Source organism: Misgurnus anguillicaudatus, chromosome 8 (genome assembly GCF_027580225.2).
Source record: "Misgurnus anguillicaudatus chromosome 8, ASM2758022v2, whole genome shotgun sequence".
NCBI classification, from domain to species: domain Eukaryota; kingdom Metazoa; phylum Chordata; class Actinopteri; order Cypriniformes; family Cobitidae; genus Misgurnus; species Misgurnus anguillicaudatus.
The window spans coordinates 37,712,754-37,851,810 of record NC_073344.2 but is presented as its reverse complement, the minus strand read 5'-3'; the positions used below and the strand labels follow the sequence as shown (position 1 = coordinate 37,851,810).

Below are 139,057 nucleotides of genomic sequence, written 5' to 3'. Positions count from 1 at the left end.
GCCTGACATAATCTTTTCATCTCTGACCGTTGTCTTGGTGATCCATCACGATGAGTCACGCTTTTCTCTGTATGTTTATCTCTTAGGAATGTTTGCTAACGCCGAGGGCATATCGCAGCGGGCACCGGTGAGCTGGTCAGAGAATGTGATCGCGGCAGCTGTGTGCTTCCCATACGTGGTCGCCCTGGATGAAGGTTTCGTGACCGTTCACAGCATGTTGGACCAGCAGCTCAAACAAACGCTGTCTTTCAGAGATGGACACCTCCTGCAGGATTTTGAAGGTTAGAGACCGACATATTGTGATTCTACTTGTGAAAATCTAGCTAAAGTCATTTTTGGTGATTTTACTGTTTTCTGCACAAATCATCCTATATATTGTAAAGAACATTCTCTAAAAATATAATCTTGATATCTTTAACTCTTTCCCCGCCAGCATTTTTCATGATTTTCACAAAATTTTAATGCCTTCCAGAAAATGTTCTTCTTTAAATATATAAACAAACAATATATCAGATGAAAGAACAGACCCTCCGCTTCCAAACAAAAAAAATCGTTTCGTCTTACCTTCATTAGTTCCCTCGTAATCACCTCTCAAACATGGGTAGGTTTCTTCAAAAACACCCAATTTTGAGCAAAAAGCTGAGATAATTCACTGATCTATATAAATGACTGGATTGCGCATAGAACGCTTAACGTAACAGCGTGAGGTGAAGCCAGCGCAGAGTTCGAGCCGCCATCTTGGTATACCCAACCGGCAGACGGCGTCATTGTCTTCCATTCATAATCTTGTTTTATATTCAACTTCTTTACAGCTTATCAGTCACGAAAGATTATTTTTAGGATATTTGTACGTATATTAACTGTTAATTCTGGTGTTATTTGTAATGTTTATGCTTTAATCGGGCAGGAAAATGGATTTATAAAAAACGTTAAGGTGAGTGTTTCTGCTGCGTTCTGTTAATGACACGGGTATAAATAAAGTTTTTTTTGACATTCAGCTACACTGTCAGCGTTATTTCTCTACATAGGTTTAGGTAACTTGTAAGTTTAGATAACATAAAACCAGCAAATTATTGCATGCAGATTAGAGGTCTACACGGGTCCAAAAATTTCTACCCGAACCCGATCAGACCCGTAAATGTGCTACACTGAACCGACCCGGACCCGTCTGTTGTTTTGAAAGCTGGACCCGGAACCGACCCGGACCCGTCTATTATTTAAAAGCTGGACCCGGATCCGACGCGGACCCGTCTATTATTTAAAATCTGGACCCGAGCCCGTCCGGGAAGACACAGACCCGACCGGCAAATATTCTTTAGCTAAATGTTATTAATAAGTCAATAAACAAGTAGCGAAAATTAAACTTTTTGTCTTACCCATAACGTTAGAAGTCAGTCTTCTCCCTCCTTGTACCTGACTGTGTGTGATGCACAATCCTTATTTCCAAGAAAGTTCCATCCATGTTATTCCTCTCTTGACGATTGAAATGTTTAATGCTTATTCCAGCTTTAAAAGTCCACTTTGTTGTGAATCGGGTCAACTTGCTTAATAATGTTTGCCCATTTGGATTATAATAACGATTGCTCGTTCAGTGCCATGGCTGCTTTTGTCAGCTTTACTTCTTTGCTATCATCTCTGTGCTCTTTGAGCAGAGTCGTGAAAACTTTAGATATAACAACAAGACGGTCAATTTATAATATTATTATAAAAATTATAGAAGTCACGTCAGTGCAAAATGCGCGGTACGGCGAAATAGGTCCCGCCTTCTAAATAAAATAGCCAATTGTCAAAGGTAAAGTCATTGCGTCTCACTGCAGAAGCTCCTGACTGGTAGCCAGAGAAACATTACAAGAGCGCATGCACGTTAGCTGCCTGGTTGGAGCAACCAAATATAAACTTTTTAACGCAACTTTAGCGTCATAGAAAAAAATGTATGCGACAGTTCATCAAAGTTTTTGTTGCTGGAGAAATATTTTATTTAAATGTGAGTGTGTGTTCTCCGAGTCCGATCGACCTCGGGTATTACCCACAATGTTAAACAGACCCGGACCCGAAGTAATAGATTGAGACCCGACCCGGACCCGGCTGATCATTTAAAATATAGACCCGAACCCGTACGGGTCCCGGGTCTTCGGGTCTCGGGTCTTCCGTGTAGACCTCTAATGCACATACGGTACAAAGTATGATTATTTATTTAGATTTCAGAATGAGCACGTTTGTCATTAATACTAAATATGTTGCGGTCTGTTTGCTGATCTGATACTGTAATGAAGGTTAAAAACTAAAATGTACAACTTTCCGTAAATAACTATGTACATGCTTAGGACGTTTGTGTTGTAATAATGTACAGGGTAACTTCAAATATAAAAACCAAGACTAGTAAAGTGATGTTTTATCATTAAAATCTTATCGAGTCAATTGATTTAATAGAATGTTTGGGTATACCAAGATGGAGGCGCGGTGGCTTCACAGTTGTGACGTCATGCGCAATCCAGTCATTTATATAGATCAGTGAGATAATTCCATTTTTGCGAAGGACTTTTGATAGAGATCAGATGCAGAGTGATCTTTAAAACATACACTGAGTTCTTTCTCTTTCACGTGAGGCGCTACTTCCGGGTTGTGTAAGTTGCGGAAGTGCGCCACCTGGTATATAATAGCGGTATTGCGGAAAGACGGAAAATCTCATCATTGGCGGGGAAGCGTGTTCTCTTAATTGACGAGATATCTCGTCAATGGCGGTGAAAGAGTTAATAACAACTGAGTAGGGGATGTTAAAAATTAGATCAGAGATTGAAGTTAAACTTGGATGCTTCAAATCGCGTAATTAGATTAAGACTTTAGCTTGGATTTCACAGACAGGGTCACAATTTGACCCTAGTGACCTGTTTAGACAACCAGCAACTTTGGCACAGTCCCAAATGGCCCCCTAAACACTCTGGTCTTCCTAGTGTTAATCCGGCGTAATAATCAAGGACTTTGCTGCCGTACCATGGCTGCAGGAGGCGCAGTGATATTATGCAGCACCTGAAAATAGTCCCCTGCTAGTAAAAGTAACCAAGGGGACTATTTTCTGGCAGTGCATAATATCTCTGCGCCTGCTGCAGCCATGTTACGGCAGCAAAGTCCTTGATTATTATGCCAGAATGAGAGTATAGTTCCTAGCAATATCTGCCTAGAAAATCACAACTTAAAAACTCATCTTTGAGTAACGTCAAAAATGTGACCCTGTCTGTGAAATCCAGGCTAAAGAGCATCAAACTTTTGTGGGATTTCACGCATTGATTTCACTTTAATTTCAATCTTTGACATGACCCTAGTCAGTCAAAATTATATAGATCATGGTAATGTTTTCACAGAATGTTCTTAAAATTATGTAGGATGATGTTTTGTAAAAAACAGTAAACCTGAAAATTTACTTTAGCTTGGTTTTTACAGACTAAGTCACACATTTGTTGTGAGCATGACAGACTGGTCATCTGTGTTTAATGTAAACAGTAGACTTAAAAGAACAGTTCACCCAATTATGAAAATTCTCAATTTACTCGCCCTTATGCCATTCCAAATGTATATGAAATTTAATCTCATTGGTTTAAACTTACCGTACTATCTGTATGTTTCCATGGATCTGCAACCAGGGATGTAAACCGAATTTTTATCAACACCGACATTCGAATATGCATTTTGCTAGGGCATGCATCCCTGGAAAACTTGTGATTTTTGTGTAGTCTGAACCTGGTACCAGTTTTCATCCAGAGTACATCCCTTATGCTCCTACAGTCTATTTACAATATTTTTTTTCTTTCAGAAACCTTTTTCACTATGTTCACATTATGTTCTGACTTGGGTAAGATGATATCTTAAATCTTTCTCTTTATTTCTTGTCCCTTTTCTCAGGTAAGGTGGTATTGGCCTCTACAAAGGCGGTGTATATACTTGTGCCTCTTCCTCTAGAGCGTCAGATCCAAGACCTGTTAGCAAGCCATCGAGTCGAGGAAGCAATGACTCTTACGGAGGCCGCGCAGAGAAACATTCCCAAAGAAAAGTATCAGGTACATTAAACCATGGTAACATATGTATACGAAAGCTTTTAAAACAGTTGTTCAACCAAATGTGAAAATTCTCTCATAAAATTGACTCACCCTCATGCCACATGGCGACAAGTCGAAGGTGCAAAAACCAATGATCTTCAAAATTATCGACATGCCACCATGTTTAAATTTATGGTATGTAATTGTTTGTGTTCGGTCAAAGAAAGTAAGTCATATTACATGGCGGATTGTGCAAGGGTAAGTACATTATAAGAGAATTTTCATATTTGAATGAATTACTCCTTTCAATTGATTTTTTCCTTATCTCTTTTTGTTTTAGAAATTGCACAAAAGAATTCTCCAGCAAGCAGGATTCATCCATTTTGGCCAGCTTCGATTTTTAGAAGCGAAAGAACATTTTAGGTGATGTTCCCTGTTTTGTAATTAATACTGTTACCTGCCGCATCGGGCCCAGATGTTTCATTGCATGACTGAATGGAGTTAATTAACTTCTTTGCTAATAGCTGCTACTCCCTTGATGCACCTGACCCTAATTGCTGTTTGCTAATATAGATAGAGAACAGAAACTTCTAATAGCTGAATAGATGGCTCTCATAAATATTAGCGGATCTGCCGTGACGCATTTGGCATATTTTAGGCCGCTGCATCTGTCACATGGCAAAAACTGTTAATGCATTTGAATCACATAATACTCTATTCATATTCATATTCCACTTCGTATAGAGATTGTGAGATGCAAATTATTATTTACATACATGACTATAGAAAATAGAGTTAAGCATAGAATTAATTGACTGTACTGTATTGTCTGTCTGAAATAATTAAAATAAAAAAATGAATGTTAATTTCTTTAGTACTATCTCAAATATGGAAAATTCTCGGGACAGCATCATATGTCGAAATTTCAGCCAAAACCGTTCTATTTCATCATAAACAATCTGAAGACAGGGCTTTAAGTGTAAAATACCGAACTTGTCCTTTAAATATATAAACGTACAATATATCAAATGAAAGAACAGACCCTCTGCTTTCAAACAAAAAAACTTTCATCCTACCTTCATTTGTTCTATTTTATCACCTCCAAAATATGGATATGTTTCTTCAAAAATAACACATTTTAGATAATTCCTTTTTTGTGAAGGACTTTGATAGAGATCAGATTCAGATCGATCCTCAAAACATACATGGAGTTTGAACTGTTTGCCCTAAGGGAATACTTCTGTGTTTTATAAAGTTAGGTAAGAGCGCTACCTAGTGGATAATAGCGGAAATACAGATTGCCAGAAAATCTCGTCATTCTCTTAATTGACGAGTTAACTTGTCAATGGCAGGGAAAGAGTTAACCAATCCCCTGGAGCCATGTGGACTATCTACTTGCACAATAACTGATTTGTATCGCAGCTATAAATGGAAAAACACATACATATGCAAAACCAGAAGTGTTTGTTTTTACATTAAATTAAAAGTTGTACATTGTGCCCATCTCAGGAAGGGACAGCTGGACGTACGAGAACTGATCTCCCTGTATCCGCTTCTCTTGCCTGCATCTTCCTCCTTCACACGGTGCCATCCACCTCTTCACGAATTTGCTGACCTGAACCACCTGACACAAGGGGACAAGGAGAAAGTGCAGCATTTCAAACGTTTCCTCATCAGCTACCTGCACGAGGTACGGAGCTGCGACAGCGCTAACGGTTGTAGAGAAGACGTGGACACAGCGTTGTTAAAGCTTTATGCCGAGACAGGCCACGAGAGCCTTCTGGATTTGTTGGCCTCCGATAACGCTTGCCTTCTTGCAGACAGCGCCCCCTGGCTGGAGAAGCATCACAAGTGGGTACTCGCTTTAAATTGCCTTTGATTGCCATTGAACAAAAGATTCCATTTAACAATAATCTTAAAGGTCCCGTTCTTTCTGTGTTCTTTAAGCTTTGATTGTGTTTACAGTAGGGATGGGCATTTTCCAGTAATTTACTATTCGAATATTTAAGTGCATAAAGAACGAATATTCAAATATTTGTTTATTTAAATTGTTAATTAAGACATGCGTCTTTTGTATTTTTCATTTTGTCATAATTTCACAGAAGGCTTATAATTAGGAAATAGCCACAACAAGCTAAACTTATATTATGTATATATTTTTAAGTTGAAAACATTGTAAAAAATATATTTTTTAAATTCTTCTTAAAAAATATCCTACAGGAAAAAAAGGCGTTAAAACCCCATGCGGAGCGAAGTCTGAGTCAAATCCTTAGTTTTAAGTCGGTCGTTAGTATGAATTCATTACTGTTTGATCTTACATACATTATATTATACCAAATATTATACACTAACCCCAAATCTAAGCAAAGTTTCAGGACTTGCGAAGTTTAAAGTTTGAGGACTTGACAAAGTAGGCTATCATCATTTAAACACCAAATAAGAGCCCGGAGCAAACGAAAAAACACATCTACATAACCGACTGCTCAGTCGCCATATAAATATCTTCTCAGTTTAGTTTGACATGTATTTGTGAATAAAGAAAACCATATTTATCCTACCTGCTTCGTGAAAGTCAGTTTTCTGACTAGATGCAATAATGCCGGTGCTGCGGAGAAAACTCTTCCTCGTGATGATGGTTATCCGATAAAAACAACAGACTGATTGAACAAGATTGAATATCTGTATTTAACATTATTTTACAAATAATGTAAGCTGGCTCGATACATTATTGTTGACTGTCTAAAGTTACTAACGTTAGCTTAATTTAACAACATTTCACAAAGACGGAGCTTTGCTTTTAAACTGCCATGTGCAGTTATCCGGTTCATTTTCGAAAGAGCACCGCATATAATAAATGTTCTTCGTTTAATTTCGTTCTCCGTGTCTGTCTCGTTATTAACAAAATAAAGTAGACTTTATAACAGAAAGCTTACAAATCTCTCATGATGTGTTGATGCGGGCTGCGGAGAAGCACGTTAAATAACACGTGAGCCCTCACTGAGCCAGTAGCCAAATACAGCGCGGCGCGGACAAACCCGGAGATAAAAGGAAAAACTTAAATTCGTCTGCAATTTGCATTGCCAAACAATCAGAAATACATACGAATATATCATGTATATCTTACATTTAAGTCTGTAAAAGACAGTATAGATGAAGTGAAAAAGCATTAAATAAGTCGTAACCCTTTGGTGGCACAATAAAAACAAACAAACATTCGAATAGCATTTTTTAAATTCGAATTATTATTGCCGATCGAATATTCGAATATCCGTGCCCATCCCTAGTTTACAGTGCGCAATATAACGTGTTGATGTATCACATGTAAAAAGCTGTATTTTCCCCACAATTTGTGCTGCTTTCACTGTCCTAAAAACGGGCTGATGTCTTCCTTGTTCTATGAAGTCCCTCTTTCAGAAATACGTAACGAGTTCTGATTGTGTAGTTTGTTTAGTGTGTTGTGATTCAACAGCAGCTTAGCTTAGCAGAGCCGTTTGAGCCGTAGCTGGCGACTGATGTATTAATGTGGGCGGAGTTTAGTCAAACTCTTCTATTGACGTCATTCAATCGGGAAGTAGAGGGCTGTTGTCCAAACCGGCCGTTCGCTGTAGGCTTTGAAAGGGGAATTCTGTTAAAGAAAATATATCGCCTGGCAGTGAACTTTCAGCTTTATCATTTTGCAGTTATTTTTAAGGTCTAACAGCAACATTACACACTAACTAATGTTTGAAAATTGGGATCAGGAAAAATGTAACCTTTAAGAAGAACTTAAAAAAAAAACTCCTCAAACTCCTATACATTGTATAACTTTTAGAAGGAGCTCTTGACAGAAATGCAATATAATATAAATAACTATAATATCAGTGGTGTATAAAGACGTTACAATATTATCTGTATTGTTTTTATTACCTTCGAATGAGCCGTTTTTATCTACATACACCACTGGCCCCTCACATGGATGTCACATTTTCGTGCCACCATGTTTCTACAGTAGCCCTAAACGGTCAAACTCTTCTATAGATCGCATTTTGTTGCGATTTGCGAAGTTTGCAAAGTCTCAGACGATGACGTTTGCCCTGTGTGCGGCTATTGTAACTTCACTATGCATTTCGAAAGATATGGGTTAGCTGTGGACTGAGGCGTTGGTTGCAATTCACAATTTCACCACTAGATATCACTAAAAATCTACACAGTGGACTTTAAAGGGGTCATATTATGAGATTTCTTTTAAGATGTAAAATAAATATTTGGTTTCCCCTGAGTGCGTATGTAAGGTTTGGGCTCAAAATACCCCACAGATACTTAAAGGAATAGTCTACTCATTTTCAATATTAAACTATGTTATTACCTTAAATAAGAATTGTTGATTCATCCCTCTATCATCTGTGTGCGTGCACGTAAGCGCTGGAGCGCGCTGCGACACTTCGATAGCATTTGGCTTAGCTATATTTTATGGCGGAATAGCACTTTTGGGAGTACTTCGACTCGCCTGAAAAATCCGCTCCCCTTCTCCCTCTCATAATGGGAGAGGGAGAGTGTTACTCCCAAAAGTGCTATTACGTCATACAATATAGTTACCCTTTTAAATCCGCTCAGAAAAGCGTTACGTTTTATTTTGTACCACCAAACTTGCTCGTATAACTACTCGTCTTAAATAGGAAAAACGTTGATGTGTTTGGTCACTTCTGACTTTGTCTCTGATTGGTGCCGTTGAATGGGTGGGGCTGGGCTGGGTGCTGTCGAGGTGTCGCGGCGCGCTCCGGCGCTTGCGTGCGCGCGCGCAGATGATGGAGGGATGTATCAACAATTCTTATTTAAGGTAATAACATAGTTTAATTTTGAAAATGAGTAGACTATTCCTTTAATTATTGCATGTTAAAATTGACACTTTGTAGTCCCAGGCAAAATGCAAATGAGGGGATGAAATGCTGATGACAATGAAGGTGGTTTGTTGTAATTGAAACTCAGTTGTGCTGTCAATTATTTTCTCTCTCTCTCTCTCTCTCTCTCTCTCTCTCTCTCTCTCTCTCTCTCTCTTTCTCTCTCTCTCTTTCTCTTTCTCTCTGCATTAAATGGCAGTGCCGTGGTTGGATAGTGCAAATTAAGGGGGCGGTATTATTGTAATTGGCCTTGCTACCTACCTAACAAGACCGGAGAAATCTGAACAACCTAATTTTTCACATGCTTGCAGAAAATGGCTTACCAAAACTAAGTTACTGGGTTGATCCTTTTCACGTTTTCTAGGTTGATAGAAGCATAGCACGTAATTATAGCACGTAAACATGGAAAAAGTCAGATTTTCGCGCTATGACCTCTTTGGTTGTTTTCACATATGTTGGTGCGCACCGTGGTGCCGCCTCGGAGCGCACCAAAATACATTGTATCATTTTTCAGTTAGGTTGTTTTCACATATGTTGGTGCGCACCGTGGTGCCGCCTCGGAGCGCACCAAAATACATTGTATCATTTTTCAGTTAGTGCGGTCCGTGTTCACATATATATATTTTTTACTTTACTCGAAATGCCGCACCGTACACCATGTGACAATGGTCAGCGCTCTCATTGGTCTCTGACAGCTCTTACCGTCTCATGACCACCCCCACGTTTCCACGACAACCAGCCTGACAGGGAGAGAGCAGCTATCAAGATGTGGAGATAAACGATGCACGTCTTTGCGAAGTTTCTTTGCTTTAACGCGAAATTGCGTAGCTGTTCTATTAAAGCCTTTCTCACGGAGCCGTTTGCTAGAAAAGCCCGTAATGTCACTATTTGTGTGTGGAGGACAGCTATGCATTTATAAAATCATCAGCTCAAACGTGAAGGAGACAGCGAATCTCTATGCAACGGACCAGGATTGGCTTGTTTGTTGTTAACCCACAATATAACACCCGGCTCACGTCACAACGGAAGCCCAGTGGCTCAAACATGTGGAGAACTTCCTGTATTTGGTTCGGCCCGAGGTCCAGCAGTGTTCACACCACAGGTGGGTCGCCCCAGAGTTCAGCAACAGCCGCTCCGAGACCACCTGTTTAGAGCGGTCTCGGAGCGGCCGTTTAGTGCGCACCCGAGTGCAGCTGTTGTGTTCACACTGACCCAAACGCACCGTACTCGGAGCGACACGTCATTTGGGCCGACCTAAACAGTGTATATGTGAAAACACCCTTTAAATTATATTGATGCATTAGTCATCCTTATCCTATGTTCAGTTTCCATGGCAGCACATGAATTAAGCTTTATGAAATAAATGTCAGTGATTGAAAATGGTTGAATACATTAAATACATGTGTGTGGTTTGACTGTTAATGGTGTTTTTCTTTATTCAGGTATTTTGCTCTTGGACTTCTGTATCACTACAACAGCCAAGATTCTGCTGCTTTACAGGTGGGATCTGCTTCTATAAATGTTCTGGGTTTGGGTAGTAAAGTACTGTAAACGTAAAAGGAGTAGTCTGGGTTAAAAAGATCTGTTGATATCTATGGCAAGCTATAAGTTATAACAGAAATTCAGTTTCATTCCATTTGCAGTTTACTAAAGCAAAAAAGAAAGTAGATGTGATGGAGCAAGATGACTGATGGCATTTTTTGTGGTCCCATTGTAGATGTGGATTAAGATTGTCAACGGTGAACTTCAGGATTCAACACGGACCGATCTGTTTGAATATATTGTGGACTTTCTTATTTTTTGTTCCAACCCTGACCTTGTGTGGCGGCATGCAGACTGGGCCCTACAGAAAGATCAAAAGGTGTGTCTTTTATCCTGATCATTATAAATGAATGCATGCATGATTCATACTGATCAAGTGTCATGACCTACAGAACTCTGTTTCTTTATCTCTTGTATTACTCACAGATTGGTGTCCAGATCTTCACCAGAAGGCCAGTCTCTGAGGACAAGATGGGACAGCTAAACCCAGATGACGTGATCACGTATTTGCAGAAGCACAAGCAAGCCCTTCTGTTGTACCTGGAACACCTGGTACTAGAGAAGAAACTGCAGGTACCAATGCATGTTAAGAGTCTTGGCAAGCAGATCAAAGGTTATAGGTTTTAGCCCTTGTATGGGAACAGACATAAGGATTCCCTTTCAACATAATACTTGGTAGCCAAGTATGTGATCACAGCTTGCTGTTTGATGTTTGAAAGAAGGCACCTACAAAACAAGAAAGTATTCTGGTTATTTAGCACATTGTGTGTCTCTGTTATTACAGAAAGAGAAGTATCACACACATCTTGCTGTGCTGTATGTAGACCGAGTTCTCAACCTGACCTCACAACCATCTGCAACCAATGAGCAACTGTCCGCCACTCGACAGAAACTACAACGGTTACTGAAGGAGTCCAGTCTGTACCAAGTCCATCTATTACTCAGTGGGTATCTGTAAATCTAAATATTGGATGGTCCATCCAGTGGGTTTTATTTCTCCAGTAGACATTTTAAGTGTCTCTAAAGCCCAGGATACACTGCACGATTATTGGCTGTCCCAGACGAAAGATTGCCATCGTGAAACAATCGCGTGATTGTCAGAAATTCGGAATGATCACAGCACAGTGTGTTTGCTGCTACGACCTGCATACTGGTATTTGTTTACCACGAGCGCATGCTGGTGACGTTGCACAACGTGTGACGCTGCCGCAGAAGCTTCCGTGTCATCATCATAGAGTCTACATGCCTGTTGTACCCGAGTTTAAACGATCCATGTCGCACAGTGTGATAAGTTAATGATCTTATAAGAGGGCAAAAATCCTGCAGTGTATTCTGGGCTTTAGTCTTTAATCAGATTAATTGACTAAGTTGTTGCAATGTAATTGCTTTATATTCATGAGAGACCGAATGCATAGATAATAGAAGTGGTGGTTTTATTAAAGGAATAGTCTACTCATTTTCAATATTAAAATATGTTATTACCTTAACTAAGAACTGTTGATACATCCCTCTATCATCTGTGTGCGTGCACGTAAGCGTTGGAGCGCGCTGCGACGCTTCGATAGCATTTAGCTTAGCCCCATTCATTCAATTGTACCATTTAGAGATAATGTTAGAAGTGACCAAACACATCAACGTTTTTCCTATTTAAGCGGATTTAAAAGAGGAACTATATTTTATGGCGTAATAGCACTTTTGGGAGTACTTCGACTCAGCGCAGTAACACCCTCCCTCTCCCATTATTATGAGAGGGAGAAGGGGAGCGGACTTTTCAGGCGAGTCGAAGTACTCCCAAAAGCGCCACCACGCCACAAAATACAGCTCCTCCTTTAAATCCGCCCAGAAAAGCGCCACGCTCTATCCTGCACCACCAAACTTGCTCGTGTAGCTGCTCGTCTTGAATGGGAGGAATGTTGATGTGTTTGGTCACTTCTGGCTTTGTCTCTGGGTGGTACGGTTGAATGAATGGGGCTAGGCTAGATGCTATCGAAGCGTCGCAGCGCGCTCCGGCGCTTATGTGCACGCACACAGATGATAGAGGGATGTATCAACAATTCTTAGTTAAGGTAATAACATATTTTAATATTGAAAATGAGTAGACTATTCCTTTAAGCTATTAGGTGTGGGCGATATGACCAACATTTTATTTCACAAAAGGATTCATTTTATATTATGATAGCGATATTAAAAAATATATAAAGTTTTTATGTTATTAAAATATTTAATGCCATAGAATTTTCAAAATTCTCACAAAAAAACTTATACATGCATAAAAAGAAGGCCAAAACAATCCAAATTCGAGCTCACTGAAGATAAACAGTCAGTGATGAAAGAATTATATATCTTATTAAAGGTTAAAAAAAATGTAGTCAAGAGCAGTGAGATTTTCACAAAAACACGAGTGACAGACAGGAGCAAAATTAGGTAACTTCCCCTTTAAGACCAAAGTCCGGATCCCATTTACTGTTACACATGCGTTTTCTCTTTCAGCTTTTTACGTTCTAAAGCCCTAAATTGTCGTGTTGATGAGGATACTTGTTAAGACGGGAATTTTGATGCATGTGTATTTAAGGCAAATAAAGCAGCAAAAATTAACAGCGGATGCGCAACTTGCGTGCTCCTCTCACACAAACACAGCACACACAAATAACTGTTAGCAAACACAAACTTTTATTTCAGTTTGACAGCACTAAACATTTTCTATAAAAAGTGTCCTATATTGCTGAAAATCAGGATTTCCTGTTCTCTGAATTGGTCTGTGTTTGTTATGTTCCCTTCAAACTTTGTTACCAAGCTAGATTAACAGTGTTAACAGTATGTTACAGAACTGGCAGTCATATACAGAGAAATGGAAACTTGAGGGGGTCGCACACCGGACGCGCAGCGCCGCACCGCTCTAAAAAATCGAACACATGAGTACACTCACACCGGCGCCAACAGGAGGGCCTGTCCGCGGCGCCCAGCTTTGACTCAGAAAGTTGCTTAAATCCCTGTCGCACCATAGAGCGCCACTCACTTAGTTTAACATTAAATAACATCATATTTGTCCCAAATCATTAATGATTAACATTGGCTGCTAACGTATATTTTGCATTTTGAAGTGGACGCTATCTGACTAAGCTCGCACTATTTAATGTGCACTTCCGGTTTACGATACCTCCGAGTTGTCCTAGACATGACTCGACGCGGCGCTAAGCTGTGCGTCCGGTTTGCGACCGTCTTTACTCTTCCTTGGTAACAGAGTTTGACAGTAACAAAATTGACACTGACTAATTTGAACAGGAAATCATGAAATTAAGACTATAATCATTTATAAGTGCAGAAAAAGTAATGACTTTGAACACCAAATGTACCCAAATATAGAATCGCCCTTACATATATATTTTAAGACAAAACATTTTAATTTGTAAATAGCACCAAATGTTACACTTTCCCCCACTTTGTTCCCACATGATGACATAAATAATGACATTTTTGCATTCTTTCATGTCTTTCTTTACCTGTCTGTTTTATAACTTGATTATTTCTAAACATGTTTTAATATTGCCTGTTTTTGTGCTGAAATATCTTTTGTATAGCTGCTTTGCAACAATACACATTGTGAAAAGTGCTTGAAAAAATCTGAAGATTACATTGATAATCTAAGAGCTGTTTCTTTGCAAACAGGTAAACTCCAGGACTCTGAGCTGCTGCTACTCGAGCGAGCTACACTACACGGGAAGTTAGAGGAACATGACAAAGCTTTGCACATTTTAGTGCACCAGCTCAAAGACTCACCTGCGGCTGAGGAATACTGCTCATGGGCTTCTGGCTCCCAGGACCAGGTGTACCGCCAGAACCTTTTTCACCAACTTTTGAGCATTTACTTGGACCAGGATGTGCCCGGAGGGCCACAAACCGTAGCCGCAGTTGACTTGCTTAACCGGCACGCTGAAGATTTTGATGCAGTGCGGGTGCTGGAACTCCTCCCGGGGGAGTGGTCTCTACCGCTACTCCGTCCTTTTCTTTGTGGGGCAGTAAGGGCCAGTGTGCATGCACGGTATACCTCACAGGTTGCAGTGCGGTTGGCCCGCGCAGAAAATATCCAGCTTAAACACGACAGGGTGAGTTCAAGCTAACATTCATAAACCTCAGCATAGATTCATGTTTCTAAAAGAGTGTCTACATTAATTAATTAATGCTTTTTTGTTTGTTTCTCAGCTGAAGTATCGAGGTGGCCCAATAGTAGTTTCTGAAAAGAAGGGGTGCAGGCTCTGCCACAACACTTTTAGTGAGCCAGACTGTGTATGCCTACCTGGCGGGACCCCTGTTCATATTCACTGTATCACTAAAAAAGGCCAGGTCTTGCCAGCTGAGCGGCAACAGGAAAGCGGCCACTACAGTAACCATACATGAAACTGATGGATATTTTGGGGCTGTCAACTGATGGCGGTTTAGCACCTCTACTGTAGCGCATAAGGGATCCAGTCCAGAGCCCGATCAAGAGCGCTCGGTATGACCAGGACCTTGCTAAACAAATCTGTTTGTATGTTTGTGCAGAAGTCAATTCGTGAATGAGCGCGTGAGAAACTATTTATTCTGTTGTCCCTCTGTTTGTGAACGCAACACTGATGATGAATATGAATGATAGTTCATTTTAATGAACATCAAACTAAAAGTTTAACTAATATTGTGTCTTGTTATCACAGCCTTCCAGTGGCTGGTTGAGTGGCTCTCTTGAAATCCTTTACTTTTAAATGGGTATAAATGCAATGTAAACTCAAAACTCATTGGCTGAAGATGTGATATCTATGCTAAAAAATTAACTATGGTTTTCCATAGTTCTTCCAACACGCATGAACAAAAATGTGTCTGAATACACTAAAAGAAAAGGATACTGGCCTGCAGTTTTCATCAAACACCAAAGTTACTTTGTACTGACCGGTTATAGCCTTACCCAATGCTTGCGCTTTTGTCATGGTGTATTTTATATTCTTGGGAGGAATGATAATATTTCATTATGAGTATGAAAGGAAAATGTTCATCGTCTGGCTACAGCCAAGGCTGGGAAGATAGCTAAGTTACACCACAGTCTTATGGAAACTGTTCTTCAAAGTGTATGAAAAAGTCTCATGTCTTTATCATGTCTAATTTGGCTTGTTCCCTACGTAGAAACTTCCCTTTCGAAGTTTAGGATGCAAAGTAATATTTGTCATTGTCTTAAATTATCAAGAGACTGTTGCCATATCGTGTTCGATCAAACAGAACTGATTGACTCAGGCTGTTGTGTTTGTATACACTTTAGACTTGGATGCTTGCATTGCTTGCTACATCTCGTATGCATGTGGTGATGTGGGCATGGTTGCTTTTTGTCTAAAGAATGCTAAGATGTGATTAACTTTTTTGATTAAAAAAAGAAAAATCATTGTAACATGTGAAATTACATTTTTTAAGGTAAGCAAGGGTGATAGATTGCTTTTTGCATAAAAAACATAACCTCATACATTTTTTTATTTACAAGAATTTTATGGATAAGGGAAGTGTTTTTTGTGATGTTGAAAGGTTGGCAGAACTGGTTAGTGCAAAAGTGACGAAAAGCACAGAATCAACACTGCCTACTTAAACTAAAAAGACGTCGACCAGGACTGATCAGTTGAATAAGCGGCGCCTTTAACTTAAGATAATGTGAAATTTGAGCTTTATGGAACTTTATGCTAAACTTTATCTGTCTAACGTAATTCTCATCAAAAATACTACAATACTTTGGGTGTTGTACATTGTTGTGGACCCTTTACAAGTTAATATGGCATATAAATCTTGAAATGGCTGTGTAGTAGCATTTTTGTTTAAATTTGCAAATCCTCAATCCCAACTGTTTCTCAATACATCGTGCAACAAATTATTCCATTCCATAACTGTCTAGAGTTTTTTTCAGCGATTTTAATGAAAATCCTACATTGCTACATATCTTTATATCCACTGAAGTATTTTATATATACACTGTAACTGGTGTGTACATACTGTATTAATACTATGTGTTGCTTTGTAAATCAATGCCAATGTGGGTGAAATGTACAGAATGTAAAGATGTCCATTTTAATAAACAATACTATGCTTACATGTATAGAGCGTTTAATTTATGTATTTGAGATATGAATAATATTATTAGATGTCATAAATATTATATAGGAACCGTAACTTGAATAGAGTTTAAGTGTAGCATGAGTTTATGAATCCTGACTGAGCTGGTTGGTGCATCCCGATAGGGTGGTGAAAAGCCTCAGCATCTGGGCATGGAATCCAAATCCAAATCTACAGACCTTTTGAGAAGTAAACAACAGGGTTGAAAATGGCATTTTCAAATGGATTTTGTCTTCGCTTGGTCGTCTTTCAAACAAATAAAACAACTATTGGTATCTGACCCAGAAATATTATAAGACTTTTCCATTAAATCCTAATGGTCCCTAAGACTTCACGAGCGGTTATGGCTTTTTATATAAATTAACCCACAATAGTTACAGATGAAGGTGTTTTTCATCCTCTCTAGAATAGGCTACACACTACAAAAACTGCATTTTTCGTCCTTTAGGTCAGGGTTTTTTAAATGTTTTGTCAGCCAAACTTAAATTATTTACTTGCAGTACCCCAGGGAATTAAAGCTGTTGCATGTTTAACTTCAAAAACATTTATTTATTGTTTTTTCTTTAAGTTTTAAAGTGTTCCTTTACATAGTTGTTGTTATTAACTGATATTGGACCTTTCATCTGGTAAGTTTCTTTTATTGGTGCAGAAATATGTCAATTTTTAATGAGTTATCAGTTTTCTAAGCTGGTTGGCTGGTTTTAGAGGGGTTACGGAAACATTTAGCTGGTCAGGCTGGAAAGCCAGCTAAAACCAGCTTGGCCAGATGGAAGTAGTAGGTGTTCCAGCCTGAAAGTGTCCAAAACCCTTCTAAAACCAGACTGCTTAACCAGCCAACCGGTTATGCTGGTTTTGACTGGTCTTTTCAGCAAGGATTGTAGTGTTGTATAGTAGTCAGAATGGCATGCAGACTAAAATAAAATATTGTATGTTGTTTTTTATTATTATTTATTTACATTTTATGATATAATTGTAATTTTTTCATAAACTCGTGACCTCCGTGCACTTGCCTTCTGATTTCTTAGGTTTGAAAACCCTGCTCTTGATAACTAGTCTAAAATGCTCAAACACAAAAATAGCACACATTTTAGTTATGTAAACTCCAAGGTGCTTTAAACATTATGTAGTGGCAGATGCAAGCACCTCACATACCACTGACTGAGTTACATAATTCACACCCAGACATATTCAGCACATCCCCACCTTAAAGGACAAGTTCGGTATTTTACACTTAAAGCCCTGTTTTCAGATTGTTTATGATGAAATAGAACGGTTTTGACTGAAATGTGGACATATAATCTTGGCCCGAGAATTTTCAGGTGTTTGTTGTATCAACCCCCACCTCTACAATGGCTGCATAGGTGCACTGGAACAGTCCTTCCTAAAATGCATTAAACTTTCATTTACAAAGACGTGAAACTCACCGAGTGCTCAGGGGTGTTCAGTGATATGCTCACACAAAAATCGCTGCAAAAGACGCATTCCAACGGGTTTTATCTTAGTTTTTGTCCAACTCCATTGACTTGTATTAGATGTGCTGTGAGATACGGTATTACTCCGCGCCGGGAAAGTTGTTTGTATTCTTGCAATTGGCAAAGGCGGATTATCGCCACCAACTGGGCTGGAGTGTCTATTATTCAAGCTCTCAACGGAAGAACGTACGGGTGTGAGGCGTTTGGAAAAATAGGTCCACAAGTTTACAACGAATGGTCAAACACCTGTTGGAAAGTATCTTTTGCAGCGATTTTTGTGTGAGCATATCAGGGAACACCCCTGACCACTCGGTGAGTTTCACGTCTTTGTAAACGAAAGTTTAATGCATTTTAGGAAGGATTGTTTCAGTGCACCTATGCACACATTGTAGAGGTAGTGGGTGATACAACAGAAACCGAAAATTCTCGGGCCAGCATCATATGTCCAAACTTCAGTCAAAACCGTTCTATTTAATCATAAACAATATGAAAACAGGGCTTTAAGTGTAAAATACTGAACTTGTCCTTTAAAGGTGCAGTGTGTAAATTTAGTGGTGAGGTTGCGAATTGCAACCAATCGCTCAGTCCACTGCTCTTCCCTCGCTTTTGAAACGCATAGAGAAGCTACGGTAGCCATCACCGGAAAAACATGTCATCGACGGAGACAAGTTAATACAAAAGTTAAGGGCTTCTGTAAACAGGACTTCCACGTTAAGGGGACCCTCGGTATATGTAGATAAAAATGTCTCATTTTAAGGTAATAAAAACATAATGGTTCATTATTAAAAGGTCTTTATACACCCATGATAATATAGTTTTCTATATTATTTAGCATTTCTGTCAAGAGATCCTTTTAAAAGTTACACACTGCATCTTTAAGAGGACAGTTCACATATTGTTCTCAAACTCTTTCGGCGTTTTTAGACAGAGGCCCAGATTATTTAGACAGAGATTTCAATTTACTGTTCATCTATATCAAATATTTAAACGTGAATTAAAAAAAAATCATAAAACCAGTTTGGTTGCCAAAATGTTGTATTTTTTTGTATAAATAGCTTTAAAACAATCCATTAAACACATAACCTATAATGTTCATTGATCGCAAATACATAAAATAACTCTAAACTCATCTAAAATTTTATAACGGACAAAATTTGACTTCAATGCAAATGCTTTTGTCACCCTCTTGTGGTATATAGAAAGCAGTAAACTAATCTCACAAACGGGTTCATTTTTGAATGAAAAATAAACGAAAAATGTTTATTTAAGATGTTGACAATATTTTAATGTAATATAAATATACACACAGAGAAGGACATCAGTGTCAGCAGACTTCGGAGATGTTCAGAACAAACAGCAGTCGTATTTTATAACCGCATGGTTAAATGCAGAAGGACTGGTTTATGCCTTTGTTTAGCAGGGTATGGTTACCACAACCATAAAATAGTCCCACAATCTTTGCCTTGTCATCCTGCGATGCCACTGTGCTATACTGATCTGTTTCTGTTCACCGCTTTTTCCAAGTGAACTTCTTGCGTGCTCCCTCCTGGCCTGGCTTCTTCCTTTCTTTGATTCTGGGGTCAGCGGTCAACAAGCCAGCTATATGGGTAACCAGAGAGAGTAGATAAGTACAGGTTTTTGGGTAACTACGGTATTAGACTAAGAATATTCTTGCTTGCAACTTCATGTCAGTGGGCAGCATCTGTGTCATTACATGGTAGGAAATAAATATAAATAAACCTGGCCTTTAATTTGTAAAGGGCTAAAAAAAAAGATGAAAAAGTTTATAAACATTTATGAATTTTAATTTTTTTTGTTATTTTTTTGGCCATTTTGCCTTTATTTTGACAGTGATTGAGGAGAGGACAGGAAAGTACAGGGAGGAGAGAGGGGTACCGGATTGGCAAATGACCACGAGCCGGGAATCAAACTCGGGTCGCCGAAAGTGCGAAAGCACAACATGTCGGAGCGCTGCCCACTACGCCATCGGCTCCGACGACATTTATGACATTTTAACTACGAACTGAATAATGGTGGTCTGTGGCCTGATAATATTCTTACCTAAATCTCTATGGAGCAAAAAAGATGATATGAATTAGTATATACATTAAAACTGCAATGCTGCAAGTGTTCACTCACCTTGCCTCATTTTTTCCATTTCTCCCTCCGACACAAAGCTGAGCAGGGCCCGTGAGACGGCCAATCTCAGAGCTCCAGACTGAGAAGAGTGACCGCTTCCATCCACGCTGCCCTCGATGTCGAACCTGCCCAGCATGCCCACGAAATGCAGAGGAAACATCAGCTGCTCCCTGAGATAGAAACGGGTAACAAGGTATTGGGAGAAAGACATGAGTAACAAAATATACATTGTTGCAAGACAGAATTAATAACACTTTCAGACCCCCCTTTGAGGACAACAGCATCACTAAGTGATAATCTTCCACTTTCAAAACTACTAAAAGAATGCAATGCAAGCGTGTGCACGAGCGTGTCTGCGCAGGCGCTCGTGGGGACGGCCCACAATGCTGACAGTCCCCTTCTGCTCCAATTAGGCCTGTGTGTAGCGGACAGGGTGATAAGGGTGAGCAGCGGGCCGCACGCTGACAACTGCAACTCTAACTCACTCATCTGTGTAATTAACTTTTCAAACACGCTTAAAAACACACACGCCACACAGCCTATCTGCATAAATGCTAGGTATGAACATTTTGGGTTTTGGAAGGTGTGGGTCTCGTTCACGGCATACTAACTACAAAAAGCACTTGATATGATAAGAGCAAACAAAGATGTGATGAATACGGTAACAGGGACACACACACCTGTCTTGTAATAAGGGAAAGTACTGTAGGTAGTTCTTGCCATTGATGGTGATGTTCCCAGAGCCGCTGTCCCTGAGGGTGATGCTGGCGTTGGCAGACTTCCTTCTGCCTGTGGGAAGGAGAGAGAGTTCAGTGAGTGTTTAAAGTCAAAACAGTGAGAGGAACTTTTGCAGAGAGAATAAACCTAGAAAAGGCCAGTGGGGGCCGGTGACTTCATTTTCTGAGGGCGAGCGATGCGAAAGTTCGACAAAACATGTATGTAGCCTGTCGTGTGTGGTTCGTTGTTTCAAAATATGTGTTCTGTGCATCGAGTGATCCTATGTGCATCACGTGTCTTGTCAAAATAAGTGCCTGCTGCAGACGCGTCCAAAGGGTTCATGATGCTCGCGTTTGCCAGATTCTTACATAATCTCATGCGTAATCAAAGTTTACTGTTAAGGGAGTGTCTTGTGTGTATTTTGTGACTGTGTGTATTTTTATTTTGTGACTCTTTTATCATAAACGGTTTTGACGCGTGTGCAGCAGGCATTTAATTTGACAAAACACATGATGCACATGGTTCACATGACGCAACAAACACATATTCTGAAAACACAAGCAAAAGACATGACACTCCAAACACATATTTTTAATTTGCGCCCCTCAGAAGAGCAGTAACAAGCCACCACTGGAAAAGGCTAAATTCTTCAGATTGCAGATTAAGGCCCAATCCCATTTCTCTGTCTTACCCCTTACCCCTACCCCTTAGTTTTCCATGTTCACATGAGAGTACGGACCAATCGGGATAGCCCTTTTTAATAAAACTTCTTGCATAAAATAGATACAGGTCATTCAAAGTGCTTGAATCTGTGCATGTATATTCAAAAACTTCCCAGGGCCTTGAATTTTCCCCCCAGATTCACAAACTTTCAAGAACCCATGGGAACCCTGTTTAAGGAAGTGCGGAAACTTTTAAATGTTGGATGCTCCTTTAAATTATGAGACATCAGCCTGGATTTTATAGTGAAGGGCGAGTACCATCAAGCCACTGTATGGGTGATTCTCACGAAACCATTGAAACACCACGGCACTAATGATTTTAGCTTTAAAATGTGTAATATAGTAACATTAAAAAGCATCAGAATTACCACAATACTGTGTTCTACCTTGCACAATGTGTGATTTCAACATAAGAATTTATAATTGGAAATTTTATCTCATTTTCTGCTGAAATTCTCATTACCGCAATGCGTCCGGCTGTGTTTGAACATGCGTTATGTTGTAATTTAATCAAATTAACACAAAAATATTAAGAAAAAAAATAAATGGATGTTTTGCTAGACTACTTTAGATGACAGAAAAAATATTTACTGAATATTCATGTATAATAACAATGAAGAAAAATTAGGGAAATGATGTGTCCATGCCTGATGTTCTCATCCTCCGCAACACTTTTTGAGAACAGTTTAAGCACACATACAGAATTTTAATAAAGTTTGATTTTGAGTGACCAAGCACATGGACCAGTTACTTCAAGATGGCTACCAGATAAGATCATTTTTTTACAGTTAATTTGAAATATTGTCTTGATAATCAAAATGTCGTGTAAGCATTCTGACACGACATTTTGATTATCATTACCGCAACAGATGCTTATTAAATGTTAATTTAATTAATAGAAGCATAAAACTTCGATTTTAAATGCATGTGCAGAATCTACAAATTATGTTCTTACAGGTTTGTCATGTCATTTTGAAAATATGTCAGTGTTGATGTTTTCTGACTGTTGCGGTAATGAGATTTTTTAGGACTAATTTTTTAAATTATGTTACAAAAAGTGTTAAATGATAAGTAAAAGTTTTTAAATTAATGTTCCCATTTACTCCAGACTTTGTTTTTCAATGTCTCGTGGGAAAAAAAGTAAATTTAAGCAATTTTTACATTTTCATGCTTGACATTTTTAAAACCAAGTTTTCGTGAGAATCACCCGTATGACTACTGGCCACAGAAGATTTGGAGCAGCACATCGTATAGACCAAATTTAAAATGTTCATGTTCAGTATCTTGTGGAAAAGAGCATCTGGGACGTGTTAAACAACTCATTTGGTTTTGAGTCATGTTTGCAACCATAGGAGGGTGATTAAAGGGATAGTTCACTCAAACATGAAATTTCTGTTATCATTTTCTCACTCTCATGTTGTTGCAGGCCTGTATAGATTTCTTTGTTCTGATGAACATGAAGGAAGATATTTTGAAGAATGTTTGTAACCAATCCGATCATGAGCACCATTCACTTCTATAGTATAATTTTTTCCTACCATAGAAGTGAATGAGGCTCATGGTCGGTTTGGTTACAAAGATAATTGCACAAAATATCTTCCTGTGTGTTCATCAGAACAAAGAAATGTATTTAGATTTAGCAGACTTTCTAATGAGGTAACAATAGAAGCAATTAGAGCAACTCAAGAACAGCAATACATAAGTGCACTAAAACTAGTCTTATCAAGTCTTACACAGTATACATAGCCAAGGGTTAGTCTTTTTTTTTTGACAAAGAAAAGATATTATTAAAGGCGGAGTCCACGATGTTTGAATAACGCTTTGGAAATGGAGACGGGCCGACTACCAAAACACACTTATAGCCAATCAGCAGTAAGGAGCGTGTCTACTAACCGACATCCTTGCCGGGTTGCGTATGTGTGGGGCGGGTCTATCAACCGAAGATCCAGATTCTATTGGGGTAGGGGCGTGTTTGTTTAGGTGATTTCAAATATCAACATTGGCTTTCAAACATAGTGGACTCCGCCTTTAAGTGATGTGTTGGGGGAGTAGATGGATTTTTAGCCGATTCTTAAAATTCAGCGTATAGTTTTATAACAACATGAGAGGAGAAAATGATGACATAATTTTCATTTTTGGGTGAACTCTCTTCAAATTGCACACATTTTATTTAAGGTGAACTAACATATCACACTCACATTTTTACTACTTTAACATGTGAATAGTTTCATGTCATAGTTTGATGTCTATATCTCAAAAGTACCATTTGCAACGCTGAAGGCGACTCCCCCCTGGTCGTACTGTATCGGGGGTATGTCCTGTTTACAAGCCTGAACTTCCAGCTGCCTGCGAAACCTCTCTACGAACTCCTCCTCCAGCGAACAGTACGGCATGGCCAACAGTCTCTCCATCAGCTGAATGAACCGCATGTACTGCACAAAACAAAAGCATGTGTGTCTACAGCACCCTCTTGTGTTCATTCTGAATATAAACAGTGTTTCTGTACCTTAAAGGGATACTCCAGCAAAACATCAAAATTATCCCATGATTTACTCACCTTCAAGCAATCCAAGATACACATGTCCATCATCCCCCAGACGAACACATTCTGAGTCATTCCAGCAAATGTTCTTGCTCCTCCCAGCTTTGTAACGATAGAAAACAGGGATCAACTTCTGACTTTAAAGGGACACTCCACCTCCCTTGAAAATATGCTCACCCTCCAGCTCCCCTAGAGTTAAACAATTGATCCTTAAACGTTTTGGAATCCATTCAGCTGATCTCGGGGCCTGGCGCCAGCACCTCCAGCACAGCTCAGCACAATCCACAAAACCTGACCAGACCATTAGCATTGCGCTTTAAAACAACCAAAGAGCTTCGATGCTTTTCCTATTTAAAACTTGACTCTTCTGTAGTTACACTGTGTACTAAGACAGATGGAAAGTTAAAAGTTGGCCAATATGGCTAGGAACTATACTCTCATTCTGGCGTAATAATCAGTGATTTTGCTGATGTAACACGGTTTCAGCAGGCGTAGTGATATTACGCACTGCCTGAAAATAGCCCCCTTGGTTACTTTAAATAGCAGGGGACTATTTTCGGGCAGTGCGTAATATCACTACGCCTGCTGCAGCCATCATAAGCAAAGTAAATCGCAACTTTTAATTTTCCATCGTCTTAGTACACGATCTAACTACAGAGGAGTCAAGTTTTAAACAGGAAAAATATCGAAACTCTTTGGTTATTTTTTAGCGCAATGCTAATGGTCTAATCAGGTTCAATGGATTGTGCAAAGCTATGCTAAAAGTCCTAGCGCCAGACCCGGAGATCAGCTCAATGGATTCTAAAACGGTAAGAATCTAATGTTTAACTCTAGAGGAGCTGGAAAGTGGAATGTCCCTTTAAACCCCACTAAAGTGCATACTTTCTACACAGAAGTAATCCACACAGCGCTAAGGGGTTAATAAAGGTCTTCTGCGGGTAATAAAACTTTATAAACTATGGTAACTAGCTTCCGGTAACGAAGCCATCTTGGACTCCTGACATTTACGAGAGTCACTGTGCAACATACACTTGGCAACCAACGCTCACTATGCTAAAACTCTCTCATTGGTTGCCATGTGTACGTTGCACAGTAACTCTTGTGAATCGCAGGAGTCCAAGATGGTGTTTTTACCTGAAAGTAAGTTATTATAGGTTTATAAAGTTTGAAATATGGATATTTACCCATCGTTTAGCCGCAGAAGACCTTTATTAACCCATTGAAGCTGTGTGAATTACTTTTGTGAAGGATGGATGCACTTTTTGGGGGGTTTGAAGTCCAACGTTGTTCCATGATCCCTGATTTCTATTGCTATAATAGACATGTGCATCTCGGATGGCTCGAGGGTAAGCAAATAATCGGGCAATTTTGATATTTGGCTTTAACTGATAAAAGTCAAAGGTTCAATACCCAGAAAACACACACTGTATTAAAAAAACTTATAGCTTGAATGCACTTGCAAGATGCTTGGAGACGCCTTATAGAAAATTGGTTAAAGGGGACATTCCATTAAAATCCGACTTTTTCCATGTTTAAGTGCTATAATCGGGTCCCCAGTGCTTCTACCAACCCAGAAAACATGAAAAATAGCAACCCTGTAACTTTGTTTTGGTAAGGCTCTCTCTGCAAGCATGTGAATAAATAGGTCATTCGGATTTCGGTCCCCCCATGACGTATTAAGGGGATCTTATTATAATGATACCGCCCCTTCATCTGCGCTATCCAACCATAAAGCGAGTGCGAGAGACGAAGAGAAAGAATAACTGACAGCACGACGCGTTTGTATTCCCTCAAACACAAACAGTAGCCTACAATCTTATAACTTGTAGTTTTAAAGTCTTTCTTAAGGTTGAAGATGAGGATAAATTACCTTAGTGTAAGAGAGAGAGTGAGAGAGCACGAGTGAGCGAACGAACGAGAGAGAGATAGAGAGAGAGCAACGCGACGGTTACAAGTATGTTGTTTAATATGTGAGAGAGACAACACGTATTCACTATCATACACAATAAGCATAACTATGTTGTTTAATGTTTCTATGAAGTTTCAACTCAATACGAGGAGTTACAAGACAGAGAGTGAGAGACTGACAGAAACGCGAATGTGTTCAGTATGTGTACACAATAAATTTAAACATGTCATTTGATCTGTTTCTCTAAAGTTTAAGCATTAAACGTGTTGTTTTATTACAGATCATTTAAATGTGATCGTGTGGTTTGGTCAAAAAGTAAACTTCTGAGTGTTTGTGGAAGTGTATTTTATTGTAACATGCTGAAAATCACTGTGCCTGTTTAAAACACTATGAGACCTAAAAGTCTTTATTTTTATTCCACAATGTTCCCCATCTGCTGATAAACATGTATTTAGTATGCATAAAACAGATGATTGACTTTTTAAACTTGTTCAAATATATAATGCTTAACAACGCTTACTAACTTCTTTCGTGAGAATATCTCCCTGATGCTCTGTCATGTCTACAGCGCGAGCGCTTGAGACTCCGCCCACCTGAGCAGCTCATTTGGATTTAAAGGGATACACACAAAAACGGTGCATTTTTGCTCAGACCCATAAAGTGCCTATTTTAACATGCCACAATAAATTACCTATAGGGTATTTTGAGCTTTACATAATGTACTCTGGGGACATCAAATATTTATTTAATATCTTAAAAACGTTTTGTGGAATGTCCCCTTTAACATTATGTTTGGTTCTTACATCTTCATCCGAAATATTCTCCACCAGAAGCTCCTCCATTTCTTCTTTCAACAGCCATCGGCTCCCAGTTAGTGAACTAATGGGAGACCAAAAGAGAAACACAAACCATTAAAATCTTTACTGAGCTTTAAATAAAAACAGAGTTCTTAGGGTAAGTTTTAAAATCCTTACATTTGTTTGGTATCCAATGTAAAGAGACCTTTATTTCTCATCTTGTCTTGATGTCTCTCTATCGCCAGTGTCTTCTCATACACATCCTAGGAAGAGTAGAACACCATAAAAAGCATGAACATGGATTTTTTGACTAATGTCTACGGATACACACAAGAGCAAGGCATTCTTCTTCATAGAAATTCAAGAATCCCTCAGAATAAAAGATGCAGTGAAGCAAAAGCAGGGATTTGAAAATCCCCCTGACACGCACGCTCAAACAGATACACACAAACACAGGGGAGTCTCCATTATAAAGCAGATTCCATCTTTCTCTTTTCAGCTCTGAATTTAATTGTGTGTGTGTGTGTGTGTGTGTGTGTGTGTGGGGATGGAAAATTAAATTGGGGAGCACTTGGGTCTTAACCCCCACACTTTCAACACACACACACTTCTGACAGGAGAATCTGCCATGCGGAGCAGGACGGCATCCTCGGGCACACTTGTCTAAATTGGCATCACGCCCGTGCCGGAGCGCAGCGGAGCAGGGGTCTGACACAGGACCCGTCGCCGGCATGCAGCTCACGTCTGCACCTTCCTCACGCCCGTGCGAGAATTCATTTCCCCCTCAATTATCTCACAGCTGTTTGTTTAATTCGGTCCTGATAGAGTGAGTATAATCCACCGCTACTCGCCAAAAAAGCAAACATCGGGCAAAAACCAATTTTCAGCACAAAAAAGAAGGAGTAATAGAAAAGAAAGGCGGGAGGGAGAGAAAAGCGGGTGAAACGCGCGTTACACGTCCGTGATCACGGCGCCATAACGAATCCGGAGAAATTCAAATGCCTTCAGGAGGGGAGAGAGGTTCCACGATGTGAGGTTGGAGAAAAGGTTTTAATATGAACTTTGAATGTTGCCTTTTGGTTGGACGGGACTATTTAAAGTCGAACAAATCACGGTTAAGTTGTACGGCCTCGCTCCTCCCAAAGCGCTTTTTCAGAAGGTTAAGACTCTGTTGAAAATACAATATGATGAACACACAATGAACACTACAGTACAGAAAGGATAACTAATGGTGTGTGCATATGCTTTACTTACATTTTGGTCAGTTTGACTGATCATGCACTTAACATATGAACAAATGGAGTACTCGGAGAGGATGGAGAGGGAAAGAGGAAATATTTTATGTAGAATTGTGTAAAAATTACATCTATGGTCAATGTATTGCATCAGCTGTTTTACTGTCTCTTAGCATTTTTAACATGTTAAAAACTTGCATTCGGTTGCAATTAATTAAAATGTACAGTCTTAAAAGGCTTAAAAATTATATTTGTCTGGCTGTATGGTTCCAAAAAGAAAGTTTAACAAAATATAATGTACAACTAAATGACTGTTTATCAATGATAATGACTACAGCATCAAAACCAAGTATATACTGTAAAAGCTTCATGTGTTATTAAAGGTCAGGCTTAAAATGCAATGCTTTATTTTAAGCAAAATCTAACACCGATCTTACAAATCATGGTGCTTCACAATGCCATAGCAAGGTTAATTTAGCTTTTTAAATTAGTTTTTATGTTATTATTTTCAAATGTGCTGCTCATTTGAGTTCAGTTTTAGTTAGTTCCATTAGGATTTTGATAGTTTTAGTTTAGTTCTTATGAGTGCTGGGCAAACGATTAAACAAAATAAAAGTGAGTTTTTGCATAATATGTGTGTGTACTGCGTGGATAACACTTTACAATAAGGTTCAGTAGTTAACATTAGTTAACTACATTAGTTAACATGAACTAAAAATGAACTGCACTTATAAAGCATTTATTAATCTTTGTTAATGTTAAATTAAACAATTACTAATACTAATATAGCTGCAAGCAGCAATGCCGGGGTCAAGCCGAAAAGGGCACAAAAGGATGTAAAATTGAGATTGGATAAGCAGATTGAAGAACCTAGGTAAATCTAATAATTTTAGATGAAAAAACAAAAAAGTTATCAACAAAATTAATCTAAGTTCTTGTCTACTGCAATCGTCCTTCTGTTATTGACAATCATGGAACATTAGAACACTGAAGGACATGTGAGTGGTGTTTGCAGTTGTCACATCATGTTACAACAAGTTTAATTAGTCAAAAGAGACCATCCCCATGTCTCTACGATGTTCTGATGCAGAGATATAGCTTTTGCAAAAACGGTTGATAAGGTATTCTCAATGGTTGCTAGGGAGTAAATTGGCAACCACCAGTGATTATAGTCAAAGCCATGAAAGGAATAATCCATGATGACTCATGGTTTTAGATGTGTTGTTGCAGTAGTTTTAGGCAAAAATACCATATTCCATCTCAAAACCAGTAGGTGGCGCAATGAAAAAATTGTGCATGCAACATCAGGTCATGATTGTGTTACATCTAGCTAGTTTTATGACTATACACTTTAGTTTAGTTAAGAAACAGTTGTATGACCATAGGGCTGGCTTGTTATCAAAGGTTTTGTTCAATTATAAGGCCATCTAGTGGTGCAAGCATACAATTTTTTTTGTGTGGCCTCAGAATGTGCTCATGCATCATCGTATCAAATCTGGTGAAAAAATCTCTTTTCGTTACAAAGTTACAACCATTTATGTGTAAAAAACACAAAATTTGAAGGTAATTTTTCGTTTTTTGCAATTTTCGGCCATTTCTGATGAAAATTTTAATATAACGCCAATAGAACTTTTTGTTCAGAAGGTAAGGTTAGTTTCTTCCTATGGTGTTTTCGAGTCGATCGGAAAAACGTTCGCGGAGATATTTACGCGTGTTTCTTAAGTGCTATTTTGCTGCGCAGGGTTAACCGTAAGGCGAATTCGGGTATGTTTGGTATCGTTGGACTCGGCAACTATTTAGAACTCAAAGGAAACAAGTCCTGTGAAAATATGTCAATCGGAGCCAAAGTTATAGGCATGTAAAACATAAGTCTGACCACTAGGTGGCGCTGTGACGAAACTCTGCATGCACCCTTAGTTCCTGACTGGCATCACAAATACAAAGTATCGTGTCAATAGGCTTAAGTTTGGCGAAGATACAGCCTCAAATCCGTTTTTTTGAGCTCTACGTAAAATTTGTTGACGCGCTATACGACAACGGATTGGTTTATCAAAATTCTTTTAATAACTTTTTGCCTTGAGTGTCTCTAGATGGTGCATACCGATTTTCAAGGCAATCCGGCAAAAGCTCTAGGACGAGTTCGCAAAAGTAGGTTTTATGAATATTTAAAAATGGCGGGAAAATTTTCATGACGGAAAATGACGTCATAGGGTCCAATCGAATCGTCTTGAGCCAAGGAATCAGAGGAAACAAGAATTTAATTTCTAGGACGTACGGGTCAGAAGTTATAGGCAAAAACATAAGTGCAATTTTGGACTGTTGGTGGCGCTAGTGGGTTAGATATAGAGACTCCAAATTTGCTGTGGGGACACATTGGACTGTCGTTTATCAGTGTGCCAAATTTCATAACTTTCCTACGTACGGTTCTATGGGCTGCCATAGACCGCAATGGCGGAAGAAGAATAACTAATAATAAATATAGCTGCAAGCAGCGATACCGGGGTCAAGCCAAAAATGGCAAAAAATGATTCATACGTGATGACTTTCATGATTTAAAATCTAAGTTTGCATTAGTTTTATGAAAAAATAGCATTTTTTTCGTATCTTGAGACCACTAGGTGGCGCTGTGCCAAAACAATATATGGTGCCTCAGGTCATGACTGTGATGACACATACCAAATTTAGTGTAAATACGATAAAGCGATACGGAGATATAGCCTTAAATGACTTGACCACTAGGGGGCACTGACCAAACAATAAATTGTGACTCAGGTCTTGATTCTGATGGCACCCACCAAATTTGGTGTAAATACGATAAAGAGATGCAGAGATATAGCTTCAAATCTCTTGACCACTAGGGGGCGCCAAAAAGTTTACAAGTCCTCCCGGAACATGTTGCTGATGAACCATACCAAGTTTCATAACAATACGCAATTGCGTTTCTGAAAAACTTGAACTTAAAGAAAAAATTCAAAATGGTCGACACACAAAATGGCCGACCAAAAACCATTTGGTATCGTTTGACTCGGCATGCCTCAAGAAATCTAACAAGACCAGTCTCATAATTTTACATTTAAGTTTGCAGTAGTTATAAGCAAAAATAAACATTTTTTATATCTCGTGACCAGTAGGGGGCAGTGTGACGAAATGGTGCATGCACCCTCAGGTCATCACTGTTATGACATATACCAAGTCTCATATTAATACGCAAAAGTTTTGCAAAGATACAGGCTCAAACACATTTTGGCGTGCTCGCCCTCGCATTCTTTGATGCGTTATACGACAACGGATAGGTCTACCGAAAATCTTTTGATAACTTTTTGTCTAGAGTGTCTCTAGATGATGCATACCAAAAATCAAGCCAATCACACAAGCGCTCTAGGAGGAGTTTGAAAAAGTAGGTGTTCAATATCATTCAAAATGGCCGACAGGAAGTAGGTTTGACTCAGACATATTTGGTACAGTCGGACTCAGCATGAGCCAAGGGATCAATAGACTGAAGTTGTATGTCATAGTGGCAATTTAATCAAATGATATAAAGATTTTAAAAATTTTTTTACATATCCTGACCACTAGGTGGCGCCGTCCTAAAGATTTATAGGTGCGCTCAGAACATGTCACTGATGAACCATGCCAAATTTCGTAGCGATACGCCATTCTGTTTGTGAAATACTAAACTTAATGAGAAAATTCAAAATGGCCGACACCCAAAATGGCCGACCAAAAACCGTTTGGTATCGTTTGACTCGGCATGCCTCAAGGAATCTAACAAGACCACCTTCATGATTTTAGACTCAAGTTTGAAGTAGTTATAAGCGAAAATAGGCATTTTTCGAATCTCGTGACCACTAGGTGGCGCTGTGACGAAACGTTGCAGGCACCCTCAGGTCATGACTGTTATGACATATACCAACTTTCGTGTCGATACAATAAAGTTTTGCGAAGATAAGGCCTCACGTCCGTTTTGGCGTGCTCGCCGCCATATATGTTGTCAATTTATATGAGAACACAATGGTCTATCAAAAAGCTTTTGATAACTTTTTGTCTTGGGTGTCTCTAGATGCTACATACCAAAGGACATGCAAATCGGACAAACGGTCTAGGAGGAGTTCGAAAAAGTAGGTTTTACGAAAAATTCAAAATGGCGGAAAGATGTGCATGACACAAATGACATCAATGTGTGCATTTGAATCATCATGAGCCAAGGATTCAGAGGAAACAAGAATTTAGTTTCTAGGACTCACGGGTCAGAATTTATGAGCATGAACATAAGTGGATTTTTGGACTGTTGGTGGCGCTAGAGGGTTTGAGTCAGACACACCAATGTTGCTATAGTAACTTCTAAGACCGTCCTCTACATGTGTGCCAAATTTCATAACTTTCCTATGTACGGTTCTATGGGCTGCCATTGACTTCAATGGCGGAAGAACAAGAAGAAGAATAATATATAATAATAATAATAATAATAATAAATATAGCTGCAAGCAGCGATACCGGGGTCAAGCCAAACATGGCAAAAAATGATTCATACGTGATGACTGTCATGATTTAAGATCTAAGTTTGCATTAGTTTTATGAAAAAAAATAGCAATTTTTTTTGTATCTTGAGACCACTAGGTGGCACTTTGCCGAAACAATAGATGGTGCCTCAGGTCATGACTGTAATGACACATACCAAATTTAGTGTAAATACAATAAAGCAATACAGAGATATAGCCTTTAATGACTTGACCACTAGGGGGCACTGACCAAACAATAAATTGTGACTCAGGTCTTGATTGTGATGACACCCACCAAATTTGGTGTAAATACGATAAAGAGATGCAGAGATAAAGCTTCAAATCTCTTGACCACTAGGGGGCGCCGAAAAGTTTACAAGTCCTCCCAGAACATGTTGCTGATGAACCATACCAAGTTTCATAACAATACGCAATTGCGTTTCTGAAATACTTGAACTTAAAGAAAAAATTCAAAATGGCCGACACACAAAATGGCCGACCAAAAACCATTTGGTATCGTTTGACTCGGCATGCCTTCCGAAATCTAACAAGACCAGTCTCATAATTTTACATTCAAGTTTGCAGTAGTTATAAGCAAAAATAGACATTTTTTATATCTCGTGACCAGTAGGGGGCAGTGTGACGAAACAGTGCATGCACCCTCAGGTCATCACTGTTATGACATATACCAAGTCTCATATTAATACGCAAAAGTTTTGCGAAGATACAGGCTCAAACACATTTTGGCGTGCTCGCCCTCGCATTCTTTGATGCGTTATACGACAACGGATAGGTCTACCGAAAAGCTTTTGATAACTTTTTGTCTGGAGTGTCTCTAGATGATGCGTACCAAAAATCAAGCCAATCACTCGAGCGCTCTAGGAGGAGTTCGAAAAAGTAGGTGTTCAATATAATTCAAAATGGCCGACAGGAAGTAGGTTTGACTCAGGCATATTTGGTACAGTCGGACTCAGCATGAGCCAAGGAATCAATAGAGTGAAGTCTTATGTCAGTGTGGCAATTTAATCAAATGATATAAAGATTTAAAAAAAATTTTTACATATCCTGACCACTAGGTGGCGCCGTCCTAAAGATTTATTGGTGCGCTCAGAACATGTCACTGATGAACCATGCCAAATTTCGTAGCGATACGCCATTCTGTTTGTGAAATACTGAACTTAATGAGAAAATTCAAAATGGCCGACACCCAAAATGGCCGACCGAAAACCGTTTGGTATCGTTTGACTCGGCATGCCTCAAGGAATCTAACAAGACCAACTTCATGATTTTAGACTCAAGTTTGAAGTAGTTATAAGCAAAAATAGGCATTTTTCGAATTTCGTGACCACTAGGTGGCGCTGTGACGAAAAGTTGCAGGCAACCTCAGGTCATGACTGTAATGACATATACCAAGTTTCGTGTCGATACAATAATGTTTTGCAAAGATACAGCCTCACGTCCGTTTTGGCGTGCTCGCCGCCATATATGTTGTCAATTTATACGAGAACACATTGGTCTATCAAAAAGCTTTTGATAACTTTTTGTCTGGGGTGTCTCTAGATGCTACATACCAAAGGACATGCAAATCGGACGAACGCTCTAGGAGGAGTTCGAAAAAGTAGGTTTTAAGGAAAATTCAAAATGGCGGAAAGATGTGCATGACAGAAATGACATCAATGTGTGCAATTGAATCATCATAAGCAAAGGATTCAGAGGAAACGAGAATTTCGTTTCTAGGACTCACGGGTCAGAAGTTATGAGCATGAACATAAGTGGATTTTTGGACTGTTGGTGGCGCTAGAGGGTTTGAGTCAGACACACCAATGTTGCTATAGTAACTACTGAGACTGTCCTCTACATGTGTGCCAAATTTCATAACTTTCCTACGTACGGTTCTATGGGCTGCCATTGACTTCAATGGCGGAAGAACAAGAAGATGAATAATAATAATAATAAGAAAACTAACAATAACAATAGGGTTCTACGCCCCTTCGGGGCTTGACCCCTAATAATAAGAAAACTAACAATAACAATAGGGTTCTACGCCCCTTCGGGGCTTGACCCCTAATTATTATAAAAAGAAAACTAACAAATACAATAGGGGTCTTCGCCCCTTCGGGGCTTGACCCCTAAATATAGCTGCAAGCAGCGATACCGGGGTCAAGCCAAAAAGGGCACAGAAGAAGGTAAACTTGAGTCCGGATGAGCAGTTTAAAAAACCTAGCAAAACCTCCTGATTTCAGACAAATTAATATAACGGTAATCAGCAAAAAAGCTGTGTTCTAATTCAGTGAAATCTCTCCCTCACGTCTTGAGGAGCATTGACAACTAGAACACTGAAGGAAATTGCAGTAGTAATACTCAGCTCACAAAATGTTACTGTGGTGTTAATGAGTCGAAAGAGCCCACCCCCATGTCTCTACGCTGTTCTGATGAAGAGATATAGCTCTTGCAAAAACAGTTGATAAGGTATTCTCATTGGTTGCTAGACAGTAAATTGACATCCACCAGTGATTATAATCCAAGCCATGAAATGAATAATCCATGATGACTTGTGGTTTTAGATGTGTTTGTTGCAGTAGTTTTAGGCAAAAATTACAATTTTCTATCTCAAAACCACTAGGTGGCGCTGTGACAAAATTGTGCATGCAACTTCAGGTCATGATTACGTTACATTGAGCTAGTTTTATGACTATACACTTTAGTTTAGTGAAGAAACAGTTGTATGACCATAGGGCTGGCTTGATATCACAGTTTTTGTTCAATTATAACGCCACCTAGTGGTGCAAGCAAGCAATTTTTTTTGTGTAGCCTCAAACTGTGGTCGTACATCAGCGTATCAAATCTGGTGAAAAAATCTCTTTTCGTTGCGAAGTTATAACCATTTATGTGTAAAAAATACAAAATTTAAAGGTAATTTTTCGTTTTTTGCAATTTTCGGCCATTTCTGATGAAAATTTTAATATAACGCCAATAGAACTTTTTGTTCAGAAGGTAAGGTTAGTTTCTTCTTATGGTGTTTTTGAGTCGATCAGAATTACGGTCGCGGAGATATTTGCGCGTGTTTTTTAAGCGCTATTTTGCCGCACAGGGTTAACCGTAAGGCGAATCCTGGCATGTTTGGTATCGTTGGACTCGGCAACTATTCAAAACTCCAAGGAAACAAGTCCCTTGTAAATATGATGATCATAGCCAAAGTTATAGGCCTATAAAACATTCGTCTGGCCACTAGGTGGCGCTGCAACGAAACTGTGCATGCTCCCTCAGTTCCTGACTGGCATCTCAAGTACCAAGATTTGTGTCAATAGGCCTAAGTTTGGTGAAGATACAGCCTAAAATCTGTTTTTTTGCGCTCTACGTAAAATTCGTTGATGCGCTATACGACAACGGATTGGTTTATCAAAATTATTTTAATAACTTTTTGCCATGAGTGTCTCTAGATGCTGCATACCAATTTTCGTGGAAATCGGCCAAAAGCTCTAGGACGAGTTCGCAAAAGTAGGTTTTACGAATAATTCAAAATGGTGGAAAAATTTTCATGACGGAAAATGACGTCATAGGGTCCATTCGAATCGTCTTGAGCCAAGGAATCAGAGGAAACAAGAATTTCATTTCTAGGATTTACGGATCAGAAGTTATAAGCAAAAACATAAGTTCAACTTTGGACTGTTGGTGGCGCTAGCGGGTTTGAGATAGAGACTCCAAATTTGCTGTGGATAATATTTGGACTGTCCTTTATCAGTGTGCCAAATTTCATAACTTTCCTACGTACGGTTCTATGGGCTGCCATAGACCGCAATGGCGGAAGAAGAATAACTAATAAATATAGCTGCAAGCAGCGATACCGGGGTCAAGCCAAACATGGCAAAAAATGATTCATACGTGATGACTGTCATGATTTAAGATCTAAGTTTGCATTAGTTTTATGAAAAAATAGCATTTTTTGTATCTTGAGACCACTAGGTGGCGCTTTTCCGAAACAATAGATGGTGCCTCAGGTCATGACTGTGATGACACATACCAAATTTAGTGTAAATACAATAAAGCGATACGGAGATATAGCCTTAAATGACTTGACCACTAGGGGGCACTGACCAAACAATAAATTGTGACTCAGGTCTTGATTGTGATGACACCCACCAAATTTGGTGTAAATACAATAAAGAGATGCAGAGATATAGCCTTAAATGACTTGACCACTAGGGGGCACTGACCAAAAAATAAATTGTGACTCAGGTCTTGATTGTGATGACACCCACCAAATTTGGTGTAAATACAATAAAGAGATGCAGAGATATAGCCTTAAATGACTTGACCACTAGGGGGCACTGACCAAAAAATAAATTGTGACTCAGGTCTTGATTGTGATGACACCCACCAAATTTGGTGTAAATACGATAAAGAGATGCAGAGATATAGCTTCAAATCTCTTGACCACTAGGGGGCACCGGAAAGTTTACAAGTCCTCCCAGAACATGTTGCTGATGAACCATACCAAGTTTCATAACAATACACAATTGCGTTTCTGAAATACTTGAACTTAAAGAAAAATTCAAAATGCCCGACACACAAAATGGCCGACCAAAAACCATTTGGTATCGTTTGACTCGGCATGCCTCACGAAATCTAACAAGACCAGTCTCATAATTTTACATTCAAATTTGCAGTAGTTATAAGCAAAAATAGAAATTTTTTATATCTCGTGACCAGTAGGGGGCAGTGTGACGAAATGGTGCATGCACCCTCAGGTCATCACTGTTATGACATATACCAAGTCTCATATTAATACGCAAAAGTTTTGCGAAGATACAGGCTCAAACACATTTTGGCGTGCTCGCCCTCGCATTCTTTGATGCGTTATACGACAACGGATAGGTCTACCGAAAAGCTTTTGATAACTTTTTGTCTGGAGTGTCTCTAGATGATGCCTACCAAAAATCAAGCCAATCAAATGAGCGCTCTAGGAGGAGTTCGAAAAAGTAGGTGTTCAATATAATTCAAAATGGCCGACAGGAAGTAGGTTTGACTCAGACATATTTGGTACAGTCGGACTCAGCATGAGCCAAGGAATCAATAGAGTGAAGTGTCATGTCAGTGTGGCAATTTAATCAAATGATATAAAGATTTTAAATTTTTTTTTACATATCCTGACCACTAGGTGGCGCCGTCCTAAAGATTTATAGGTGCGCTCGGAACATGTCACTGATGAACCATGCCAAATTTCGTAGCGATACGCCATTCTGTTTGTGAAATACTGAACTTAATGAGAAAATTCAAAATGGCCGACACCCAAAATGGCCGACCGAAAACCGTTTGGTATCGTTTGACTCGGCATGCCTCAAGGAATCTAACAAGACCACCTTCATGATTTTAGACTCAAGTTTTAAGTAGTTATAAGCGAAAATAGGCATTTTTCGAATCTCGTGACCACTAGGTGGCGCTGTGACGAAACGTTGCAGGCACCCTCAGGTCATGACTGTAATGACATAAACCAAGTTTCGTGTCGATACAATAAAGTTTTGCGAAGATACAGCCTCACGTCCGTTTTGGCGTGCTCGCCGCCGTATATGTTGTCAATTTATACGAGAACGCATTGGTCTATCAAAAAGCTTTTGATAACTTTTTGTCTGGGGTGTCTCTAGATGCTACATACCAAAGGACATGCAAATCGGACGAACGCTCTAGGAGGAGTTCGAAAAAGTAGGTTTTACGGAAAATTCAAAATGGCGGAAAGATTTGCATGACACAAATGAAATCAATGTGTGCAATTGAATCATCATGAGCCAAGGATTCAGAGGAAACAAGAATTTAGTTTCTAGGTCTCACGGGTCAGAAGTTATAAGCATGAACATAAGTGGATTTTTGGACTGTTGGTGGCGCTAGAGGGTTTGAGTCAGACACACCAATGTTGCTATAGTAACTTCTGAGACTGTCCTCTACATGTGTGCCAAATTTCATAACTTTCCTACGTACGGTTCTATGGGCTGCCATTGACTTTTGGGCGGAAGAACGAGGAAGAAGAATAATAATAATAATAAGAAAACTAACAATAACAATAGGGTTCTACGCCCCTTCGGGGCTTGACCCCTAATAATAATAAAAATATAGCTGCAAGCAGCAATGCCGGGGTCAAGCCGAAAAGGGCACAAAAGGATGTAAAATTGAGATTGGATAAGCAGATTGAAGAACCTAGGTAAACCTAATAATTTTAGATGAAAAAACAAAAAAGTAATCAACAAAAATAATTTAAGTTCTTGACTACTGCAATCGTCCTTCTGTTATTGACAATCATGGAACATTAGAGCACTGAAGGGCATGTGCGTGGTGTTTGCAGTTGCAAAACATGGGTCACATCATGTTACAACAAGTTTAATTAATCAAACGAGACCATCCCCGTGTCTCTACGATGTTCTGATGCAGAGATATAGCTTTTGCAAAAACGGTTGATAAGGTATTCTCAATGGTTGCTGGGGAGTGAATTGGCAAACACCAGTGATTATAGTCAAAGCCATGAAAGGAATAATCCATGATGACTCGTGGTTTTAGATGTGTTGTTGCAATAGTTTTAGGCAAAAATACCATATTCTATCTCAAAACCAGTAGGTCGCGCAATGACAAAATTGTGCATGCAACATCAGGTCATGATTGTTTTACATCTAGCTAGTTTTATGTCTATACACTTTAGTTTAGTGAAGAAACAGTTGTATGACCATAGGGCTGGCTTGTTATCAAAAGTTTTGTTCAATTATAAGGCCATCTAGTGGTGCAAGCATACAATTTTTTTTGTGTAGCCTCAGAATGTGCTCATGCATCAGCGTATCAAATCTGGTGAAAAAATCTCTTTTCGTTACGAAGTTACAACCATTTATGTGTAAAAAACACAAAATTTGAAGGTAATTTTTCGTTTTTTGCAATTTTCGGCCATTTCTGATGAAAATTTTAATATAACACCAATAGAACTTTTTGTTCAGAAGGTAAGGTTAGTTTCTTCCTATGGTGTTTTCGAGTCGATCGGAAAAACGTTCGCGGAGATATTCACGCGTGTTTTTTAAGCGCTATTTTGCTGCGCAGGGTTAATCGTAAGGCGAATTCTGGCATGTTTGGTATCGTTGGACTCGGCAACTATTCAGAACTCCAAAAAAGCAAGTCCCATGAAAATACGTCAATCGGAGCCAAAGTTATAGGTGTATAAAACATTTCTCTGGCCACTAGGTGGCGCTGCAACGAAACTATGCATGCACCCTCGGTTCCTGACTGGCATCTCAAGTACCAAGTGTCGTGTCAATAGGCCTAAGTTTGACGAAGATACAGCCTAAAATCTGTTTTTTTGCGTTTTACGTAAAATTCGTTAAGGCGGTATATGACAACGGATTGGTGTATCGAAATTCTTTTGATAACTTTTTGCCTTAAGTGTCTCAAGATGATACATACCAATTTTCGTGGCAATTGGACAAAAGCTCTAGGACGAGTTCGAAAAAGTAGGTTTTACGAATAATTCAAAATGGCGGAAAATTTTCATGTCGAAAAAAGATGCCATAGGGTCCAATCGAATCGTCTTGAGCCAATGAATAAGATAAAGCAATAATTTTGTTTCTAGGGCTTACGGATCAGAAGTTATAAGCAAAAACATAAGTGCAACTTTGGACTGTTGGTGGCGCTAGCGGGTTAGACATAGAGACTCCAAATTTGCTGTGGGGACACATTGGACTGTCCTCTATCAGTGTGCCAAATTTCATAACTTTCCTACGTACGGTTCTATGGGCTGCCATAGACCGCAATGGCGGAAGAAGAAGAAGAATAACTAATAATAATAATAAGAAAAATATAGCTGCAAGCAGCGATACCGGGGTCAAGCCAAACATGGCAAAAAATGATTCATACGTGATGACTGTCATGATTTAAGATCTAAGTTTGCATTAGTTTTATGAAAAAAATAGAAATTTTTTCGTATCTTGAGACCACTAGGTGGCGTTGTGCCGAAACAATAGATGGTGCCTCAGGTCATGACTGTGATGACACATACCAAATTTAGTGTAAATACGATAAAGCGATACGAAGATATAGCCTTAAATGACTGGACCACTAGGGGGCACTGACCAAAGAATAAATTGTGACTCAGGCCTTGATTGTGATGACACCCACCAAATTTGGTGTAAATACGATAAAGAGATGCAGAGATATAGCTTCAAATCTCTTGACCACTAGGGGGCGCCGAAAAGTTTACAAGTCCTCTCAGAACATGTTGCTGATGATCCATACCAAGTTTCATAACAATACGCAATTGCGTTTCTGAAATACTTAAACTTAAAAAAAAAATTCAAAATGGCCGACCAAAAACCATTTGGTATCGTTTGACTCGGCATGCCTCACGAAATCTAACAAGACCAGTTTCATAATTTTACATTCACATTTGCAGTAGTTATAAGCAAAAATAAACATTTTTTATATCTCGTGACCAGTAGGGGGCAGTGTGACGAAATGGTGCATGCACCCTCAGGTCATCACCGTTATGACATATCCCAAGTCTCATATTAATACGCAAAAGTTTTGCGAAGATACAGGCTCAAACACATTTTGGCGTGCTCGCCCTCGCACTCTTTGATACGTTATACGACAACGGATAGGTCTACCGAAAATCTTTTGATAACTTTTTGTCTAGAGTGTCTCTAGATGGTGCATACCAAAAATCAAGCCAATCACACAAGCGCTCTAGGAGGAGTTCGAAAAAGTAGGTGTTCAATATAATTCAAAATGGCCGACAGGAAGTAGGTTTGACTCAGACATATTTGGTACAGTCGGACTCAGCATGTGCCAAGGAATCAATAGAGTGAAGTCTTATGTCATAGTGGCAATTTAATCAAATGATATAAAGATTTAAAAAAATGTTTTTACATATCCTGACCACTAGGTGGCGCCGTCCTAAAGATTTATAAGTGCGCTCAGAACATGTCACTGATGAACCATGCCAAATTTCGTAGCGATACGCCATTCTGTTTGTGAAATATTGAACTTAATGAGAAATTCAAAATGGCCGACACCCAAAATGGCCGACCGAAAACCGTTTGGTATCGTTTGACTCGGACATGCCTCAAGGAATCTAACAAGACCACCTTCATGATTTTAGACTGAAGTTTGAAGTAGTTATAAGCGAAAATAGGCATTTTTCGAATCTCGTGACCACTAGGTGGCGCTGTGACGAAACGTTGCAGGCACCCTCAGGTCATGACTGTTATGACATATACCAAGTTTCGTGTCGATACAATAAAGTTTTGCGAAGATAAGGCCTCACGTCCGTTTTGGCGTGCTCGCCGCCATATATGTTGTCAATTTATATGAGAACGCATTGGTCTATCAAAAAGCTTTTGATAACTTTTTGTCATGGGTGTCTCTAGATGCTACATACCAAAGGACATGCAAATCAGACAAACGGTCTAGGAGGAGTTCGAAAAAGTAGGTTTTTCGAAAAATTCAAAATGGCGGAAAGATGTGCATGACACAAATGACATCAATGTGTGCATTTGAATCATCATGAGCCAAGGATTCAGAGGAAACAAGAATTTAGTTTCTAGGACTCACGGGTCAGAAGTTGTGAGCATGAACATAAGTGCATATTTGGACTGTTGGTGGCGCTAGAGGGTTTGAGTCAGACACACCAATGTTGCTATAGTAACTTCTGAGACTGTCCTCTACATGTGTGCCAAATTTCCTAACTTTCCTATGTACGGTTCTATGGGCTGCCATTGACTTCAATGGCGGAAGAACAAGAAGAAGAATAATATATAATAATAATAATAAATATAGCTGCAAGCAGCGATACTGGGGTCAAGCCAAACATGGCAAAAATAATTCATACGTGATGACTGTCATGATTTAAGATCTAAGTTTGCACTAGTTTTAGGAAAAAATAGACATTTTTTGTATCTTTTGACCACTAGGGGGCACTGTGCCGAAACAAGAGATGGTGCCTCAGGCCATGATTGTGATGACACATACCAAATTTAGTGTAAATACGATAAAGCGATACGGAGATATAGCCTTAAATGACTTGACCACTAGGGGGCACTGACCAAAACAATAGATGGTGACTCAGGTCATGATTGTGATGACACCCACCAAATTTGGTGTAAATGCGATAAAGAGATGCAGAGATATAGCTTCAAATCTCTTGACCACTAGGGGGTGCCGAAAAGTTTACAAGGCCTCTCAGAACATGTTGCTGATGAACCATACCAAGTTTCATAACAATACGCAATTGCGTTTCTGAAATACTTGAACTTAAAGAAAAAATTCAAAATGGCCGACACACAAAATGGCCGACCAAAAACCATTTGGTATCGTTTGACTCGGCATGACTCACGAAATCTAAAAAGACCAGTATCATTATTTTACATTCAAGTTTGCAGTAGTTATAAGCAAAAACAGACATATTTTATATCTCGTGACCAGTAGGGGGCAGTGTGACGAAACGGTGCATGCAGCCTCAGGTCATCACTGTTATGACATATACCAAGTCTCATATTAATTCGCAAAAGTTTTGCGAAGATACAGGCTCAAACACATTTTGGCGTGCTCGCCCTCGCATTCTTTGATGCGTTATACGACAACGGATAGGTCTACCGAAAAGCTTTTGATAACTTTTTGTCTAGAGTGTCTCTAGATGATGCATACCAAAAATCAAGCCAATCACACGAGCGATCTAGGAGGAGTTCGAAAAAGTAGGTGTTCAATGTAATTCAAAATGGCCGACAGGAAGTAGGTTTGCCTCAGACATATTTGGTACAGTAGGACTCAGCACGAGCCAAGGAATCAATAGAGTGAAGTCTCATGTCATAGTGGCAATTTAATCAAATGATATAAAGATTTTAAACAATTTATTTACATATCCTGACCACTAGGTGGCGCTGTCCTAAAGATTTATAGGTGCGCTCAGAACATGTCACTGATGAACCATGCCAAATTTCGTAGCGATACGCCATTCTATTTGTGAAATACTGAACTTAATGAGAAAATTCAAAATGGCCGACACCCAAAATGGCAGACTGAAAACCGTTTGGTATTGTTTGACTCGGCATGCCTCAAGGAATCTAACAAGACCACCTTCATGATTTTAGACTCAAGTTTGAAGTAGTTATAAGCGAAAATAGGCATTTTTCGAATCTCGTTACCACTAGGTGGCACTGTTACGAAACGTTGCAGGCACCCTCAGGTCATGACTGTAATGACATATACCAAGTTTCGTGTCGATACAATAAAGTTTTGCGAAGATACAGCCTCACGTCCGTTTTGGCGTGCTCGCCGCCATATATGTTGTCAATTTATACGAGAACGCATTGGTCTATCAAAAAGCTTTTGATAACTTTTTGTCTGGGGTGTCTCTCGATGCTACATTCCAAAGGACATGCAAATCGGACAAACGGTCTAGGAGGAGTTCGAAAAAGTAGGTTTTACGGAAAATTCTAAATGGCGGAAAGATGTGGATGACACAAATGACATCAATGTGTGCAATTGAATCATCATGAGCCAAGGATTCAGATGAAACAAGAATTTAGTTTCTAGGACTCACAGGTCAGAAGATATGAGCATGAACATAAGTGGATTTTTGGACTGTTGGTGGCGCTAGAGGGTTTGAGTCAGACACACCAATGTTGCTACAGTAACTTCTGAGGCTGTCCTCTACATGTGTACCAAATTTCATAACTTTCCTACGTACGGTTCTATGGGCTGCCATTGACTTCAATGGCGGAAGAACAAGGATGAATAATAATAATAAGAAAACTGACAATAACAATAGGTGTCTACGCCACTTCGTGGCTTGACCCCTAATAATAAGAAAACTAACAATAACAATAGGGTTCTACGCCCCTTCGGGGCTTGACCCCTAAATAATTATTATAAAAAGAAAACTAACAAATACAATAGGGTTCTACGCCCCTTCGGGGCTTGACCCCTAAATATAGCTGCAAGCAGCAATGCCGGGGTCAAGCCGAAAAGGGCACAAAAGGATGTAAAATTGAGATTGGATAAGCAGTTTGAAGAACCTAGGTAAACCTAATAATTTTAGATGAAAACACAAAAAAGTTATCAACAAAAATAATCTAAGTTCTTGTCTACTACAATCGTCCTTCTGTTATTGACAGTCATGAAACATTAGAGCACTGAAGGACATGTGAGTGGTGTTTGCAGTGGCAAAACATGGGTCACATCATGTTACAACAAGTTTAATAACTCAAAAGAGACCATCCCCGTGTCTCTACGATGTTTTGATGCTGAGATATAGCTTTTGCAAAAACGGTCGATAAGGTATTCTCAATGGTTGCTAGGGAGTAACTTGGCAACCACCAGTGATTATAGTCAAAGCCATGAAAGGAATAATCCATGATGACTCATGGTTTTAGATGTGTTGTTGCAGTAGTTTTAGGCAAAAATACTATATTCTATCTCAAAACCAGTAGGTGGCGCAATGAAAAAATTGTGCATGCAACATCAGGTCATGATTGTGTTACATCTAGCTAGTTTTATGACAATACACTTTAGTTTAGTTAAGAAACAGTTGTATGACCATAAGGCTGGCTTGTTATCAAAGGTTTTGTTCAATTATAAGGCCATCTAGTGGTGCAAGCACACAATTTTTTTTGTGTTGCCTCAGAATGTGCTCATGCATCAGCGTAGCAAATCTGGTGAAAAAATATATTTTCGTTACGAAGTTACAACCATTTATGTGTAAAAAACACAAAATTTGAATGTAATTTTTCGTTTTTTGCAATTTTCGGCAATTTCTGATGAAAATTTTAATATAACGCCAATAGAACTTTTTGTTCAGAAGGTAAGGTTAGTTTCTTCCTATGGTGTTTTCGAGACGATCGGAATAACGCTCGCGGAGATATTCACGCGTGTTTTTTAAGCGCTATTTTGCTGCCCAGGGTTAACCGTAAGGCGAAATCTGGCATGTTTGGTATCGTTGGACTCGGCAACTATTCAGAACTCCAAAGAAACAAGTCCTGTGAAAATACGTCAATCGGAGCCAAAGTTATAGGTGTATAAAACATTTCTCTGGCCACTAGGTGGCGCTGCAACGAAACTGTGCATGCACCCTCGGTTCCTGACTGGCATCAGAAGTACCAAGTGTCGTGTCAATAGGCCTAAGTTTGACGAAGATACAGCCTAAAATCAGTTTTTTTGCGCTCTACGTAAAATTTGTTAAGGCGGTATACGACAACGGATTGCTGTATCGAAATTCTTTTGATAACTTTTTGCCATGAGTGTCTCAAGATGATACATACCAATTTTCGTGGCAATCGGAGAAAAGCCCTAGGACGAGTTCGAAAAAGTAGGTTTAACGAATAATTCAAAATGGCGGAACAATTTTTATGACGGAAAATAACGACATAGGGTCCAATCGAATCGTCTTGAGCCAAGGAATCAGAGGAAGTAAGAATTTTGTTTCTAGGGCTTACGGATCAGAAGTTATAAGCAAAAACATAAGTGCAACTTTGGACTGTTGGTGGCGCTAGTGGGTTAGACATAGAGACTCCAAATTTGCTGTGGGGACACATTGGACTGTCCTTTATCAGTGTGCCAAATTTCATAACTTTCCTACGTACGGTTCTATGGGCTGCCATAGACCGCAATGGCGGAAGAAGAATAACTAATAATAATAATAATTATTATAAATATAGCTGCAAGCAGCAATGCCGGGGTCAAGCCGAAAAGGGCACAAAAGGATGTAAAATTGAGATTGGATGAGCAGATTGAAGAACCCAAGTAAACCTAATAATTGTAGATGAAAAAACAAAAAAGTTATCCACAAAAATAATCTATGTTCTTGTCTACTGCAATCGTCCTTCTGTTATTGACAATTATGGAACATTAGAGCACTGAAGGACATGTGAGTGGTGTTTGCAGTGGCAAAACATCACATCATGTTATAACAAGTTTAATTAGTCAAAAGAAACCATCTCCGTGTCTCTACGATGTTCTGATGCAGAGATATAGCTTTTGCAAAAACGGTTAATAAGGTATTCTCAATGGTTGCTAGGGAGTGAATTGGCAACCACCAGTGATCATAGTCAAAGCCATGAAAGGAATAATCCATGATGACTCATGGTTTTAGATATGTTATTGCAGTAGTTTTAAGCAAAAATACCATATTTCTATCTCAAAACCACTAGGTGGTGCAATGACAAAATTGTGCATGCAACATCAGGTCATGATTGTGTTACATCTAGCTAGTTTTATGTCTATACACTTTAGTTTAGTGAAGAAACAGTTGTAAGACCATAGGGATGGCTTGTTATCAAAGGTTTTGTTCAATTATAAGGCCATCTAGTGGTGCAAGCATACAATTTTTTTTGTGCAGCCTCAGAATATGCTCATGCATCAGTGTATCAAATCTGGTGAAAAAATATATTTTCGTTACGAAGTTACAACCATTTATGTGTAATAAACACAAATTTTGAAGGAAATTTTTCGTTTTTTTGCAATTTTCGGCCATTTCTGATAAAAATTTTAATATAACGTCAATAGAACTTTTTGTTCAGAAGGTAAGGTTAGTTTCTTCCTATGGTGTTTTCGAGTCGATCGGAAAAACGTTCGCGGAGATATTCATGCGTGTTTCTTAAGCGCTATTTTGCTGCGCAGGGTTAACCGTAAGGCGGATTCTGGCATGTTTGGTATCGTTGGACTCGACAACTATTCAGAACTCCAAAGCAACAAGTCCCGTGAAAATACGTCAATCGGAGCCAAAGTTATAGGTGTATAAAACATTTCTCTGGCCACTAGGTGGCGCTGCGACGAAACTGTGCATGCACCCTCAGTTCCTGACTGGCATCACAAGTACCAAGTGTCGTGTCAATAGGCCAAAGTTTGACGAAGATACAGCCTAAAATCCGTTTTTTTGCGCTCTACGTAAAATTCGTTAAGGAGGTATATGACAACGGATTGCTGTATCAAAATTCTTTTGATAACTTTTTGCCATGAGTGTCTCAAGATGATACATACCAATTTTCGTGGAAATCGGACAAAAGCTCTAGGACGAGTTCGAAAAAGTAGGTTTTTTAAACAATTCAAAATGGCGGAAAAATTTAATGACGGAAAATGACGTCATAGGGTCCAATCGAATTGTCTTGAGCCAAGGAATCAGAAGAACCAAGAATTTTGTTTCTGGGACTTACGGATCAGAAGTTATAACCAAAAACATAAGTGCAACTTTGGACTGTTGGTGGCGCTAGCGGGTTAGAGATAGAGACTCCAAATTTGCTGTGGGGACACATTGGACTGTCCTCTATCAGTGTGCCAAATTTCATAACTTTCCTATGTACGGTTCTATGGGCTGCCATAGACCGCAATGGCGGAAGAAGAACCAGAATAATAAATATAGCTGCAAGCAGCAATGCCGGGGTCAAGCCAAAAAGGGCACAGAAGAAAGTAAAGTTGAATTGGATAAGCAGATTGAAGAACCTAGATAAACCTAATAATTTTAGATAAAAAAAACAAAAAAGTTATAAACAAAAATAATTTAAGTTCTTGTCTACTGCAATCGTTCTTCTGTTATTGACAATCATGGAACATTAGAGCACTGAAGGACATGTGAGTGGTGTTTGCAGTGGCAAAACATGGGTCACATCATGTTACAACAAGTTTAATAACTCAAAAGAGACCATCCCCGTGTCTCTACGATGTTTTGATGCTGAGATATAGCTTTTGCAAAAACGGTCGATAAGGTATTCTCAATGGTTGCTAGGGAGTAACTTGGCAACCACCAGTGATTATAGTCAAAGCCATGAAAGGAATAATCCATGATGACTCATGGTTTTAGATGTGTTGTTGCAGTAGTTTTAGGCAAAAATACTATATTCCATCTCAGAACCATTAGGTGGCGCAATGAAAAAATTGTGCATGCAACATCAGGTCATGATTGTGTTACATCTAGCTAGTTTTATGACAATACACTTTAGTTTAGTTAAGAAACAGTTGTATGACCATAAGGCTGGCTTGTTATCAAAGGTTTTGTTCAATTATAAGGCCATCTAGTGGTGCAAGCACACAATTTTTTTTGTGTTGCCTCAGAATGTGCTCATGCATCAGCGTAGCAAATCTGGTGAAAAAATATATTTTCGTTACGAAGTTACAACCATTTATGTGTAAAAAACACAAAATTTGAATGTAATTTTTCGTTTTTTGCAATTTTCGGCAATTTCTGATGAAAATTTTAATATAACGCCAATAGAACTTTTTGTTCAGAAGGTAAGGTTAGTTTCTTCCTATGGTGTTTTCGAGACGATCGGAATAACGCTCGCGGAGATATTCACGCGTGTTTTTTAAGCGCTATTTTGCTGCCCAGGGTTAACCGTAAGGCGAAATCTGGCATGTTTGGTATCGTTGGACTCGGCAACTATTCAGAACTCCAAAGAAACAAGTCCTGTGAAAATACGTCAATCGGAGCCAAAGTTATAGGTGTATAAAACATTTCTCTGGCCACTAGGTGGCGCAGCAACGAAACTGTGCATGCACCCTCGGTTCCTGACTGGCATCAGAAGTACCAAGTGTCGTGTCAATAGGCCTAAGTTTGACGAAGATACAGCCTAAAATCAGTTTTTTTGCGCTCTACGTAAAATTTGTTAAGGCGGTATACGACAACGGATTGCTGTATCGAAATTCTTTTGATAACTTTTTGCCATGAGTGTCTCAAGATGATACATACCAATTTTCGTGGCAATCGGAGAAAAGCCCTAGGACGAGTTCGAAAAAGTAGGTTTTACGAATAATTCAAAATGGCGGAACAATTTTTATGACGGAAAATAACGACATAGGGTCCAATCGAATCGTCTTGAGCCAAGGAATCAGAGGAAGTAAGAATTTTGTTTCTAGGGCTTACGGATCAGAAGTTATAAGCAAAAACATAAGTGCAACTTTGGACTGTTGGTGGCGCTAGTGGGTTAGACATAGAGACTCCAAATTTGCTGTGGGGACACATTGGACTGTCCTTTATCAGTGTGCCAAATTTCATAACTTTCCTACGTACGGTTCTATGGGCTGCCATAGACCGCAATGGCGGAAGAAGAATAACTAATAATAATAATAATTATTATAAAAAGAAAACTAACAAATACAATAGGGTTCTACGCCCCTTCGGGGCTTGACCCCTAATTATTATAATAGGAAAACTAACAAATACAATAGGGTTCTACGCCCCTTCGGGGCTTGACCCCTAAAAAGAAAACTAACAAATACAATAGGGTTCTACGCCCCTTCGGGGCTTGACCCCTAATAATTATTATTATTATAAAAAGAAAACTAACGGATACAATAGGGGTCTTCGCCCCTTCGGGGCTTGACCCCTAATAATAATTATTATAAAAAGAAAACTAACAAATACAATAGGGGTCTTCGCCCCTTCGGGGCTTGACCCCTAATAATTATTATAAAAAGAAAACTAACAAATACAATAGGGGTCTTCGCCCCTTCGGGGCTTGACCCCTAAATATAGCTGCAAGCAGCAATGCCGGGGTCAAGCCGAAAAGGGCACAAAAGGATGTAAAATTGAGATAGGATAAGCAGATTGAAGAACCTAGGTAAACCTAATTATTTTAGATGAAAAAACAAAAAAGTTATCAACAAAAATAATCTCAGTTCTTGTCTACTGCAATCGTCCTTCTGTTATTGACAATCATGGAACATTAGAGCACTGAAGGACATGTGAGTGGTGTTTGCAGTGGCAAAACATGGGTCACATCATGTTACAACAAGTTTAATTAGTCAAAAGAGACCATCCCCGTGTCTCTACGATGTCCTGATGCAGAGATATAGCTCTTGCAAAAACGGTTGATAAGGTATTCTCAATGGTTGCTAGGGAGTGAATTGGCAACCACCAGTGATTATAGTCAAAGCCATGAAAGGAATAATCCATGATGACTCATGGTTTTAGATGTGTTGTTGCAGTAGTTTTAGGCAAAAATACCATATTCTATCTCAAAACCAGTAGGTGGCGCAATGAAAAAATTGTGCATGCAACATTAGGTCATGATTGTGTTACATCTAGCTAGTTTTATGACTATACACTTTAGTTTAGTTAAGAAACAGTTGTATGACCATAGGACTGGCTTGTTATCAAAGGTTTTGTTCAATTATAAGGCCATCTAGTGGTGAAAGCATACAATTTTTTTGTGTAGCCTCAGAATGTGCTCATGCATCAGCGTATCAAATCTGGTGAAAAAATATATTTTCGTTACAAAGTTACAACCATTTATGTGTAAAAAACAAAAAATTTGAAGGTAATTTTTCGTTTTTTGCAATTTTCGGCCATTTCTGATGAAAATTTTAATATAACGCCAATAGAACTTTTTGTTCAGAAGGTTAGGTTAGTTTCTTCCTATGGTGTTTTTGAGTCGATCGGAATAATGCTCGCGGAGATATTCGCGCATGTTTTTTAAGCGCTATTTTGATGCACAGGGCTAACCGTAAGACGAATCCTGGCATGTTTGGTATCGTTGGACTCGGCAACTATTCAAAACTCCAAGAAATCAAGTCCCGTGAAAATACGTCATTCACAGCCAAAGTTAAAGGCGTATAATACATTCGTCTGGCCACTAGGTGGCGCTGCAACGAAACTGTGCATGCACCCTCAGATCTTGACTGGCATATCACGTACCAAGTTTTGTGTCAATAGGTCTAAGTTTGGCAAAGATACAGCCTAAAATCTGTTTTTCTGCGTTCTATGTAAAATTTGTTGACGCGCCATACGACAAGGGATTGGTTTATCAAAATTCTTTTAATAACTTTTTGCCGTGAGGGTCTCTAGATGCTACATACCAATTTTCGTGGCAATCGGGTACAAACTCTAGGACGAGTTCGCAAAAGTAGGTTTTACAAATAATTCAAAATGGCGGAAAAATTTTCATGACGGAAAATGATGTCATAGGGTCTAATCGAATCGTATTTAGCCAAGGAATCAGAGGAAACAAGAATTTTGTTTCTAGGACTTACGGATCAGAAGTTATAAGCAAAAACATAAGTGCAACTTTGGACTGTTGGTGGCGCTAGAGAGTTAGAGATAGAGACTCCAAATTTGCTGTGGGGACACATTGGACTGTCCTTTATCAGTGTGCCAAATTTCATAACTTTCCTACGTACGGTTCTATGGGCTGCCATAGACCGCAATGGCGGAAGAAGAATAACTAATAATAATAAATATAGCTGCAAGCAGCGATACCGGGGTCAAGCCAAACATGGCAAAAAATGATTCATACGTGATGACTGTCATGATTTAAGATCTAAGTTTGCATTAGTTTTATGAAAAAAAATAGCAATTTTTTCGTATCTTGAGACCACTAGGTGGCGCTGTGCCGAAACAATAGATGGTGCCTCAGGTCATGACTGTGATGACACATACCAAATTAAGTGTAAATACGATAAACCGATACGGAGATATAGCCTTAAATGACTTGACCACTAGGGGGCACTGACCAAACAATAAATTGTAACTCAGGCCTTGATTGTGATGACACCCACCAAATTTGGTGTAAATACGATAAAGAGATGCAGAGATATAGCTTCAAATCTCTTGACCACTAGGGGGCACCGAAAAGTTTACAAGTCCTCCCAGACCATGTTGCTGATGAACCATACCAAGTTTCATAACAATACGCAATTGCGTTTCTGAAATACTTGAACTTAAAGAAAAAATTCAAAATGGCCGACACACAAAATGGCCGACCAAAAACCATTTGGTATCGTTTGACTCGGCATGCCTCAAGAAATCTAACAAGACCAGTCTCATAATTTTACATTCAAGTTTGCAGTAGTTATAAGCAAAAATAGACATTTTTTATATCTCCTGACCAGTAGGGGGCAGTGTGACGAAATGTTGCATGCACCCTCAGGTCATCACTGTTATGACATATACCAAGTCTCATATTAATACACAAAAGTTTTGCGAAGATACAGGCTCAAACACATTTTGGCGTGCTCGCCCTCGCATTCTTTGATGCGTTATACGACAACGGATAGGTCTACCGAAAAGCTTTTGATAACTTTTTGTCTAGAGTGTCTCTAGATGATGCATACCAAAAATCAAGCCAATCACACGAGCGCTCTAGGAGGAGTTCGAAAAAGTAGGTGTTCAATATAATTCAAAATGGCCGACAGGAAGTAGGTTTGACTCAGACATATTTGGTACAGTCGGACTCAGCATGAGCCAAGGAATCAATAGAGTGTTGTCTCATGTCTGTGTGGCAATTTAATCAAATGATATAAAGATTTTAAACAATTTATTTACATATCCTGACCACTAGGTGGCGCTGTCCTAAAGATTTATAGTTGCGCTCAGAACATGTCACTGATGAACCATGCCAAATTTCGTAGCGATACGCCATTCTGTTTGTGAAATACTGAACTTAATGAGAAAATTCAAAATGGCCGACACCCAAAATGGCTGACCGAAAACCGTTTCGTATCGTTTGACTCGGCATGCCTCAAGGAATCTAACAAGACCACCTTCGTGATTTTAGACTCAAGTTTGAAGTAGTTATAAGCAAAAATAGGCATTTTTTGAATCTCGTGACCACTAGGTGGCGCTGTGACGAAACGTTGCAGGCACCCTCAAGTCATGACTGTAATGACATATACCAAGTTTCGTGTCGATACACCAAAGTGTTGCGAAGATACGGCCTCACGTCTGTTTTGGCGTGCTCGCCGCCATATATTTTGTCAATTTATATGAGAACGCATTGGTCTATCAAAAAGCTTTTGATAACTTTTTGTCTTGGGTGTCTCTAGATGCTACATACCAAAGGACATGCAAATCGGACAAACGGTCTAGGAGGAGTTCGAAAAAGTAGGTTTTACGAAAAATTCAAAATGGCGGAAAGATTTGCATGACACAAATGACATCAATGTGTGCATTTGAATCATCATGAGCCAAGGATGCAGAGGAAACAAGAATTTAGTTTCTAGGACTCACGGGTCAGAAGTTATGAGCATGAACATAAGTGGATTTTTGGACTGTTGGTGGCGCTAGAGGGTTTGAGTCAGACACACCAATGTTGCTATAGTAACTTCTGAGACTGTCCTCTACATGTGTGCCAAATTTCATAACTTTCCTATGTACGGTTCTATGGGCTGCCATTGACTTTTGGGTGGAAGAACGAGGAAGATAAATAATAAATATAGCTGCAAGCAGCAATGCCGGGGTCAAGCCAAAAAGGGCACAGAAGAAAGTAAAGTTGAATTCGGATGAGCAGTTTAAAGAACCTAGTAAAATCTCTTGATTTCAGACTAAATAATATAACAGTTATCAGCAAAAAAGCTGTGTTTTCATTCAGTGTAATCTGTCCCTCTCTTCTCGAGGAGCATTGACAACTAGAACATTGATGAAAATGTGAGTGGTGCTTGCAGTGGCAATTCTCAGCTCACAAAATGTTACAGTGGTGTTAATGAGTCAAAAGAGACCACCCCCATGTCTCTACGATGTTCTGATGCAGAGATATAGCTCTTGTAAAAAGGGTTGATAAGGTATCCTAATTGGTTGCTAAGGAGTTAATTGGCATGCACCAATGATCTCCAAGCCATGAAAGGAATAATACATGATGACTCAAGATTTTAGATGTATTGTTGGAGTAGTTTTAGACAAAAGTACCATATTTCTATCTCAAAACCACTAGGTGGCGCAATGACAAAATTGTGCATGTAACCGCAGGTCATAACTGTGTTACATCTAGCTAGTTTTATGACTATACACTTTAGTTTAGTGAAGAAACAGTTGTATGACCATAGGGTGGCTTGATTTCAAAGATTTTGTTCAATTATAAGGCCAACTAGTGGTGCAAGCATACAATTTTTTTTGTGTAGCCTCAGACTGTGGTCGTACATCAGCGTATCAAATATGGTGAAAAAATCTCTTTGCTTTACGAAGTTACAACCATTTATGTGTAAAAAACACAAAATTTGAAGGTAATTTTTCGTTTTTTGCAATTTTCGGCCATTTCTGATGAAAATTTTAATATAACGCCAATAGAACTTTTTGTTCAGAAGGTAAGGTTAGTTTCTTCCTATGGTGTTTTCGAGTCGATCGGAATAACGCTCGCAGAGATATTCGCGCATGTTTTTTAAGTGCTGTTTTGCTGCACAGGGCTAACCGTAAGGCGAATTCTGGCATGTTTGGTATCGTTGGACTCGGCGACTATTCAGGACTTCAAGGAAACAAGTCCCGTAAATATACGTCGATCGGAGCCAAAGTTATAGGTGTATAAAACATTTCTCTGGCCACTAGGTGGCGCTGCGACGAAACTGTGCAGGCACCCTCAGTTCCTGACTGGCATCACAAGTACCAAGTGTCGTGTCAATAGGCCTAAGTTTGACGAAGATACAGCCTAAAATCTGTTTTTTTGCGCTCTACGTAAAATTCGTTAAGGCGGTATACGACAACGGATTGCTGTATCGACATTCTTTTGATAACTTTTTGCCATGAGTGTCTCAAGATGATACATACCGATTTTCGTGGCAATCGGACAAAAGCTCTAGGACGAGTTCGAAAAAGTAGGTTTTTTAAACAATTCAAAATGGCGGAAAAATTTTCTTGACGGAAAATGAATTCATAGGGTCTAATCGAATCGTCTTGAGCCAAGGAATCAGAGGAAGCAAGAATTTTGTTTCTGGGACTTACGGATCAGAAGTTATAAGCAAAAACATACGCTCAAATTTGGACTGTTGGTGGCGCTAGAGGGTTAGAGATAGAGACTCCAAATTTGCTGTGGGGACACATTGGACTCTCCTCTATCAGTGTGCCAAATTTCATAACTTTCCTATGTACGGTTCTATGGGCTGCCATAGACCGCAATGGCGGAAGAAGAACCAGAATAATAATTATTATAATAGGAAAACTAACAAATACAATAGGGGTCTTCGCCCCTTCGGGGCTTGACCCCTAAATATAGCTGCAAGCAGCGATACCGGGGTCAAGCCGAACATGGCAAAAAATGATTCATAAATGATGACTGCCATGATTTAACATCTAAGTTTGCATTAGTTTTATGAAAAAAAGCATTTTTTTCCTATCTTGAGACCACTAGGTGGCACTGTGCCAAAAGAATAGATGGTGCCTCAGGTCATAACTGTGATGACACATACCAAATTTAGTGTAAATACAATAAGGCGATACGGAGATATAGCCTTAAATGACTTGACCACTAGGGGGCACTGACCAAAAAATAAATTGTGACTCAGGTTTTGATTGTGATGACACCCACCAAATTTGGTGTAAATACAATAAAGAGATGCAGAGATATAGCCTTAAATAACTTGACCATTAGGGGGCACTGACCAAAAAATAAATTGTGACTCAGGTCTTGATTGTGATGACACCCACCAAATTTGGTGTAAATACGATAAAGAGAGGCAGAGATATAGCTTCAAATCTCTTGACCACTAGGGGGCACCGAAAAGTTTACAAGTCCTCCCAGAACATGTTGCTGATGAATCATACCAAGTTTCATAACAATACGCAATTGCATTTCTGAAATACTTGAACTTAAAAAAAATTCAAAATGGCCGACACACAAAATGGCCGACCAAAAACCATTTGGTATCGTTTGACTCACCATGCCTCACGAAATCTAACAAGACCAGTCTCATAATTTTACATTCAAATTTGCAGTAGTTATAAGCAAAAATAGACATTTTTTATATCTCGTGACCAGTAGGGGGCAGTGTGACGAAATGGTGCATGCACCCTCAGGTCATCACTGTTATGACATATACCAAGTCTCATATTAATACGCAAAAGTTTTGCGAAGATACAGGCTCAAACACATTTTGGCGTGCTCGCCCTCGCATTCTTTGATGCGTTATACGACAACGGATAGGTCTACCGAAAAGCTTTTGATAACTTTTTGTCTGGAGTGTCTCTAGATGATGCCTACCAAAAATCAAGCCAATCAAACGAGCGCTCTAGGAGGAGTTCGAAAAAGTAGGTGTTCAATATAATTCAAAATGGCCGACAGGAAGTAGGTTTGACTCAGACATATTTGGTACAGTCGGACTCAGCACGAGCCAAGGAATCAATAGAGTGAAGTCTTATGTCAGTGTGGCAATTTAATCAAATGCTATAAAGATTTTAAACAATTTCTTTACATATCCTGACCACTAGGTGGCGCCGTCCTAAAGATTTATATGTGCGCTCAGAACATGTCTCTGATGAACCATGCCAAATTTCGTAGCAATACGCCATTCTGTTTGTGAAATACTGAACTTAATGGGAAAATTCAAAATGGCCGACACCCAAAATGGCCGACCGAAAACCGTTTGATATCGTTTGACTCGGCATGCCTCAAGGAATCTAACAAGACCAACTTCATGATTTTAGACTCAAGTTTGAAGTAGTTATAAGCAAAAATAGGCATTTTTTGAATCTCGTGACCACTAGGTGGCGCTGTGACGAAATGTTGCAGGCACCCTCAGGTCATGACTGTAATGACATATACCAAGTTTCGTGTCGATACACCAAAGTGTTGCGAAGATACGGCCTCACGTCCGTTTTGGCGTGCTCGCCGCCGTATATGTTGTCACGGTATACGAGAACGCATTGGTCTATCAAAAAGCTTTTGATAACTTTTTGTCAGGGGTGTCTCTAGATGCTAGATACCAAAGGACATGCAAATCGGACAAACGCTCTAGGAGGAGTTCGAAAAAGTAGGTTTTATGGAAAATTCAAAATGGCGGAAAGATGTGCATGACACAAATGACATTAATGTGTGCATTTGAATCAACATGAGCCAAGGATTCAGAGGAAACAAGAATTTCGTTTCTAGGACTGATGGGTCAGAAGTTATGAGCATGAACATAAGTGGATTTTTGGACTGTTGGTGGCGCTAGAGGGTTTGAGTCAGACACACCAAAGTTGCTATAGTAACTTCTGAGACTGTCCTCTACATGTGTGCCAAATTTCATAACTTTCCTACGTACGGTTCTATGGGCTGCCATTGACTTCAATGGCGGAAGAACAAGAAGCAGAATAATAATAAGAAAACTAACAATAACAATAGGTGTCTACGCCACTTCGTGGCTTGACCCCTAATAAGAAAACTAACAGAAACAATAGGTGTCTACGCCACTTCGTGGCTTGACCCCTAATTATTATAAATATAGCTGCAAGCAGTAATGCCGGGGTCAAGCCGAAAAGGGCACAAAAGGATGTAAAATTGAGATTGGATAAGCAGATTGAAGAACCTAGGTAAACCTAATAATTTTAGATGAAAAAACAAAAAAGTAATCAATAAAAATAATTTAAGTTCTTGACTACTGCAATCGTCCTTCTGTTATTGACAATCATGGAACATTAGAGCACTGAAGGGCATGTGCGTGGTGTTTGCAGTTGCAAAACATGGGTCACATCATGTTACAACAAGTTTAATTAATCAAACGAGACCATCCCCGTGTCTCTACGATGTTCTGATGCAGAGATATAGCTTTTGCAAAAACGGTTGATAAGGTATTCTCAATGGTTGCTGGGGAGTGAATTGGCAAACACCAGTGATTATAGTCAAAGCCATGAAAGGAATAATCCATGATGACTCGTGGTTTTAGATGTGTTGTTGCAATAGTTTTAGGCAAAAATACCATATTCTATCTCAAAACCAGTAGGTCGCGCAATGACAAAATTGTGCATGCAACATCAGGTCATGATTGTTTTACATCTAGCTAGTTTTATGTCTATACACTTTAGTTTAGTGAAGAAACAGTTGTATGACCATAGGGCTGGCTTGTTATCAAAGGTTTTGTTCAATTATAAGGCCATCTAGTGGTGCAAGCATACAATTTTTTTTGTGTAGCCTCAGAATGTGCTCATGCATCAGCATATCAAATCTGGTGAAAAAATCTCTTTTCGTTACAAAGTTACAACCATTTATGTGTAAAAAACACAAAATTTGAAGGTAATTTTTCGTTTTTTGCAATTTTCGGCCATTTCTGATGAAAATTTTAATATAACACCAATAGAACTTTTTGTTCAGAAGGTAAGGTTAGTTTCTTCCTATGGTGATTTCGAGTCGATCGGAAAAACGTTCGCGGAGATATTCACGCGTGTTTTTTAAGCGCTATTTTGCTGCGCAGGGTTAATCGTAAGGTGAATTCTGGCATGTTTGGTATCGTTTGACTCGGCAACTATTCAGAACTCCAAAGAAGCAAGTCCCATGAAAATACGTCAATCGGAGCCAAAGTTATAGGTGTATAAAACATTTCTCTGGCCACTAGGTGGCGCTGCAACAAAACTATGCATGCACCCTCAGTTCCTGACTGGCATCTCAAGTACCAAGTGTCATGTCAATAGGCCTAAGTTTGACGAAGATACAGCCTAAAATCTGTTTTTTTGCGCTCTACGTAAAATTCGTTAAGGCGGTATACGACAACGGATTGGTGTATCGAAATTCTTTTGATAACTTTTTGCCTTAAGTGTCTCAAGATGATACATACCAATTTTCGTGGCAATTGGACCAAAGCTCTAGGACGAGTTCGAAAAAGTAGGTTTTACGAATAATTCAAAATGGCGGAAAATTTTCATGTCGAAAAAAGACGCCATAGGGTCCAATCGAATCGTCTTGAGCCAATGAATAAGAGAAAGCAATAATTTTGTTTCTAGGGCTTACGGATCAGACGTTATAAGCAAAAACATACGTGCAACTTTGGACTGTTGGTGGCGCTAGCGGGTTAGACATAGAGACTCCAAATTTGCTGTGGGGACACATTGGACTGTCCTCTATCAGTGTGCCAAATTTCATAACTTTCCTACGTACGGTTCTATGGGCTGCCATAGACCGCAATGGCGGAAGAAGAAGAAGAAGAATAACTAATAATAAATATAGCTGCAAGCAGCGATACCGGGGTCAAGCCAAACATGGCAAAAAATGATTCATACGTGATGACTGTCATGATTAAAGATCTAAGTTTGCATTAGTTTTAGGAAAAAAATAGAAATTTTTTGTATCTTGAGACCACTAGGTGGCGCGGTGCCGAAACAATAGATGGTGCCTCAGGTCATGACTGTGATGACACATACCAAATTGAGTGTAAATACGATAAAGCAATACAGAGATATAGCCTTAAATGACTTGACCACTAGGGGGCACTGACCAAAAAATAAATTGTGACTCAGGTCTTGATTGTGATGACACCCACCAAATTTGGTGTAAATACAATAAAGAGATGCAGAGATATAGCCTTAAATGACTTGACCACTAGGGGGCACTGACCAAAAAATAAATTGTGACTCAGGTCTTGATTGTGATGACACCCACCAAATTTGGTGTAAATACGATAAAGAGATGGAGAGATATAGCTTCAAATCTCTTGACCACTAGGGGGCATCGGAAAGTTTACAAGTCCTCCAAGAACATGTTGCTGATGAACCATACCAAGTTTCATAACAATACGCAATTGCGTTTTTGAAATACTTGAACTTAAAGAAAAATTCAAAATGGCCGACACACAAAATGGCCGACCAAAAACCATTTGGTATCGTTTGACTCGACATGCCTCACGAAATCTAACAAGACCAGTCTCATAATTTTACATTCAAATTTGCAGTAGTTATAAGCAAAAATAGACATTTTTTATATCTCGTGACCAGTAGGGGGCAGTGTGACGAAATGGTGCATGCACCCTCAGGTCATCACTGTTATGACATATACCAAGTCTCATATTAATACGCAAAAGTTTTGCGAAGATACAGGCTCAAACACATTTTGGCGTGCTCGCCCTCGCATTCTTTGATGCGTTATACGACAACGGATAGGTCTACCGAAAAGCTTTTGATAACTTTTTGTCTAGAGTGTCTCTAGATGATGCATACCAAAAATCAAGCCAATCACACAAGTGCTCTAGGAGGAGTTCGAAAAAGTAGGTGTTCAATATAATTCAAAATGGCCGACAGGAAGTAGGTTTGACTCAGACATATTTGGTACAGTCGGACTCAGCATGAGCCAAGGAATCAATAGAGTGAAGTTTTATGTCATAGTGGCAATTTAATCAAATGACATAAAGATTTTTAAAAAAATGTTTACATATCCTGACCACTAGGTGGCGCCGTCCTAAAGATTTATAAGTGCGCTCAGAACATGTCACTGATGAACCATGCCAAATTTCGTAGCGATACGCCATTCTGTTTGTGAAATACTGAACTTAATGAGAAAATTCAAAATGGCCGACACCCAAAATGGCCGACCGAAAACCGTTTGGTATCGTTTGACTCGGCATGCCTCAAGGAATCTAACAAGACCACCTTCATGATTTTAGACTCAATTTTGAAGTAGTTATAAGCGAAAATAGGCATTTTTCGAATCTCGTGACCACTAGGTGGCGCTGTGACGAAACGTTGCAGGCACCCTCAGGTCATGACTGTAATGACATATATCATGTTTCGTGACGATACACAAAAGTTTTGCAAAGATACGGCCTCATGTCCGTTTTGGCGTGCTCGCCGCCTTATATGTTGTCACTGTATACGAGAACGCATTGGTCTATCAAAAAGCTTTTGATAACTTTTTGTCTTGGGTGTCTCTAGATGCTACATACCAAAGGACATGCAAATCGGACAAACGGTCTAGGAGGAGTTCGAAAAAGTAGGTTTTACAAAAAATTCAAAATGGCGGAAAGATGTGCATGACACAAATTACATCAATGTGTGCATTTGAATCATCATCAGCCAAGGATTCAGAGGAAACAAGAATTTAGTTTCTAGGACTCACGAGTCAGAAGTTATGAGCATGAACATAAGTGGTTTTTTGGACTGTTGGTGGCGCTAGAGGGTTTGAGTCAGACACACCAATGTTGCTATAGTAACTTCTTAGAACATCCTCTACATGTGTGCCAAATTTCATAACTTTCCTATGTACGGTTTTATGGGCTGCCATTGACTTCAATGGCGGAAGAACAAGAAGAAGAAATATAGCTGCAAGCAGCAATGCCGGGGTCAAGCCGAAAAGGGCACAAAAGGATGTAAAATTGAGATTGGATAAGCAGATTGAAGAACCTAGGTAAACCTAATAATTTTAGATGAAAAAACAAAAAAGTAATCAACAAAAATAATTTAAGTTCTTGACTACTGCAATCGTCCTTCTGTTATTGACAATCATGGAACATTAGAGCACTGAAGGGCATGTGCGTGGTGTTTGCAGTTGCAAAACATGGGTCACATCATGTTACAACAAGTTTAATTAATCAAACGAGACCATCCCCGTGTCTCTACGATGTTGTGATGCAGAGATATAGCTTTTGCAAAAACGGTTGATAAGGTATTCTCAATGGTTGCTGGGGAGTGAATTGGCAAACATCAGTGATTATAGTCAAAGCCATGAAAGGAATAATCCATGATGACTCGTGGTTTTAGATGTGTTGTTGCAATAGTTTTAGGCAAAAATACCATATTCTATCTCAAAACCAGTAGGTCGCGCAATGACAAAATTGTGCATGCAACATCAGGTCATGATTGTTTTACATCTAGCTAGTTTTATGTCTATACACTTTAGTTTAGTGAAGAAACAGTTGTAACACCATAGGGCTGGCTTGTTATCAAAGGTTTTGTTCAATTATAAGGCCATCTAGTGGTGCAAGCATACAATTTTTTTTGTGTAGCCTCAGAATGTGCTCATGCATCAGCGTATCAAATCTGGTGAAAAAATCTCTTTTCGTTACGAAGTTACAACCATTTATGTGTAAAAAACACAAAATTTGAAAGTAATTTTTCGTTTTTTGCAATTTTCGGCCATTTCTGATGAAAATTTTAATATAACACCAATAGAACTTTTTGTTCAGAAGGTAAGGTTAGTTTCTTCCTATGGTGTTTTCGAGTCGATCGGAAAAACGTTCGCGGAGATATTCACGCGTGTTTTTTAAGCGCTATTTTGCTGCGCAGGGTTAATCGTAAGGCGAATTCTGGCATGTTTGGTATCGTTTGACTCGGCAACTATTCAGAACTCCAAAGAAGCAAGTCCCATGAAAATACGTCAATCGGAGCCAAAGTTATAGGTGTATAAAACATTTCTCTGGCCACTAGGTGGCGCTGCAACGAAACTATGCATGCACCCTCGGTTCCTGACTGGCATCTCAAGTACCAAGTGTCGTGTCAATAGGCCTAAGTTTGACGAAGATACAGCCTAAAATCTGTTTTTTGCGCTCTACGTAAAATTCGTTAAGGCGGTATACGACAACGGATTGTTGTATCGAAATTCTTTTGATAACTTTTTGCCTTAAGTGTCTCAAGATGATACATACCAATTTTCGTGGCAATTGGACAAAAGCTCTAGGACGAGTTCGAAAAAGTAGGTTTTACGAATAATTCAAAATGGCGGAAAATTTTCATGTCGAAAAAAGACGCCATAGGGTCCAATCGAATCGTCTTGAGCCAATGAATAAGAGAAAGCAATAATTTTGTTTCTAGGGCTTACGGATCAGAAGTTATAAGCAAAAACATAAGTGCAACTTTGGACTGTTGGTGGCGCTAGCGGGTTAGACATAGAGACTCCAAATTTGCTGTGGGGACACATTGGACTGTCCTCTATCAGTGTGCCAAATTTCATAACTTTCCTACGTACGGTTCTATGGGCTGCCATAGACCGCAATGGCGGAAGAAGAAGAAGAAGAATAACTAATAATAATAATAAGAAAACTAACAAATACAATAGGGTTCTACGCCCCTTCGGGGCTTGACCCCTAATAATATATAATAATAATAATAATAAGAAAACTAACAATAACAATAGGGTTCTACGCCCCTTCGGGGCTTGACCCCTAATAATAAGAAAACTAACAAATACAATAGGGTTCTACGCCCCTTCGGGGCTTGACCCCTAACTAACAAATACAATAGGGTTCTACGCCCCTTCGGGGCTTGACCCCTAATAATAAAATTAAGAAAACTAACAAATACAATAGGGTTCTACGCCCCTTCGGGGCTTGACCCCTAAATATTAAAATCTTGTAAACGTTAATGCACTGTGATGCACTGTGAACTAACATGAACAAACAATTAAACGCTTTATTTCTATTAACTAACATTAACAAAGATAAATAAATACTGTATGTATTGCTCATGGTTTGTTCATGTTAGGTAATATATTAACTAATGTTAACTAATGAACCTTATTGTAAAGTTTTACCACTGTGGGTAAATATTATGTATATTTAAAGGAACAGTATGTAAGAGATTTATATCAATTAATCATAAAATGGCCCTGATATGTCACTAGACATTAAGAAATCATTTTCATTTCAAATACTTATATCACTGACAACAGTGGTATGGCCAGGATATTATCATTTAAAAAGTTGAGTTCCAGCCCTCAACTGATGTTTATGTTGTCATGTTGTGTATTGGCCACCAGTTGTGTGATTGCAGTACCAGCTTTAGCCACAAGTTTTGTGATTGCAATACCAGTTTTGAACCCAATCCTACATACTGTTCCTTTAAATACACATACCGGTACATACATACATACATACGGTTAAGAAATTTTTTTATTCTATACATTTTTAATTACAAAATAAAAAATATAAATGTTATAAAAATACAATAAAATAAACACACACACACAAATAATTCTTAAATGCATACATGAATGCGTGTGTATTTATAATAACTACACACAGCACACACACACATTATGCAAAAAAACTTTTATTTTGTATGCGATTAATCACGATTAATCATTTGCCACCACTAGTTTAAAAAAAATTAACACATTTCTATTTAGTTTTTATATAGATTAGTTTTACTTTAAGTTTTAGTAATTATAATTTAGCAGTATTTTGCTCATTGGGCAATACCAGTAGTCTAGAATGCTATAGATGCTGTTGTTTCTTCAATTTTTTGCAATGGAATGAAAGTTTGTTAATTACAAAAAACAAATATTTATTTTTCATCATTATTTTATTTTAGTTTGCGGTTGTCAGTTTAGTTTTAGTTTTTCAAATTAGCAATCGTTTTAGTCTTAGTTTCAGTTTCACGAAATTAACGCTCTGCCATAAATTAATCATTTTTTGGCTGAATGGTTACAGAAAGAACTTTTAATTCCCTGCCAATTACGAGTTTTTCCAGCAATCCATATTTCCGTAATTATCCACCAGGTGGCGCTCTTACCCAACTTATAAAACCCAGAAGTATTCCCTTAGGGAACAGTTCAAACTCTGTGTATGTTTTGAGGATCGCTCTGAATCTGATCTCTATCAAAAGTCCTTCGCAAAAATGGAATTCTCTCAAAATTTTGTATTTTTGAAGACCTACCCATATTTGAGATGTGACAAAAGAGAACAAATAAAGGATAAAACATTTTTAGTTTAAAGAAGAACATTTTCTGGAAGGCATTAAATATGCTGACACTGGCTGGTAACTTAAAAAAAAAAACATGCTGGTGGGGAAAAGGTTAACATCCGTAGAAAAAGGTTCTTTGCCGTGAAAAAGATTCTTTAGATTATAAAAATGTAAGAAAGAAATAATTCTTTGAGGAATAAAAGAGTTTTTTCTATGGCACTGCTGTAAATAACCCTTTGTAGCAACTTTATTTTTCGGAGTGAACTCTCTAGCCCCCTCTGCTTCAAACCGTACTGTGATATATAAGGAACAGACCCGTACAGACTAGAAGTGCTTGATAAATGTCCATATTTATCTTCCTCGCGTCTGTGAGAGAGAAAGAGAGAGTATTTATGTTTTGCTTTCCCTCATTCTAGAAAAATATCCCTCTCTGCGGGAACGGGAGTTGTACGTTATTTTCTGCTCACTGCGGGGTTTCTGAGCGCGGAGCACCTCTGTGCGAATTTGGCTGGATGAGGGAGCCGGTGCACGCCGGCAGATTTGACATACCTCTTTAAATTAGCAGCAGGGGTCCCAGGCACTGCAGGGCAAATGGGAGGACGAGGGGTTTGGGCAAACCGAGGACAATGGCACATTAGTCAACTCGCACGCAAACTCTACAAAGATGTCTTAGCCCAAGGTCAAGGCCAGAGATGAATGGTAAAGAAAAAAAAACAAAAAACAAACAAACTTTAAAAAAGGAATTAGCTGTGGAGACAAAGAGATAGGGCTCTTTGGGGGTCTCACCATCACAGTGATATCCTGATTCCTGATGCACACACATAGATTTATACACAAAGACTTGCATGTGTGTACATGCATTCACAGTTCACCCATCACCCCATCAGGACCTTTTCAGGGGATCAGAGACCCCCAGTTGCAGTTTCGCCTCCCACCCACCTTTCTTTATGCCCCTCCCACTTCTCTGTGGTGTGCACTCTGCACTCTTCCTACACACTTGTCTACGCCACTCCTTTCATCCATAGACTACATAAAACAAAATCTCTCTCTGACCCAGCCCAAAACCATTTTACCTAGACCCTAAAGAAATTAATAGTAGGGGTTAGCAGGCACAAACTATGTCTGAGTTGTGTTTTCAGGTAACGAAATTTAACCTTATATGTGACCCTGGACCACAAAGGGGCAATCGTAAGGGGCATTTTTTTTTTTTATTAAGATTTATACATCATCCGAAAGCTAAATAAATAAGCTTTCCATTGATGTATGCAATTGTTAGGATCTGAAACTTGAGACTGTAAAAAAAAATCTAAATATTGAGAACATCGCATTTAAAGGTCAAAGTCCAGCGCATAAAGCAACGCATATTAATGAAAAGGTTTGTTTTAGCGCTCTCTACCGGCTTACCGCTGTAATGACTTTGTTGACTGAATGGGGAAGTTGTAAGCTGGTACATAAACCAAACTTTAATGGGAACGCTTAGCAAAGCGAAGTTTGTAGGTGAGATTCTGGCCAAATTTTGATCACGTTTTGAACGCATCCACTCACAAAAATAAAGTTTCTCTATGTTTACGGTAGAAAATGTATAAATATCGTCATGCAACATGATCTTTGCATAATATACTAATGATTTTTGGCATATAAGAAAAATCGATAATATCATCCCATGCAATGTATTTTTTGCTGTTTCTCCAAATATACCCGTGCAACTTACAAATGGTTTTGTGGTTCAAAGTCACATATTGTCTTATGGCACTTTTCCATTGCATGGTACCCCACGGGTCAGGTCAGCTCACTTCACTTTGGCTTGGTTAGCATTTCCATCAAGTTTAGAAACACTTCAAAGTGGGAGGGATTATAGGCGTGTCATTATATTTGCGCTGCCTACTGCTGTGACATCATACAAGTGAGAGCATACAAGTGAGAGCGTCCTTGGGATGCTAAACATCCCCATACATTCATTTATTTCTCAGTCCGCTACAAAAATAGATGTTTGCTTATCGCGTTTATCACTACCTCTTGTCTCACATGACAGTTTCTGTACAAACACATGTGGCGTCAGTCGACGTGCTCTGCTGAGCCCATACCTGTCAAGTATCCCGTTTTGGCCGGGAAAGTCCCGTATTTTACCCTTCTTTCCCGCCGTCCTCCCGTATTAGTATTTTCCCGTAAATCTCCCGTATTTTAACCTGCGTTATTACAAAAATAATAATGCCCGGGCGGAGTAATTAAAAAACATTCCCAATCCCAGATCGCTAAAGATCCACTGATTCCGCTAATCCACTTCGTGTTTTCCAACCCGCTCCGCAGCATCTCTGCGTGCACTCTCTGCTTGGAGAGCGAAGACGACAGTTTCTGTCTGAAGTTTGTTGCATTAACAGGTAGATTTATTACATTATATATCAGTTGTTAAACCGCAGAATTACTAATTTGGAAGTTTGTTTATGTATTTCTTTGGTTAATGATTTGCTGTCGGTGTTCTAAAAGTGCTAACAAGTTAGCAAGCAAACAGCAACAAAATATCCACATTATTATCGTTACAATGTTTGTGTAATGAATTAAATGTTCCCGGTCAGATCTAAGTTAACATAAACACTAAATTTGCTGTTGTTGGCACACTTTGTAGACAAAAAATACCAAAAACACCAATGCCTTCACAAAATAAAGACAGAGAACGGAAAGGGAGGCTGGTAAAGGCAGTTCAACATTGCAAACATTGATTCAAAGCTCCATCAAGCCAGCAGGTAAATCATATTGAATATCTATTGTCACACTTTAATTCTTGTTATTATATTTTCCCATTATAATCACTTGTAATCACTTGTCTAAATTGATGCTAGTAATATAGTAACACATCATTTATTTATAATACTATATTAAAACCATAGTACCACCCCCTGTAGTGCCCTTTTTGGTTTGGGCCACTGCCCCATCTAGCATTTTCATTTTCTAAATGACTGTTCTCATTACAAAGAAAAGTGAATGGTTTATAAATAATTTTGGCATTAAGGTATAATGGAAAAGAAGTTAAAATAAGGCTTTTCAAACTAAGGCCATTGGGTTTTGTACAGATGCAAATTTGTGTGTATAGTATGTACAGTATGAGTGTGACTTATGAAATGTAGTTTTCACAGAGCTGTGTGTTTCACTAGTTTTCTTGCTAATGAATTAGTTTGTTTAGTTAATTTTAACACAATTATCAGCACTAAGGTTTAAAAAATATTATCCGGCCCTCACCAGTCTTAAAATGTAAGGAATACTGGAGCTTGTTTGGGTTGGTGGTGGGACTGTTCGCGGTGGGCGCCGGAAAATTTCCCTTATTTTCAAATCCAAAACTTGACAGGTATGGCTGAGCCTCATTTAAAGGATTATTTTGACTACAAATATGATCCACTTTTAATAAAGATTAATGTTTCCACCGGTGAAATGCTCCTTTAACAGTTTTTTCAACGGAGTTTCAAAGGACTCTAAACAATTTCAAATGAGGCATAAGGGTATTATCTAGCAAAACGATTGTTTTTTTTTACATGAAAAGAAATATGCACTTTTAAACCACAACTTCTCATCTATCTCCGGTCTGTGATGCGCCAGCGCGACCTCACGCAATACGTCATCACGTCAAGAGGTCACGGATGATGTATGCCAGGGGTGTATGCGAAACTATGCCCCAGTGTTTACAAGTGTGAAGAAAGAGGAGCATTCCGACATTGTTGTATGTCGAATGATAATAATTCATGTCTTTGTGTCAGTTTATTGTTTAAAATGGTCCGCAAATGTGCATTTCATATATGTAACACGTGATTACGCAGTTACGTGAGGTCGTGCTGGCTCGTCCCACAGCCGGAGGAAGAAGAGAAGTTGTGGTTTAAAAGTGCATATTTTTGTCATTCGTTTTGCTAGATAAGACCCTAATGCCTCGTTTGGGATTGTTTAGAGTCCTTTGAAACACCGTTGAAAACAACTTAAGTGTTGAGTTATGTGTTAAGTGTTGGGGTCCATTAAAGTCCATTTTTTCCATGTTTTCCTCAAAAAACTATTTAGTCTCGACTAAACAAAGAAAGAAAACAACATTTTGGATGACATGGTGGTGAGTAAATTATCAGCATTTTTTTATGAAAATGGACTAATCCTATAAGTTGCATTTAAGCATATATGTGGACGTGCGCGTCGCAAATGTGGCACCACAAACTGCAAGTCTGGAAAATAACTGGTATGGTGTTCCTGATTGTCAACCTGGGGATGTTTTTCATGGCTAAAAGAGAGTTTGGGAACTTACAGCAAAGTACAGATGAAAACAGGTTTACTCGATACAGCGCAAGCTAGCACGATGGTAAAGCTAATCTTTACAATAGCAATGACACTAGTGAAAATTCTTTCAGACCAATCAGTGATCTGCAGGGTTTTCACTTCACATTTGGCATCAACTCGGCTCGTTTGGAACCCCAACCGAGGTGGTACTAAAAAAAAGTATCGGGTACTACCAGGGTTCCCACACCTTAACTTCAAATTCAAGGACCTTTCAAGAACTTTCCAGGTCCAATACTCTCAAATTCAAGTACTAAATGTGGGGACACATTTCAAGTGAGAGCAAGGTTACATTGTGTTACCTTAAAAGATACATTGTTACAGTTCCCTTTCGATTGAACTCGTGCAGTGTCACTGCGGTGACACTTTGGGGACACCTCCAAGGGTAAGTGCGTCTGAATGTGTATATCAAATTCAACCAATGGTGAGGCTTAACGACAAAGACAGGGTGACGCTAGAGCCAGGAAGTATATCGCTATCTGAAATATTGCCAAAGGCCACGTTACAGGGACGCAGGAATTATGGCAAGGGAGACGCAGCGCCTCGTTTCCTTCTGAGGGAACAAAAGTTATATACGTAACCAGAGAAGTATTCATGTGTCAAACACAACACAGGGAAATATAGCTGCAAGCAGCAATGGCGGGCCCTCGCACGTTTTTTTTACCGCGACACGGTGCCTTCGAGAAAACGATGCACGGTGGGCAAGTGCATCAAGTGGGTAAATATCGGTGGACTATTATATTTTGGTACTGACCCTTTTGGGGACTGTAGGTAAAAAAAAACACACATTTTAGACAAACGGGGGCGCTAGTGAGCCACTTAAGAGACACGCCTATGTCGGACCTTTTTGTGCACACTTAACAGCCGACAACTCTGATGTGTGTGCCAACTTTTAGGTTAATCTAAGCACGCCAAGAGCCCTAAATATGCCTGAAATAAAAGTAAAGGTTGGGGCATTGCCATGGGAACAGCGTTCGAGATATCAAAAATCCCTTCGCAATTTATCATCTACTAAGCCTTGGCATCATGTTGACCACTTTTGGTGTCAATCACATGAAAATCCTAGAAGGAGTATTTAAAAGAACATCGGATGGAACTGTCAAAAAAATCCACCTTTGTGACTGACACACTTCCTGGCGCCTGGTGGTGGCGCTATACCCGAGACTCACAATAGGCACATCGATGCGATCGGAATCTTCAGACGAACAAACACCCCACATGGCATCAAAATAAGATATTTTTTGCCATAGATATTAGACACGTCCTGTTTCTCTGATTTCGCCATGACTTTGCCGCATCGCCATGGCAACACCGTTCGAGATATCAAAAATCCCTTCGCAATTTGGGAAGTCCAATGTCTTGACATCATGATCACCACGTTTGGTGTCATTTGCATGAATCCCGTAGGAGGAGTATTTAAAAGTTCACCGCATGCATTTTTTAAACAATCCAAAATGGCTGACTTCCTGTTGGGCGGAGCTTAAATTTTAGAGGGCGAAAGTTGTTCGGGTCGATGAGATCTATATGCGTATCAACTCTCGTACATGTGCGTACATTTTTGCCGAATCTGTGCCCCAATGTTTGTTTTTGCATTACAGGGGGCGCTACAGAGCTCCCTTGCCACGCCCGTGTTCCAGCCCTTGCCCAGTCCTAATGGCCGACGACTCTGACGTCTGTGCCAAATTTCAAGAGTTTTCGAGTATGTTTAGGCACCCAAAATGCCCAAAAATGTTAAAAAAAAATAATAAATATAGCTGCAAGCAGCGATGGCGGGCCCTCGCACGTTATTTTACCGCTATACGATGCCTCCGAGAAAACGATGCACGGTGAGCAAGTGCATCAAGTGGGTAAATATCCGTGGGCTATTTCATGTTGTTATTGACCAATTTGGGGACTGTAGGTAAAAGAAACCCCACATTTTAGACAAACGGGGGCGCTGGTGAGCCACTTAAGAGACACGCCTATGTCTGACCTTTTTGTGCACACTTAACAGTCGACAACTCTGATGTGTGTGCCAAGTTTTAGGTTAATCTAAGCACGCCAAGAGCCTTAAACATGCCTAAAATTAAAGTAAAATTTGACGCGTTACCATGGGAACAGCGTTGGAGATATCAAAAATCCCTTCGCAATTTATCATCTACTATGCCTCGGCATCATGTTGACCACTTTTGGTGTCAATCCCATGAAAATCCTAGAAGGAGTATTTAAAAGAACATTGGATGGAACTGTCAAAAAAATCCACCTTTGTGACTGACACACTTCCTGGCACCTGGTGGTGGCGCTATACCCGGGAGTCACAATAGGCACATCGATGCGTTCGGAATCTTCAGACGAACAAACGTCCTGCGTATCATTACAATAAGACATTTTTTGCCTTAGATATTAGACACTTCCTGTTTCTCTGATTTCGCCATGACTTTGTCGCTTCGCCATGGCAGAACCGTTCGAGATATCAAAAATCCCTTCGCAATTTAGCAAGTACAATGTCTCGACATCATGTTCACCGCGTTTGGTGTCAATCGCATAAATCCCCTAGGAGGAGTATTTAAAAGTTCATCACATGCGTTTTTGAAACAATCAAAAATGGCCGACTTCCTGTTGGGCGGAGCTAATAGGTTTAAGGGTGAAAGTTGTTCGGGTCGATGAGTTCTATATGTGTACCAACTCTCGTACATGTGCGTACATTTTTGCCCGATCTGTGCCCCAATGTGTGTTTTTGAATTACAGGGGGCGCTACAGAGCTCCCTTGCCACGCCCGTGGTCCGGCCTTTGCCCGGACCTGATGGCCGACGACTCTGATGTCTGTGCAAAATTTCAAGAGTTTTTGAGTATGTTAAGGCCCCAAAATTGCCCCGAACCGTAAAAAAAAAATAAAAAAAAAAAAAAAAAAAAATAAAAATAATAATAATAATAAAAATAATAATCCGAGCAAAAACAATAGGGCTTCGCACCTTTCGGTGCAGGCCATTCTGGCCTGCTCCTCGGTGCTCGGGCCCTAATAAAAATAATAAATCCGAGCAAAAACAATAGGGCTTCGCACCTTTCGGTGCTCGGGCCCTAATAATATGGTTTTTTTGCAGAAAACTTAAAAGAGATTCAAGCACTTTCAATGACCTGTATCTATGTTTCAAAAACATCGCAGGGCCCTGAATCCCCCCCCCCCCCAAGATTTACAAACATTCAAGGATTTCAAGGACCTGTGGGAACTCTGTCCTACGTACTCCACCCAGTGGAAAAGCCCCCCCAAAGTAAGCTGACCCGACCCAAAGCGTTGGGTACTATGCAATGAAACAGCGCCAATAAATGTAATCCTGGCACAAAAAAAAGCTAAAGAGGAGAGTAAACTCACGTGCATGAGAGAGTAGTAGGACTGTTTCCCTGTGTAGAACAAAAAGTGAAAAGGACGTCCATCTGCATTCCATTGGACAGCTAAATAAGAAAAAAGGGAAAAAAAAATCATCACCAGGTATTGACATGCTTACATTTCAAGTGCAGAGAGATATAAGAGAAGTACTATACCTGTCTGTTTTGGGAATATTTGTTCCGGATGCTAAAACAAAAAGATAAAACATGGGTGTTGACCATCATTCCCCCACTTTATAATAATAGACACACAAAGTTCAGCTGGACCAAATCTCACCTTCATAATAGGTCTTGCTCGCTTCTCAAATAGTCCGGAGGGGAAAAGATAAGCAATGCTTCTCTGGGGACAAACAAAAACATCACTTTAATGACATTATAGCTTTTCAGAGACTTTGTGCAGCTTTCTTTTTTTTGAAATGTAAAACATCCACAATTCAATTTACTTTCATATGTATAGCACTATTCGCAATACCAAAATGCATGTTTCTACATTACAAATAATAGTAAATGATATCAGAGGTGACTGTACTACTGTCCATATTGCATAAATGTACAGCTCTTAGAAAATTTGTTGTACCACAGAGAACGGGCCACCTTCTCTGCCTTTGGCCCTCTGACACTGTATTTCATGACCGAACCAAGAGGGCGAAAGAAAAAAATGAGGTGATGGCAGATGCACTCCAAGTGAACAGTCCTCCATGTATAGAAGCATCAAAGCCAGCGGGTGAGACAAAGTGAGTGAGATAAAGAGAAAAACAAAGAGACAAACAGACAGAATGGTGCAGGATGCATGACAGATGAAGGCAGCACCTGTTCGTACCTTGAAAAGCAATATGGCCCAAGTCCCTCAGGGAGGTTTAGCCTCGTCATTGTGTTCTAGAAACCTCAGATGCCCGAGCTTAACACAGCTCCAATCTGGATAACAAACTTCCTACTCGTACTCCCTCCACTTTACTGAACAGTTTGAAACGTCTGACCACTCGCTGATAATAACTGAAGCATCAAAACATATGTGTATGACCTTCCAAGGTGACAAGGACATCCATGTTAATAAATTCAATCTGGCTAGTACAGTTTGACCAACAGTACAGATTGACCAAATTTGACATCCCATCCTTTTTCATTACACGGACTTTGAAGCGTTGCATGCTGCTTTCTCTGATGTCGACCTATGTTTGTCAGGGTTTCTTGCTACACAGAGATATTTTAATACCTACCCTCTTTCTGACCCTTGCAGGATAATTTTGTACAAAAAGTACAGGCTGCCAAACTTTGCCAAGTCTGTCCTCCAGGGTTTAACTTCAGGTCAGATAAAACCAGTTACAAAGTCTTAAGGACCCATGATTCTTAGGCTACAACAAGCATTTTCACTCGCTTTATTAAGATACAAACTAAAAATGCAGGTTCTGGTTGTATTCTAATAAAGAGACAAATTATATATGGTCACTTTACCATTGAAAAAATAACAAATATAATGGTGGCCTAATGCTGGCATTGTACTCCTACAAAGCACATCTTGAACTTGTAATAAAACTTACTGCATGCTACTTTTTCCTTAAATTAGCCTCGCAAAAATCACGTGGCACTGCTTCATAGACACATCTCGGTGAGTCTTGGTGTCAATCATACACAAGGTCGCTGATAAAAGTTAGTGTGCATTCTTACTCTTTTCATTGTATCCGCAATGACCCCAATAAATTAAGTGCATGTGGTGTCATTCGTGACACTCGTATGTGAAAGTCTTTTTGAAGCATCACTTTTAACTTAATTGAACAGCATCCAGCTTTTAGCAGTATAAGCTGCCAAACTACCTTGACCTGCAGCATCTTGTCTGGATCAAAAGGGGCTGGTCTTCATGTCATATACATAAAGCTTATGCTTTGTTTTCGCATTCTGAGTTTTATAGTTTAAAGTTGTTACAATTTTATTTCGTGCTCCAGCTCCACACACTGCATACAATGTACATCTTACTGTTTCATTATTGTCTTAATTTTACTGTCTTTACTGTACCATGACCCCGCAAATTCTCACAACCATTCTGTATGGCTACATGGAGGAAAAAGTTATATAGCGCAAGCAATACACACTGAAAAAAAACAAAAAATATCATTGCGCTTCCTGCAGCCATGTTACATCAGCAAAGTCCTTGATTATTACGCCAGAATGAGAGTATAGTTCCTAGCCATATCTGCCTAGAAAATCACAACTTTTACTTTTCCGTTGGTCTTGGTACACGATGTAACTATAGAAGAGTCACGTTTAAAATAGGAAAAATATCAAAAACTCTTTGGTTATTTTTAGTGCGATGCTAATGGTCTAATCAGATTCAATGGATTATGCTAACCTATACTAAAAGTGGTACCGCCATACCCATATCTCAGCTAAATGGATTCCAAAATGGTAAAAATCAAATGTTTAACTTTAGGGGAGCTGGTAAATGAGCATATTTCCCCCAAAAAGTTAAGTTTTCTTAATATGAAATGAAACAATAATTAACGTTGATTTACTTAATTAAATCATGTTGAACCGGTGTCCGTAATTGAATTATGTACACTCCCTGACAAAAGTCTTGTCGCTTATCTATTTTGTAGAAACATCTGCTATTAACCTGACTTTTAATTAATCAATTGATGTTAGAAATAGCTCATATGAAAAGCTTAAACCCAAATGATGTTTAATGCACTGAAATTAATTAGTTTCACTACATTTTTTTATCATTTAAAGGCGCTCTAAGCAAATCTGTGTGACATTACTTTTTGTTGATGTTTGAACTGTTTTCAAACAAACGGCGCGTAGCTAACTCCTTCCCCTCCCCTCCCCCTCCCTTCCGTGCTTTCGTGAACGCGCCTAACCCCCACCCCCAAAACCGTCTTGTCGTCTATTGTCTGGAACACTTTGTTATCGTTTCTGATGGTAGGTTTGGCCACTTTGTTGTTATTGCAGTTTGTGGAACCTAGGCTGTCTACAGAGATCGCTTTTTTTACAGTTTGATCAGCGGAGAGGCAGCAAGCAGATAGTGAGGAGATGTTTGCTGTATGTAACAAAAATGTTTTATGGCCTAAATTCGCGTAAATTCGCTTAGAGCACCTTTAATCAAGACAGAGAGGTCAAATTTTGGCAAGACAAAAGTTTTGTCGACTATACAGAAATTGAACAAATTTACTGCAAATACAAAAATATTTCAGCAAATTAAGTAGTGGTGATGTAAGATCCAAATTTAATATCTTGTATGACTTCCATGAGCTTGAAGGACTGCATCCACGCGGTTTGGCAAGGATTCATACAATGTATTGATGAAGTCATCAAGAATAGCAAAGAAAGCAGTCTTGCATGCCTCCCAGAGTTCATCAATATTCTTTGGTTTCATCTTCCATGCTTCCTCTTTCTTCCTACCCAACATATGCTCAATGATGTTCATGTCTGGTGACTGGGCTCAGTGGGCTGGCCAATCCTGGAGCATCTTGATCTTCTTCGCCTTGAGGAAATTTGATGTGGAGATGGAAGTATGCGATGGAGCACCATACTGCGGCAGAATTTGGCCACTTTTATGGTTGGGAATATTAGAGGTAGCTAAGATTTCTTGGTATTTTAGACTATTGATGTTGCCTTCCACCCTGCAGATCTCTTGCACACCCCCATACTGGATGTAACCAGACCATGATTTTCCCGCCACCAAACTTCACTGTTTTCTGGGTGAATCTCGGATTAATGCGGGCTCCAGTAGGTCTCCTGCAATAATTGAGGCGACTGTGGTGTAATTCAGAAGACTCATCTGAAAAATCAACCTTCTGCTTTTCCAGCATCCATCCTTTTAGCAGGCTGTTGGCCTTGGCAAATGCCACATGGTTTTTCAATTGTCTTTCGTTTAGTGTTGGCTTCTGGGCACTGATTCAACCATGGAGGCCATTTCGAGACAAAATCCGACAAACTGTTCTGGTTGACACAGGGACTTCAGGTGACCAGGTCTCGTGGAGCTCTGCTGCAGTGGAAAATGGGCTGACCTTTCGAGCCAACAAACGGTCCCCTCGCGCAGTTGTCTTGCGGGGTCTACCTGACCTGGGCTTGTCAAAAACGTCTCTTCAAATCTTTTTTTTATCCTCTGTACTTGGACTCTGAGACACATTGAAGGCATCTGCCACATCAGCATTGGAACTGGTCTTCAGCCTCTTGATAATCAAAACTTTAGTCTCAGGGTGAATCTTAGGCATGTTTGCAGAGGTCTAGTTGCAGTTGATGTGAAGGTCTAGTGTACTGGGGTTGTTTTAATACACACCTGAGACCTAATTGATCCATTATTAGTCACAGATGAAGCTCATATGACACAGCGACAACACTTATGTCTTTGCAAAAATGGACTTAATGGGCTTTGCCAAGCTGTGAATATTAGGATACTTTTTGACAGTTTCGTTTTGCACTGAAACATTATTACAAAAGATGTTGGGATTAAAATTAGTAATTTCTTGAAAACAAATCTTGATTAGAAATATATTTTAGCGGCACTTCAGGTCAATTTGTACACAAGAAAACTTAATTCAATCATGTGGAACTGGTGTCGTTTTAGTGCAGAGTGAGGAAAGCGATACAAATACATAAAAATGTGAAAATCTAATGTCACACTTGCAGAAAATATTGTCGCAGTCTGGGGCCCAGCGGTTTGTCACATGATTAAAGGACAGTACAGACAAAAATGATAATCTACTCACTAATGTTGTTTATAAAATATTTAACATGACAAACTGAGTTTAGATATCATCCACTATTCAGTATTTTGAAACTCCCTAATATAAACAATTATATTTTTTGGTCAACCTTTTCTTTAGGTCAAGAGTTTTAAATTGTACTTTTAGAGTGCACAGTTTAAGTCCAACCCTTTCATCCATGATAGGCTACACATAGGCTTCTATGAAATTTTTCAGCCCACTCAAACTACTGTATCCATTTCTATAACCCGCCACGCAACCATTATATAGACATACCAGGCATTGTAATGTAAATGAAAGCAGGCATTAATTTAGCTTAAAAGTGCTTGGAAACAGCCATTAGATTACATCGTCCTATAAACTGGCAACAACATATGCTTTTGAACCATAGAAACCAGCATGGTCATATTAATAACATTTTTAACATTTACAAAGCAGTGTTTGTATTCATCTGTATAGAAAAAAAACTTAATTTCTCCCGCACCTAGTCATCCATCTTGACTTTTATTTCTCCATCGGTTTTGTTGTTGTGGCTGACGCGGGAACTGCTTGGCACTTTCGTGGCGTGAGGACAAAGGTTTGGGGACATCACGCAAGTTACGTTGCAATGCAGTCCTATGTATTTTAGCCTTATCGAAGAATCTAATAAAATATGAAAATATAAATTCCCAAATATTTAATATAGGCTATAGGGAATTGGACGCAACACATGGGTTTTTTATTTAGTTTTTAAAGAGCCACCATGCAAATAAAGTGACAATTTCTTTACATAACCCGACGGTTATGAGAAGACCCACACATCCAGCTACCAAAATGCCACAATAACTTCCTCTATATTTCAAGACTTTTACAATTCCAACACAGATAGTTTTTTTACAGGAACAGACTGAAATATATAGTTCTTCAATGAAAATCTGTGAGACATATGCACCTTATGGTGCCAAGTTTAATGTGTGACCACACAAGGGCAATTGAAATATGACAGAATCGTCATGATGAACTTTACTTTTACCATTCTCATATTGTGACATCTTAAACTTATTTGAGAATGACATATGTTTCATGTAAGTTTCAACAGAAAGCTTGTGGAATTGGGAAGAGATTTGCAAATTCTGCGTTCCAAAATATGTAACAGTTCAATCTAAGTTGCAAAAACTCAGCAAATTTCTTCCCAATTTCAGTTCACTTTTCAGCGCATGGACTCTATGGACTCTGCAAACTTCAGAGCCCACCTGACGGGTGCAAACACAAGCACGTTTGCGGGGAGACGATAGTCAGCGGGAGAAGGCAGGTGAGGCTTGCAGTCTTTATTAATTACTTCCTCCTGGCAGATCTCGCTGTGCAGCTGTTTCACACCTTCAGCGCATTCACGGGAACGTCATGTCGGCTGAAGCGCTTGGCAGACACGCTGGTGCCAGCTCAGGCACAGACGCCCCATCTTGTACTTGCTCTGTGCCCTGCAGTCGCAGCCATTTTCCACCCCTTACCCACTGATCAGCTGGCAGAGGGAGGGTACGTGTCAGCTCATTTTAGCCACACTTACTCTGAGGACTCAATTCATTAATGGTGACAGAGACCGGGGAATAATGCTAAGAATCGAGAAATCGTAGCAAATTAGTGGAATAAATCCATTATGGACATTTCTCAGGAAGAGAAAAAGTTACTGGACATAAGAACTTATAAATTACTGGTTTATGTGTATGTCAGCTTGCCAGGAAAGTCTTTTCTCAGAAAATGGAATATACATTGTCTTGTGTGGCACTGTAAGTCGCTTCGCATAAAAGCGTCTGGCAAATGTACAAATGTAAATTATAAAACTATGCTAGGGCTGCACGATTAATCGTATTTTTATCATGATAACGATATGCGTGCCCCACGATTAATTAATGACAATCGTCACGATTAATGTGCAAAGACCAAGCACAAAGCAGACGGTCTAGAATCAAGCAATGTGTTTGTTATGGGCAGAGTCAGAGTAAACGGAGTGTTTCTTTGCAAGCGCAGTCTGTGTTATGGTAGAAATACGTTAGCATCACAAGATTTAAAGTCATTTTTGAACAAACATAATGGCAGAGAAACAAGAAGAAAGTGCAGAAATATGTATGTTTAATTCCCAAAAAGGGTCATATAGGCCTACTCCATTGTTTGGATATTTCGGATTTGAGGAAAGTGATGTTGATCAGGTAAGTTACGAGTCTGTGGTATGCAAACTGTGCTCCTGTTCCGTTCAAACGTGAAATATCAAGAGTTTCAAAAGCTGAAGACACAAGCCGCAACCATAAAAAAATTCACGAGATCCACGACACAAACAACAATAACGGATAGCGTATCATGTAAGTTAGCCATATGTTTTCAATAAGCACAGTGAGCAGCAAGGGGTTTAAAAAAAATTATTGCCACATAAAAGGCATATCATAGGCATTTTTTATTCAAAAATGTTTTGTTTTTATTTCAGTTTAATTCTAATTTGATATAAATATATATTAGAGCCCTGCATTTCAGCCTTTTTTACACCCCTCAGGTCGGGTTTCGGACCAATTTTAACATCACAGGCCTCTGGATTTTTTAGGCTTCTTCACCTTTTTATATTTTAATTTAATTAAAAGAAACGTTGAGACATTGATAAATTATAAAAGAAAGACATTTAACCTATCGCACGAGTCCACTACGCACATTCACAATGCACCTGTTGCAACAGTGTTTAGCGTCTCCGCCAGCAGAAGGGACATTCGGCGCATCGGGGAATATGGAGAACTGAATTAAAACCTTAAATACTGCGCATAATCTATATAAAAGACTGATGCATAGCGAATGTGTAAGGTAAGGCAACCTGCATGTTTATTTTGTTTCATGTTTATTTCGTTTTGTTTTGATATATTCTTTTTCATTATTTTTCTGCACCTCGTCGCGACTGCGAGCAACAGAGCCTCCCTCCGCTTTTTGTTGACAATAAACATCTAAACTAAAATTGTTATATGCTGAAAATATATATTTTATATAGATGTTATTGTAGGCAAGTGAAGTGTTGATTTGAGAGGCTCATTTGATCAAACAAGTCGTCAACATGACGTTAGCTGTCGGACACCGCTTGGTCATTATCAAAAACCTTAATTTAACAAACAAAAAAGGCTCTAAAATAAAAAAAAGATAATATATAATATAAGATTTTATAATTTTGACAGTTAAAACTGAACTGCTTTAATTGCTGCAATAGTAGTACAACTGTAAGGAATCTGTGTAAGGAGTTATTTTTGTTATTTCTGCGGATTTCTTTTGCAAAATCTATGTGGAATTTTGCGGAATTATTTTAAATGTTTTAAAAAGATCTAAGAGAATGTGAGCTGTGGATATTAAAAAACAATAAAATATTTTATAATATAGGCCTATAAAATGTATATAATATTTTGTACATGGCTGTAAAGTGTAATAAAAATACTGAAGTAAATAAAAGTTCTTCACTAAAAGAATGATCGTATTTTTAATCGTGATCATAAGTTTGAGCAAAACAATCGTGATCATCATTTTTCCTGTAATCGTGCAGCCCTAAACTATGCAATACTTTTTTTTAAATGAAAATAATAAAATCAACATACAGGTTTCAGATTCTTTTTTAGAAAAGAAAGCATCATTCTATCTGTCTCAAACCTAAAACTTTGACGATACATAACTTTTTGAAGTATTAAAGTAATAAAGTAATTTATACCAATGCTATGCATGTTGCGATATGATTACTTGTGATATTTCGATAATTTTGATTCCTCTTGCTGCCCTAACAAGTAGCATAATCAAAGTAATTGGTTTCATGGACAAATAGGGTGAAAGGGAATTGATGTGACTTAAAAGTAATTCTCAGATGTTGTATATACGCAGGGCCCTATGCATTAAACATCACAAACTTTTTTCAAAACAGAAAGAATTAAAAGTAAGACCTAAGAATGCTCTTTTAAAAAGCTAAAAGCAGCTTTAAGGAAAAGTAAGCCAGACTCTTAAAGGGGTCCAATTATGCTTTATCATATTTTTAAAATTCTTTAGTGTGTAATGTTAAAGGAACAGTATGTAGGATTGTGGCCAAAACTGTTATTGCAATCACAAAACTTGTAGCTAAAACTAGTACTGCAATCACACAACTGGTGGCCAATACACAAAATGACAACATAAACATCAGTTGAGGGCTGCAACTCCACTTTTTAAATGACAATATCCTGGCAGGACCACTGTTGTCAGTGATATACGTATTTGAAATTAAAATGATTTCTTAATGTCTAGTGACATATCAGGGCCATTTTATGATTAATTGATATAAATTTCTTACATACTGTTTCTTTAAAGCTACAAAGCGCAACAGAAAACAATTTTCAAGAACTACGATGAATGGTATTCACAACAAAGAGCGGAAGAGTCAAATGCCGATTCAAATCCCCTTTGTTCAGCTTTCCTTTGGCAAATGTTTTAAGCTGTGGGGTCACTATCACTTTTGTAAGCCTTTGCTCATCATCACTCATAGTTTTTGGAACAATGACTCGGCTACACCTGTTCTAAGAAAAGACCACTAATGATGCCTTTCTTTCTGTAGTGAACAGTGATCACCTGATTCCCTAATAACCAGAGGACTTTATCTTCTGCTGTGAAAGCTATTACGTGTACTATACGGATGTTATGTGGGTGTGCGCGAACCTTATTTTAAAGTTGTCTATTATATTGCATCTAAAATGTTTAAGATGATTTCAAAATAACACAGAAACACAGAATGCCAAAACGCACTCTAAGTGGTTGACCAATCACAACAGACTGTGCCAGCTTGACCAATCGAAGCAGACTCAGCATTTCAGGGGGGGGGGGTTAAAGAATGAAGAGCTACAACACAAGGTTGCAAAAAAAACTTGCAGTCAATCATGCATGATGAAAACCTATTCTAGTAGACCCTAAAAACAAATGACTGCAAAAGGGCATAATAAGATCACTTGACTTAAAGTGATTAATACAATGATGATAACCTAAAATAGTTGCCCTCAATAAACCAAATCAGCCCAATAGTAGGCATATCCACCTTAAAGGGGCCATGACAAGAAAATCTGACTTTTTCCACGTTTAAGTGCTATAATTTGGTTCCCAGTGCTTTTATCAACCTAAAAAATGTGAAGAAGATCAACCTAATAACTTAAGTTTTGGTAAACCATTCTATGCAAGCATGTGAAAAATTAGGTTATGTAAATTTGGTGCTCTTTATGATGTCATAAGGAGAACTTATTATAAAAATACCACCCCTTAATCTGCACTATCCAACCCATCACGCCATCATTGCGATCAGTGTTTGAATTTCATACGCTCATTTGCATTTTAAAGGACACTCAAAACGCCACATTTTTGCTCACATCTACAAAGTGTCAATTTTAACATGTTATAATAAATATTCTATATGGTATTTTGACCTAAAACGTCACATTTGTACTCTGGGGACACAAAAGATTTGTTTTACATCGCAATAAAGTCTTGTGACATGGCCCCTTTAATCAGGGCAATTTCGTTGTATCACCTGGGATCAGAGACGCTGGCGCCGCTAGCAATTTTGGGCCCTATGGGTCAGGCCCCCACCATACCCATTTCGCACCAAACATACAATCCAACCTACTGTAGCTATTCAAAATCTTTGTCTGTAATTTAATAATACAGAACTATTTATTTTGCTATTGTTATGACCACAATTATCAGTATTTATAGATACCTACAATGTCTGCAGCTAAGATAATTTATTGTGCAATGTAAATTTAATTGAAAAATATAGTACATTAATCGAATATTCAGAGAAAATGCAACGTTCTTAAAGATTAAAGATAAATGTGACCATGCCTGTGAAAACCCAGCTGAAGTATTTATTTGTGATTTACTGTTTTCCACATAAATTCATCCTACATAATGTAAAGAACATTTTGTGAAAATATCAACTTGATATCTTTAATATTGACTGAGTAATGTCATGTCAGCGATTGAAATCATAGTGAAATTAATGCTTGAAACTAAACTGTGATGCTTTTTATTTCACAATAAGATTTGAGACTTTAGTCTGATTTTCACATACTGTAAACTTGAGCTGTTACACACACCAATGACATTGTAACATTTAAAAATGGCGAACAACAACAATGCAAGTTTCACACACCAGCAGCATCAGTAAAGCAAAAATAACGACAGATCATTGAAACTGTGAACTTGAGAAAACAGCTATACTGTTATTAAATGATTCTTCAGACTGTTTTTTAATCAACGGGACTCTGAAATGAAATGAATGACAACTATAGCAGATACAACATAGATTTCCATTGATTTCTTAAACCTGTTGCAAGGTGAGAAGCTTTAATATACATAACTGGACTAGTTTAGCCTTAGTTGCATTTCAGTTTTATCACAATCAACTCGATTCACGACTGCATAAAAATCCTTTCTTGGCGTATTGCGTTACAAAACATTGGAGTGTTTAACCGATCGCATTTCTAGTTTATGTTAATTAGCTTAAACGGGCTACGTTAATTAAAACAGCTTATAAGGGCTGACTTCGCGTTAGAATCATAACATAAAACAGGGAACGTAAATCACCTTGTTTATTTTTAAACTGGGGAGAACAGAGCGAAGACTTTACATTGGAAAGAAAACTGCATTGTATTGCTCCAGCGTCACATTGTCTAAATTGCATTTATAGTAAGGAAGCGCACATATGCAGATATCATAGCAAATAGCAGTAAATACACACACCTTGCTCTCTTGTGAAGTTCACGCGCACTGTGAGACCGTGGATTGAAGACGGCGCTAACACGCAGAGTAAAGACGGGGCGGAGCTAAGAGGGCTCAGTTTAAGGGGGTTGCGTTTGCGGCACAGTCCTTGGCTGGGGCCCTCAAAAGTTCATGGGCCCTTAGAATCATCCTAACTTTCCCCCCCTTACGGCGCCCCTGCCTGGGATAATAAATGTGATATTTCCCAGGTTGTCAAAGAACTACGGCTTTGTGTAGTAAATGCCACTCCATCTGAAAGCAGGTGATGGTGATTTACTGCTTAACAAGGAACTGGCTTTTCTGATGAGATGCGCATGATAATCACATGTGATTGATCTTGCAGCCAAAAAGCCCAGTCAGACTAAGTGACTAGTGTGGATGAGGACAGTGGGTGCTTCTCAATTCTTATTTGTGCATCCTCATGCACAAGATGCAGCATTAAGTGAAATTGGCATATCCTCATTACTCATTCTGTATTATCAAGTGAATTAAAAACCCAAAATAAAGCTAAATATACACTTGAGTTCATAGCCTTAATAAATTAAAATAAAGAAATTCTTAAAAGTGCTGTCAAATTTATATATTGATCATTTATATATCTGTGGTCTATACATGAATATTAAACATACTGTCTGAAACAAGTCTATATTTACAATAATTTAACGATTAATATTAAGATATCAAGATTTATATGTGCATCAGGTTTAGCTGATAAAACACATCCGCATACTTGTGTATATTCGATCATAGGGCTGAAACGATTCATCGAGTTACTCGATTAACTCGATTCAAAAAATTCAGAGGCAAAAATTCTGCCTTGAAGCCTCGTTAAATTCCTATGACGTGCACTACACGCGCCGAGATCTGATTCACACGGACCGTTGTTCAATGTTCAGGAAGCACATCATAGCGCGTGGTACATTTTTTATTTAGTTGGCGCGATGGCGGAGCGAATATGTCCATAAACGGCAGAGAGAGAATGTCTAAAGTTTGGGATCATTACATTATCATTCAGCAACTGAACTAGAGGTCGACCGATATGCTTTTTCTCTGGCCGATGCCGATGCCGATTTTTTAGAAATCAGGGCAGCCGATGGCCGATATGTTTGGCCGATTTTCTATATGTACATAATAATCAAAATGTTCTCATCATTATTAGCAGATATTTTAAATGCAAAAATGTCACTATTTAAGTCAAAGTATTTAAAAATATATGACTGGTCTATTACCTGACACTCTGCTGTCATCATCTTTGATCAGTTTTTTACCATGGCTTTTATTGCTTTGTAGGATAAAATCCTTATTTGGTAGACCTGATAAAATATTTATTCATCATAAAGTTAACATAGTAAATGTCTATGTTTTTTAGTTGAGACTGTTATTTAGGGCAAATCTTTCTAAACACATTTACATTCTGAGGCGCTATAAGTGACTGATTGTGCTGACAGTGACGTCTTGTGAGTTTAGTGTTGGGACAGATCTGTTGTTTCAACCGTTCATTCAAACGAATCCGTTCAAAGGAGTCAGTTCGCGAATCGGACGCGCTGTGTTCTAATCCAGGCTGAGCAGCGCAAAACTGTAAACAAAGTCTTACTGTAACAACACGAAAAACATTTCCTTTGTGGATATGATTTGGTCTTCCGACCTTTCGCCATCGAGTCAGTTTTGTTTTGAGTAATAAAAGCAGGGAGACAGAAAGCGTGCACGCGCGGCTCTTCTAGTGCTGCCACTAACGACTAATTTTCTAACGACTAATCTTTCGACTAATTTTTCGAATAGTCGACTATTCTAAACGACTAATTAAAAAAAACTCAAGTGTTTGTTATTTCATTGGGTTCAAAATAAAATGGACACACCGGTGTCATAAACAATATGAATAACTTAAATGTTACCAAATAAAAAATTACAATGTAAACAATATAAATAATAATAAAAACTTCCAGTGCAAAGTAGATGCTTAACAAAAATATGAAATGTTTCACTTCTACTCTTTGATCTTATATTGCATTTTAACACAACTGAATGCTATTTTACATATTATCTGTTCTGTTGTAGCCTATAAAATAGTGACTAAACATGACCCATCACCTCGTTTTTTATCCAACCAGCTGTTCCTTTAACTGCTGCTAAAATCCTGATTTAGATATGCAAAAATCACCATACATTTACATTGAAGCTTTACTGCTGTTGCTCTTCTCATAATTGTTGTTGTGTTTTGAGCCATTTCTTGATTTTAAATGCGAGTGATATAGCGCAGACAATTCGGTGCAAATTCAGAAATATAAGAGAATACACTGTTGTTGTTACAAAGACTACAGAACACGGCATACAGCATCATAGGGAGGGAGAAAGCTCGCACACAGACTCACACTACTGCTAATCTTTCTTCAAGTCATGTTAACTCGATCAGTCGTCTTTGTCAAATCTGTGAATGTTGACGTTTACGCAAAAAAGAAAGTACATTAAAAACACTGCCACCTTTTCACTGTCACGTAAGAGAGAGGCGCGCGCATGCGAGGCGCTGCAAGCAACATGAGTGATAGAGAGAGAGAGAGAGAGAGAGAGAGAGAGAGACGCGCTGAACACTCGCAACAATGAATTGAGCCGTTTAAAATAGTAAAATAAAAATGTAAATGGGAATCATGAAAAATTTATTTGTTGCGTCCAGTGTTTATTCCGTGGCGGAATCACGAGCAAACACTGATAGCCTTTAACATCCAAAGACAGAGTCATTGTACTTCTCAAAAGAGTTAATAAAACAGTACTGACTAGCTCGCCGTTTCATTAATAATCATATAACAGATACTTACGTTGTCCTATTCTCTGTGGGTGTATCGTCAATAACTCCCGAGTGTTTTCGTTTGAGATGCTCGTGCATTTTCGTTGTGCTCCCGTGATAAGCCAGCGACGTTTGGCACGGTGTAACAGACCACTCTTTTATCACAACTTGGCTTAAAACACTTTCATACTTCGGAAGCTTTCCGACTCATAATTCCATAGACTCACCTGCCACCGCCAATTTTTCAAAATTAAAGCAGTGAAGGCAGGGGGAGAGGGAAGAAAGATGATAGCGTAGCAGATTAACCAGCAGGGCGCGCACAGCGCACAGACTGGTGTGGAGGTGAATTACATTGAGCCATTTGAGACATGAGACAGAATTACAGTGGGCCGTTTGAGACGGAAAAAAATAAATATGCGACTCCTCGACTAAAAAAATTGCCGTCGACAAATTTTCATCGTCGATTACGTCGACTACGTCGACTATTCGCGGCAGCACTAGGCTCTTCTCTCTCTGTCACGCAAACAAAACTCATCATCACTCATTAATCACATGAAATGAGCCTAATCTTTGCACGGACAGTGCACCGCGAGACATAAGCCCGTCGCGCTGTTGTGCTGGCTGCTTAATTCGCGCGATCCGCCATCATTTAGTAAAGCTGTTTGTGAACAAGGCATGGCTGCACACACACGAGACGGAAGCGATCTGCTTGCAGCAAGAGGCAGCGTCACGAGTTCTACAACAGCGCTTAGGTGCCCGCAGATGCGCCTGCCTATTAATCGGCCTAATTTTGCAGCAAAATCGGCCAAAGCCGATTTTTAAAAATATGCCAAAAATCGGCCAATTAATCGGCCGGCCGTAAAATCGGTCGACCTCTAAACTGAACCGAAAACATCCACTGCTGTTTCACCAAGCGTTGATGAAACAAGGTAACGTAGCTTCCGCTGATTTTAATCCCATACTGTATTTGTAGCGATGTCGTTATGCGGTTTGACTAGATATGATGTTTAGCTTTGATGTTTTCGTATTCACGTTCAATTGCAGGAGAGTATATCTAAAAAAAGAACCCCTTCACACACACGCATGCACTTTACAGGTGTGTGTACCAAAAAACGGCACCACAGTGCAATCATATATGGGCAACTTGTAATCTGACATATTTTGTCCAATAATAATAATCTCTGTCTTATTGGAGTTTAGCATAAGGAAGTTATTCTCTCTCACGCGAGTCAGACCGATCGCGCAATGCATCACATATGCTTAAACTTTTATGTAGCCACGCAACAATAATTTCAGCTGCATGCATTCACTGTATACGTGATGTTGTGATTATTCGAATGGATTCTTAACCTAAAATGCACCGCAATGCAAGTGATGCAAACCAAATGCAGCGTTCTATTGAAAATGAATGTGTGTATTTCTGCCGTACCAAACTGCAATGAAGCAACTGAAAGTCTGACTGGGGTGTCACTCTTCCTCGCGCACAGAACGCGTGCACACACACATACAAACACAGGTGCACGTGCGCGCACACACACACAGGTTGTTACCATAGCAAATAGGCTCACCCCAGAAATTATATATTATTTGTTAGTAGCCTAATGGTAAATGCTGCTGGTGTAGAAATGTACATAAACCAGATATTTACTTTGATGTCAGGGCTAGATTACAGCATGAAACCTGTTGTGCATATTAATAAATTAAAGTGCTTAATTGTTGGTACTGGCACTTACAAACACTAAATGGGTAAAAATGTAAATAAATAGGCTTATTTTTTGGAGCCAAATACCTCTGTTTTTTTAGAAATAAAAGCCAAATGCTTGAACATTTTACAGCCACGTCATTTTCGTTATGCATTATTTGTTTTGGTTGTTTAAAAACACACAAAATTTTTATTCGATTACTCGATTAATTGATCGATTCAGTGCTAGATTAATCGATTACAAAAAGAATCGATAGCTGCAGCCCTACTCGATCATGACTGCTCAGAAAGCCTCCTCACTCCTCGCCTCCTTGAAGTGCGGTTTAAGAAATGAGATATCCTACATGATGGTGGAGCTCGAGTGGTTTCCGGGTCGTAGTATGTATAGTAGGAGTAAAGAGGCAAGGAAGCATATTAAGAAGCACCCTATGAGATCAGCCCAAGGAAACAACTTAATAAAAATAAACTTAGTTTTGGTTTCAAATAAACATGTTGATTTTACTTATACCTTTTAAGACCGTTTCATCAGACACGCGTGCATTGTCGCAGATACGCATCTGGTCGGGAATTTACTTCTAGTTTCTGTTTGTTTAATAGTCTGACTCAGGGGTCTACGTGAGCAAAGGCTATGACAATGAATTAAACAATCTGGAGGGCTACTTTTTGATATAGTCTTGTCCACTCAAAACTTTTTCGTTTTACTTGTTGATTTTATTTTATTTTACTTATTGATATGTTTTATTATTGTTTAAAATGTTAACATATGTAAACCATATGTAATAAATAAATATTACAATTGAGACTATTAATAGAATGTGCTTTGGGCATCACGTTGGAGACCCCTGGCCTGACTAGTGGCTAACATAAACTCTGGAACAAATACCTTGTCAAAAATAATAAATGTTTTGGTTTTCTAAAGACAGAAGGAGACGGCAATCATGAATCACCACTATGTGAAGGGAGGTTTGGCAGCCGGTTTGTAGTTAACATTTTACTAGGGCTGTCAAAATAATTAATTTCGATTAATTAATCTGAGAAAAAAATAACGCGTTAAAAAAATATCGCAGATTAATCCATTCCGTATTGACCTTGTAAAATGAAGGAGGTAGACGAGAACGCACTGGCGGTGACTGGATCATTGATTGAAACATTTACATTTAAAAACGGCCTGATGGAAGTGATGATAAAAATAAAGTTGTCTGCAGCAAAGAATTTGCATATCATAGAGTTCGTCCACTCTAAAGTACCACATCATACAAAGCACATGGATTAAAGTTCTTCGTCGTTAGACGGATTTCCATCAATTGCAAAATTATTAAATTTACTTTTCATAAAGACGACGTGTATTCACCTTTTTAAATGGGATGTGATCAAAGCCTGGAGTGGTGCCAAATCACGTTCCTCTCTCCACTGTAAGCGTTCTGTAATCACTACGCACCGGATCCACTTCGGGTTTTCTGGTTGTAGCGCGTAAGATGAGGTAAAACTTTATTTCAGCTAGCAGCATGGACATACTTATAATGCAGGAAGGCTCCGATGTTTTGGAGATCGATAAATCACTTTAATCCATGACAAAGCATCCAGTAGTTAACATTAATCCAGAGGTACACCTAGCACGTCCCGTAATACCAAAGGTAAAGGGGCTGATTTTTTTTTTAAGGTTTATGTTCAATTGCACAAAAAAGCCCTGCAATTGATATTGGACTGTTAAACTTTTGGTAAATAATCTTCCTGAAGCACTTTATTTCCTTAGCATATTACTGTAGGTCATGTTTGTTAATGGTTATGGCCAATATTTGAACAGTGTAATAATACTGTAATAATAAAAGAGTTTTTGAACTTTAATGTCACTAAATCTGATTATTCACTGATTCATTTAAATAGAAATATTTAATACTAGAGTTGGGTCCGAGTCCACCTTTGTCGAGTACGAGTCAAGACCAAGTCATTAAACATCAAGTCCGAGTCCGAGTCCAAAAGGGTCCGAGTTGGACTTAAGTCAGAGTTCTTAAAGGCCGAGTCCAAGTCGAGTCCGCCCGAGTCCAGAGAGTAATTAAATTGAAAAAAGATACAAAATTTGTATTGTAAATTGTTACTTTCTATTAATACTTTAACCTTTCAACCCATTAAACTAGGGATGGGCGATATGGCCTAAAATCCATATTGCGTTATACATTGCAGCCTCTTGCGATAGCGATATGTATTGCGATATAATAATTTTAATAGACTCATTTCAGAACAGGTTATATAGACCCTTAGAAAAGCCAAACTGCTAAAAAGTAAGTAAAAGTAAACCGTTATGGCCAGATTAGTCTTGTTACCTCTCTTAGCTAGAACTTTTGCCTGACACACTCTACAACAGGGGTGTCCAGACTTTTTTGTGTGGTGATCTACTTTTAAAATGATAAAGCCGACAAGATCTATCCGCTAAAAAAACAGTAAATTATTTTTAAATGATTGTGAGAGGACTATACTGCATGTTTGACAATTACTAGACCATAATGCCAATTTCGTGCGTGGAGCAGCAGTTAACTTATGTGCGATCTACCAGCATTGCCGTATTGGACACCCCTTGCTCTACAGAGTATATTTTCCTGCTGCTTGTTGGACTCCTTAAATCCAAATAATAGATGTTGCATCAGTCTTTTTCACGAGCTCCTCTGTTTCGCTGACGCTTTCATCCATGTTTATTCGGCTGCAGCTCGTGGCTCTAAAGTTCGCGGGTAGATTGAGTCATCAACACCCATTATCGCGATAGTGCAATAGATTTAAAATCTCTATCGTATGCCAATTTTATATCGTTTATATTGCATATCGTTTATATTGCCCATCCCTACATTAAACCAATGGGAATATAAAAATTTAATAAAAATACCTCAATTGCATCTTGTCATTGCACATTTTTATTTTATGTCAACTAGTTTCCTATCAGAAATTATTTCAAAGAAAAGAAAGGGATATAGAGGTATCTTCTTTTTACCAGATGTCTTGCAAATAAATTCTCTATGATTTTCGTAAGTAAAACAAGTTATTGCTGACTTTGAGGACATCGTGGTAGCCACGCATTGTGTGTGATTTGTGTGTTTGTCTGCATGTATGATGCGACTGGCTGCAGCCTGCCAGTGTGTTGCAGTAAAATAACAGGACTATCTAGTAGTTAATCAAGTGTTTAAACGTACATCATAAACAGATCTCTCTTCTGAAAAAATAAATTCCTAGAAGGGGAAAAAGTCTTCTGTATGTGCGGTTCAGAAAATGACAGGCACGAGGTTTGCTGACTAGTGTTGCCTGATCTTGCACTAAAAAACAGCGAACAAGAAAAATCCAATAATAAACCAAAATAAATCTAAATGCTTTACTTCAATGATCAAAATATTGGGACCGGCACCTTCACACTTTATTAACACCAAAAACTTGATTGCTTCATGAGCCAAAAGCCATAAGCGGTTAAGCGCCAAAACGATACTAACGTACAAAAAAGCCCGAGTCCGAGTCCGAGTCCAAGTTCGAGTACCCCAACTCTATTTAATACTTTCAAAGCAAAAATTATGTATGCGATTAATTTAGATTAATTAATCACAGAGTATGTAATTAATTAGATTAAAAAATTTTATCGATTGACAGACCCGCTTACATTTTATACATTATAGTAGACATTTTAAACAGCAACGTTAGCTTCGTGTCTTTTTTATACGCTATGAAAAATTAACTAAGGTAATCTATGTGTTGTTAATTTTGCTTGTTATGTTATCAGAAATAAACTACTCTAAAAAGGAGTCGGACTTTGATTCTTAGCGGAGTTTATCGGAAGTTACGCGTGTTCCACGAAAGCCGTTTGTTTATGCTGTTATTACTGAAACTGTCTATTTGCTACAGTATTATCTAACCTACATCACAGAAAAGTATAATAGTAAGGTAACTTACATCAATATCCTCCTGCGTAAATGTCTCTGGGTCTTCCCCCATCATGTTGGCCAGGTGACGTTTGCCAATCTCAAACTCCTCCACCTGTTTCTTGATAAACTCCTCTGTGTATTTCTGTGGGCCTGCAGCTGCCAAGTTCTTCCTCCACAAAGAGGTAGACACACAAATGTGTCTGACTGGTAGCTAGAAGAAAAAAGCAGCACTTGTAGATCAAGTTCAAAAGGTAATCAACAAAACTAGTAAAGTCAGTAATTATTAAAATTAAAAGAGGCAATGCCGTAGAAGAAATCAAACATTTAATATGTGCATTAAATACTGGTTTATGACACAATTTTATTGTGTTTAAAAAAAATCAAAACGGACTTAAACAGCCGGACTTAGTAGAGTGTATTTTAAAACTATAGTAACGTTACCATAATACCACGCGCACACACGAGCTATTATTTGCACTTACTACTAAACAATAATTTGTGGCTAATAGATCAATAGCTTGCTTGTCAGGCATGTCATACCTATTATACCCATAAAACAAACAATTTATAATTCTGCACAACGAAGGCACAGTTTATTATATCCTGTTAATCTACAACAAGTTCTATGCAAACCCTGTAGGAATTATATTATATACTTTTGAGCCACAAGGACAACATCCTCAGCATCCCTACCAACCACGACTAACTAGTCGCAGAAACGGCTCCAACCTGTCCATGATCAAACACAAGAAAGCGCCGTTTTTACCTGCAGACGCGTCTTTGATAAAGACACACATGAACCCTTTTTGCAGATGTCATACTTCCATAAGAGCGACCTCACGCATCTGCTACCGGAGGCAGCCATGTTTGCTGTGCGATTACAGGAAGGAAGTGGTGACTGCGTCACATCCGACAAGAAGCGCGGGAGCCAGCGGGGTCTTCCAGTAGCGTAGCTGTATGACTACAAGAATACACAATAAGTATTTATTTATTTATTTGCATAAATTAGAAACGATATAAAAATTAATTAATTAAGAAACGTTACCCCTAAACTTACCGTTTTTAGAACTCAGATATTTCAGATGTTATACGATTCATACAAAACAACTTTCTTTGACTTTTTTAATTAATGATTTCCAAAAAAATCAATGTGCTGCACACTGGTCTATGTGAGCAAATCAGATTGAGGGGCAGAGCCACAGGCTAGCATTTATTTTGGAGAATGTATGTGTGCACAGTTTGTAATGAATGTCGGGTCTTCACTCGTGATGGAGTTGTTGTAAGGGTTTGGTAACATTAATCAAAGTGAAGGGACACACGCTCCTGGTTTGTGCCAGTCAATGCACTGGCGAACTAATGTGGCGCAATGATGAACTACGTTTGTTTTCAGGTTTAGCCACAAGCGTTTGCTTAGAAAAATAGACTCGACCCCTGGTCTCTAATTCACCATGGGGGTTAGTGAGAGTCACATAAATCACATGCTAACTCCGGCCAAACTCAGAGCTTACATACCTGCTAAAGGCATGTTTGTGTAACCCACATTCTTAAATATTGAATATGCCAAATGTCATAACCATGTACAGCATAGAAGTAAATAATTACATTTATACATTTTATTTACTTTTAAAGGCATGGATGTTTTCAATGGTTTTAGTATTTATAACATATTTGTGTAAGTTTATACTCACATAACACAATAATTGAATCTCACGATTATTGTTATGTTATTGACCAACAAAATGTGTTTATTCCTCTTGAAGGGATAGTTAAAAATTCATGTTGTATTTTTTCAGTGAAACCAAAGGAGAGGTTAAAGGGTTTGTAACAACCTCAGTCACCATTGGGTGTGGAACAACATGAAGGTGAAAAGCGATGACAAATTTTTCATTTTAGGTTAAACTAACCTTTTTTCATATTGTGCATGATGTCATTTAGATGGTTTTGCTGTCTATTCGAAAGATTAATTCAATGCCCACTGTTCTTCCTGGAATTCTGTGGCTGCAGTCCAAAAAGAAGGTTCCTTAAAAGGCAAAAGCGTTGTGTGGTTTTAGAGAACGAGAAAAGAATTTCAAATTCCACAGGCTGAAATGTTGAAATGATGCCTTTTCGAGAAATATTGATTTACCCTAAAGAAAAAATGGGTTAGTGGTGGCAGGGCATAAGAGGGCAAAAAGGAGAGAAAGAGAGCGAGAGAGATGGGCCTGGATTCTTGAAGCTTTAGTGGTTGTATGTTGGCTTATTCCAGTCATAATTTCCATCACGCTTTGCTGTGATTTTCTAATATGCTTACTGGCTCGTGATGGGATAAGCACATCTCACAGCGCGTGTCGCTTTCACCTTAAAGCTTTCACACTGCTTACAGCGTCCATTGTGGCTGACACAATCAGTCATAGGGGCAGTCTGCTTAAAACAGCTTTTTTGGTATTTTGCACAGCACTGTATCCCATTCCATTCATGAGGGATTTATGTTATGTAAAAAAAATGTGGTTTCTGCTTTCTGCTAAGACCCGGTGTAATGATTTTGTTTACCCAGCACCATAGTAAATGGCAACTGTCCAGATATTTTTAAAATAGGCTTTATTTTTTCAATAGGAAGTAATACTATAACACCACAAATGTGTGCTGCTGAATTTGCATAATGTGTTGCAAATGGCTATTACAATATAAATGTTTATATGAAGGCTTTTATTTAACAGTCCAGCATTTGAAAGGTTTTTCCTAAAAAATATAAGTTGTCATTCTACAGGTTTCCCTATAAAAGTATTGATTATAAGCAAGATGAAACAACACAGGGTGACAACGAATCAAATTAAAATGTAGTTTGTTAATTCATTGATTATTACTAAGAGCCCGTTTACATGACAACTTTTTCAACCGGAACAGTAAGGTTTTCATGCAGTTTAGCGGCCTACATGACCGCGTTTGTGCTGCTTTTTTACGAACACTTCTCCAAAAGAGCCGCTTCATAGTGAAAAACTACATAAAATTTTTTTTTGTCTAAACAAAACTGCCATTTTGTATTTATTACTCGGTAGAAGACTGCATATGTGCGCACTGCGCAGGCGTGTAATGCTTCTTTACAAAGTAACATTGCCATCTACTGGCCTGTCACACATAATACAACGTCTTAGTCGTTATTAGAGATGCACCAATATATTGGCCAATAATCGGTATCGGTCGATAAAATACATTTTTAACACTCGGCTATTGGCTTATAGTTTAAAAACAGCTGATAGTCATGTCCGATACATCCTCTAAATCAAAAGAGAACAGGAAAATGCTATTAATTTGAGCTTTGTGTATAAAAAATGTAAAGAAACATCACTAGTTTAATGTTAAGGTGACATAGAATGATTGAACTGGGTATTATTCTTGTTCTGTGACATGTAGACAACAAAATTTTGGTTGGGTCTGAAATGCCTTAGAAGCTTCCTAAAAACCTTCCTCAGAAAGCTATATTAGGGTGGGTGATTTTAAACGCGTGGTTTTGCACCTATTTGTCGTCTCTTCAGGCTTAACTGGCAACCTCAATATGAAATGCAAGCACTTGACGCTGATTGGCTGCCTTTGCTGCCACTTAAAAGAATGTAAACTTCGCCGTCTTCAGAACACGGACAGACCAAAACTTCACAGATATGAGAGCACACCTCAGAATTCGACTCGCCATTTCGCCTTGAACTTCGCGAACCCTGCTGCAATTTACTTCCTGTTGGAGGCGAGAGGCCGGATGTATGCAAATTATTTTGAAGGGGAGGGAATTGAATGAGGGGGGGAGTGATATGCATTTTACGTAATATGTATCCGTTGTTCAGATTGGGCCATTTTCTGGCGGACATTTCTAAATGAGGAATTTCTATAAGGCGGAGATGTTCAGAATATCTAGCTTTTTCGTATGTTCATGAATGTGGGTAGACTACCGTTATTCAACTAAGACGATGTAAAAACGTATTTTCATTCTCTGTCCCGGGTGTCCCCTTTAAATATTAATGGTCATTATATAAATTAATAACATTTAGAAAATTTAATCTTCAGAATTTAGTAAATGCAAGTTAATATAACCACCAAACTATCGGCATCTGCATTGGGTAATATCAGTCTGAATAATCGGTGGAAATGTAGCCTAAGATGCACCAGCTTGGAGTGAGGGCAGTGAAAGATTGAAAGAAAAACAACAGATTTCTCTTTTCCCCCTTGAACACACAGTTGCGTATTGGTGGAAGTGCGCGAGTATCTGTGTGTGTTTCTTTGTCACGGGTGCGAGTGCTCCTGTCATGCCCCTGGGCCATGGAAACTCGCCCTGTGCCCCATACCCTGCATGAACTGGCAAATGCACTGATTGGCTGCTTATCTGTTGGGAGAAAGAAGAGGTAGAGAGGCAGTGATTGGAAAAGGCAGCCGGAGGATATGAGCGGGGCCCAAATGAAGTCCTGTCTTTAGAGACCGAGACAGATTCCAGGAGAGCTGTAACCCACGCAGAACACGAACGAGGAACGCAAACAGAGTGTTCAAGTACACGCACATGCATCTGTGTGCGCACACACAATCGACTAACCTACAAAGTATGCCAAAAGCAAGATGCAAAAATAAAACCCTAGCGAGAGCCCGCATTTAGGAAATCACTATTTTGTTTACATTGTTTTTTACTAACAGGCTTATTTAGGAAATGGACTTTTAATGGAAACGGCTCTTCAACTGAGGCCTTTATAATGCTAAATCCCGCTGTATTGTTGTAACACAATGCATCCGCGGAGAACGCTTATCCAGATTTCATATCTGCCCTCCGTCAGCCACGGAAATCATCCGGCTGATTATCAAAGAGCTGCGCATGGAGTGGTCTTTAATTGATAGCAAAAGCTCTGTAATAAATAGAGACGTTTTGCTGAGGAGCGGAGAGAAGCTGAACTGCCAGTGATTACCTGCTGGAATCAGGCCTCATCAATATCAGCCTAATTACAAAGCACTTCTGGCAGTGCGTGAAACAAATCGACCGCCGCGGCAGATTGGGCCGTGGCCACGGACGTCCACAGACATTAGGGCTTTTAGCGATGGGCCTGTGGGGGGCTACCTGAGTATTGCTCCCTACATGCCACTGATAAGAAAGAATGGAGTGATTTAGATCGGTGAAGTGCTTTGCCTGTGCCAGCTTTGCTAATGCCTAATGCAGGCTTCTGTGCCTTCCCTTCCTCGGTTTCCCTGTGTATTTCTATCTGATTTTATGTCCTTCTGTCTATCAGTATTTTGTACACGCACTATTTGCAGCAATGACAGATCACAATACAAATCTGTCAGGTTTGTGTGAGACTTCCTGCGCAAGTCTCCGTCTCTGCATTTCACTTTCAGATGGAACCACTTTGTAGGCCTATTCGACCCCCCAACATACACACACCAGTGAGGCTGTATTGGGTTTCCACCCTGAGACGAGTTGAAGGGTTCCTTCCCTCCTTCCCATGGATGAAAAGACCAGTGTCTCTTTCACCCTCCCTCATCTCGTGGCTGTCTTTTTTCCCAGGTAAGCATCCGAGATGGGGTCCCGGTGGTGACTGCAGGAAGGAAGCCATTACAACTCAGTGTGGAGAGAAGGGTCGTGGGATGCAGCTGCCTGCCACTGGGGAGGAAGAGGTTCAAGACCCCAGACAGGACGGGGGTAATACGACCCTCATGAGTAGCTAAGACCAACCTTAGAAAAACTTCCTACCGCTTCATCTCATGAACATTTCCTGCTAATGGACTTGCCCTGCAAAGCCCCCCTCCAATTCTCATCCTTCTCAGCACATACTCTTTTTTTGAAGCAACATAGCAATTTGGCAATTGAGTTTACAGGAACTTGTTTTGCCTTGCAAACCTTTTATTCACCAGTCCAGTGGCTTTGACAGGTTCATCACATAGTTATAAACAACAAAGTTGATTTCAGCAGTGATATCTCCCTACCAATCAGACATAAAGAGCAGGCCTGAATAAGAGAGGGATAATAAGGACCGGAGTCTTGAGACATCTTCCTCTGCTGATGAGAGGACACCAGTTCTACAGCTACCGCTGGGCTACCCAACATCTGCACCGGCAATTTAAACCCACTGTAGACTGCAAAGGTTAAACCACAAAAATCTAATATTTGCCTGGAGGGGGTCACGGCACTGCAATTACTAGCTACAATCGGCAGAGCTAATCAGCTTGGCTGGCTTGCAGGGGGCCGGGGTGGGCGAACGTGCCCGTGATCAGAGTCTCTGTCCTCTTACTGTTCTGTTTACTTATTAAACTCCATCTTGTGTTCAAGGAGCCGCGCGGCCACCCCGCACGGGGGGCAAATTTAGCTCCTGACACTCTCAGATACCGCCACACACTTCACAAGAATTCATGTTAATCAGTAGTTTTGTTCTTTGGTCTGTGAGGGAAAGGGATAAATCTGGCAGTTATTAACATATGTAATGCTGTCCACATAAGACAATCTACCGATAACGTAAACAAGAGCTGAAATGAGTTCTGGATGTTTCTGTTACAGAACAAAATGCAACATCGTAAAACAGTTGCATAGTGCATTCTTTGATAAAGCGATATTTTCTGTGGAAAAAAAACCCCGAATATAGGATTAGAGCATAATGCATTATGATTGTCTAGTCTACACCCCTTTTGAGCGAGGCTTGGGGAACAATTACGGGTAATTAAATATGTGCCAGTACAGAAAAAAGATAATTATGTCCTTTGTGTATTACACCAATTAATTACTATTATTTCTGGGAGTAATGCCTTTAATGACTTGAGAATCTGCTCACTCAATGGTTGTGGGTGCACTACAGATGTCTAAGTTTACTGCAGTTCTTATTTTAATCTTTTTGAAGTGTGTTTCTGGAAGACAATTTTGTTTTATTGCTTGACTGCATATCTGAGTGAGTGAATGAGTGTACGCTGGGTGTCTGTCCAACAGTGAATGAATTAAAAGTTAAATCTAAGCCGCCTGGAGCTGGTGAATGAGTGTCCAGGTTCTAACTCTCCCACACATGAAGTTGTCCTAATGAAGGCTGCTGTTGAGCACCTTTGAGTTTTCCCATTTATTTTTTCTCAAAGAGTTCGAAAAGTCTTTAAAGAGATGTGCAAACAACAGAACTTCTCTCTCTCTCCCTCACATTTACACTTTTTATCACTATTTTCCAAAGCTGTGTTACTGATCTTAAGCAAAAGAGCTGTTGTTTCTATTTGCAGTAATCTATTTATTGGCTTCAGGCACTAATACCTAACCTACGATATGTGGGTCCAATTATTAGTAATCTATTAAACCCTGGAACCTATAAATGGTTACACTGCAACCCTCCAAGCTAAAGACGGCTCAGATGCTCTAAATCCCTACCTGGTTAATGAGACATTGAACCTAACAGCCCCTTCACTAGAACCTCTGCCCTCTCCAAGACCTCTGAGAATACCGTAATTCCATCTTCCTTTTTGTCCAAGTTCCGCCAATACATCTGGATGTATGGAAAAGCACATGTTTGTTCAAACCAAAGGACGCTAGTATGTGTGCGTGTGTGAATGTCATGCAGGCCGCTGCTCCTCCTGCGCTAAGCACTATTGACAAATCCATCAGGGAGGTGATGCATCAGCTCCCTACAAGCCCGTTCCAAGCAGCCAAAGCTCTGACATACTGTCACCTTGGTAACTGCTCCTGAAGAGAATGGCCTGCTGGGATAGCTGACCTCTGTTGGCGGGCCGCCATGACGCAGAGGCGGGCGTGTGGCTGGAGATGTCACCAGACCCCAGAGGAACAGACTCCCTCCACAAACACCCCTGGTCATCGATCCCTCAACATCTCCACTTCCATCCATCCTGATAGGCTAAATTTATTCTTCTCAAACAAGAGTGTGGCAACGTAACATTTGTGATCAGACGGGGCATGTGGATGCCATAGATTCGAGTGATTAATGGAACACTGATAGCCCTAAGTCTGGAAGGGGGTGCACAACTCTGAGATCATCAAAGCTGGAGAATCTAAATTTGGAGACGAAATACAAAGTTACATTTAATTGAGAAACATATTTTTGCTGAAAGCTCAATGTGTTCATGCAGCGCCGTATACATAGAGTGTTTGTGTTAGGAGTCCGAAGGTCTTGGGTTCAATTCCCAATACACTGTATAAATAAATTAATTAATTAAATGCTTGTAACTATGTAAGTTGCTTCGGGATAAAGCATCTGTCAAATGGAAATGGAACCAACAGCATTTGCCTGATATGTTTAACATTAGCTAGTTACTCTTTATATACACAGAACAGTTAGCCAGATCATTCAAAATTGTAATTATGTATCCTTGTTGCTTTGCTGCAAACATTTCTAGTTGAAACTTTTGGTGTGGAAAAATTGTTGGAACACTGTTTTGGCCGGTGACATATAGTATCCTACAGGGCTCTTTAGATGAATGTTGCTTACAAAATGTGAATGAGCAAACAGAGATTTTTTTATACCAGTTCTACATGAAAGAATATAATAATTTTTCTCCAAAGAAATCAAAAGTAAATTCCAAGATGATCATTTAAATTTACATGTTTGGATAATCAGTAAAAGTTATCTCTAATACTTCCCTTTTAGGACACATTTACATTATTCCCTGACACATTTAATAGCTTTAAATATATACTGTAGTCATGTTACGCATTAACGTATGACGGAAAATTACTTTTTGCATATTTCACATCAATAAAACATGAAAAAATAATTTAGCTCTTTCTAGAAACGCACAAATCGTCTGACCTTGCTAATTTATGTAAAGTTAATCTATTTCTTTGATTTTGTAAATCTTTAGGAATGATGTAGTTAACATTAATATCAGGCGATGTCAGGATAAGAAAACAGCAGTTAGTAAAATTGGGTTTAAATGAGGGTCGCTTAGGTGGAGCAAACGAAGTCTATAAATGCGTAAACATAAAAGATATAGAGAATACTAAATCAAGCTAATCTTTGAAAGGTATATGACACATCCACACGAAACGGCAGATGGCGCTGTTGGGCCATGGATATGTTGGCCCGGCTGTTTAATAGCGTGTAGCTTATGCGCGTTCATGCAGTGACTTTACAAAGAGAAGAGAAAAGGGAATTTCCTTTGTTTGCCAGTAGTCAACCCACTAAAATAATGTCTCAACATGATGCACATTTGCTTGCATTAATACTTCGCTTAATAACACTGCGATTTACGTGTCTAATTTTAATTTCATTACAGTGAGAATTGAAAACAAAACCCCTCGTGCATAATTATCAGTTGGCTAATACTTACTGTAATTACATATTTTGTTCAATAATAATAATTATTATTTATATATTTATTTAAAAGGTTTGAGTATATGGATAAAAATAATTTTACTAAACCGAATCGCCTTTCAGAATAAACGAATTCAAGCAAAACTTTATTAAAAGTAAGTTTATAGCGGTTTAAAAGTAACAAACTGTCAAAACGTTGTACAATTGTGTCCAATGTAATATACGTGCGCTTAAGAATATATAGCTATATTATATAATTCAGCTTTAAATTCTGTTGGAATTTTTTATAAAAAAATAAGTTGTAAATAAATAAAAAAGTACATAACTTACAAGAAACATAAATTACCGTACACGAAAAAATGGTTTATGTAATCTATTTAGCCTATATTAAATTCGATCATATTATACAGCATATTTTAATATTTTTAAAAAAAACTTCACTCTGTTAGATGGCACCTAAAAGTTGTAGGCTAACTTGTAAAAGTGGTTAAAAGATTCTTGATCAATTAAATACACTCTTGGACTCTCCCTCACCTGTCTGTCTTCTAGATCTACTCATTGTATAGAAAGGAAACCCCGCACGTCACGTCGCTGGGCTGCTACATACATATTTTATTACCTTCTATTCTCGCGCTCGGGAGCGGCGGAGGGCACGCGATGCCCTGCATGTGCACGCTCTATACCGCATGGGCATATGATCCGGAGCGATCGGTTTCACCCCTGGCCTGTATGGTTCCGTACGATTTTTGAATGCTGCTTTACTTATAATTTTAAAAGTATGGTATTTGTGTTGTGAAACTAAACTATATAGGCTACAGTGTTTCCTCAGCGCTCTATAGTCGCACTCAGCACATAAGAACTCATTAGACACCACCAGGGACCCAATTGACAGCAGCTAAGTCTGCACAATTCTCTGTCTAAACAGTCTGGGATCTCAATGAGGCACCATGATGCAAATTATTACTAACAGGAGGGAAAAATATCTTTACTGTTTCTTAACAACACTGTATACATTTTTACGCAGAAAATAGCCTATAAATAAAAAACAATATAGATTATACTAATAAATGCATTTTATGTGAAGTCTAAATGCATGTCCGGTTGTAACTTAACAATGAAGACCCCACAGGACAGGCCTAGTGTAACTTCTGCATAAATCTATCTGGTTATTGTTTCACATGACTTCAGGAGGCATGTGATGGAAATGTAATCTCTGGTTTGCGGAGGGGTGTAGCACCTGCGCCCGCTGAACATGAACGGCGTTTACGGTATATCTCCTTAGGGAGTGGGTGCTCCTCCAGACAGTACAACTGGGGACTGAGTTCAGAGGGCCTTTCCTTATGACACACCGCGACTGTCATAAGAGTTTCTGTATGTGGTCTGGAACAGTTTTTCATTTTACACGTGTATCCATTTAACGAGAATAAAAACCGTTTAACTTTGTTTAAAAACTGTAATTATTGCATTATTACTTTGTAATAAAAACGCATTATGTAATTACTTAAAACATTATTAAGATTAATAATATTATTCTTAAAGAAAATTAGCTTGGGACAAACATATCAAAATGCTTGGATAAACATATTAAACAATACTGGCGTGCATATAACCTCATTCAGTGCTTTAAATCCAACTGTTGTGAGTTTGGTAAATATATCACAATTGGAAATAAGTTTAAACGAGGCAATTCAATTAGCCCTACAATAAACACAAGACGTTTAAAATTCACTTCGGTTCAGTTATGTCATTTGATATCACCGTGTTTTTAAATAAACATAAATGCATGGAACGTAAATAAGAAGACTACGATGTACTGTCATTTTGGTTTAAAACAATACAGATTTGAATATACAATAATTTATTCCTAATGCTTATTACCAACTCGATAACGGAACATGGATTAACAAAGGGATCTTGGGGACGTCTCCCCACTGAGAAATGTCCCATGTAGCATTATAGGCCTACATGTACACAGCACTAGGGGTTAAGAAACAAAAGAAACGCGAATAATCTGGACATGTTTTGTAATGTACACAAAAACAATTAAACAAACTAGCAGTGCCAAATCTATACGATTACACGAATATTATTTTGAGAGTTTGTGTTTGTTTTGTTCAATTGCGGGGTCACGTTCTTTCTGAATCAAACTGTTGATTTATGTGCTATTTTGTGCGGTTTTTATACCACATTGTAAACTGTTTTATAGCACATATCTTCGCTTAGTTAGGGTACTTGATGCATTGCCAAAATTTCTGTTCAAAATTAATCCGCGTTAAAATCTATTGACCTATTTTAATAGCCCCCAATTACACATTTATAAATATTTGATGCATTAAGAAATATAGATTTATCAAAGCTAATTTTATAATAGTTCAATGTAAACTTGTTGGTTTCTCTTTGATATATTACCACAATCATTATTTGGTATAACTTTTATTTATGTTTTGGTGCAACTGTTTTAACTTCGAGGAAGCTGTAAGTAGATAATCTTAAAATATATATGGTTTTTTTTTTTTCATTTTTGGACTGTGACCTACTATAACACACCATGCCAAGGTAGTCGAGGTCAAAATATTATAAATTTTGTAAGGGTTTAATAAAACTAAATAGGCATGGCGCGTCTTCAACAAGTTGGCAAAATGTAAAATCTTTCAATTTAACTTTAAATATGTTTAATCCAACTAGTTTTAATCAAGTGTGTTTTGATTTTACTGTTTTTGAAACACAAGGTTTAGATCAAACACTTTATTTTGAATTAGCCTTATTATTACAAGAAATTTAAAGAAATCAGTTGTAGATATTTAATCATCTTTAATATATTTTTAAAACAGATAATTATAGCCTAATTATATATAATTAATAAAAATAAACTAAACCTCTTTTTAAAAATATAAGAACTCATAAATAATTTGAAAATATGCAACACTTATTTTATTACGTATAGATGCATGTTAAATAGTTTTGTTTAAATGTCTGCGTATTCAATATAAAGACCATATCAAATTTTGATCTTATCATTTTTATCTTAAAATAGGAGAAAAGTCTTGATGAATTTGTTGAACATTTTCCAGATAATGTTATTCGCAGTTCTTTTGTAGTATTTTATCACCAGTGGACACATCTGAACACGTGGGTCGAAAGTCATGTGACTATGTATTTTTGTGCAGTTTGTCATCTGCTTGCTAAGATCCATATTCCCTCAGTCTCAATCCAAAATCACACACTTTCACTTTAGATTTACAGTTGCATAGTATTGTACAAATTAAAATGTTAAATATTTAGTTGTGCCATGTTAAGGCTGGCCCCCTCAATAAATAAATAAATAAATAAAAAAACAACATGGAACGCCACTGAAGACATCTGAAATAGTTAAACAATCTGAAACAGTTAAACAATTTAAACTGAACAAAATCAACATTAGGTTTAAACAAGAAATTTTCACACAGCAATCAAATTCATACGTGTACATTATTGACATTTTTAGACATTTTTAATTTCCTATATTTAGCCTACTTTTCAACGACAGAATTAATTTGACTCGTGTATAAAATCAGTTTTAATGTCAGAGTGCCACCTTTATTAACAGGGACAAAGAGGAGGATTCATACTTCTATAACATTGATTGAATTTAGTTGCTAAGCAACTAGTGTATGGGAATTCATCCGCGAAATTTAAACCTTGGAGAGAAAAGTGCGCGTTTGCCGAACAGTCATCGTATAAAAAAGTTGAAGAGCAAGCGATCACACTAACGTTTTAACTTACAAAGAATTTGGTCTGCAAAGTTTAATTCAAGCCAATTTTATCTCCAATATTTGCCTTGACAAATTTTAACCAATATTTTTTTATATATATAAAAATCGTTATATAGTTTTATACCTTCTGAAGGGTTTGGCATGAATTATATTAGGCCTATTAGTTCGACTGTATTGATTGCATATGTAGTCTGTTGTCAACACAGACCCTCTCTTTAATGATGCAAACCAGACAATTTATATAAAGTGGTGTTTGCCACGCTTGGGGACAAATATTTAGGTCATCACTACACGAAGTGTAAAGCAGGCGCGATATTCGATATTCTGATAATGACACAACGCAGAACAGAGATAACAAACTCTGAAATTGTTGAGAAAATTACAAATTAACTAATGTAGTATACTTGTCCTAAATATTTTACCATGTTGTAAAAAGCTATAAAGTAAAAAATTAAGAAATATTCAAAATACATGGGAACACGTGTTTTAGGTTTTTTTTTTACTAGGGAGCCAACGTCATATTGCAAAGTGTTAATTGCTATTAAGCGAGATTTAAGATAGATAGATAGATAGATAGATAGATAGATAGATAGATAGATAGATAGATAGATAGATAGATAGATAGATAGATAGATAGATAGATAGATATTATTCAAATATTAGTTAGCATTATCAGTGTTCAGTTTATGTTAGTTTTCAATTTTGATAAATTCGGCAGATCAATGTAACAATAAATCTAAGTATCCAGTAAGCACGACGTGGATTTTACAGTTTGCATCACTAAAGCAGCCTAAAGCGCGCGACACTGTAAACACTCAACTTTTTCCTGTGCTCCCTCTCTTGAGATGTACTAAGCGTTGTCGTCTCTATTACTAGTCACAGTGACAACATCCATCTGCTTCCAACTAAAAAAAAATAGTTGTACGTTTAATTTATTTTCAACAGTAAAACTGAAAGCAGCGAAAGAAAACTCACTGGATTAGCAATATGTTTTGTCTATGAAGGTAGTGTAATACAGACTCAATACACAATGTTTCAACCTCAAACATCCAAACGAGGCCTAAACGTTTACTACATACACGGATCTATTTGTTTTGCATTCTCGTTTTTTAAAGGAAATGCTTTATTAAATATTTTGACGGTTGCATTTTATTAAGAATCTCTAAATTGCTGGAATTCTGCTCGGGTTTTACTTCTGTTATGCGTGTCATTAAATTATGGCATTAACAAAATTGTCTCAAAGTTGCTCTGAATGCATCCTACAAATTATAAACACTACTAGCTTAGGCACAACACACAATCTTGTTTCATTCTAACAAATTTATTGTTCTCGATCATCTCTTACGGAATCACTACTGAAATTAAATTACAATCAAATCATCACATCAAAATATACCCTTATTACCTACTGTCAAAGTCAGCTCGTGTAGATTTGTGCTCTTTTAGAAATGAGAATACAAAATTAAACAAAACAAATAAGGTCAACAACGAAAACAGGGAGAGAACATTTTACACAAATCTGGGGAAATAAATAACTGTTTGGAATAGTTCATATTTATCCCGAATAAAATATTAAAACAAAGCATTTTAATGAAAAATATTAAGTAAATAATTCCGATCAGCATCTGATCTAATGAATCTATATTGCCGGCTTTACATAGTCTTGTTTATTAAAACCTACCAAAGAATACTGCTTGGAAATTGCAGCACATGAAAACATCCACAGCACCAACTCTGGCCCACTTGGCAACGGATGTTCGCACAGGAGATTTTCAAAGAGGTGCAGCTGCGAAATATTCAGTCTTTTCAAATGTCCTCTTTGATTTATTTATTTTTCCTCAAAAATCCACGTAAGTCTCAGTTCTTTATAATAAAAAACAATTTCAAAAAATGTGATCTTGGAGATCGGGGCAGTCTTTTGTTGTTTTTATAAGGGCTGGAAGGCCAGGAAAAAAATCCATTCCACATTTTTGGATAATATCAAACCATGCAGTCTTCTCTGCCAAGCTGGACGGAAGCTTCGTGGATGTCACTGTTCTTCGCATTTTTCTTCAGCTGAATTTCATCCCTTTGTTTGAGGTTTAATGTCCCGTAACAACATACACAATTGCCTGCGTTTTTTGCCTCTCTCAAAGAAGACATTATGATAACAGGGTAGGGGCATAGAATTCGTAGTTCATTTCAAATTTCTTGTATTTTCCAATTGAAGTTAATGCGCCAAAATTACCTGATGGAACGAACTTGTAGTTGTCACCCTCTGGTCGCCCGGTTCGCTCGGCCCAGTTAAACTTGCATCTTTTAAGTAATCTACTAAAAAATGTCCCTGAAAGAAAGAGCAGACACAGCCTTTTAGGTTAAAACATTTAAGGGCCTGGAAGAAGATTAGCGGGCGATTTAGGGTTGGGAAAGAAGAATGGTGATTTTTGTCTTGTGAAAAAAATATATAACACATTTGCAGTCTCAATCATATTCCCTCACAATCACAGTATCAAAATGCTTTGCTATCTTCAAGATAGTCTGTGTTTTATCAGATTAGTCATATATAAAATATTTTAGTCTTTTTAGTATGCTGTTCTATGTCTCACTGAACATTCGTTTGCAGTCCATGGAGGGGGGCGGTGTATCTGCACTCACATTGCCGACCTGAGAATATACATCCTCCGGCGTCTGCGGCACTCCTGGGGGCGTCATCCTTTTCTCTTTCTGTCTCCGATTGCAAAACCAAACTCTCACGACCTCCTTTTCCAGCTGCAAGTTGTCCGCTAGAGAGGTTATCTCTTGGGCCGAAGGCTTGGGGCATTTTAAAAAGTGGCTCTCCAACGCGCCTTTCACGCTTACTTCGATGGAGGTGCGCTTCTTGCGCTTCCTGCCTTGAGCCGCTATCTTGTCAATGCTGGTGGGGCTGCCCGTGGAAGAGTCTGCTTCCTCCAGCCATTTATTTAACAACGGCTTCAGCTTGCACATGTTCTTAAAGCTGAGCTGGAGAGCCTCGAAACGACAGATTGTGGTCTGCGAGAAGACGTTCCCGTATAGAGTGCCCAACGCCAATCCCACGTCTGCTTGTGTGAAGCCCAGTTTGATCCGGCGTTGTTTGAACTGCTTGGCGAAGTGCTCCAAGTCATCCGAGGTCGGCGTGTCCTCGTCCGAGTGCGGGTCGTGGTTATTCACTCCATGGTGTGCTTGCTGGTGATGCTGATGCTGGTGGTGATGGTGGTGGTGGTGGCTGCTGTGATCGAGCTCCGGTGTGTCGCCACGCACCAAACCCGGGTGTACAAGGCTCTGGCTACCCGGTGGACTGAGCATGCCGTTCACCGTGAAGCCTCCCGTCTGCGAGTAAATAAGAGACTGCTGCTGCTGTTGGCTTGCAGTTATGGAGGGGATGTGAGCGGTTGTGCTACCCCAGGCACCCGCGTGAGTCTGGTGGGGACCTAAATGAGGGGGCCTGTGATGCAGCGCAGTCCCCGAGTGCAAATCGTCTCTCCCCGAGTTATTTTTTACGTCCTGCTGCTGCTGCGGACTCCCTGTCATGCCAACAGGACTAGATGACCAAGGCGATCCGGCTTCAGCTGCGGCCACTGCGGCAGCTGCAGCCGCCGCTGCAGCGTGAGGCAAGGACGTCACCCACTGGTGAGCGTGGCTCAGCATATGTCCCCCGTTGCTCGCTGCCATTGCGCCCTGCATGAAATCACTTTGTACCATTTTAACCGCTGGGTCTCCTCTGTACCCACCGGACACTGAGGTTACAGCAGCACTGCCCTGCTGCATCCCACCTCCGGAGTCCGAATGCACGATCGAGCCGGACGATAATATACTGCTGCTGGGTAGATAAGGGTTGGAAGCCGCTGTGGCCATTCCGCTAACCTTATGAATATGTTTGCTGATAACCCCCTCCCTTTTGCAGAAACTTTTTTAATGCAGGCAAATTATATCTCATGAATTATTCAAACTTTAAAAGTCTGAGTTGTGTTTCGACAAACACCATCAACATAAAGCCAGGAGACAAACAACGTTGACGAGAGGAGAGAATCCGTATCGTGAATAATTTGTGTATTCATATATTTCAAACATATAACTGATTGGAAAAAAAGTAAATTCCAGTTAAATGTCAACGTTGAAAAGCCTTTGGAAGTCCAACAGTCCTATGTTTTCGTTTACAAAGATCAGAAAATGAAAGATTTGAAATCGTTTAAAAACTTTGTCCCGCAAGAAAGTTCTGGCGCTTGAAGAAGTTGCAATTTGTAATGAAAAATAATAAGTCCAATCGCGTGGTCCGTTAGCAATAGAAAAAATATTTAACGTTGTTCTTCGTCAATTCTTTTGTTATTTAGCCACCGCGATTTCACTTGCGTCGTCCCTTTATTTCTTTTCTTTTAGCTATTCTTTTATGGTGCTGTAAAGTCTGTCTCTTTGTTCTGTTTTGATGTGTTTAAACCTGCCAAACCGCTCCAGTTGAAGTACAATCCAGTATTACAGTGCAACGCTGTGTTGCATGCCTTCTTTCTCATTCGCTTGTTCTCTCTCTCTCTCTCTCTCTCTCTCTCTCTCTCTCTCTCTCTCTGACAGTTAGCTCCGTCCCTCCCTCAGAGCTCGAGGACACACGAGTGTTTACTCTGTGCTGCGTGCATCGTCCACGTCTTTTCCCCAAATGCGAGGAAGTCGGGTGTATGGCTCTCGATGATTGGTTAGTAGCGGAGAGATTGACAGGTCTAGAGAACTCGCTTCAGGCACCTAGACCCCCCTTCCGGCTATTCCAATTGGTTGCTTTTGAATTTAAATAAATAAATCAAGATAAACGACTGATAACTGTGAAGAATGTCTGAATATATTTATAAATTAAGAATTAAGTATAATTATTTTGGTGAATTATTGACAAACCAGTATGACTGTTTTCCCATGACCATAAAAACAATACAAAAATATTATCTATGGCAGCGTAGTTTTATTTCCAAACATTATAGCTGGCAAATTGTACAGCTAGAATTTTGGTAAGAGGGTTTTACATTTTTCACATTTAGTAAATAAAATTTATTAAGGCTTATAAAATTCCAAAATCAGACTTAAAAAAAAATCACTTTAAAGGCACACTAGCTGGAATCACTGCTATATGGGACTGACAAAGATGTTAAAAATAGTATTTTTTTCTTATAAGTTATTTAATTTTTTACAAATGTTAAAACATTCCCCTTTAAGTATATCGACGTATGCCTAATAATTATTGTAACTGTATCACATTAAATACTCGTACATTTTATTATTGTACTTTGCCAGCATCGGCCTCTCAAGAGTTAACGAGACGACTAGGAGATGCTTCGAAGCGGAAAGAGAGAGTGCAAGGCGATCATACACAAGAAGGGCATGGGGAGAAAGTGGCAACCAAAACGAATGCTAACTGAGCAGTCCTTTGGGGATTTGCAAGAAAGATCTGCTAAATTAACTACCGATACTAACTAATCATAGGTCAAACATCATATTCCTTTTCACATTTCGCGCTGGATGGTTTAGCCATAACCACCAGACCCCTTTAGAATATGGATTCACCCAGAGGTATAAATTAGAAGTCAAAAGAAAATTCGGATAGACTTGTGTACCCCTACTTGCCTTCCACGACAACATTGTTCACAGAATATTGCTAAAAATATTATTATATAAATAAAGGCAAGAAACCAATATAACAATTTACACCAATAACCAGTCTAAAAGAAAGCTTCACAAAAATTTAAAATTTTATTCAGTTCGAGTTTATTGGGTATAACAACATTGAATCAGGTTATGTAGAAAACCCAGGAGAGGTCTGCGCACTCCCTTCCCAGAAGATTTAATTTGGATCAGACTCAAAAACTGAGAGAACCTCGTGGATTTGTTTACATTGAATGGCAAAGTAGGGCCACCGCCATGGGGCTGTCTATTCATTAATTTCCAGCGGATTTTGGTCTAAATTACTGCTATGCATTTCATACTGCTCGCTTTCAAAGGGCGTCTCGTGCGGCCATAAGAAACGTGATATCCAGAATGAGAAAAAGGATTCACTCACTCTGAGGAGTCAAAGCAATTTCAGGCGTTCAAGCCTTCAACTTTTGAAGTTTAATGTTTTTATCCGAAAAGTAGGCTGTTTATTATTTATTTGTTTATGTAACAAGGTCCCCGTGTTCCCTGCTGGGGAGATCATTTGTTTTCTGTGCAAGTGGAGAGGGAAAAATCCCCAAGTATAACAAGAGACGAACAGTTAGTGCTGATTTTCATTTGCATAAATTTTCATATATTTTAGTGAAAATAATAGCGGTGCAGAGGAGAGCTCCGCTCAGTTGAGTCAGAGGGAAGAAAATCTTAGGAAGGACCAAATCGGAGGGAGAGAGTCGTACACTAATGGAGGCGCAATGCTTTATTTGAGACATTTTTTCAGTTATCATGGAATCACAAGGTAAGTTAACATTTAAATCAATCAGTATTTGGCGGGCTTACAAAACTGTAATAACAAGCATCTTTAGTATTCAAACCTACTATGATCTGCATATAGGCAATATATTATATTTCTTTGTATATATATATATATATATATATATATATATATATATATATATATATATATATATATATATATATATATATATATATATATATATATTCGGTTTGGTTTTCCACGTGGAAATCAATAAGGCTTTTTAGCTTTATAAATAGCGAGGCAGACGGTTAAGCTGCTGTTTTGTAGTGAATGTCCAGTGGAGAATGTGCAATCAATCAAATTCAAACAGGAGACCCTCGGTGCAATTCTCTAGAGAAGTCGCGTACAAGCGGAATATCAGGTCGTTTACATAAATCGATCTTATACTTCAGTGCTAAAGTTTGCTGAAACTTGGGATGTAGTCTGCCATGTAGACTTCTTTCGAAAAACGCGATGTGCAAGTTGTGGCAGGGTTTCAGTTATTACCAAACAATTGACTCTATTAAGAGAAAACACAGAGATAGGACCAACTCTGGTAACAATTCAAATGCGTAGTAATATGTACAAATTAATATATGATTAAATAAAACAGAAGTTTAAAATAATACAAGCATGTTAAATTGTAAAAACATGGAGTTGCCATAACATAGACAGTGAAAAGTATACGATTAAAGTGGATTTTAAAATGTAAATAACCTTTTCGATCCTATCTGCCACCTTACTATTTCCTATGGGTTAACTTTCTGTGCCCTCCCGATAGAAGATGCCATCTCTCTCGCAGCCCCACTAAGACCGTTTGTTTCATTCACGGGGAAAGCATTTCTGAAGCCTTCCTCTCGGTTGCTATGGTGAGTGGAATAAAAGAGAGAACACTGGTCGCATTAAGCTATATGTTTGTGCACTGGAGTCGAGATGAAAGAGCACAGTCAAGCCAAGACCATCCAGCAGTGCGCCAAAATCACCAGTGATATTCGTGTATGTCTATAGAAATACAATTGGCCAATAGAAGATTTATACATAAAATAACTGGAATCAACACAATCACGTACAAGATTAGATCCACACGCTTGACAGTGACGTATAGGGGAGCTTTCTGTCACCAGCAGGTGTCGCACTTAGTCACGATGGTTAAAGAGTTAATGGTGAGTAATTGGGGTATTGTCCGTGAATATTGATTTATTCTTATTTTTGAAGACAAGCATAGAGTGATGTTATCAAAAGCTGATACCTGTTGAAATCACCAGGCGATTAAATAACCCCTGTAAAATTAATTTATTCAGACTTGAATGCTAATTATTTATCAAAGTAACAATGCAGAGCAAGATAATAATGCAAAACCTTTCGCTAAAATTAGAAATTTCAACTTGTTAGGTAAATTCTGGATAGACTTATAACGTAAATTCAGTGTAGCTGCACTGTATTTTCAACTTAAGAAGTGAGGAATTTAAGTTATTTTATTTCACAAAAAAATATCGTATTGAGAATGTTAAATTAAAGTTTTTAAAATCAACCACGGCTAAAATGCATTCTACAAAATTATTTCATGATATAAATAAATGTTATCATCATAAAAAGTGCGTGTCTATATATGCATATCCAGTTAAAAAAGGGAGTAGTTTCCTAACTTTGAAGTGAACTCACAGAAAGCACAATAAAATGAAATTAATCTAAGTAAAAAATAATTTAAGAAATAAATTACCCAAACAAGTATTATATTTATTATTATAATAATTTAATGTTTTGAAGAAGACAGCTGGTTATTTGTAACGTAGAAATACTGCTGAATTGTCATTAATTCAAGAAACAAACGAACGTGCTAAGCTCATGTCTGACAGCGTGAAATTGTAGGCCAGAGCTTTGGCATCCCCCCAAAGTGAGTATGCGATTTGCCTTATTTTCTTTTCACTTTAGGGGGATAAAACATCTTAATTGAGTGGAACATGTGTATGTTGCTGCTAATAAAATATAAAATAATTAACAATAATTTTTTAAATAATAATAATTATTATTTTATTATAATAAGCATTAACTTTATTTGAATAAAATGGAAAATGTCACTGCGATTCTTTACAATTGCGAAATGTGCTTTCAGTTGTCATCTTTTGATGTGTAGGATTAAATGATAACCTTTCACAAATAATTTGTATTTAAATAAAACAATAAAAAAATCAGTTGGCTATATAGCCTATATTAAAACATAGTTTCTGATTTATAATATATACTGTATCTACTTGCTATTTCCTTACTAACATGTTTAGAGTAAATGTAACGTGTTTTGTGCTAGCAGGTCAGAGAGGAAGAGTAATCGACTAGACGATGTTATTTCATAATTTGTGTCTGCGAATGACATTATTTTATATGCTTGCGCTATACGTGGAAGCCCATTGAATGTGTCACGTCGTTCCGCCTTGTTTATTCCACAGCTCCCCTGTGCATCATTTCCCGCAGCACCGGTGGCCCAGCAGCCGAAATGGCGAGAAATGTTTCATAGCTCTGTGTCTTGCGCGAAGATTACCCGAGCTTCATTATTCGTAAACATTCCAGCCAGCCCCTTATTGATTGTGCTCTCCCCTATTGGAAATCGATGCAAATGTCATAATGTGCTTTAAATGACATTTGGATTCATCATATATTGTTATACATTGTATAAATATACATAAATATAAAAATATACGATGTATATATTTATACAAACACGTAGGCTTACATCTAAAACACAAAAATACTTATGCAAAAAATATATAATCACATCAGACATATTATGCATTTAGGATTTAGTCAGGACCCCAACTTCAAATTTCATTCATTTGTGACACACAACTGGATATAGACTAACTATTGTGTGCGTGCGTGCGTGCGTGTATCTCCTTACTGTCCCATGTGGACTAACAATATTATCACATGGACATCTTATAGCACACTCTGCACTGATCACTGGCTACAATAAAATACTGTCTCATGGGTCAGGGTGCACCATGATGAAACACTTTATTATGTATACATTATTAATACATGTTAGTATTATATATCCCATCTTAATTATGCATCAACACATTAAAATCATGAAAAAAGTTGCATGAGATTTTTGACGTGCCCTTCACCATTTTAAATGTATCCATTGTGTGTAGTCTGAAGTGGTGCCCTGCGTGTTTTTGTTTGTCAAACAGCACCGTTCCCCGAGGAGTGCGGTTTGTGGTACCTCCCTGCTCAGGATTACATTAATCAAAGCATTTATTTCCCTAGAGATGCACAACACAAATCACCCCAAATCCCAATCAAATTGAATAACAGAGGAACCACGCATTGGAAGTGACCTCTTCACTTTTCTGTTGCTTGTTTGGTGGTAAAAACAGGTCTCTTGCTATTTCTGCATTATTCGGAAAAAAGCAGAATTGTCTGTATGCTGATGGATACAAGAGATGAGAGGCGTTTCAATAGTTGTAGGTGATGCCGACTGTGTGGTAAATATACCACATGAATGTCTCAATGCATTTGCATCCAAAATCCAAAGTGTGGATTTTGTCTTGAAATACAAATGTTTGGTTTCGCCACAGTGCAGAATTTTAGGGGATGGATTTGCTGTTGGTTGCAAAAGGTGCACGCTAGCTGAAACGTGAACTGTTTGTTTTGTTATGCACTCATAACAAATTGGTAGATAACTTACTCCTTATTTTAACATGCAGGTTAAATGATTGCTTTTAATACTTAAGTTATACAAAATAAGCGACTGCAAAAAACAATAAATCCACAATAATGCCGCATAAGCAGGTTTAATAAATATTGCCTGCAGCACGGCACCCATTTCAGGTAGTGCAAATAAAATAACACAGCTGTAATTTTCCTCATGTGTTGTTTTAATGTAGCTGGTGTGTGCCGTGTGAGGTTCATGGTGAAAATGGAAAAGAAAATGTGGGCCTCTTTATGGCAGTAAAGCGTGTTGAAACACAAATTCAGCTCGGCTGCTTTCAGTCCAATCAGGGATAAATGATGGACTCTGTCCTGGTTTCTGGAGAGGTGATGGAAGAACAGACATTTTCCAAAGGAACATTCAGTTGCATATCCTTTTGACACCGCTGTGAAGGTTAATCATAAAAAATGCAATGAGATCATTCTTACCGGATTGACTGAGGTTCTTAGAAGAACACAGTGTACATGCTTCAATTTTTTTTTTATATGGAGAACATCTAAAAAGAGCCTTTGTGTGAACTGTCTATACCTTCAGAAAGCTCCGGCTTAAGTTTTTTGATGGAAATGGGTGTATGACCAATTTTATGGTTTACTATACGAAATCATCTGATTTTGTATGTGTGGGCACGCGTGGTTGTCAGAACATCATCTGTGTGAATTGCGTTCCTACCCACAACAAAACCTTTCTGTGCGCTTATATACGGAAATGGGTTTACATACATCACTACCATTACTTTGGCATCCTGTACGCACTTCTAAACTTTAACCATTTTATCCTCTCTGTCTCTGCCTATAATTCTCTTCCTCTTGCCTCACTCACGCATGCAGCCCGCAGGGTCACAAAAGCAACGTTCACCAGCTTGCTAGAAGTGGCCTGACCTTCTGCCAAACGGCCTACCACACATTACTCATTACTCAAGCCAGGCACATGGACAGCCCCGCAGCAAAATGCTGCCCTTAACTCAGGCAACATGCAATATATCATTCTAAACTCCTCTGGTTCGCTCTCACTGGGTTTTATTAAAATGTGCATACTGTGTGTGTATCGCAATGCTTAGAAGCGAAATAATGGCCATGCTCTGGAAACATATGTGTCTCATGTGTAAGGTTGAAAGGTCAATGAGTCTAATTTCTGGTATGCACGATAATGGCGAAACAGTTTTCTTGTGGTAGGTGATAGAGGGTGATGTAGGTGATCGTGGCAGAAAGCAAAGAACGTCGAAACTGTGTATATTAACGTGTGTTAACAGTTACTGTCTGTTATTGTGGTGTGTGCATACATGTGAGCCATAAGGTGTCAATACCTACACTGTAAAGCATTTCTGTAGAAATTACAGTGTTAATTGCAGCTGTTTGGCAGTAACTTACTGTAGATTTAAATTGATGTTATTTACTGGCAAGAGTTTGTTCAAAGTTAAATGAACATTAAACATTAACAAGTCTTTAGCCTTAGAATCAAACTAAAATAACACCCTCATGCAAAGCATTCTGGGAACAGAAAAGGTTGAGCCTTTGCATGAGGCTGTTATTTTATAGTTTTATTCTGTAAATAATATAAAGACTTGTTAATGTTTAATGTTCATTTAACTTTGAACAAACTCTTGCCAGTAAATAACATCAATTTAAATCTACAGTAAGTTACTGCCAAACAGCTGCAAAACTACAGCATTTCTTTACAGTGTACCAAACAGGCTGAATGAGATTATTGTTGCATCATGTTGTGTGACAGCACCCCAGCAACTAATATCTATAAATCTACAAATGCAGTTTTAACAGTTCACTTTCGTGTACTGTCGATTCATCCGAATGTGCATGTGTATTACTGAAAATATTGTTTTTGACAAAGCACGTCACAACACCAAGGTCATGAGTTCAGTTCACGTGAAACACATACTGATAGTTGGGTTGCGCTTTACAGTAAATGCACTTACCCAACAAAATATTGGCAACTACATGAGCATAATATATGTTCAGGGATAGGGTTAGGTTCAGTACCTCGTATTTACACAGTTATACAGTAAATACATAGTATGTAATAGTATGTAGGACAGGGCTCTAAAAAGTGCTTCTGATAATTGTATGGCTTGAATACAATGCAAGTCTTTTAGGATAAAATCATCTGGCAATTGCATAATGTAAATGCATTTAAAGGTGAAAATATCATTTCACGTTTTAACGAAATAGTGTCATAGACTTTTTTTTAGAGCTCAGCAAACTTTTTTATTTACAGTATATATTGTAAAAGCAAATTCAAACTGGGGTGTGTGGTTCCCAGTTTTATGACATTTTATAGAATACATTAATTTATTATAAATTCTGTGTAATTAAACCTCAGAAAATATAGCTACCAACCAACAGCACTACGTTGTATAATTTAATTTGCTTTGTTTAATTCAAATTCTAAGTTTGAGATTGTTTTATGTCATGAATTTTTTGGTGCGGGGCACGAAGGGATGCACTACACTGTCAAAAAAAAAAAAATGAACAAAATTGTAAATTTTTCTGTCCCTGGGGTTGTACCCTCAAAGGGATCTTTTTGTACCTTTAATGGGTATACAGTGCACTGAAATGTTTGGGGAACAATGTTATACCCTAACGACCTATCGTGTACCTTAAAGAACAATTTTGTTTAAATTTTAGGGATACAAAACAATTACCTGTATCTTTAAAGATACACAATAGATCCTTAAAGGATTGGTCCATTTTCTTAAAAGAATCTAGATAATTTACTACCATGTCATCCAGAATGTTGATGTCTGTCTTTGTTATTGTGTTTTTTGAGGAAAACATTCCAGAGTTCTTCTTAGTTTGGTGGACTTTGATGGACCCCAACAGGTAACAGTTTTAATGCAGTTTAAAATTGGAGTTTCAAAGGACTTTTCAAAAGAAAAGATTGTCATTTTTGACAAGAAAAATAAAAAATATGCAATTTTAAACCACAACCTCCCGCACATCTCCGGTCATGCGACGCGCCAGCGCGACCTCACGCAATACGTCATCACGTCAAGAGGTCATGGATGACGTATGCGAAACTACGCCCCAGTGTTTACAAGTGTGGAGAAAGAGGACCGTTCTGACGTTGTTGTATGTCAAATGATACTAATTAATGTCTTTGTGTCAGTTTATTGTTTAAAATGGTCCGCAAATGTGTGTTTCATATATCTAACACGTGATCTTTCCACGGCATTAGGCAATCATGTGAGGTCGTGCTGGCGCGTCACAGGCCTGGAGATAGATGAGAAGTTGTGCTTTAAAAATGCATATTTTTTATTTTTCTTGTCAAAAAAGACAATCGTTTCGCTAAATAAGACCCTTTTGCCTCGTTTGGGATCGTTTAGAGTCCTTTGAAACTCTGTTGAAACTGCAATTTTAACCTACATTAAAACTGTTACGTGTTGGTGTCCATTAAAGTTCATTAAAATGAGAAAAATCCTGGAATGTTTTCCTCAAAAAACATAATTTCTTCTCGACTGAACAAAGAAAGACATCAACATTTTGGATGACATGGTGGTGAGTAAATTATCTGGATTTTTTTTTAAAGAAAATTGACTAATCCTTTAAGGTACAGTGAGGTACCCCAAAAGGTACAACATATCAGGTATACATGTAAAGGCACAATGGCACATTAGATTAGAGTACACTCTAAAAAAAGTGCTAAATAGCACTAATAGCTCGTAATCATAGGGGAACCATTTTTTAGTGCTATATATAGCACCTATGAAGAACCATATGAGGGTGATATAGCACCACTATATAGCACAATAGGGTTCTACACAGGTGCTACACAACAAGTACTATATAGGTGCTATATGGCACTTAAAATGGTTCCCCTATGATTACGAGCCAGTGAACCACTTTTAGTGCTGTTTAGCACCATTTGTTATTAGAGTGTACCACCACAGCGACAGAAAAGATACAGTTTTAAACCTATACTTTTTTCTGACAGTGTATACACAAGAGGGGGAAGGGGCGCACGGCAAAAGTTTGAGAACCACTGGGTTAGTTTAACCTCAAATATCAACATGAACATTAGTAAGCAATCTAGACACACTGAGTAAGAGATGCCCGAAGAAAAAAATGTGCATATTGTATTGCATGCTGTATGATGCAAGAATATTTGTTCAAGATGCAGTTCAGGCTGATTCTAACATGACTCTAATGTTTCTCTTGCAGAAAAGAAGCCTCAGCTCTTCCATCTTCCCTCCCTTCTCCGGATAGAGGGGTCTCCACAACTGCCCCAGATTCCTTCTGCTGCATTGGGATGTGGGACATAGTGGCCACGCTGTGAGCGCAGGCACACACATGCACACACAACTTCCATTTTCAGCTTACACTGCTGCTGGAGCTTTTAGCCTGCTGGCTATTTTTCTTTGAGAGACTATAAAAATATGCAAATGCTGTTGTTAAAGAGAGAATTTGAGTTTTTTTCCCTGTTTGTGCTCATTGTGAGTCTGCGGAGCAAAAGTCGTGCTATTTTACTTTGCTTATAGAAAGGACATAAACAAATTAAAAGGAGCCACTGTGGCAGGTAGATTGAAATGTCATGATTGAAATGACCAGGTAGACTGAAAAACAATTTCAAATAGTGAAATGTAGATGCAGATTTAACTCTCCCCTTCACTCGTCGCTTCTCAACCTCTCATCATGGCGGACAGGCTTTAAAAAAAATAAAGAACGTCAAGCGCTTTAAGAGTGCAGGGAAAAGTACGGGGCGAATTTGTAAACCCCTCACGGTGCAGTGAAGTGATTATGAAGACAGTTCAGATCAAAGGCTTTGACAACTCTGAGTGCCCGCCAAAACTGAGCCCCTGTAATCGCACAGAGCCCTCCGTACAACACAGCTCACACCCCTGAAGCACCCGGGAGAACGCAACGCCACACTTGTGCATAAACAGATTATCAGGGGACAGAAAATGGCTGGAAAGTAAATATGGGATTAGAGTTTTCCGACTGAACGGCAGCGAAACATTTACAGGTAGATATTAATTATCAGCGTGGAAAAATCGTGAATTTATAAACTCCGACACAACAGCTTGTAAGTTTTTTATCTTAAAGAGTTGGTTGCTATGCAACCTCAGTATATCCTAGATTTCCCACTGTATTCAGCATATTTAAATAATTCAATCCTAAATCCTTTACATAGAAATGGAAAAAAAGAGAGTGAGCAAAACGTGCTTTGTTGAAGTCAACAAACTCTTTTATTTTTATATAATTATGTGCTCTGCTGTGCGTAACTGCTAGGCAGCATTGTAGCAAATGTCCATCATTGGCTCCATTAGCCCTGCAGACAGACGGCCATTACATTTAGCTCAGTATTTTGCTAACACTATAGGAAAGCACAAAACGGCAACAGCGATTTAAGGGATAAGTGTACAAGTAACAGCAGTACGTATACTGTTTCATTGCATTTCAAAGCACATTGCACATACATAGGTCAGCATTAATTTGTTAACCGATTTATGTAGCTCAGTTGGTAGAACATTGCATTAGCACCACAAATGTCATATATGTCATCGATACGAAAGGAACACACATTAAAATCTAAACCACCTTGGATTAAATCGTCTGTCCAATGCGTTAAAAGTAACTAATGTGATAGCTGCCACCCAAAGCCTGTTCTCCACCATTTTTGGCATTTGATGATGTTGTGTAGTCATTTATTTACAGCATGGTTCTCAAAAATTTTCGTGTGCAGCCCCCCTTGTGTACGGTGCATCCCTACATGCCCCCCTAAAGAAAATGTCATTTTAAACATATGTTTTGCTGTTACAATGTAGTGGTGTTGGTTTAACCCAGATATAGTCTTTACTTAAATAATAAAGTAAACATCACTTAATATTTAGTGTTTTGGACCAATGCTTAAAAAGTTTAGTTAATTTAACTTTTAAGCTAACAAAAAGTAAACTTAACTTAAAATTATTAGTTCATGTTGTGAGAAATACCCATAATCCTTTGAGCCTGAATATTTTAATTATTTTGGACTTTTTCACAGAATAAAAACTGAAAAAAACTTTTACTACTTAAATATTTGTTAATAAAATGTCATATAGGTTTAAGCTTTTATATTATTGATGTTCTTTTGTTGTAAATTATAATTTTGTAAAGTCAGCGTTCAGGTGATCAGTGTTTCCGTACATGAACCCTGTTCAAAAATTTTATTGTATTTCTCTCCACAGTACTGCATTGTAAAACCTAAAAGTTAACTCAGCTCGGGCCATTTGGGTAAACCGGTTGCATTGGTTTTAAAACACATACATTTGAGTGCTGTGAACTAAACAAATTGAGTCATGTGCAGTTATGCACTTATATTTAAGTTCACACTACTTGGGTGTAGGTGCATAATTGCACGTGACTCAGGTCCGCGGTGCTTAGATTTATGTGTTTTAAAACTTAAATGGTCTAATGCAACCGATTTGCTTGGACGCTTTGAGTTGGGTTAACTGTTAGGTTTTACAGTGTGACAATGTATGTCAAAAACACAGTTTGTGTGTGTTTCTGTGGAGAATCACGTTTATTCAATGATTGACTTAGAGTCAGGCATGAATTTTGTGTTATAATACCATTTCTAACACCAAAAGTAATATAAAGGATAAAAAGTGGCAACTAAATGTTCTATGTTAATACAACTTAACCTGTTTATTTTACCCTGTGTAAAAACTAAAGATATTTAGTGCAATGGGTTTCCTAGCAAACTTTATTTTTCAACTGTGTTTTTCCTGTTGTCACAGTGTTGTTTTGTATTATCCACCTTTTTCTTGAACGCGGAAGTAAGTGATGTGACGTATTTCCTTTCCGGTGCGAGACTTCTGGTTCAATAGACAGCCGGTAGAAAACAGTGTAGTAGGAGCACGCATAAAACATGATTTAAACAGTTAATATTTACTACACCTGCCATGTATGAACCAGTGTGAGGATGAAATTAAGAAGTGGGTTGATAAAGATATATTCAATCATTTTGTGTTGTTGATCGGAGGTGACAGGTCTTCAAAGCGCAAATATAAAAGCACAGACATACCAGTATCTTTACAATGGGAAAGTCAGTCAAGTGTTTGTACATGTTATTTACCAAGACTTCGTATTTTTAACTTTTCAAGGGCCGGTTTAAAATTTCACAACTGTCCCTCTGGTGTGAGGTTTTTTAAATGGCAATTTTGTAATGGACTTGTTTATGGCGACATGTCAAGCTTCACGTGGTCCGACACAGTCAGCAGTATCTTTCTCATTTAACACATTGTAAGGTATTTGAAGAAACCATAATAAACATATTAAACTACTACATGTATTGAGTATTGTTTTCGTTTTATGAAAATAATATTAAATCGCTTCTTACGCACTATGTGGAGACATGAGCTTATGAAATTATTTGCTTACTTTTTAAAGTATTCGCTTTTTGATTTAAAACATAACAAAAGTATGCACAAACACATTATGAACTATTATAAACATTAACTAAGCAGATTATGTCATATATATTCTGTACTATAATAACATTTTTGTTATAATATATAGTAGCAGAATAAATAAATCAGCTAAATCAGCATATTTTTATCAGCATAATATTAGTTGTTTTTAAACAATTACTGTATTTATTGTTTACTGACAGTTTCTATAAAAGGTTTTACTAAATGGATTTGTAAATACAGATCATTCAGTTCTTGTGTATGTATTATGGTTAAAACAAATTTTTTGTAGAGATTTACTGCATTTTTATTAGCTATTATGGCAACCCCTAACTGCACAAATTATGTCGGTCTTCAAAGATGGCGGCAGCCACATTTACGTCAAGAAACAGGTGGATACAATGTATTGCTGTTGGTTAGTAGCCTTATTTTTCAGAGGTTTAATTACACAGAATTTGTGATAAATTAATGTATTTTATAAAATGTCATAAAACTGGAGCTCCCCTTGCACAATCTCAGGGCCCCTAGGGGACCACAACCTCCAGTTTAGAACCACTTATTTACAGTATTTGCATTTTTCCTGTTGTCACAGTGTTAACAGTTTTGTGGTACCGTACTGATGCTGTTGTGAAACAATAAAGTGTGTGACAGCAAGTTTCCTCTCCGCCTCTTGTTTACGGTGCCACTCAGCGCCTCTCTCAGACTAACCGCTTGGTACAGTGTTCTCTGGAACGCTTCCAGAACCCTCGGGTTCCGAGTGGCCCAGTCTCTGAAGAGCAGCCAACAAACGGGCCTTTCAGTGTGGACAGCAGATGGGGTGGGCCAGCCAGCCACTCGGAGGAACTTCTTGTGTCGCCAGACACAGAGATTGAATCCGCTTTTATCTGCCAGCCCACTGGACTACAATGAGCCTTCCTGTGCGCTTAACCATGAGACAACACGCACATACAGTGAAATATGTCGGACAGGTATTGTGAATTACCATTTTTCCCAACATTATCTATTTAACAATGGAGGTTACAATCTGTAACACATTTGGAAACTCAAGTGAGCTAACGGGCAAATACACAGTGTGTTTGTTCAATTGCTTACATTATTCTCTGGATGAAAAACCCACAATCTTGATAGGCCAGATGATAAACAAGCTAAAAAAATAATTTCTAAAGAATGATTAAAATCAACAATATGATCAAAGACAGTAACTGTTTCAGGAAATTTAGAAGCCTGTTTTTAATCACATGCTGTAATTTCGTAATTCCTTGCTAAATGTTTAACAGTGTTCTGATTTTTTGAAGGTCTCGACTGCATTTGTACTCTGTCTTGTTTCGGTCTTAGACTAATAGGATTTGGGATTTTATCTCAAGACTGGTCAAGAGTGCAGTGATTGATTTCTTTTGCTGAGTCCCAGATCAGAAATCAATCAGGGATTGTGACAAGAATGTTGCCAAATGAATAGAAATGTCCCCAAATTCAAGATGTTATTTTTTATATGCGATTTTGTTTTTCATAGGATAACATCTGACATAATATCATAAGATCAAGAGAGCTGTTTTCATAAACACATGACATTGATTTCATACAAACATTCAATAAACAAGAAGATTATATAATTAGTGATTTAAATTTTAGACGCAATATTAGTTTTAAATCCACAGTAGGACTGTTGTGGGTTTCTGGGCCACACACCACAGCAGTGTTTCTTTACTGTATAAAAATAAATCTGTTGATTAAATAATTCTGTGACTCATTCAATAATGGATTCGCCACCACCCTGGTGGTTTTAGTTTCATATGTAACCCTTCTGGCAAATTAAGTCGCTATGAGAAAAATGTTTGTTTGCTAAAAAACCTTCAAAATGATATATGATTTGTTGGAATCTGATAAAATCACAGAGCTACACATGTTTGAAGTTGACAAAGTCAGCAAAGTCAATTTTGAAAAAATCTAGTTAAAGATTTTTGAAAAGTTCTAAAACAAAATCAAAGCTACCGTACTTTAAATTCACTGTTTCATAATAATAGATTTGGCACACACAAATTCAAAACCAATATCTACAGGAAAAATATATGTTCAACTTTTTATTTCATTTATTGTTTGATTGACATTGAGACAGATGGCTTTAACCTAGTTTAATCCATTGATCGAATAAAATGTTGCACATTTAGGTAGCCTATTTTCCCCAACAGTTTACCAAATATTCATTAAGTCTGATACTTGTCAAGACAGATATTTTTTAAACTGTAATTCTGTGTACGGGGTTGGCAGATGTGTCAGTCAGCACAAGGAAGATAATTTCTGTGTTTTGTTGCTCTTAATAACTCTTTTAAAATTATTCAGGTCTCTTACATGATCTCCTTAAAGGGGAGCTGTTTTACGCGTTCTGACTTATTAACACTGGTAAAGAGTTAGATTCCTTGTGCTAAACATAGACAGAATGTCAAAAAGGCAGTTGGACGTAATATTACTGTGCCAAATTTCCCTTTCTTTAGGGTTGGTACAATTTCAGTGCTGGAAGTACAGTGGAAGTCCTTATATGGGCACTTCACCCGGAATAGTGCAGGCACACACAGACACTGACACAAAGTCAACGTCATCAGAGAAGTTTTGGTTTGTGAGGAAAAATTATGCTTGTTTACCTTCCCAATAAACCCAGCATTATGGAAACAATGGACATAGTTTGTTTTTCCGGGTTAGCAGCAGAGTTGTGCTTGTGTGTTTGTTTAGCACTGGATTTCCTTGGATAAAGGATGCAATACGACTTTGTAGGTACTCAAAATTAACATAAGATAAGCAGAAACACTGTGTGTTGTGTGACCTTTAAAGGTGCAGTGTGTAATTTTTAGAACGATATCTTGACAGAATGCAAAATAATATACAAAACTATATGATCGGGGATGTATAAAGACCTTTTATAATGAACTCTTATGTTTTTATTACCTTAGAATGAGACATTTTTATCTACATACCGAGGGTCCCCTTACATGGAAGTTGCCTTTTTGTGCCGCCATGTTTCTACGGAAGCCCTTAATGGACAAACCTTTTTTTAGGAAGCTGTCTCCGTAGATGACATGTTTGTCAGGTGGCGGCTACCGTATCTTCTCTATGCGTTTTAAAAGCGAGGGGTGAGCAGTGGATTGAGCCATTGGTTGCAATTCACAACCTCACCACTAAATGCCACTAAAATGTACACACTGCACCTTTAACATAAATTAAGTCTATCACTTTATTTTCTCATTCCAGCATGTTTTAAAACCAAACCCAAAATTCCAAACGGGCTTTTAACCTCTGCTTCCAAATGACAGGCACCTTGTAAAGTATCAGGAGGAAGGGACACCTCTCCAAAAAGTACAAATAAAGATCATTTTAAATGTTTATTTACTAATTGGAGCACTAGGATCGCTAAGCGAGTGTACTTATTTTAATCAAAACCTCAAATTCAACCAAAATCGTGAATTCTTTTCACTGCCAACTCCGGACACATTTAGACAGCACGAGTCACATATTTAAAAAGTATATTTTTTTCCACTTTTATTTTATTTTATTATGACTTTAGGATTAAAGGGGATCTTTCAGATGAATTTAAGTAGTGCTGATCTGGTCTTGGTCTCAACCCCTCAAAGTCTTGGGTCTCAACACACTCTGGTCTTGACTAAGTCCTGGTTTTGGTGGCCTTGACTACGGCACTACATATGCAGTATGATTTATATTTACAATAAGGTGTTTTGTAAGCCGTGTATGCTGAATTGTCAGTGAAAGATCAAGACAAGCTTTCCGACATCTCTTTCAACTGTAGCAAAAACTCCCACTGACTCCAGTCTCTCACGGATAATCATCTGACACCAATGTGTTCGCCTGCTCGATCAAACTGCCAACTGCTCCATACCGCCTCGTACTAAGTGTGTGTGTGTTTTTTTTTTTTTGACAACTTGGTCACAGAGAACTGCAGGCTCTATCGATTGCCTGATCATTAGGAGTGACCAGCTGAGTGGCGACATAGCTGCAGACGCTGTTAACGCCAGCTCAAAACATCTAACCTCTCTTTAATGAACGGCCATCGAGTGACCAGACCTACTCATTGACCCATAATGGTCACCGCAGGCCAGCAGCGTTGAGATAACTACACCCAGCTGTGGGTCATTTCATCGACTGCCACGGATCTGCCTGTGCCCTTGTGCGAAACGGTCACGGTTGCCTTCAAAAGGTCTGACGCAGATTTTTACGAGGAAATGTATTTTGTATCTGATGGTTTAGCAGATGTCCGTATGCAGAACAGTTGGCAGGTGTGTCTGCCAGTACAATCCTTCTGATGATACAGTTTACACTAGTCCGACACCCACTGCCGAAAATCCGCGAGTGACACCGCTCACCTCCTGTTGCGCTATTAGGATGCGCAGCTTCCAGTTTAGAGCCTCACACCACCCTGGTATGAATGTGAGAAAAAGAGACAGTGTGAAATGCAGGCAGAGGGGAGGAGATAGACAAGGCCACTGATCAGTGAACGAATGAAGCGTTTCTTTGGTCAGGGGAAACACCCTGCAGAGAACAGTGTGGAAATGAACTCGATGAGGCGGTGAGTGTTTGACCCCACGTCTGTCCTCGCACCACCCTCTCCGCTCTCACGGCTGACTGACACCAACTACATCCTGTCTGCAACGAGTCACTTCCCCTCTGTCATTACCTTGCCTGATGAACATTGCAAGTTTAGTCTATCAGATGCTTTTTTAAATATAATCTGGCAAAGTATCGCCAATTTTTGTAGTGCCAATATATATTCTCTCTTATTTATTTCAATGAAATGGGGCTTTTTGGTGGTAACTAACACCATATGAGTCTAGCAGCGTGAGAAATACGTGAAAACCGAGAGCTTGTGGTTGCTCAGTAGAGAACAGAGAGTCCTGAGCTCCAGGGAATGGACCCTTGTGGGGCATCTGAAGGAACAGGGGGAAGAGCGGAAGCAGACTGCAGGATTGGCTTTGAAGGTTGTAGGTAGCAGGTTTTTTCCTTGCACCACTGCAGGAGACTCGAGCACGGGCCCCTACCGGCACAGGTGGTAATGCTCACATCAATTTAGCTCAAATCTACACTTGAAATAGTGCGGCTGTCATAAGCAATCAGCGGCTCAGGCCGGAGCTCTGCCTCGGTCGAGGGGTTGCAGGAAGGGGGGTGTCGGTGCAGACTGCGTTGACTCCTGAAGAAGAGGCTACAGCCATATGCCCTACCAGCAAACCCCCCCCCACTTTCGCTGTTCCTTTACTCTACCAAGCACATGTTCACCGCAGGTCCGCTCATCCAGAACAGCACAAAGAGAGGTCAAAGCAGTCAACAAGTTATTTACTGCAGGGGAGCTGCTGTGCCTCACACACCCCATCTGCTTTCAGAGATGAGACCGCATCCCCCCCATTATGTAATGTGTTTTCTTATTCCTCTGACAACGGTGTGATGTATACCCATAGCATTTTTATGATTCTGCTCTTTGTGTCAGAGATGAAGCATATGAATGTGCCAAAACCCTCAGTACTAAAGTTCTCATCAGCTGTACACACTGATAATAAAACCAAACATGGGCTTTATTTAATATAACTGCTCAAGATTTGAAATACAGAAAACAAAACCACAGCATCGCTGATCCTATAATTATTTTGAGTGTTTTTTGTGCATTTTATGTAAGGAATAATTGACGACGGGCCGTTGAATTATACGAAAATAATGCACACCCAAGGTGGTTACGGTGTGGGTGTGCTTTATTTTCAAATAATTCAAAGGACCGGAGTCAATTATTCCACTTATACCATGGTTACCAAAAATAGTATTACCCATAGTATAACATTTATTAATTTACCATTTTTAGTTACCTAGATTGGGGCTGATATCAGGGCATCTTACTGTACTTGAGCTATCAACCACGTGCACGGTCAAGTTCCAAGCATGTGTTTTTATAACATTGAAAGCAAAATTAAATCGTTTTATTTTCAGGTGCATCACCTGACCTGGGCTGAAAAGTTGGGCCCCCAAAATTAGGGTTGACGACGTGCATGGCAGGTCAAATGCTCACCAAATAAAACATGTCCCACTTCTAATATACTTTTTATCCACTGACAGTTTCAGTTTTACTTTGTACAATAAAAAACATTATCTTCCCAGGATCTGAACTTTAGATGCTTGTCATTCATAGTATATTAAGTATACCCCTGTACTTACAAGCTGTAAAGCCCGGAATACACTGCGCGATTTTTGTCCTCTTATAAGATCATTACCTTATCACACTGTGCGACATGTATCGTTTTAACTCGGGTACGAGAGGCATGTAGACTGTACGATGATGACACGGAAGCTTCGGCGGCAGCGTCACACGTTGCACAACGTCACCAGCATGCGCTCGTGGTAAACAAATACCGGCGTGCAGGTCGTAGCAGCAAACACACTGTGCGGTGATCATGCCAAATTTCTGACACTGCCAGAAAACTATCGTAGGCTATCTTTGGTCGCAAGACCGGGAAAACGGCCGTCTTTGAACCTCTCTCACTGTACGACATAGGACCACCGATGGAGAGCCACGATCACAGAAATCGTGACGATAGTTTCACGATGGCAATCTTTCATCTGGGACAGCCAATAATCGTGCAGTGTATCCCGGGCTTAAGGCATTGATTGGCTAAGAGTACATCTAGGGTCACCCTTGATTTTATTTGGGTGGAATTGCTGGTACTATTTAGTGTCCACATCACCCTGCACTCTTAACGCATAGCTGAGGGACTTTCTTTAAACGGAACAGACGAAGCAGTATCTATAGATGGACAGATCAGAGAAAGCGTTCCGATCCGGGAAGTGTTTCCTCGTCAGAAAGCAAGTGTTTTTAAGCAGTGTTGTTCTAGCCTGGGGCTACAGCCCACTGGATCATGTTGAGTTCTTTCAGGGGAGGAAGAGAAAACATGGCAGGCTTCAATGAATGCAAATGTACCTCATGTATCTTGCAGGCATCTCGATGTGGCTTGGAAACGCAGTCACCCTCTGTGTGCTGTAAGAACCTTTAAATAAAGCACAAGTCCAGGTGTGAGTTGTCCTCAGTGAGCTGATCAAATATTTATTTGAACAGCTTTTAAAAATAACTTGGACGGTTTGGTATTCCCTTGTCTTTTGCATTAAAACTAAATCATGCTAATTTATGCATGCATGTATTAATTCATAACTGAACTTTTTAACTTTGTTACATACCAATACTTGCCCATTCAGAAGTATTGGCATCTCGCATTCAGCAAACTAAAAGCCAGACATGGCGAGCTATACCATGACTACGAAGGATTACACCAAGATGCCCTGTTTGGACTAAGTGCCTCGACCAATGAGCTGCCAACCTGGACTGCTATATCATAGCATGGCGGATCCTCTCAAGTAGATGGTGTTCTCTTCGGACTAACACATGTTTCTGTGCCTGCTACCCTGCCCACTTTTTTGCCAGGACTCATGTACAGGGGGTCTCAATGAGACTGCAGGAATGTTGCGAGATTGTCTATCTTTCATCCCCAGGCTTCAAATGAAGCTGAAATTGAGTTTTTAGCCAGTTTCTCTCTCTTGCTCGCATGAATTTTGAGCAATGGCTCTTTGCCTGCAGCATCAGCAGGGAGTCTTTTCAAAGACTCCAACATTTACAAATGCAAGAACGCATGTATGCAAAAAAAGACACACACATGCTTTCTTTTTGGCGTTTATACACGCACTGATACACAGAAACGCTAGGAGTCTGCAGGCAGAGGACCCAGTACGAATAACTTTCATGCACATTTGGCAAAAAAGTTCACTGAGTGATGATTGTACTGTATGTGCGCTTGTCTTTGTGATTGAAGTCCTCAATAACTTCCTTCATATCCACAACAAGTCTTCCGCATTATTTATTTTTTCTTTGTCCTAATGAATAAAGTTTCTTTTTGAAAATTGCTCATCAGGACTCACATCCTACCTCACGACTATGAAACTGTAAAGCAGTCGCGGAAAAAGTGTCGAAGAGCCGAATTGACAGGATTAATGGACGAGGAGCTGAGCGTTGCAATTACACCCTTCAGTGAGGGGCATTTTTCATTTTTGGGTTTTCCTCATCTCTGGCTGCCTCTCCTGTGGGAGAGGGTGCAGTCCTAGCGGTTTGTTTGTTTTAATTATTTTTCCATATGCAAATGTGGTTTTATTTAATTGCAGCGAAGCAAGCGACGAGCGCGGAGAAGAAAGAGGGGAGGACAAGCTCATTATTGATTCCCGAGCCATCTTTCTGGAAGCCATCGCCATTACGTGGCGTAATCCATCTTTCCCATGCATTAACTTCAGTGCAGGCAGTAGAAGAAGTGTTAATACATCCTCACCAACATCAATCAGGGAGAGAGAGAGAAACAGAGGTCGAGAGAGAGAGTGATACCAGAAACTCTGAATGAGTTTTTTTGCTTTTTGACAGATACCACTCAATAAAATATGTTTTTATTGCCTGGAAACGAGGACTAAAGGTTGTTGTAATGAGACAGGTTAAAATAAGGCGCGCAGGTTACCGGCAGCCTTTCGCCAACCCATCCTCATTTATTCCGGGGGTCTGAAATAATGTTTTCTGCGGGGAGTTTCCAATAATGCCCTCTTGAAAAGATGAGTGTGATTGTGTGTGTGGGTGCATGCGTGCTTGAATGTGTGTGTCCTTGTGATTGAAGCTCTTCATGGCTCCTTTCAAGTGTACAATACGCCTTGCTTTGAGAAGAGATGAGACATAAATATTGCTGAATAAAGAAAAGCCCATTATCAAACCTTGCATTCACAATAGAGAGTCTAATTGCCTACGGCTGTGTTCTGGGAATGTTTGAGTGAAATGGTTTGGTTTGAAATCCACCGGAAACTACAGACGCCCGGAACGTGTCTTCATAGGTGTAATTGTTTATTAGTCATGTGCACAGACTGCTGGGACCTCACTGAGGTGGGCGGGGCTGAGGAAATATCACTAGATGAATGACATCTTTTTCGGCCCATACGGGGACGGCCGGATGTCATCTGTCTTTCCGAGGTCTCCCTGATGGTTTATCGGAGGCGTTCACGGATGACGCTCGTTAATTTTGGGGAGTATTAATGAACGGCCTGAGATAAAAAGAGGATAAAAGCAAGAGCCGGCAGCCAAAGAACTGTGGAGAGCAGGAAGCTCAGTTTCAGCATTTCTGAAAAACCCTCAAAGTCTTTCCTTTAATCCATCCTGACAAGGCTGAGGCTCAATCCACCTAACTCTCTCTTTTTCTCTATCACTCTCTCTCCCTTCTCTTCTGGATCAGTAGGGTCCTGCAGTGGTGGAGCAACAGCATGGGTTCTCAGATCAGTGTTCTGTGTTCTGAGACACACACATACAGAACAGCTAATTACTATGCTATGCCGAACAGTAAAAGCAGCCCTAATCCTCTGTGTGCTGGAAGTCTGTCTACCATGCCTGCACTGGGGAGATTGTACATAGTGTGCATGAAATAAGGTTTATGTGTGTTTACATTTGTGTCTAGTTCACCCAAAAATCAAGGTGTAGTTTTGGAGCTTGACGTTTTTTTTTATATCTATAAATATTTCTATTTATGTGACCCTACATGTGAAAAACCAGCTAAAGTAACTTTTGTGATGACCTGTGTTTTGTACATTCACATTCTATGAAAATATGACATTGAAATCTTTACTATTGACTAGGTATGGTTATGTTGAAAATTGAAATAAATAAAAAGTTAAATAAATATTTTAAATCAAACTTCCATGCTCCTAATCTCATAATTAGATTATAAAACCTTATATTACATTTATATTACATTTTGCAGAAGCTTTTATCCAAAGTGACTTGCAGTGCATTACAACGTAAACATTTTACCAGTTTTGTGTTCATTGGGTTTAAACCATAGACTGTAAAAAAAGATGGACGTAGTGTCCGTGACGTCACCCAGAGGTTTCTGAAGATCATTTTTTAAACTTTTTGAAGTAGGCGTTGCCTGTCGTCGCCATCTTGGCTGCGCGTCACCCCGCATCACTCGCGGATATCCGAAAATGGATAAAGAGATGGGTGAAGCTGAAGTGACTGGTTGCTGAAACCACGCCCGCCTAGCTTGACTCAAGTGGCCACGCCCTTAATTATGCAAAACTTTAAGGCTTAATGTAATTTAAACGGATAAGTTACAAAAAAAATTCACCCCCCTCACAGCTGTCATGAAGGGCAAAATTAGCTATACAGACCAAAAACACTTTTTGTATCAGGCTGTAAACATATTATTTTCTACTGTAAAGTTGGCCATTTTAACATGGAGGTCTATGGGAATTGACACCCTTTTGGAGCCAGCCTCAAGCGGCCAGTCAATGAATTGCAGTTTAAATCACTTCCGTATTGGCTTCATCAGAGAGATCGGAAGGTTGCCCCTCGGTTTAAACCCATGACCTTTTGCACTAATAACGCAGCTCCAGAGCAATACAGGAACCTAAGCTTGGATATCACAGGCAGGGTCACATATACATTTTCTGTGTATAAATGTATAGACGGTTTCATTGAAAACTCACACGTTGCTGGGGTTGCACGTCTGGCCCGAATTTAACTTCCTGTTTGTGCTTGTTTATCGATCTGCGTATCCCGAACAAACGTTGCCAAATGGCACTAAAAGTGGTTCACTGGCTCGTAATCATAGGGGAATTAAGTCCCATATAGCACCTACAGTATTTAGTACCTGTGTGGCACCTGTGTAGAACCATATCTTGTGCTATAGTGATGTTATATCACCCCCGGATGGTTCTTAATAGGTGCTTCTCCTATGATAACGAGCGTGTAGTGCTATTAGGCACAATTTTTTGAGTATGGCTGCAATAGAGTCCAATGATAACAACGACCATAGTTAACTAATGATGCTTTTGGGAAACATATCCCTGGCTAGTGACTAAACTGACCTCTGGAACAAATACCTTGTGGAAAATAAAAATGTTTTGGTTTCCAAAAGATAAGAGGTGACAGTGAGCATGGATCACTGCTGAGTGGATTTAGCAGCCAGGCAAGAATTCAAGTATCTGTAGTAAACATTGTATAAATTAATTTTATAGTAACTTTAGCTCAGTGTAATGGTTCATACACTTTAGCTGTGATTTGAACTTAGGTAAATTACTGGTTATTTATTTAGCTTGTTATCAGAAATAATCTACTCTAGAGGGACTCTGTTGTTACTGATTCTATGCAGAAGTCTACTGGAAGTTAAGTTTTAACCACAAAGCCATTTGTTTATGTTTTTGCCGCTGTAACCATCTAAAATAATAAAACATGACAACTTGCTCAACTTGGTATAGCACTATTCGCACTGCGTAAAGTCATAATTTTGATCCCCAGAGATCACACATGCTGAAAAAATGTAGCGCCAGAATGCACTTTGAGTTGTTTTGGATAAAAGCATATGTATTGAATAAATGTAAGCTGACATGATTGACATTAAAACATTCTATACATTCGTAAATCAAATATTATATTTCTTTCTGCTTTTTAGTGATACTTTCTTATTTTTAAAGGGGACATTTTTTGAGACTTTTTAAGATGAAAAATAATACTTCGGTGTCCTCAGAGTGTGTATTTGAAGTTCTAGCTCAAAATACCCCATAGATAATTTATTATAGCTGTGTTAAAATTGCCACCTTATAGGTGTGAGCAAAAATGTGCTGTTTTTAGGTATGTACCTGTAAATGTTGATGAAATGCAAACACTGATCACCATAATGGTGGTTTGTTGAAATTAAAACTTAATTGTGCTGTCAATTTATTTTTTCTCTCTTTCTTTTCTCTCTGCACTAATTGGGGGTGCCATGGTTGGAAAGTGCAGATTAAGGAGCAGTATTATTATAATAAGATCCCTTTTGTACATCACATAGAAAGCGAAATCTGAATTACGTTTATTCCACATGCTTTCAGAGAATGGTTCATCAAATCTAAGCAACTGGTTTGTTCTTTGTAATTTTTTTTTCTAGATTGATATAAGCACTTGGGTCCAGTGATGCGCGGGTCAATGTGTAAACGTTTTCAACTAACCGGCCTGCAACTCGGACTGCAAAAAAATTACAAATAAATATTGTACCCGACCCGCTCCCTGGCCCGCATTTTTTAAAAGTATTAATTGTTTAAAATAGTTAATTGCCATCTTTATTTCAAACGACCTGACCGGCTGTGACCCGAATATCATTAAAAATATTTTTGGATGACTCGTGATCACAGGTAACCGCGGGTGACCACAGGCACTCGCTCATTTTAGATCAACCTGCGCATCACTGTGGGGATCCCAATTATAGCACTTAAACATGGAAAAGACAGATTTTTATGATATGTCCCCTTTAAAGACATTCAAGTGAAAAGCAAAGTAAGAATTTCATTGTACAAGAAACTTGCATTTAAAGCATAGCCATGTGATAACTTCCCTGTGTGACCACTAGCTCCGGTCTCCTTCATAAATCATAATCTCAGACATTTTGAGAAAGAACCTAAAGCCCGGGATACACTGCACGATTTTTGGCTGTCCCAGATGAAAGATGGCTATCATGAAACAATCGTGGCGATTTCTGTAATTGTGGCTCTTCATCGGTGGTCCTATGTGAGAGAGGTTTAAAGACAACTGTTTCCAGGTCTTGCGTCCAAAGATAGCCTACTACTGTATAGTTTTCTGACAGTGTCAGAAATTCAGCATGATCATCGCACAGTGTGTTTGCTGCTTCAACCTGCATACTGGTATTTATTTAGCACTAGCGCATACTGGTGACGTTGCGCTAACGTTTGATGCCGTCGTCGAAGCCCCCGTGTCATCATCGAACAGTCTACATATTTGTCGTACCCATATTTAAAGGCACACAAGGCAAGTCTGAGTATTATTTCTCTACTAGCTCCCCCTAGTGTCTGGGAGTAAATGCTTTCTATATCTGAGACTTTACGAGACTGAAGGACACAGCGGGTAGACGGGTCGGAAACAGCGAACTTGCAAGTGGGGTATTCTTCCTACAGACAGTAGGGGCGGGCGAGAGAGTCTTCATTCGTCATGTAATGAGTCATTTAACCATATACCGACTTACGAAGATGATTTATTAACATAAAAATGCTGCCTTGTGTCCCTTTAAACGATCCATGTTGCACAGTGTGATAAGAAGATAAAAATCCTGCAGTGTTATCCGGGCTTTATATAAGGTCAAAATTTTATAACCCAATTTTTGTTCTTCAGTATATGCACATTTTTGTGGCTAAAGTCTTTCACTCATTGATTTCAAATTCATTTCAATCTTTGACATGGCCTTACTCAGTCAATATTAAAGATATTAAAGTTATATTTTCACAGCATGTTCTTTACATTATGTAGGATGATTTTTTTTAGCAAACACTAAGGGGCGGTTTCCCGGACCAGGATTAGCTTAATCCAGGACTAGGCCTTAGTTTAATTAGGAAATATAACTAGTTTTAACAAACATGCCTTACTAAAAACATTACCTGTGTGCATTCTGAGGTAAAACAAAGGGCACTGATGCATTTCAAGACATGTAAGTGAAAGTTGTTTTCAGTTTGGAGAGCTCTTAAAAGTGTTTAAGTCTAGGACTAGTCTAATCCCCGTCCGGGAAACTGCACCAATATCCCAAAAAGCTGGGATTTCACAGTCAAGGTACAAATAAGAAAATCGGTGGCATTCATTAAAATTACATTTAAGTCGTTTTTATGTTAGTGCACCAAATTCTTCCAAATCACAAGATCATGTTTCATTTTAGTAATGTTGTAGGACTACTTCTGGCATACTGTAATAATCTTGCAGTAGTGAGCGTGTGTGTTTTCCTCCCTGGCCAAGCAGTCAGCACGCATATTGAGCACCCGGCCAGATGCAGAAAGCACTTTCCTGGAAGCCCCGGCTGACTGGATACACTCAAAGGATCTAAATAGCCTGGCAGGGCTTGGGGCATTCGGCATCACCAGCCAGGCCTTCCACCCGCCAGGGACACCTGCGAGGGATTCCACCACTGGAGGCTTCATTAAGAGAAAATCTCCCCTGGCTACATCTGGATATCTCACACAGACCCAGCTGTAGTGGAATACAGCTGCCAGTCATGCATATGAGAAGCGTACTGTGACCATGGTAAAAGTGGCTTTTACATGGTGCATATGCTGTGCAATGGGTGATAATCTGCTTTAATGCCACCCGCCTTGACAGGTACTGGTTTTCCACATCTGCCACTTACCAATACGTACCGGTTCATGAAAAAGGGGTTATACCGGATAATTTGTGTGGGGCATCTGGCTACTTGCCTTACAAATATCGACATTAAAATCTGAAAGCATTGCGAGATCAAAAACTACTCTGTATGCCCTAATGTCAACTTTTTTAAAGGGCATTTTGATTGACAGCTGTTCCCGTTTCACACTCACAGTGGAGGTTAATGATGCGATCTGTCTGACGACTGACGGACGCTGAGCTCGGCTGAGAGACGGAGAGCACCACGGTGCCATGTGGAGGTCGGATTCAGCATATGCCAACCAGTCAGCCTGTCCTCCCCTCTGCCGAGTGATGAGAGCAGGGAGCGGTGAGTTGCCCTGCCCCTGATGAGCTGCCAGCTGGCTAGGGAAGAGAAAACAGTGGACCGACACACTTCTGTGGGGTAACCTACCAGGAGGAAGAGGAGGACAGCTGCGTGTTTGACTGGTGTGTGTGCGTGGGGTGGGTGTGGTCAGTAAGTATGCATGTGTGTGAAGGGATGCAGGCGCAGCTCAGGGCGCGGTTAGCCTCCTGCAGGGGTCCAGATGGGCGCATGGAGGGGGGTGGGCTTGATTTGAGGGTTTTGGGAGAGACTGACAAGAGTGACAAAATTTCTCTGGAGCTCAAACTGTGCTGCCAGCATGCTTTCTCCTGGCCTGCCTTCTGCCCCCCACTGTCACCTGTTAACCCCCCATCCCTCTGTCATGCCCAGGGACTGGCTTTGAGGATGGTACACACACTTAGCGGGACATGCATGAAGAGATGGTATGGTTTCAATGTGTGACTTTCTCTCTGTGTGAATGGGCTAAGTGAAACTGGGCTGTTGCCCGCCATTTCCGCTGTAGGCCTTGATTCTTTAAAAAGAATCATGTGAGTAAAATTAACAAAACATTTTGAATATTATAATAAGAGTTTATTTTATACATAGCTATCTTTCTTTATCTCAGCTGGTTGGGTGTATTTATTTCTTTAAAATCAGAAATGGTCTGTGCATACTAAATATCTTATGAATAACTTAATAATTGTTTTAAAATTATTTTCAACAAGACAAACATATGAAGAGTTTGGTTCCAAAACGCAATAAATCCATTTTGACTAATTTCGTTAAAAACGTGTTTTCTATACCAAGAAAGTGACAAGATGAAAACAACTATTTTCTGTTACAAACTTTTACAAAGCATCTTTAGGTTATAATAACATAAAAATTCAAATCCATAATTTGATTTTCAAAGATTTATTATAAAAACTGATTATTTTTTCCGCAAAATGCAATAAATTTAATTAAATTAAATTATCAACTTAATTAAATAAAAAAGTAAACATTAATGTCATTATTCAAAACACTTACTTTGTCATATTAAGAACACTGTCGTTGCTACTGTCATCCTTGGTATGTCGTCGCTGAACATTTTTGACAGCGATCAGCTGTGAAATGTTTTGGTCCCGCTTGATTTTCGTTGACTTCGACAAAATTTTTTCATAAGATCCCCTCGGATCAATGTGTTAGCATGACAGAAGCTTGATGCTTAAGTGCTTGAGTGGCTTCCATTTCTTCCCTGCCACAGAAAACCACCAGTCAGGTTTATCAATGCCATCAAAAGTATTATTTTGTTTTTGTTTGTTTGTTGATCACAAAATAGATGAGGAAAACTAGGATTCTGTGTGTTTTAGGATTCCGCCATTATTGTTTACAATGCGCGGAATGGTGCGCTGTGATTTGTTGAGCGGATTTATTGCATTCTGTGGAGAAGAAGACTGGTGTTTATCTTGTTTTGGGGAAAAAAAGGAGAAAAGATGACAGAATAAAATAGCGGATATCGGATTTTGCATAAAATTAACAATTTACTTTTTAATACTGACCTGATCCAATACTGATTTTGGTGGTAACATTTTTTTTAAATGGCGTTTATCGCGTTTTGG

The 139,057-nt window shown here is 38.8% G+C and overlaps 3 protein-coding genes across 4 annotated transcripts in view; 1 reads left to right on the top strand and 2 right to left on the bottom strand.

Moving 5' to 3' along the window:
- Positions 1-16,547, top strand: part of tgfbrap1 (transforming growth factor, beta receptor associated protein 1) — an 18,093-nt gene extending 1,546 nt beyond the window's left edge. Inside the window, exons 3-12 of the mRNA XM_055213641.2 lie at positions 87-281; positions 3,898-4,052; positions 4,372-4,454; positions 5,541-5,882; positions 10,351-10,408; positions 10,626-10,769; positions 10,877-11,023; positions 11,235-11,394; positions 14,117-14,553; positions 14,651-16,547. Of these exons, the coding sequence (XP_055069616.2) occupies positions 87-281; positions 3,898-4,052; positions 4,372-4,454; positions 5,541-5,882; positions 10,351-10,408; positions 10,626-10,769; positions 10,877-11,023; positions 11,235-11,394; positions 14,117-14,553; positions 14,651-14,845 (1,916 nt within the window). The 3' untranslated portion in view covers positions 14,846-16,547. The remainder of the gene's footprint in view (positions 1-86; positions 282-3,897; positions 4,053-4,371; positions 4,455-5,540; positions 5,883-10,350; positions 10,409-10,625; positions 10,770-10,876; positions 11,024-11,234; positions 11,395-14,116; positions 14,554-14,650) is intronic.
- Positions 16,548-19,269: 2,722 nt separating this feature from the next.
- mrps9 (mitochondrial ribosomal protein S9) lies at positions 19,270-93,340 on the bottom strand. The gene is made up of 11 exons (XM_055212996.2): positions 93,166-93,340; positions 92,428-92,610; positions 72,835-72,897; positions 72,714-72,744; positions 72,544-72,623; positions 27,046-27,131; positions 26,875-26,950; positions 23,884-24,052; positions 20,862-20,970; positions 20,182-20,351; positions 19,270-19,641 (listed from the first exon to the last, which is right to left on the bottom strand). The coding sequence occupies exons 1-11, from the start codon at positions 93,262-93,264 to the stop codon at positions 19,550-19,552; spliced, it is 1,158 nt and encodes a 385-aa protein (XP_055068971.2). The 5' UTR covers positions 93,265-93,340; the 3' UTR covers positions 19,270-19,549.
- A 12,923-nt stretch (positions 93,341-106,263) lies between these two features.
- Positions 106,264-110,129, bottom strand: pou3f3b (POU class 3 homeobox 3b). 2 transcript variants are annotated; one of them, XM_055212995.2, is made up of 2 exons: positions 108,031-110,129; positions 106,264-107,710 (listed from the first exon to the last, which is right to left on the bottom strand). In XM_055212995.2, exons 1-2 carry the CDS (start codon positions 109,237-109,239, stop codon positions 107,597-107,599), a joined length of 1,323 nt encoding a protein of 440 aa, XP_055068970.1. In that variant the 5' UTR covers positions 109,240-110,129; the 3' UTR covers positions 106,264-107,596. The 2 variants fall into 2 exon arrangements, with proteins under 2 accessions (XP_055068970.1, XP_055068969.1); XM_055212994.2 differs by having other exon boundaries at positions 106,267-107,710; positions 108,022-110,125.
- Positions 110,130-139,057: the final 28,928 nt, after the last annotated feature.

Coding starts and splice junctions, on each gene's coding strand:
- pou3f3b (XM_055212994.2), bottom strand. CDS start 109,239: ATGGCCACAGCGGCTTCCAACCCTTATCTACCCAGCAGCAGTATATTA. Junction 107,711..108,021: donor TATATTCTCAGGTCGGCAAT/GTGAGTGCAGAT, acceptor TCTTTCTTTCAG/GGACATTTTTTAGTAGATTA.
- mrps9 (XM_055212996.2), bottom strand. CDS start 93,264: ATGGCTGCCTCCGGTAGCAGATGCGTGAGGTCGCTCTTATGGAAGTAT. Junction 92,611..93,165: donor TATCAAAGACGCGTCTGCAG/GTAAAAACGGCG, acceptor TTTTTCTTCTAG/CTACCAGTCAGACACATTTG. Junction 20,971..23,883: donor CGCCTTCAGCGTTGCAAATG/GTACTTTTGAGA, acceptor TCCTTCCCACAG/GCAGAAGGAAGTCTGCCAAC.